The sequence below is a fragment of the Myiozetetes cayanensis genome, unplaced genomic scaffold (assembly GCF_022539395.1).
Source record: "Myiozetetes cayanensis isolate MyiCay16 unplaced genomic scaffold, myiCay2020 scf6-25, whole genome shotgun sequence".
Lineage (NCBI taxonomy): Eukaryota > Metazoa > Chordata > Aves > Passeriformes > Tyrannidae > Myiozetetes > Myiozetetes cayanensis.
In genome coordinates, this window is record NW_026087853.1 from 30,042,284 (window position 1) to 30,154,715 (window position 112,432).

The 112,432-nt window shown below is 38.7% G+C and overlaps 3 protein-coding genes across 6 annotated transcripts; all 3 read left to right on the plus strand.

Annotated features, from left to right (window-relative positions):
• The first annotated feature begins 39,738 nt into the window (after window positions 1-39,738).
• On the plus strand, window positions 39,739-52,337 carry ARHGAP11A (Rho GTPase activating protein 11A). Of its 2 annotated transcripts, XM_050335337.1 has the most exons (12): window positions 39,739-39,870; window positions 42,312-42,382; window positions 42,705-42,801; window positions 43,288-43,538; window positions 44,001-44,161; window positions 44,269-44,415; window positions 45,690-45,764; window positions 46,405-46,572; window positions 47,740-47,875; window positions 48,210-48,318; window positions 49,127-49,274; window positions 49,685-52,337. In XM_050335337.1, exons 1-12 carry the CDS (start codon window positions 39,739-39,741, stop codon window positions 51,268-51,270), a joined length of 3,081 nt encoding a protein of 1,026 aa, XP_050191294.1. In that variant the 3' UTR covers window positions 51,271-52,337. The 2 variants fall into 2 exon arrangements, with proteins under 2 accessions (XP_050191294.1, XP_050191295.1); XM_050335338.1 differs by lacking the exon at window positions 45,690-45,764.
• A 1,701-nt stretch (window positions 52,338-54,038) lies between these two features.
• SCG5 (secretogranin V) lies at window positions 54,039-86,273 on the plus strand. 3 transcript variants are annotated; one of them, XM_050335341.1, is made up of 6 exons: window positions 54,039-54,176; window positions 55,406-55,638; window positions 71,628-71,777; window positions 74,706-74,818; window positions 80,155-80,208; window positions 83,800-86,273. In XM_050335341.1, exons 2-6 carry the CDS (start codon window positions 55,425-55,427, stop codon window positions 83,893-83,895), a joined length of 627 nt encoding a protein of 208 aa, XP_050191298.1. In that variant the 5' UTR covers window positions 54,039-54,176; window positions 55,406-55,424; the 3' UTR covers window positions 83,896-86,273. The 3 variants fall into 3 exon arrangements, with proteins under 3 accessions (XP_050191298.1, XP_050191297.1, XP_050191296.1); XM_050335340.1 differs by lacking the exon at window positions 54,039-54,176 and adding an exon at window positions 54,575-54,592; XM_050335339.1 differs by lacking the exon at window positions 54,039-54,176 and adding an exon at window positions 55,140-55,321.
• A 14,431-nt stretch (window positions 86,274-100,704) lies between these two features.
• GREM1 (gremlin 1, DAN family BMP antagonist) lies at window positions 100,705-111,362 on the plus strand. The gene is made up of 2 exons (XM_050336920.1): window positions 100,705-100,904; window positions 107,592-111,362. The coding sequence occupies exons 1-2, from the start codon at window positions 100,705-100,707 to the stop codon at window positions 108,145-108,147; spliced, it is 756 nt and encodes a 251-aa protein (XP_050192877.1). The 3' UTR covers window positions 108,148-111,362.
• The last annotated feature ends 1,070 nt before the right edge of the window (window positions 111,363-112,432 follow it).

Sequence of the window (112,432 nt, forward strand, 5' to 3'; positions counted from 1 at the left end):
AACATCTGAGGGTTTTCATCTTGGAAATTATAGGTAAGACACAGCTTGTAGGTAAAGGCAATATCTTTTGTCAGACCAAGTGTCACATTTAGAAAACTACAAAATTTTGAGTAGACTTAACAAGCATTTCTGCAGAGAATCATACAATGACTGAGTTTAGAAGGGATCTCAGGTCCAGCCTTCTGCTCAAGCATGGCCAGCTGGTTGCTCAGGGCTTTATCTCGCTGAATCTTGAAAGCCTCTGAATCTGAAGACTGCACAGCTTCCCTGACCAACCTGTTGGAATATTTTACTCTTCTCCTGATTAAAAAGAAAATCCTCAAAATAAATTAAAAAAAAATCATCTTTATATCTAATTACCAACTTTGCTTATTTTGGGTTATTTGTTGTCTCTCATACTCCTCCTGTGAGCTGCTGTGAAAAACCTGGCTCCTCCTCAATAGCCTTCTCAGAAGAACAGTCAGTCTGCTATTACATCTCCTCTGAGACCATCTCTTCTCCGAGCCGAAAAGGACCAGTTCATTTAGTACCTCTACTCAGCACAAGTTCTCCAGCATCCAACAGTCTCAGTGGCCCTCTGCTGAATTCAGTCCAGTTCGTCAATGTCCTTCTTGTACTGGGGAGCCCAGAACTGGCTCTGTGCCTGTGAATACAGCCCAGGGTGCTGTCAGGGCACGCTGCTGTCTCACGTGCTGCTTGCTGCTTGGCAAAACCTCCACCTCCTTCCTGGCAGTGTTGTTCCCCAGATGGTCAGTCCCAGTTTCCAGTTATAGTACAACCCCTACTCCCTGAGCCTAAACATTCAAACTGCTTTTTACTAGGTGTGTATCTAGTTGTCCACCCATCCACGTGTTGGTGTCCAAAACTGAATGCAATAACATTATAGGAAATCACATTGAAAGCTTTACTAAACTTGAAAAATAGCAACGTCAGGAAATCTGCGTACTTTTTCCTGTATTATACTACTTGGTGTAATAAAAGGCCAATACCTATAAATCTTATCTTGACTGTGTCTTTAAGCCATTGCTATTGTGACAGTGTTGCCATGTAGAGATGCCCCTTGAAGGCTTGTGTTCTTCAAGATTCATGTCTCATGTGTATGGGTGTCAATACTGTCAATAAAACAAGATATATAATTTCTTTCATAGACAACTGCTTCCTTTTAAATCATAGTATGGATATGTAGAAAGGACAAATAAAGATGTATACTGATGGGAGTTGTCATTTTCAATTGCTTTGGTTACAGAAGTTAGATGGCTTGTAATCAGTAGGGAATGAGGATTAGAGAAGTAAAATTATTGTCTGATGACTGAGATATTTGAAAACTGCTAATGCATCTTCTTTGGACTCTCTTAGAATTCCTTGCCCTACAAGCAATGATGCTGAAAAGAGCTTTATACACATCTCTTGGCTGTATTCCTCAGGATTTAGTTGCTGTCTGAGCATTCTTTTACCTGTAGAAATTACAGAAATCCAAGCATTCAATAGTGAAAATTAAATAAAAACGTATTCTTCAATAAAGCAAAGGACCAAGTAATCTATCTTTTTTCTTTTGTAAAAAGGTCCTCATTGTCTCATTTTGAGTACCACAACTTCTTGGCCCTTTCCTTCTGCCTTTGCTCCCGTCTTTTTAATGGGAAAAATAATCTCACTGTACTGCACAACAATGAGTAATAAGTCTTTTTTTGATTTACAGTCATGTTGGAGAATATTTATCCAATTGCTTAGTAATATACTCTGAAAAGAACTGCATTTGTGTTTGTGAAAGTGCTCACATATTCCTGGGGTTGCATAGTATACATGAATGCATGATTTTGCAACCCAAATTAGAGGTTTCACATTCAGTACAGGAAATTTGACACTGATAGATGGATATATGCATCAGGCAGGGCATACATAGTACTCTGGTACCTGAGTTTCATCAGTACCCAGACTGGGATTCTGAGCAGAGCCAAACCCGTGTAAAATGGCCAAATTCCTCTTCCCTTTTTCTTCTTTTCAGATAAATCTTACAAGGTGAAGTGAGCCAGCCCAGTACAATGTAGATATTTCTAATTTTAATAACTTAATTTCTCATTCTATTTTCACCTGGACTCCCTCACAGACATAAAAGTCATCAGAGAGTCTAAAATTTAGTATAAGAACTATGCTTAAGTTTATCATTAGTTGCTTGTACAGATAATTTGCAAGCTGCTGATTGGAAACAGTCTCGCACTGTCAGCCATGTGTAACTGAAACTGTTTAAATAACAATGGACTAAAATTAATTGTTCCAGTAAAATAAAAAAGCAATTAACATATATCTTGATAATACATAAAACCATCAAGAAGTCTGGTGAGTTAGAAAATGTTACTTACTGGTGCCATTCTTAATAAAATCACACTTTGATTTGTGTGGCTTGCAGGCTTAGTCTCCAGCCTTTCTATTGATTCAAGGTGTTGATATTTTTCTACTTAGGATAATGCTGAGATACAGTGAGCATTAATCAGCTGCCCTTAGGGATCATCTGCCTATCTTGCGTTAATGTCCAGCTGTTCCAGAAGCAGCACACAGTAGGGCAATATGCAGTGAAAGGTAATGATATTGCTAACTGAAATCTGTGTTCCATATCAATTAAAATAAAATCACATTTAATTCTGGCATTAGGGAAAGATAAAAGTTTTTATATACTATAACTGAATCCAAGAGCATTGTCTTCATAATTTCTATTTCCCTCCAGTGCTCCATGGCAAAATAGTTTTCTTTCCTTTATGGTCTTTCAGAATTAATGTACTTGATCAGTTTTCATTCAGGTCATCAGAGTGCTTATGTGCATATACAGTTTACCAATTGATTTTGGTAAGAATTGCACAAAAAATTAATCTCCTTACCTTCCTCCTCCCACTCCCCCTAAAACCCCAACTATACTGCAACACCTTCTTTCTTAAAACACATGTGTATAAAGTATGGATAGAAAAGGTGAAAAACAGCTGGTACCCTTGAAATAACCACTGTCCAGAAACAAGATACAGAAAGGAAAAGCATAACAATACTACTAAGAATGCTTCTTTTTGGTTCACCATCTGATTTAAAAGAACAAAATAGCTACTTAAACAGGATGTAGATAACGTCATCCCAAACGTCCCTTTGTAAACATTTTCCAAGGGGGACAGTAATTAGCTACTTCCTTTACAGGATATCTCTTGGTCAGCAGCATGAGGCCAGACACCACTTTCTAGAAATACACTAAGTGTATTGTTTTAACTTTAAAATTGGTTTCACAGATAAATTGTTGTGGATATAACAGTCCCTTTGAAAGTGTAACAGGATGAAAGTTCAGCTCACAGAAGTTGTTAGGGTTTTGGGTTTTTTTAATGTAACGTTTACTTAAAATTTTTCTGTTTAGCAAATAGCAGTGTTAACGGTTTTGCCGTTGTTATTTGCAGTGACAAAGTCAGTGGCAGGGATTGAGTGACAACTCCTGCTGACTATGAGGTGAGAAGAAATAGGGAGCAATCAGAGGGGTTTCATAGGATATGAATGTGAGGAAAGTCGTGTTTCACTGCCCTTTCTGATCTCATCTGCAGGACAGGAACCTTTTCCAAGGGATTTCACCCTGAAATGCAAAGTTGTGCTGATTCCAACTGAACATTGCTGAAAATGTAAGTGGACATGATACACCACATAGACAATGCCCATTCTTCTCTGCTGAGGGACTCTCCCCATTAGTTTAAGGGAAAAGCTCTTCTCCCTTTTCACCAGGTTTTGCTTGCTCCTCTCTGCTTCTCTGATATGTTCATTGTGTGAGTCAAATGGAGAAGAAACGAAGTGAAGGGGGAGGAAGAGTATTTTCCCTCAAACCCATTCCAGCAACTCAGCAGAGCCCATGGTTCTGGAGGATCAGAAGGAAGCAGAACAGGACTAAAAAAGTCAGTGTGGCTGCAGGTAATAGTGGCTGCCAAAGGCTGGCTATCTTCAGTTGTTATTGGTACAAGAACTAACAGTAAGTTGACTGTTATTTAAAAATTAAAAAAGAGTCTTAGTTGTGGGCTCCAGATGGTAAATTTTCCACCTATAAGTATGCATGAAGGGAAAGATTAAGCTTTTTAAGACTTATTGTGTCTCATGTGCTCTCTTGTGGTCAGTTTGTCTGTAAACTTACGGTTTGACCTGGAGGCTATCTGCTGCACATATACTGCAGAAGGAAGGGTGTTTGACTGAGGAATTTAATTGATGCCTTTTCAGTTGAAGAGAACTGATATTTCATAACATATTTGGAGCTACTTAGAAAAATTCTGGGTTTTTTCAAAGCTGTTTACAAAATTTGTTACACACAACAGTCTGTTGTTGAATTACTACTTTGTCCCTGAAGAATATCATTAGAATAGGTCAATACACTGATCAGTCCCTACTGTTCTTATGGCTATTATGAATGAATGGTGAAAATAGATTGGAGAGGTGGGGGTCAAAATACCAGCAAAACTGTTCTCAAACTCTTTGTAGGAGAATACTTAACCCTCCCATATTGATACCATCAGACTTCTACTTACAGGAAGATAACATAAAACCTGTTCCTCAGTTTCCTGGATTTAATAGACACTTTGCAATAAATTCTGTTTGGAATAGGATCAGACAAATTGATGCAATAAAGAAAATTGTGAGTAAGGAGAGAAGTATTGGACACTGATGGTCTGTTGTGACTAGATGTGAAATGAACAGAGGGCAATGTCAATTACTTAGACCTAAACAATGCAAATTTTCCTGAACTCTGAAAATCTTTTTCCCAGTTTTATATCTTCTTACCTTCTGAGCTTTAAAGCAATGTATATTGTTTCCTGTTTTAAAGGACTGCTCAGAATATTGTCAAGTATTACTGTCACTTTTCTGGATTAGAAGCCCAATCTATTGTTGGCTTCAGTTTTGATCAGGGAGAGTAGCTGTAGCAGTACTGAACAGAATGTATTTGTGAATATATATCAAAAACAATGTTCAGTACCATATCAATAACCCCATCATTTGAATGTATTTAGGCAGCAATTCAGCAAACACATTTAAATCTGCTCTTAATCGCAAATGTTACACAGGAACAGGATGAAAATTCATATGCAGAAAATTAATCAGGTTTAAAGTCCTTATTTGTCAGGAGCTCCTCTAGGGGTGATATTAAGAGGTAAAGCCCTAGCCCAAGTCTATTGTTAGGTTCAGGAACTTACTCTGTAAGTATAGGTGCCTCTGTGAATATCTAACTTAGAAAACAATGCAAAATTGTCAAGATATGTTAAGCACTTTTAGTGCTAATATTTCTGGTTGTCAGTCTACAAGAGGATTAGGTAAAGTATCCAAAGCTTTTTGCAGCTTCATCTAGAAGGTCTTTCAACATCATTAGTTTACAGCTTTTTATTTTGCCTCTTTAATTGTCTGTAAAAAAAGTTAACCATACCTTTCTCCATCCCAGACAAAACCAGGACAAAAACTTCTGAAACCTTTCAAAATCATGTGGCATAAACATGACGAGTGAAATCTTGTGACAACCTGAATATGGTAGTGAAAGTTAGAGATTCTGTTTCTGTCTGAAAAGTGGTTGTTTGGGTGTGTTCTCTCTACCTATCTACCTGTCCTATTTCCTCACTTCTTTGGAATTTTGAGAGGAAAGTTTGTTCGTGTTTGTTCAGGATGACTCACACGTTAAAAAAAACAAAGTGTGTTATTTCTTCATCAAATGCAAGCGCATTTTAAAATTTGAGTTTAAACTTAGTGATATCTTTCTTTAAAAGTTCAGAAAAAAAGAGGGTGGAAAAACATTGTCAATAAACTGTGTGACTAATGAATCAGAGTAACAGAACTAGTATTATTAATGCAGATTGCTTTATGTCATTTTTACGGACATGCCAAATGTTATTATTCCCAGCATCAGTTACTGAATATTTCTTAAGACTGCAGAAAAAAAAAAGTTTTTTGTGTGTTTGCCTAGCAGGACAATGACCATAAAGAAGGAAAATTATGTTTAAATGGACATGTCAGATTCTATCGATATTCAAACCACTATTTTAAAAGGTGCAAACTATTTGTATTCAGACAGGACAGTTGATTAAGTGCTTTTATCTCAGTCTGTGGTTGTGACAGTGGAAAAATAGTTCAAACTCTTAAAATAGGTCTGTAGATCCCTTGACATTTTTTGCAGGCTAAGTGGCAAAAACCAGATTGTAGCACACTGTCAATGTAATTGCTGTTTGGCATTCAGGACCTCATGTCTCTTTTAAACTAATTTTAGTGATGTCTCGGACACACACTATATTTATGCCGTAGTTACTGAAGATTCAGTTTGATCCCCCAGTTGGAAGCATGCACATGCCATGCTGACTTTACAACGTTGTTCATCACCCTTAGAAGTTGGGCAAGTATGTAGATGAGATAGACCATCTCATCTTCATGCAAACTTCCAAGATTGTGCTATGCTAATAGTTGTGGTGATGATGCTCACAGAAGCAGATACGATTTTAGTGTTTGATGTGCTTCTATAGGAAGCTGTTCCTTTGGAGCTGTGCAGATTGCAGAACATGCTTAAGTATACCACAGGGAGTTGAAAGAGTTATTTAATTGATTTTTTTTTTGAATGCTTTAACTGCCTGTATTTACTTATATACACTATGAATCACTATGCAGCCACCTTTTCAGGCATTGTTTGTATACCTCAACACTACTTTCATAATTTACCTTATTTTCCTGTTCCTTGAACTCTAATTTTAGTGCTTTTGGAAACATCAAGGATAAGAGGATGTTCAGGAAGTCGCTCCAGCTATTTAACAAGTTTATTTCAATTAACAATTTTATTTAACAAGTTTATTTCAAATTTTTCATTTTGGCACCATTTATGTATAGATCAGAACATGTTGGGGTGTTTATAAATTTTACTTTATCTATTGTGCAAATATCTCCTTTTACCTTTTTATTTTTTTGTATCTCATCAGTTTCTGGTTTTCACAAGAAAAATTATTTAACAAAGCAATTATTCAAAGTACCTTAGGGTTAGTTTATGGAATATGTTTTGAAAAGCAACAAAAATTTCCCGCTATAAGTTCCTGTGCTACTTTTAAGGGATTAAATGCTATGCTTTTTGCAAGGTTAATTGTTTTGATATTTTTGATACTTCAGAAAATTGCTTAGAAGAATCTTCTAATTTGAAGCTGTTTAACTTTGTTAAATCTTTGTCAGTTTATTTTTATTTTCCATGGCCATATGGTGGTAATTTCTGATATTATAACAGTTTTAATGTAGTTAATCACACAGAACATAGGGTAAGTAAGGAACTACCAATATGGTCATTTTACTAATGAATAACTGTTCCTCAGGACTTATATCTTAGTACATAGAGAATTTTGTCTTCCAAATTCTTTGGATCCAATTTAAAATTCTTAGTATCCTGACGTAGCTGCTTCCTCAATCTGGTGACATCTAAACTCTGTTTCTGGTCAGGCTAGTAAGTGCCCAACAACCAAAATCCATAGGCTGTTTGTTCCTCTGGCTATTTTTCTAGAAAACCATGATCCAAGGACTACTTATTATTAAATATAAGTGAAATGGAACCTCATTTTTTCTCTTCCCAAGGAAGTGTTCTGGCAGTTGGCAGTGTTAATGTTTGTTGTGTGCATTCCCTGTACACACAAGGTTCTTTAATTATTGAATAGGAGAGAGTAAGAGCATGCTACCCTTTTAAGCATCCTATAGCCTGGCATTTAAGACATTAAGAAAAGATTTGATTTTTTTACCAGCAGCGGAAGGAATTGAACCTAGGCATCTCATAGAACAACATAATGAGTATCAGAGCATTCTCTACAAGTGAGCACATCTTTATGAGGACTCCTAGCATCTGAGCCATTGAATTTAAATACATTACAAAACCAGACACTTAATTTCCTTGCCCTTTGAAGCAAATCTGTCTTGAGAACAGATTTCATTACCTCAAATAAAAGAAGTGCCTCTCTTCAGCAGAGACACTTGTGCACATCAGATGATCTTTTAGAATATGATCTATCAGAAGGAATTACTATTAACTATGTTCAGCTGCTCCCAGCTCAGAATGCAGTCTGTGGCCAATCTGAGTACCTTAAGGTTCTGGATTCTGCTCCATGGCCAAAACGTCAAATGGCTTATTACTGCTCATAACTTTTAGTCAACACTGTGTTTCATTGTCAGGGTCACAAAAGAAAGCTGTGGAAGAGCAAAACACTGATTTTTAAATGTAAAAAGCTGATGCTGGTATCTTAACAAAGAATCAGACTTCCTCTCTAAAATATTTAATCATAATCCAATAAATGTGTCTTAAACATGCTGTTGACTTATGCTTCTATCTTTCCTTGATTACATCACTTTCTCACATTGCAGTTGCATTGCTACTGTCTGAAAGTACCACCCTCTTTAAATGTGTAATTGCAGTGATTGCACAGTCAGTTGTATTCATTACTATAGCAACAAGAATAAAAATGTTCCCTAGCCCATCCCATGTAAAAAAGGTCTTAGCTTCTCTCCTTCCATTTTATTCCTGTGCTGAATAAATGTTTGTGACACAGTGGAAATTGTGTTCTTTGGTTTGGTTGAAGGCTGCTCACATTAGTGAGGGGGGGAAACTGAATTATACTGGCACCTTTTTTTAAAAAGAGGTAAATAAAATTTCTGGCCTGCTTGAGAGTACTTGAAACACACACATCAAACATACATACTCTCTCTCCAGCTTCAGTCACACACTGTTGGCAGGGTATCTCACCAGCAGGAAGGGCAACAGTGCTTGTAAGGAGCAAGTAAGTTCCAACATGAGAGATGTGCTCGACCTGCATATTCTAATGTTAGAGGTTGAATCATTTGCCTTCCTTGAGCCCCAGTGAGACCTTGTTTACACTGATACTTTTGAGAAGACCTTGCCTCATTATGACATCTGAGATCGCTGACATAAATATTCGCCATCATGAACCACCCCAGTTTTCATCTCTGATTCCTCTTTCTTTCTTTAGATACATCAGTGAGGTTTTCTGCTGCCATGAGTTTTACACTCTGAAGCACAGAGGAAATCTGAGCGGTCTTGTGGCTGTTCATAAAGACATGGCACCCACAGAATGAAAAGAGAAATCTGTACACCATCCATCCATAAGTAGTTATTCTAGTTCATTATTTTATTACTAATAAACTATATGTGGCTTTCTTCCTTTAAGCTCCCGTTCCTAATATTGCACTGTTTCATGAGATTCCATTTAGTTGTTGGGTTTCTAATTAGTAAATTTTTTACTACAGAGGAAAACTCAAAAACATAACTGAAGAAGTCAGTGTGTGATTCTGCTGACACCAAAACTAAAGTAGCATGATTTCTATCACATGAATTTTCTTGCTATCAGGCTATAGCCTGGCATCTACAGCTGTCCCACTATTTTCACAACATTTGTATTACATTACCTTTGAGACCAAGACTTTTGAATTATGTTATCTGTGAGACCAATACTTTGTGTCCAATTTGCTACAGTTTGCCAACAGGTTCAAAAGTTGCTACTGGGAACATGTGTGCAGCCACCCATACACACCCACCATGATTGCACAAGTTTCATTTCCTTAGGAAACCAGACTGAAAACAACAGGCAAAGCCAGAGAACTCAAAACTCTGTCTCCTAATCTAATGTAATATCCACATTCTAGCAATTGAAAAAATGGGGTTTCCCCTGAAAGTCCTACATGTGTAAAGCAGCCTGGTCCGCTGCTTATCAGGTTTAATGCAGGAAATCCTTTGTTTGCTATTAGTCAGTTGTGTAATCAAATTCTCATCTCTCATTTCCCCCTTTGCCTGTTTAGACACAGTGTGGTCAAAGAGGAACAAGCACTTTGTCATGTCTTTACAGTGCTTAGCATGGTGGTGCCCATGACTCTAAAATTTAATCAGTTCATAGCGCAACATTCCTTTTGTTCATTATTGTATAATTAACCAGAAGAGAAACAACATCTGAGAACTTCAGTCAGCAACACACCAGAAAATAGAGCTATTTGCAGCTAACTTTTTGAAATATTCCTTCAGATTAGAGGGGATTTGTTTATCAACTGTGTGGACAAGTTTAAGCTGGTACAGCTTTTTCTGGATCATTTAAAAGAAAAAAAAAAATTAAATAAGTTACTCCTTATGAAGAATTAATCTAAATTACTAGTTTCTTTTAAGCACTCTTCTTAAGGATTCTTCTTTTAAGCACTCATTTATTTAGCTAGTTAGAAAATGAAAGGATCCTAAGAAGGAATTATGGTCTTATTATTTTTTGTCATTCTAAATTGAGAATAAAACTATACTGAGAAATTCTGTCTAGTTTTGATGTAGCTGGTGGTGTAAGTGCTGATAACTGAAATAGAATATTTAAAGTGAGTTCAAAAGAACTATACAAATCTGGCTTACTCAGTACCTTACTATAAACAGATCAAGGGCTGGGTGCTGTGATAAGAACACCACACCCTACATCCAGTTATAGCAGAAAAAGTGACAGGTTTTCATTCACATTGCTTCCCTAAGATGCTTTTTCTTCCAGCACAGAATAAAATAATGAATCTGTGCCTAAAGTTTAAAACCCATTAACAAGGGTTTCTGAACTGTTAAAAAGCCATCTGGTTTAACCATAACTGATAGTCTCATTTTGCATGAGAAATGAGTGCTGTGCTTTGGACTAATTAAACAGTGATCCCACAAAACCCATGCAAGTTATGAAAAACAGTCAGTGAAACTTTAGCTTAGTTTGGATTAGATGTCCATCATTCTCAGTTTATGTTAAACCAGTAAAAAGTTTATATTGACAAAGTCATCTGCTTCCTCCAATTACTTTTAGGTTTTTTTTCTTATGTAGAGTAGGTTTACAAAAGCCAATTATTCTTTCATGCCTTATTCTAGGAATTTCCAATGTTCCAAAACTTCTAAAAAATGATAACTAATCAGAATTTGTTCCTGATTCATAAAAGAAATTTTAAAGAAAAGAACTTTGACAACAAGATACAACTAGCATACACAACATCAGTTAACAGCTGAGTACTAAAAAATCCCCTTAAGCTGGCATTAACTGATGTTGCATGCAAATTAACATGAAACACAGTAGCAGTGATTACAGTTAAGCTGCAGAATATGGGCTGGAATAATAGGAAGCAAATATGTTGTCTGTGCTAGGAATGTGAGAACTGTCATTCTAGAATGCATCAGTGATCTTTCAACCTCAAATCTGACATTTTCATCATGAGTTGTAGACTTTATAATAGGCTATTTTATACTTAGATTACTGCTTAGGGAAGAATCCCGAGTAGCTGCAGTCCGCCTTGGAATGAATCAACAGTACTTTCATGAAACAGGACCTCTTCAGATCCCCTTAGTGGAAAAAAAATTCACTTAGGGGCTTAATTCTATTTCCACCTTTTTTTTTTTTTTTTCTTTTCAAGTGTCATGTGATCTTTGAAACAGCACACTGTGCAAATTTTGTACAGTAACTACAGAACAGTCTGTTCTCAAAAAGTGGGTAATACTTCTGTACACTGAAGAGCTGAAGCGTCAGAGAACTGCTGTCAGGGAAGGCACATAAAATACCCTGCATGGATGTTTTCTATCACTTAGATACATGACACTTGTACCCACACAGCTGTAGATGAAGTAGAGAAGAGTCTTTCTCAGGTATTGGGCAGGATAAGAGAGATATGATATATGTTTTTAGAAAAAATTGTTACAACTGAGATACGTAAAGTTGTTGTGTAAAAATATTCAGAGATAAATATAGGAAATAACCTGACAACACAGAAAATATTACTTAACCTTGTTTTGAAAAAAAAGTACAGATATTTATCCTTTCTTATTAGCACATTTATGAACAAAAGAAATTTATCAAGCATTGCACATTTATAAAATCTTGCTCATACCTTACTGATCCTGCCATTTGTTAAACATTCATTATTAGACTTACTCCATAGCTAAAAATGACTCATGTACTTGTGCGTAGAATTTCAATAATATCCTGGTTGCTAGGGTACATGTGATCACTGACATATAAAGTATCTGTTAGAAAAAGATTCCTTAGGTATATAATGATCAAATATGTAGGGTTTATTTATTCAATAAATGTTTTGCCAATACTTAATTATTTAGACAGCATGACATTTTATGCCTTTAAATAAATATTGAGTTGTATTGTACACCATCTCTAACTGACGCATATGACTTTTTTTTTCCATGTCACTGAACAACTTGTTATTTCTGCCATATGCATATGATATAATAGTTTCCTGGGTGATTTTCCTTGACTTGGTTTTTTCCCCTCTGGCCCACTGTGTCAGCATTGTTCCTTATCTATAATTGGGTTTTTATCTTCCTTTCAAGCTTCTCCTAGCTTTTTCTGAGGACCACTACAAAAAATTACCTCAAATGTACATATGGGTTTTGATATGTGCTTCTATGTCTTCATCTTAGAACTACAGGCTTGTTTATGTACATGGCTTGACATTTGTCCCTGCATTAAATACTTTCTGGCAGAGACTGGGGAGATTTCCTAGTGCTGTCCATTAGTCCAACCTTCTCTGTGATTTATGCTCATGACAAAATCTGAGCTTTGAGACCAGAGCTATCTCTACCACACTGCTATTTAACTTTAAATTGGATCCTGAAAAACCTGTGGTGAAAGAATACTAAACCTACAAAGTCATGGAGTTGGCATATGAGAAGACAAGAATTTTCTATAAAACTAGAGCTGGGTTAAATAAATTATCTTTTTCAGTTCTGTTGCAAAATCAGAGTGATCAGAAATTACATTCATTTTATCTCAATACAAAATTATTTTTTTCTTCTAGTCAAGTTATGTTTTTCTTAGTCTGGATTCACAAAAAATACTTCATTGTGATTTTATTCATTTATTCCATGTCACATTGGAAACATTTGGTCTTTTCAATTGCTTTTAATTTAGTTGAGTAATGAAAAAAGGCATGATTTTTTCAAAATGAAACACGCATCAGTAGAGAATCTTTACCCAAATAAAAACATATTAGTTCTGCAGGACTCCTGCCTAATGACTGAGCAGTCAATGTACAAGTTAATCAATGCTCACTGGTTATTGAAAGCACTATATTGCAAGGGATGAAAGTGGCATTGAAAGGGAAAGTGTTGTTAAGTAAGTATTATAGTAAGTATTATTACTGGAGTTCCTAAAGGGTCAGTCTTCAAACAGTACTTGTTTTATCATTTCATTAAAAAGCTTAGTATGGATATGTGAGAGTGTGATAGTTGAGTTTGCCCATAGCAAACCATGTGTCTATTGTTGACACAGAAGAAGGATGAAATGTCCAGGAAGACCTGCATGACTGTAAGAACAGGAATCACATACAAGGGACAAAATTTTATACTATCAAGTAGATGTATTTTTTGGGACTGAGAGTTTCTATTAATTTGTGAGCTTACTGACTAGAAACAGCTGTGGTGGGGACCCAGTAGTTGATCACACAATGATTTATGAGTCACCAGTGTGATATGGCTGTAGAGGAGGCAAGCGTACTAGATGACACTGGCTACGGTAGTGTTGGGAAGCAGTTTTGTTATTTGATGAGCAGGAGCTATCTCACCTACAACAGTTCTTGGCATCCAAGCCCAAGAAAGATGATTTCAGAGTGAAACAAATGTTCGTTTCTCTGCTCTAATCCAATATGTCACAAAATTCTCATAATTTAGCTGAATATATGACATTTCACTGTAAAAGAAAACTTCAACACACAAGCAGATAGAAACTTCCCACTAATAAATTCAGACTGAACATTACAAGTTCCTGGTAAAATGGTCAGTAAAATCTAGAGATGAATAGGTTATGGCTTCTCCTATTATGGGCAGGCAACTCAATAATCTTTAAGATCAATTTGGAACATTTAGGAAAAGGATTAAATTATGTGGTTGGCTGCAATTGCAGGAAATTAGATTTAGCAACCCATAGCATAATTTAGGTCTGATGGTTGTATGGTCCTATGAACAGTTTTCCATTTTCTACAGTATACTGTTCCATGAATTATTTACAGTTTATTGCAGTCTGCACTGAATACAGAAATTATCTTCCATTTTACAATTTCTGTTGTTATTACTTAATTAATTTTAGTAAAGGTTGAAAGAAAAACCATTTATGTTGTGTATAAGGAAAGCCAGAGTACTAAGAATAAAACACAAAACCTTTAAATCAAATAATGTTGGGTGTCCCATCTAAGATACCTATAATCTGGTTTTCCACATATTTAGAAATTTATATTAAAATCATACATATCAATAACTTCTGTGGAGGAAACTCAGTTCTGCTGCGAGTCAGATCACAGGTGCCTTTTTTTTTTTTTTTTTTTTTTTTGTGCCTTGAGTGATACTTAGATTGCAGAACTGTAGGGAAGAGGTAATTTAATATAAAACCCTCTGTTATGTTCTGTAACACTAGTTTAAGCTGTAGCAAAACACCATATTTCTTTCCACCTGATTTGTCCCTATCAAGCAGAGATGTTTTTGCAAGCAGTGTTTTATCTCAAGGTGACTGTTAAGGGTTGAAACAGAAACTGTGCTGGGATACAACTTATGCAAAGGACTTAACTAGACAACAAGATCAAATTAGTATAATTTGATAGCTGCTCTGATCAGTTGCTGTTATTATCCACCTCAGTGTAGAGGACAGCCCCCACGGGCTCCAGTTCCACTCTACAGGGCTTCAGTGGTAATGCCAGTCTAAGTCACTGTTGTCTTTGCCAAGCCTGGACATCCATTACTCCAGTGCTGCAGTTCACATCCCCTACCGTGGGGGAGCCCAGCTGGTTCTGGGCTCTCTGTAAGCTGAGATACTGAAGATGGAACGCCTACACCTGGCAGAGGGTCAGCCATGGACAGAAAGGACTGCGACACAGAACGGGTTTCCTGTCAAGAATGCTGACCTACTGTGTTCAGACGTGTGGCTGGGTGTCCAATCATGAGTTGTTATGTTAGTGGTAAACCAATGGTGCGTGTACATGTGTTACCTAGAACTGTATAAGAGTAGCTGCACTGTTGTAATGAAGTGATCTGGTATCCTGAAGCCATGTCCTGTAACACCCCAACCCACAACACCCTACCTCATACCTGTACAGCTGACTGGGGGGACTGCCTTGTGAATTAAGTCAGAGAATAATATGCCTTTTTTGTGCTTGTATTCTTTCTTTCTTTCTAACAGAAACCATTTGAGTTCTCCAGTTCACAGAGTGAATCACAAACTGTTGCCCTGGCTTAACCTAGAAAGGGGACATATACCACCACATGAGACCAGGAATAATCCACCTTTTCCTCGAGCCACCCCTCTGTAGAGCAATGAATTCTGGGTGTGTCTGTGTCAGGCATTAGGCGTGTGACCATTGCTTAAGTAGACAAAGGAGTTTAACTGTGAATTGACATTTGGTAAAAGTGGCTGTAGTCATTACAGAATTATCACATGAAACAAGTTTTAACTGGAGCAGGCAATGCCATCATCTTGGTGAATTTAACAAAGCCTGAAAAGATTCATTATAGATTGATTCTACTATTTAGTCTTTTCAGTCTACAGAAGTCTAAAAGGTAATTTAATGCAGACAATATAGTGTAGTTTTACTTGATTTTACTGTCAGAGAGGGTTCCATCATGGTAGCTGAAATGTACAGAAATACCCAGCCAGTAGCAAACAGTGGCATGAAGAATTTCAGCCTTAATAGTTGTATTTAGCTAGTTAGAAACAAGAAAAATAATTTTTTATTGTGGACTATCATAAGGATTATAACGCTTACCAAATGCTTATCCTATAAGCATTGCACATATAATCCTATTAAAAAAAAAAAAAAGGCAGGAATATTGTTTTTAAGCTGTGGTTTAACTCTGCCCACCCTTGCTCTGCTTTGATTTTGACAGTGCACGCATAAGCGCTTCTAAAACCTGTGATATGATACGTCCTTTTAGAGGTGGTTTCTGAGAAATCTTTGTGCTTAACAGGTAGTGATTTCATAAAATCTGAAAAAAAAGAGATCATTAACCTCATCACCAGATAGCAGTTTCTTCTTTCTTTCTTTCTCAATCATGTGCAAGTAGTTTCTGTTTAGTCAGAATTCCTGAACAGTCAGACCTGAACTTTTCTCACACTTTAAGGTGCTGCAGGTTGCACAGGTGCATTTGAGAAGAGTTTTCTCTCAGATGTTTATTGAAATCTTAGATTTAAGACAGAATACGTATGTTCATGAACTTCATGTTACATTACTTTAATGGCAGCTCACCTGCCATAAGCCTTAACCAAGAGGGTCATTCTGGTTTTGTTATTGTTCCTTTCAAAGAGAAGGTAAAAATTGGCCATTTTAACAGATGAATTATAGTTTTTAAATTATCTTTCTTTTTGAATATGCTTCTTTCTTTATGAATATGAAAATCATGTAAGGCAAGTGCCTGTGTTTTTGTTTTACCTAGTGTTGATCAGGGAGTGGTAAGTTAAAAGATAGTCTTTTAAGTTACTTTAATTACGGAAACTGAGAATGACTACTGAAAGATGAATCCATATTGCCAGCTTTGCTGTATTTTGTTTATTTAAATTCTGCTCACCAGTTTACTTGCTACCTCAGCCATGGTCTTATATTGAATCTGAAAAATGCACATGTGACAGCCAGATTTCAAATGAATTAACTAAACTAGCCTAAGTTGAATGTAATGCTACATGCTACAACACTGCAACATCTAGAAGTCTTTGATCATTTATAGCCTAAGCTTGTGCTGTAAAAAGCACTTGTTTCTGCTTTGAAAATGGGGAAAACGTATACATAAAATCAGATATTGAAACATTAATTCCAAGCAAGTAGCAGCTGAAGTCACATTCTCAATCTAGGCTTCTGTATAAAGGAACATCATCTATATTTCAAATAGTAAATCCATGGGATGGAGTCTTTGTTTTCTTCATGTTCCAGCTGAAAGTGCAGAGTAGGCTTCGTGTAAGGTAAATATTTATACCATAAGAAAAGTATCATAGAAAATTTACATTTCTTTAACAAATAGACTCTACCTTTCTCTTTGTATGGCATGTAACACCTGACAAAGCAGATGATATTTTTAAAAAAAATTCTACAATTGAGAATTATATTTAACTCATGGAACAAATTAGTTAAGGGATAGAAGGGAGAAAAGTTCGGTGATTCATGCATCACTGAGTAGAGAAGACCAAAAGTTCCCAGGAGCTGGCTCACCTAATGCAAAATTTATCCTGTTAGAAATATTGCTTAGGTTTCACTTCTCTTCTTTCTCTTCCTTGCTCTCCCTCTCTTCTCAAAGTAGTAATTTATTTGCTGTCTTTTAAGAATTTTATTCTGTACCTTGTAATCTCCATGATTCACTGATTACTTTAAACTTACCCACCTAAGCGTACAAGTAACATGTAAAATTTAAAAAATCAGACTTTAACCTACTGTCTAGAGTAATCATCTGTATTCTGATTACCACACCACTATATACACAAGCATTCAGATGAAAGACCAGGGCTGTGCACCATAACCAAGTAGAGACATCTCTTGCTGAGTGCATGAGATAAATGTCCAGGCCTGAATATTATTTTCCTACAGGATGTCAAAAACTAAGATGAGAACAGACTAGATTATGTATCCTCCTATTTATAACTACTTTCACCCTCAAAAGAAAAATGTAATGTATATGCCTTTCACATTAAAAAAGCCTTTTTAGTGCGAGCTTAACTTGCCTTGCATTACCTATTTAATTACATATTCAAGGGACAATCTCCATTGTACTTGGAAGAAGCAATTTTCAGAGATTACTGCAGATAAATCCATAAACTTTCAGATGTCATTGCAGCATTTCTGAGCTTTGTGATTCTTGATTAAAGAAGCTATGTCACTCAGCACTGACCCAAAGAAGAATATGTATCTTTAGGCTCTGAAGAGATCTTAAATACATGTTCCATTTACAGCCTGATTATGTGGTAGAACTAAAATGAAAAGAGAGGAAAAGAACAAAATGTTCTTTAGGGAAACATCAAAGACCATTAGAGAAAGAGCTTTTAAAAGGAAGACAGCATATGGAAATATAATCAGACATTGCTATATAGAGAAGAATAATTTTGAAAACAGTAGAACATTCAAAATGTATAAAACTTCCCTGTGAGGTGTATTCTCTTGAGTTAAAAGCTATTTTTAAAAGGCTTACCAAAGGATAACTTCTCAAATTTTATTATTTTTAATGGAAAATAATATTTATTATTTATATATTACATATACTGGTAATGTCTGGTTGTTATAGGCTGAAAAAACATATAGAGATAAAAAGACTTTAACAGGTCAACTACTTTAATGAATTTGAATAAAACCACCAAAACTCCATGTAGCTTAGAAAATAAGAGGACATTTTAATTAAATGGAAACATTGGTTGACAAAATAATGACCACTTAATCATATCACTTTAATGATTTATTTTTACATTTCATAACTCAGACATTTACTACCGAGATTAGTTGATAAATTTCCTCTTAAAGTTGTTGTTAATCAGTATTTTCTCCATTGAACCTTGTTAAATCTTTCAATAGATATTCTTGTATTTCTTCTTGATGCTAAAAATTACCTCCCTGAGAATATAAAATGTAGCAAATTTTTGAGTACTGAAAACTTTAAAATTACCTAAAATTGACAGTGTAATTCTGAATCTAGTGCCAAACTCTTACAAATTGAAATGCTGTCTGAAAACTGGACTCATTTTCAAATGTACATCCTTCATTTTAGAAATGATTTCTCTAGTAAGCAAGAGGACGACTTTATCTAGTCATCCACAATACTGAGATATAGTAAAAAGATGCAAAAGGTAAACAGCAGAGCACAATTCAAATGAAAGTAAAATGTCCGTTAGGCTATTCATTCCTGTAGGTACTTTAGAAAATTCAGTTACAAAGAATATCTAATCAGGAATAAAATGTTTTATATATAGCATATAATAGTTTGTTGGGGTTTGATCAAGTTGTTAATATCCTATACTATCCACTTGATGTGTAAAAAATTGTAGCTAATGTATAGCTACGTATAATTGCATCAGTCATTGAGGAATAGATTCAAATACTGGACTCAGTGTGTAATCCAGAGTAAATCTGCTTGTAAATCAGGACATTAATAACTCAAATATTAGTTGATACATTATCAATTAACTGCTAAAAAAGAAAGCTTTTTAAATTAAGGCTTGTTTTTGAAATGATTTCTAAGCATTGCCACATTTTAATTATTACATGATTTTCATTATCAACATTTGAGAATATTTGAGTCTGTAAATAAAAATTAATGAATCATGTCAAAGGGGGCTAAAATGCAAACATAAAGAGTAAGTTCCTAATTTATTTTTCTCAGTTCTGATTTTTATTTTGAATTGCTGTTTTAAGGCTGCTTGATGTATTTGCCAGGGGACCAACAATATATATATTACTGAAAGAAACAAGTTATTTACAAAAGTAACTAGAATGCAGGTTACACTGGAGAGCACATGCACCTCATTGGATTGATTAGAACTGACATTTTGTGAGTACCAGGCCTGCACAAAGAAAAGAATCTCATTTGTTTTTTCAAATTTTGCATGCTTTTGTCCAGGTGGCATGTGGCTGGTGAGGTACACGACTGCTTTGCTCTTCACAAGACTCATCCAAGTCACTGGATAGAATGAACATCTTGTCCTTTTGGTAAATCATGTCTTCATCTCAGCTTCACCTGGATGAGAAAGCATGGAACAAATCTGGACAAACAATATGGGAACCAGAATCTGCAACTGTGTTGCCACATTGAGCAAAACCAGCAACGTGATCCCTTGGCTAGGACAGGAGCTGCACTGTATTGACACAGACTGTTTCACTTTCAACTCAGAACAGGTGTGCTTTCTTCTTGGTTAGGAGTTCACAGAACAAGAACTCTCATACTGTAAACTTCTCAGACGTTACCTGAAATGAACACGTTTCTGAGAGTAGGCTTGGACAACACTGGGTGGCATTGTACAATATGGGACATTGTAAATAGAATAAAATAGAATATGTACACAGATTTTTACATATTTATCATCTTTTGCCATTCCAGCCCTCAGGTTGTAAACATACTGGGAGGAACTCACAGCTGGCTTAGCTACATATACTTGTGCAGCAGTTTTGAGCACAGAGAGGGACACCGTGACTTTAGGTTTCCTCTCAAAGGAAGCGTTCATGTCTTTGTGTATAATTTGCTTCACTGAGAAGAAGACCTGAGAAGAAAAAGGCTTGGTTATCTTGTTAGACTTGTGGTTCAGAGGGGGGTGGGGTTGGTAGTAGAGAGGGTTTTGCATTTAGTCATAAGTGGTGCTGGGAACAACTAAAATCATTAGTATAGACTGGCTCTGTGTGGGATTCCATTACCAGCAGAGAAGGAGATATTCACAAACGGAAGGTGGTTTCAGAGAAATGCCACAGGGTGGAAATTCCATTCCTTCCTGAGCTCTGAACCTAGGGGCACTTTTCCATTAAGGAACAAGAAAGATGTGGAAAAATAAATTTCTGTGCAGAGAAACACCACCTGTGCATGAGATAACACAACTAGACACAGGTGTGATTTACATTCCTGATGATAAGTGAAAATTTTTTTTCCTCTCAGTTATTTTACATTTTATAGTATCTATCAAGAACGTTGGCATGAAATGCTACTGAAGAGGCACGCAGGCAAGTTCTGCACAAACACCTTTATGTAAGGAAATCTATTGTTTTTCTAGGAAATAAATTGAGTTAGTATCCAGATAATTTGAAAAACAAGTTAGAAATAAAGTCAGGTATCTCACTTCCCTGCCTTTTACTGTTATCTCTGTGGCTTTGCCTCATGTAATTTTAACTTTTGTTTCTCCTCTGTTTCATATGAATTACAGCATAATGGAAGGACCCACTTGACTTAAGTACATGTGATATGTCTTCATATATCTGATTTTTCAGCAAGTAATACATAGCAGAACGAAGAAAACCATCTTCATCTTACTTTTTCAGTGGTAGTTACCTAAAAATAGAGACAAGTCGCTATTTAAATTGCAAACTGTTTTTAATAGGGTGCTATTTCTTAGGAAACAGGGCTTAAAACTTTTTTTGTTTAATTTAAGAAGGAGGAGAGAATACTAATAAAGTAGAGCCCTGCAACAGTAATATGCATTAAATGCTTTATTTGCATTATATGACCCCATACAAAACTGTTAATACAGTGTATACAACTACATCTCCACCTCAAAAATATATAAAAACTGCATCTTCACTCCATCACAAATACACATGCAATGATGCAGATGCAAAGATACTTGCTTGAAAATATATTGTTTATTATAATACTGTATCAGGTTGAATTGATTTGATAAAGAGTAATTGGAGCCACACTGGAAATTACTAACTTCTATGCCTGGATTTTGTTTTTAAAAGTGCCAGTCACACTGGATATTACAATTTTGTCAGCACTTGATTGGGCCCAGGTTTCTGGAGGTGCCCATTAGTGACTACACCAGTCACTCCTCATGCTGACTATTACTGTGCATCAGGTCCTACATATTTTGAGATAATCAGTATAAACAGTATTTTAAATTCAAACAGCTCCTAAACCCCTGTGGCCCTTCTTTTAAATATTAAGTGTATTCCAGCCACATTTATGAAATCCATTTAACTTAAGGGCACAGGTCTCGGTAGTAGAAGCTAAACTTTAACAGTCTGACTGTGCTGACACATGAGCCTGAAAGCAATGAGCAATGTGACTCTATGGCCAAGAAGACCAGTGGTATCCTGGGTTACAGCATTGCCAGCAGGTCAAGGGAGGTGATCCTGCCCCTCTACGCAGCCCTGGTGAAACCTCATGTGGTGTGTTGTGTCCAGTTCTAGGTTCCGCAGCACAAGAAAGACATGCAGTTCCTGGAGCAGGTCCAGTGGAAGATATGAAGATATGAGGGATTGGAGCACCTCACTTACGAGGAAAAGCTGAGTGAGCTAGGCCTGTTTATCCTGGAGTAGATTGAGAGGAGATCTTATCAATATATACAGGGATCTGAAGGGTGGCTATCAAGAGGATGGAGCCAGGCTCTTCTCAGTGGTGCCAAGCAGTTGGACAAGAGGCACAGGAAGTTCCACCTGAACATGAGGAAGAACTTTACTGTGCAGAAGACTGAGCACTGGAACAGGTTGTCCAGAGACTTGTGGAGTCTCTCTCACTGGAGATATTCAAAACCCACCTGGACACAATCCTCAGTAACATGCTCTAAGGGACCCTGTTTGAGCAGGGAGGTTGGACTGGATGACCTGCAGTGATCCCTTCCAACCCTTACCCATTTTATGATCATATGATTCTGTGGTAACTGTCAGTGAGATTCTCTTCACCATCTGAAGCCATGTAACACTTTTTCTTATCTCTTGTGCACCTTGTCTCTATACTCTGTCCCTCGGCTGGCCATGTAATGCTGATAGAGCCACTCCTGTCCCATGCAGCAGTCATGTTCTTCCAGCATGGGTCTGTATTTCAGAGATGCAGCAAGTGAAGTGCAGATGGATGGAAAGCCAGGACCACCAAGCCATGGAGATAACTTTTCTTGGTTTCCTGTGCTTGTGTCTTTCACACACAAACAGGTTTCAAACATAGTGGGGAGAAGACAGGGGCAGCTTGGCTGACCCATGATTGTCTTCTGGCCCTGGCGTTATGCAGAATTCCTGGCGATTCAATTAAGAGACTTTTTATGTGGACAGTTAGAAGATCTGGGTTTAAAGGCATTCTATCATATGTCACACAGCAGCACTGAACACACTATTGCCTAAAGCACTGAACACACTATTGCCTAAATACTTTTAGAATCTAACATAATAAGATCATCTTCTGACAATGCACTTTTAAGGTTTCAAAGTTTAAAGTATTTTCATTAATTAATAATAACAATTTTAATTATCAGGAAAAATAGTTTAAATTGGAAATTAAATATAGTGAAAATTTAGCTTGGAAAAAGGAGTAGAAAACGAGGAGCCGTCATCACTGGAAAATGAATAACAAGTTAATATCAATTAATATATTTTAAGTAAAAAACCAAACCAAACCAAACCAAAACACACAAAAACAATCTACTAAGGGCCACAAGTAACCTGTTGCTTTCTTCATGTTGTCCTTTTCATTGTCAGTCATGTAACAGGCATTATCCTGGCATCATGGGTTTGAATCTCAGTAACTGCCTTGAAACAAGTGGGAAGGATTTTATTTTTTTTAAAAAAAGCAGCTCATGAAAAGTGACTTGGTAAAGATGAGAGATGACTTAAAAAAAAAAAAAAAACAACAATTGCCTACTCTTTACCCAAATACATGCTCTTTAGAGCAGCTGGAACTGAACATTTTGACACTAAAGCATATAGCTTGTTTTGCTTCATGCTGTATCACCTCATCCAGAAGAATTAACAGCATGCATCAATCAGACTGTCTTCCACAAAGAACATGCAAAACATTTACAAGTTTCTCTGCCTTAGATACACTGTAACACACTAACTGCTGAAAGTGGAGGACCTCTCAAAAGATACCTTTTGCTCTGTAATTACCTTATGTTTCTCAAACAGGAAATCAGCTTCAGGGGTGGTGGTTTTTCTGCAGCTAACATAACCGAGGTAGGAATTGTCTGATCTTTGTCGGTTTTAAGACGGATACTTTTGTGCAGAGTTGATGGATAGAGTTAAGTATGCCTGTCATAAAGCTATAAATAAGTGCATGTAGTTACTAAAATGATAATTTATTCACATTCCAATGTAGTTGGTGTTTTTTAAATTCTGCATTTAGCTACCTTGAGAGTTTGTATATTTATGAAAGATCGAAACCAAATAGAAGAAACCATATGCTTATGCTATAATATGCTAACAACTTTGTTTCCTCTTGTCCTGGTTTTAGCTGAGATAGAGCTCATTTTCTTCTCACTAGTTGGTGCAGTGCTGTATATTTGATTCAACATGAGAATAATGTTGCTGACGCTGGTATCTTGGTTGTTGCTAAGTTGTACTTACCCTAAGTCAAGGACTTCAGTTCTGCTCTTGTACTGGCTCGACCTCACCTTGAATATTGTGTGCAGTTTTGGTAACTACAATATAAGAAAGATATTAAGCTCTTAGAGACTATCCAAAGGAGGACAACAAGAATAGTGAAGGGCCTTGAGGGGAAATCATATGAGGAGCAACTGAGGTCACTTGGACTGTTCAGCCTGGAGAAGAGGAGACTGAGGGGAGACTTCATTGCAGTTGTAACTTCCTCGTGAGGAGAAGCAGAGTGGCAGTCATTGATTTCTTCTCTGTGGTGACCAGTGATAGGACCTGAGGGAAAGTCCTGAAGACCCTTGAAGGGTCAAGGGAGGTTTAGGTTGGATATTAGAAAAAGGTTCTTCACCCAGAGGGTGGTTGGGCACTGGAACAGGCTCCCCAGGGCAGTGGTCACAGAACCAAGCCTGACAGAGTTCAAGAAGCATTTGAACAATACTCTTGGGCACATGATGTGACTCTTGGGGATGGTCCTGTGCAGGGCCAGGAGCTGGACTTGTTGACTCAGGATGTTCTGTGATTCTGTGACTTTTCAGTATCTCATCCTCTGCAGGTGAGGAAGTGCACAAAAGCTGGGAGGGAGCATATCTGGGGCAGCTGACTGAACTGACCAAAGGGATATTCCATTCCACAAAAAGTTATGCCTAGTGCATAAGCTGAGGGAGTTATCTGGAAGGGGGTTGATCATGGCTCAGGGACAGGCTGGGCATTGGTTAACATTTGGTGAGCAATTGTGTTGTGAAGTACTTGTCTTTCTTGTATTTTATCTCCCTCTCATTTTTATCACTATTATTATTACTGTTATTCTTATCATCACCATTACTGGTTTTTTTTCCCCTTTGTTTCAAATATTAACTGTTCTTATCTCAACCCATGAGTTCTATTTTCTTTTCTTTCCTGATTCTCTTCCCCATTCCATCAGAGGGGAAGAAGGGGAAGTGGATGAGCAGCTGTGTGGTGCTTTGTTGCCAGCTGGGCTTAAACCACAACATCTCTAAAACATGAACTGGGGAAGTTTTGCTAGTTTGAGGATTACACGACGTAGGTTATTTAAATAAGTATCTGACTTGTGAAAGGAAAACTATCTAATTTGAAAAAGGGAAGAGCAGTGCTACATCTGTGACCCTGGAGCTGGTGGATGCCATTCTTCCATTCCTGGCAAAATTTCTTCCAAGAGCATGTGCCATTCATAGTCTGTTTCTATGGGAAGTGTTTAATTTTCACTTTTTCTTTCTGCCAAAAACAAATACCACAATCTGAAAAGTGTAGTATTTCATTATTTTGTTCTGTTCCTTTTAAAAATTATTTATTATTTATTATTTATTTTGGAAGGAAAAATGGATTATAAACATTTACTTGACAGAATACAGGACTCACGAGATACTGTGGCAACTTAAGAGTAAATTAAAATTGGATGTAACGTGGGAAGCTAGGATGACACATAGTGTTTTCACCTTGACAGCCTTTCACTGGAGGTGGCACAGCAAAAGATCTTGACACATCTTGACATCATCATGAACGCCTTTGAGTGGAAGGCGGGTAATTTTTTTCAATGCAACAAGAATCTAAACTGATCATTAGTCATGAGACAAAAATAAAAAAAATTCTGTATTTCCTAGATGAATGCTGATCTAATATGTATTTTTAGGAGGAAGAGTAAGTAGCTAAAAATAAAACAGATTTTAAAATAACATACATAAAAATAGCTATATATACATAATTAGAACTAGTTTGGTTAGTAGAGTAAAGATGTGGAAAAAGTCCAGCATGGTAATTTGAAAATTTGATATATTTAGAAATATCACAATAAAAACATTGCAAAATTCCAGAGATCATAAAGAATGGAAAAAAAATGAGTATACACCAGTAGGTTCTTATCTGCATCTTTCATTAGCTGTCTCACAAAACTTTTATTTTTTTTTTTCTTCTGAGTTGCTTCCTTCTAATTTTCAATGTATTTAGTCTTTTTCAGTTTTCTGAATAATTGAAAATAATAGATGAGCAGATACTTAATTCTGTTATTGTGAAACAAACAGTTTTCGTACGTGAAATTTCAAGTTTGTTTTTTGGAGATTGCTGACTATGTTAATATTAAATTTATCTAAGGGGAAGAGTGAGATAACAGTTAAAACATACATTATTTAATACTTAGGTAATAAAGCTAGAAGAATATATGATGAGAGGTAAAAAAGAAAAGGGTGGCCACTGAGCTGGGAGGTGCAGATGGTTACAAAAGCTTGCAGGCTCACACAGTGAGCCACAAGCATGTGTGTCAGTGAGGGAGGTTGCAGGCCATGGGCATGTGGTGCTGCCCTTGAGTAACAAAACCTGTCCCCCGAGCCTGGGTCACAAATGACTACACCAGACATACCTACACTGTAGAGATGCAGTTCCCATAGTTATACACTGAGAGATGACCTGACCTTCTCCGCACTCACAGCGTGCCGAGTCTGCAAAATGGATTAAGATCCACCCACAAATAATAGGTGTATATGTGTAAGAGGTTTCAGGATTGTGGCTTTGTAGGTAACAAGACTGTTTCTAATCTACAATCACGTAAATCCCTTATGACAGTGAGATGTGTCGTGGGTTTGATTTGGCTCTTGCTTTTTTTGGCAGTCCTTCCCGGGTTTCGGCACCAAAACTGAAATGGTTTGACCCTGGCAAGATGGAAGTGGTCTCTCAAAACCACTTCGCTACCTTTTCTCCTCACCTCTGCATCTAGACAGAGGAGAGTAAAAAAAAAAAACCACCAACAAAAACCAACAAAACAAAACAAAACAAACATAAAGTAAGTTTCATAAGTAGAGATCAGGATGGAGAGAAAGGCCATTATTAACAGATAAAACAAACTCAAGAGTGCAGATAAAACTTAGATTTATTACTAACAAACTAAAAGCTAAATTAATTGTTAACAGAATAAGAGCTAAAGTGTAAAAGAATAAAACAGTCTTAAAACACAACAACTTTCTCCCCCCACCCTGCCCTTCAACAGTACAGGGGATCAGGGAGGGGAGTGGGCAGTTTTGTAGTCAGAGTATTGTTGTTTTCCATTCCTTGAGTAGCACCAGCTTTTATAATCAGGTCTTTGCAGTCTGAAGGTCTTCTATGGCTACAAAGGAACTCATATTATCATAGTCTTTACCACAGGTTACAGGGGAAATAATGACTCTAAGTCCTTCCCCTCTTTCTGTGGGGGTGCCTTCCCATGGGAGACAGTCCTCGATAGATCTCTCCAGAAGGAGTTCATCCACTCCTTGGGCAACAATTCTTTTCAGTCTGTTGCCCCATGGATGACTCCCCAAGGGGGTGCAGTCCTTCATGGGTTGAGCTGTATCAGTGTGGGTTTCCTCCAAGGGCTACAAGTCCTACCCAGTAAAACTTGCTTGCGTGCGTGGGCGTCCCTCTCCATGGGCCACAGGTCTCCAGCAGGACTTTGCTCCCTCTTAGGCCTCCCACAGGATTACAGCTTCCTCCATGTATCTACCTGCTCCAGCATGGACTTCTCCATAGGCTGCAGGAAGGTTTCTGCACCCTGAAAGTCTTTCATGGGCTGCAGGGGCTTCAGCTTTGCCCTGTTTTTGGGGAAGAGGGGGGGAAGGCCCCCCCCTCTTTTTCCTCCTCCCTCCGACTGCAAAGACCTTGATAACTGCTTGCTTTCTCTCAGACTGGAATTTCTTCTGTGACATAGCCTTCTCTTCCTTTGTTCTTACACATGTTATCACAGAAGCACACCTTCATTTGTTCAGTCTTGGCCAGCAACAGGAAAGTCCCTCCTGGAGCTGGCGATCATTGGCTTTTTTTTTTCATAGGACTTTTTTTCATAGAAACTTCTAGCAACTTCTAACTGAAACTACCCTATGGCCTCCCTACTACCACAAGCACATACACCTGAACCCATAACAGATGCCAGTGCCTTTTGCCAAAGTAACTCTAATGAAAGTAGGATCTGTAAATATGATCCTGCTACTGACCCCTAAAATAACACTGCATGTTTGTGTCTAGTTTTCTCTAAAAGTTTGTCAGTAGACTAATTCAGATCCAAAAATAGGTGATCAAGAAGTTATATTGTGGTCTCTTGAAACCACAATAGCTATTGTCTAAATCAAGATCTGTTTGTTTTTACTCCATATTTACTAACCAGTCCTGATTTTTGAAAATGTACTTGTTGCACTAGTTGAACTGTTTGTGTAAGCTTATCTGAAGATATGCTCCCTTTGCTGATTTACTCTCTAATATGAGCTGGACTCAATAGCCATTAGAAGTCTCTGTATGTATTACAAAGGTAACAGGATCAGGCCATATAGGAGAAATGTATGTCTATGTCACACACTACCACTCCTTCTACTCAGAATTACTGAAGCTTTAGGAAAAAACAGGTTGCATAGGTCAGTGGGAATTAGTGAATTTCATGAAATCTGGATTCTATATTTAGCTTAGTCATTAACCTTCTTATACAAGCCATATCACTGATCTATGCCTGTTCTACCTAATAATACCCACTGCCTTGTTTATTTGGATTCCAAGTTTTTCTTAATAGATCCTGTTTCTTACTGGATTTACATAGCATCTAGCATAGGGAGGCTAAAATGCTAAGTCCAGTAGGTACATTTGTAATATAAATTTGTAAAAAGAGAAGGAAAGGGTAAAAAAGAAGTAACAAAAGTAAAAGTGAATATTCTTGTTCATATTCAACTATCTTTTCTACTAGAGGAAAAAAAGAGAGATAATTGGTATAAAGAAACTAGATTAAAGCAACTCCAAACATTAAGAGAATGGAAAAACAATTGGGGAAATATATTAAATAAACAAACAAAATAATCATCTATTGTTCTTTAAACATTCAGTAGATAGAGTAGATACAGATGGAGTTTTAAGAGGCCCACACAGCAGGAGAAAGACAGAGTTAGGAAAAGGGGCCAGATTTCCCATCCCAAGCACTGGGGTATCATAACAACCCCAAAATTACCAATTGTGTAACTGATGAGTATATGATGATTAGTGGGAAAACTAAGGAAGAAAAGCCTGTGTACATGCTTCAAAGTAAGTTTGCTCAAAACCGCACATCAGGTTACTGTTCATAGGCCAAAATGTGCACTTCAATATGCACAGCAGAGCCCTCCAGTGACATGTCCCTCACTATACAGTTTATTAAATGAAACAACAATATTATCTACAGATTTTATTTCTTCAAATACTCTCACTGTTGGTACATTTAAAAAGATTATTTCTGCCTCACTGCACACAGGAAAATCCCTTTACTCTGTTTCTCTTAAACAGAGAATGGAGTTAAAAAGGCATCTGTAGCTTCTCTTGTCTGCTGTATTCCAGTAAAGTTCTCCTTTGAATTGGCAGGTGAAATTTAGTTACTGCTTGTTTTTGCCCAACCCCAACTCTAGCCCTAGATGCAGCAGCACAACCCTCAAGCCTGCACTGAGTTCTTAAAACTATACACATTCCATTGCAAAATGATTTAGTGATCATTTCACCTAGTGAAACATTACATTGTAATCTGTTAAAATTATAAAGCTATTGTGAGAGAAGTTTGAGGCAACTGATCTGTAGTGATGAACAATACTTCTGCAACATTTAAATCCTTTAGCACCCTTCAAACATTCAAAACACTAAAGGACACTGATTGTGTAGGCATCGCTTTAAGCTTGAAAACCTTTTTATGCAAGAAATTAAGTCCTCATCAAGAAAATAACTGTTGAAATCATAATACCCTTCAATGACAGCCACATTTGAAGAGCAATTTTATAGCATAATGATCCTTGTTGCATAATTTGGGCAGACTATTGTTCTCATTTTAATTTCCCATACAGTGCTTGCTTTAAGATTTCTCCTTCCCACACCAGTTGAAGGGGAGAGATAAAAAGTCAGGAAAGAAAACACCAAGATTTGGGTCTGGAGTTAAACTTCTAAATGTTTCAGAACAGCTCCTACTTCAAACGTGCTATGGTGTATCTGACTGAAGCATTGGGTGCTTCACAGAACACTGGGACAGCTGCATTCAACCTGAGATCTCACTGTAGACACGAGTCCAAAATAGCAACTTTAAAATCCCCACTGTGCTCTGACACGGGTGAGAGTGGGGGCTTTAGACAAAGGTCATTAGAGAAGTCCTCCCATTGAGTCACAAGGTGCAAAAAGGACCCCCTTGCTCTCTAAACTCCTCTCAGAGAAGAGCCTGCGTGCAGCTGGATCCAGTCTTAGACCCAGATTTTCTCAAATTTTTCCTGCAGGAGTATAGATGGTAAACTGGATATATTTGTATAAAATGAATTATTTATTATGACAGATGATTAGCCAAAGGATCTTAATCAGAATTATTTATTACACAATTCAAAAGCTGTAACGACTTGTAGTGCATAATGCAATACAGCGTAGTGGACTATACCAAAGCAATTATATTAAAGCAATTGCATTAAAGCTAGCTAAAAAGAGAGAAAAAATTACTAAGTGATTTTATGCAACTCACCCATAGCAACGCTCATGGGCAAATCTCTTTCTCTTAACCTCCAGGAGTATCCTTGAAAGGTGTCCTCACTTCAAGGGAGAAAACTCCAACACTCCAAGAAGAGTATGTTAGAAGAAATCTACTGTTAAAGAGTGGAATTGGACTTTTATAAGATGAAGTGATTCACTGCCAGTCATAAGTCTCCTGGATCACCTTAGCAGCTTATCTGCCAAATCTTTGCCTCAGTATCAAGATGTTAATTTGGGGTTGATGTGTCAGACTGGTTTTAGCATAATTCAACATTAAAAACAGCACATGATGCCCCTTCTCAGCCCACCACTGATAGCTTGTAAAATAAGGCATTGTTTGAGTTGTTTAACCACATTCAAGGGCAGAGTGTCCTGTTACAGCTTTCACCCAGGACTAGATTTATCCTACGCTTTGATTTTTATATTCTTGAGGCATCTAGAATATGAACCTGTACAAAAGATATGCCAGAAGAGGTGGCATTTTTTTCCCTTCTATTTTACCAAATGTTGTCTGAAATCTAGAAATTAGTTCCTTATTCTAAACCTTGCTCCAATAATGATCTGACAGGCTTCCTTGGAATAAGTTTATAGGATTGGATAGACTATAAAATGGAGTTTCAGATTCTTACTTAATGATCAGCTGGAGGAGAGGTTTATACCGTCTTTTATACAATGTGATTGCAGTTCCACAATTTACCAAGGAATGCAATTTTACGTTTTTGTGCCCAAGAGAGTCAAACACACATAATTTTCACATTAAAAAAAAATATCTAACCATCAGTTGTTACCTTGAGTACATAAATTGCTGGATTGGGATATACAAGAGGTCACACTAGAAAATTTAATAGTTATTTCTGGCTTTAGACTATGATGATCTGCGAAAACTTACGTGTTGCCAAAAATAAATAAACAAATAAATAAATAAGGCATATTATCCTTCTGGAATATTTGTGACAAGTTCAGTGGCACAAGACATGATATTCAGTGTCCCATCTACCTTTTGCCTTGGGGTGTGCTCAAGTCAATGCCTTTGCATTTGCAACTGATGGAGGATTTCAGCAGGTGAGTTGAGTTTTGTTTTTATATGTAGTTTTTATATGTAGTTTTTGAAGTGCTTCTGATCTCCAGTATTCCATAAATGTGGAGTAATATAAGATGAATTTTAATTTCCTTTCCATTTGCAGAATTATACCAATCTGAAGCTTTTATTTTCTCCAAAGGAAGTTTTATTAACCCTTAAACTCTAGAACTATAGGTCTTCAGAATGAACATTGTCTTAGTAGTGCATTCTCACCATGATTGCTTCAGTGGATCAAAAATTTATCTCTTCAGAGGAGAGACCTCACTGCATGACAAGGTTTTGGCAGCAGGGTGGCTACAGTGGTGGTTCCTGGGAGCAGCTGCTAGAAACTTCCTCCATGTCTGGCAGAGCCAATGCCAGCCAGCTCCAGGATGAACCTGCATTTGGCTGAGCCCACTGACAACAGCTGTAGTGCCTCTGGGATAACATATTTAGGATGAGGAAAAAAATGCTGCAGGGCAGCAGCTGGAGACAGGATTGAGAATATGAAAAGGAAACAGCTCTACAGAACCAAGGTCATTAAGAAGGAGGGGGAGAAAGTGCTCAAGGCACTGGAGCAGAGATTACCCTGCAGCTCGTGGTAAAGATCATGGTGAGGCAAGATGTCCATCTACTGCTGCTGTTCATGGTAGAGCAGAGATCCACCTGCAGCCTATGCAGGACCCCACACCAGAGCAGATGGATGCCTGAAGGAGGGGAAGCCCACACTGGAGCAGGCTCCTGGCAGGACCTCTGGCCCAGTGGAGAGAGGAGCCCATGCTGGAGTGGGTTTGCCAGCAGGACTTGTGACCTTGTGGGGGACCCACGCTGGAGCAAGTTGTTCCTGAAGGACTGCACCCTGTGGAACAGACCCACACTAGAGTAGTTCATGAAGAACTGCAGCCTGTGGGATGGACTTACATTAGAGAAGTTTGTGGAGGGCTCCTCTCCCAGGGGGAGACTGCACACTGGAGTAGGGGAAGAATGTGAGGAGTCCCCACTGAGGAGAAAGGAGCAGCAGAGACAGCAGTATGATGAACTGACTGCAACCTCAATTTCCCATTCCCCTGTACCATGTGGCAGGAGGACATAGAGCAAATCAGGAGTGAAGTTGAGCCTGGAAACAAGGGAAGGGTGGGGGGAAGGGGTTTCTGATATTTGGTTTTAGTTCTCATTATCCTATTCTGATTTGCTTCGTAATAAAATAAACTGATTTTCCTGAGTTGAGCCTTTTTGCACATGACAGCAATTGCTCTGTGATCTCTCCCTGTCCTTAGCTCAGCCCATGAACCTTTTGTTGTATTGTTTTGCACCTGTCCAGCTGAGGAGGAGGGTGATAGAACACGGATTGGTAGACACCTGGCACCTGGCCAGGGTTACCCCACCCAAAACCATATGGCCATTGGTTCATTTCTCAAGCTAACTAGGTGATGCATCCATATCTTTCCAACTCAAGTTGAAACTGAGAAGATACATACATCTCTTGAAATATTGTACACACATAATATACACATATGATGGACATAAGGCATGTGAGAGTCTTATGCAAAAGCAGAAAAATACACAACCCATCATTATTTAGCGATAGCGGATGGGAAATCATTTCTCCACATAGCAAATACTGACAAAAAATTTCAGCAACTCGTTCCCATTTATAACCACATGGGAGCTGACAGCTACTTCCCTTGCAGTTCAAGTTAGTGTCCCACAATTATACTCCAAGCAGTTACCCAAATAAACTGAATTCTTGACAGAGGGACTTTTAAAACCTGGATTTTACCTTAGATATAAAATTTCCAACCCTTCAATGAATTAACTATTCATTATTTCAAAATTAAAGTGTTTTACCAGAAGCAGTCTATAACCCTCTAAAAATGCAGTCTCTGCTTACATAGATTTGAGAAAAGGAAACTAAAATTCTATTAATTGGGTTTTATCCTGAAGTTTTAGGATTCACAGGATATCACGAGGAGACAGTCAATGGCAAAAAAAAAAATAATTTTCACCTTTATCTACCAGGAAGATTATGAAAGAGATGTACTGAAAAAAGCTTGTATTAAGTGCAATTTAAAAAGAAAAGGGAGGGTGATAAGCAAAAGGAAGAGATGTTATTTTTTCTTCTGAGTGCCACTACAGACCCTTGATTAAGGCTTGGTTAGAGAAAACTATTATGATTTGGAGGGCTTTTGTCTGATAGCAGCATAAAATCTATGGTACTGCATCCTTCTTCCCTTTTTTTTTCTTTTTTTTTCCTTTTTTTATTCCTCTTCTGAAAGCAAAACCAGCATTCCCTTTAAAAAGCCCTAAAAATTCTCAAGAAATGGTATGTCCAGTTCCGCAGTTGCTCCCTCTGAAGACTAGAGGTTCCCTCTGAGAACCAGTTGTTGAGATGAATCCTATCCTCAGAATGTCCTTTCAGAGTGATTACTTAAAACAGCACAATGACTATTATCTGTGCAACACTAAGGAACTGCACAGTAATATATACGATACAATATAATATATTGTAATCCATATTTAAGGAGTTTGGCCATTCATAGGGCCACAGAAATGATCAGAGCGCTACAGCACCTCTCCTGCAAAGACAGGTTGAAATAGCTGGGGTTGTTCAGACTGGAGAAGAGAAGGCTCCAGGGAGATCTTATTGCAGCCTTCCAGTACCTAAAGGGGGCTTATAAAAAAGAGGGAGAGCAACTCTTTACATGGGCAAATGATAGGGACTGTTTTAAACTAAAAGAGGAGAGATTTAGATTAAATGTTAGGAAGAAAGTCTTTATTCAGAGAGTGGAGAGGGTGCTGTGAGACACTGTATTACTATATTAATTATTGGCTCAGAGCAGCTCAAATGTGTGTGTCAGATTGGCTGGTACAAAAGAAGTCCTGCCTTGGGGTAGGGGCAGATTGCCACAGGGGACCAGAGCAGATAAGACCAGCACCATGCAGCCTTTGTGTGATTGTGATCCTGCCACCTCCTGGACTCCTGGTAGCTGGATCTACACTGGATATGGGGTGGTAGCTGTAACTGACTCTTTTTCTCTCTCTTTCATTACTGCTTCTTCTTCTCCTCCTGATCTCCTTTCTGATATTTGGGTAACTAAAATCTGGATGGGTTGCATTTTGCTAAGCTGTATGGACTAGTAGGTGCTAAGATAATACTTTATGGGATGCTTTATTTTGGTTGAATGTTGCCCTTATTTTCTAAAGTTTGCCAGTAAAAGTGTGTTATATGACCTCTTGAGAAACATGTGCAGCATTTTCTCCCATGCGTTTTCTCAAGGTATAAAAGAACTGAAGGCCCTTTTAATAGATCTGGTGAGTGGATTTTTGCAGTTTTCTTTATTTTTAAAGTAAAAACCCTTTGATGAGCTCATAGCTCGAACCTGGGATCTTACAGGCCCTGAGCAATCTGATCCAGTCACTGGCATCCCTAACCATGGTGAAGGGGTTGGAACTAGATGATCTTTAGGATCCCTTCCAAGCCAGGTCTTTCTATGAATTGTCCAGGCAGTCATATGATTCTGTGAATTACCATTTTGCTCTTCCCTGAAGACCTCGCTTGAGCCTGAATAAGTTATTGTTGTCTCTGTGTTTAGAGAACAAGTAGATTTGCAATAGATACCTTGAGACCGTGCTAGGGAAATCTGCAATCTTTGCTGACACACAAAGAGATGCAGCGATAGCTAATGCCTGGATTTCCAAACAAGCTTACGTCTCTGCAAGATACAAACACACAAAAGCATTTCTGTACGCTAGTGGCAGGGCAACTGTCATTATCCTACCTATATCCCTAGAACAGGTTGGTAGATAACAGCTTGGTGGTAAGACCAACTGGTATAGGTAGGAAAAAAACAACCAGATAAACCTTTGAGCACTTAGACTCTCTTTCAAGTCTGAAATAAAATTAGTGGGTATAAAAGCTAGTCCCTCTCCACCACTCCATTCCCCCCTCCTCCCCAACATCAACACACACTAAAACAAAATGAGAACAATAACAAATCCAAAACAGAAGCTAGAATTTATTTTAGACTATTATTAAACAAATCTATCACATCAGGATTTAAAACTGGTTTTACTTTGTGTTTCTTAGAAGTAAAAACCCAAGTATAGAATTGTTTGAATAGAATAGAAACAAAAGACTGCTATGAGTATCTTTGAGAAATGGAGCACCCTAAGAAAAATGAATGAGGGTAAAAGATTATCCACCCTGTGATGGCAGGTATGCTGTATACAGATGTTATTTGAGAAATTTTCAAAAATTTCATTAGAAAAACTTATTTGACTACAGCACTAGTAAATGTGAAAAACAAATTCAATTACTACTTTTCACAAAATCCAAAAAGTTTTAGAATATTTCAGAAGTAATAATGATGATTCTTACCATGGAATATTCAAACCCAAATGAGCTAGCTTTGATAATCTGTCCCTGTGAAATCTGTATATGGAGCAAGCACAGACACAGAGTTAACAATTTATACAACTGATACAAAGGTTTTAAGATCATTATATCTAGTTTTCTGCAACTGTCTCTTTGAAAACCTGAAACTTACCATCCTGAAACAGGTAAGTTGAGACAAATTCATAACCCAAGTGAAACTTGGGTTAAATAGAATTATTCTATCCTCAAACCATGGTTCAGAGGAAATTAATCCTTAAAGTCAGTTTGGAGGACTGTCTCTCTAACCTTATTTCCTGACTTCAAATACACTTTAAATCCTCTTTCTTACAATTTTCTTGATCTGTAAATAGTTTTCATTATGCTAGTCTCAGAAGTAAGGGATATGCACCTTAATATAACAGGATATATATATATAAGGATATAAGGATATATATAGGATAACAACCTTAAATGTTGATGGTATTCAGAATATCCAGATTGTATTGCCTCTGACACAATTCAGAACGACTGCAAGTAGGCACAACATTGCATATGTCTGATACCCTCTCAGCACTTTCAGTCATGCTCAAATTCCTTACTGAAGACAAGACAAAGCAGCAGAGGAAGTGGGAGATGGAAAAGGAACATAATTAACATGAGTGCAGGCTGAATAACATGGAAAGATGACAATGGGGAGTTGGAATAAATAATTCCTCATTAAGATAGAAAGCCAGGAAGAAACAAGAATGAGTAAGGGTGTTCTGAGTAAACTCTGCAAGTAGTCAAACTCTGAGGACATCAATGCATAAACATCCCTTGTGCAGCTACTTTTCACAGTTTCTTCTGAATAGCATGGTCTGGCTTTCTCCCTTCATGATCTCTATTTTTCATAATCTCCCCTTATGATCTTTCTTCCCTCAGCTTGTTTGTTTGAAGAAGTAAGACAAAACAAGCAATTGCACTGCCAGAACGAGGGATACTTGCACTCCTTCCCACCAAGTTCCGAGTTTGTTCAGGGAGGGGTACTTCGGAGTAAGGTCTGTTTCTCGTACTCCTCATGTTATCCTGCTTGTTGGAGTAGCTTGGCTTTGCTTATCTGGCTCATTTTCTGGTTGGTTTGATCACTAACTCTTCTGAGTGATTATCGAAATGAGACTATTAGTAAACATTTGACTTGTCTTTCAAAGGCCTCATTTGTGTTGTAGCTTCCAAAATTCAAAAAATGCCACACTAAATGGCACGTAGGTGCTCATGCTTTGGTCTTTTTAGTTCCAAAACATAAACATATACCTATATATGAATAATGGAAAAAGTATGTATGTCTGTGTGTGTACAAATACATTTGTGTATTACAAGTAAAAAGAAGTGTAAGCCTGGCCCTCCTGATGACAAAAAAGAGTTACATAATTTACTTCACTCAGGACAGGATTTCAGCCAGAGCTGATTAAAATTAAAACAATTTAAAATGCCAGAAACTTGGCATATCAATTCTGAGACAATCTGGGGTGAGGGGAGTGCAGGGGGGAAGAAGACAAAGAGCTGTTTATTTTTTTCTAACTCAATTTCAAAAGAGTGTAATAGATTTGAGTTGGGATGCTACAACTGGTTCCAAAATTATAGTTCTTATTTTCAAAATAATTTTTCCTTCTCTAGTCTCTACTTGCAAATAAAAAATATGTTAAAATAGTCACCTAAAGATATTCAAATATTTGACAAACGTTTTTAACAAAGTTAATAGCTAATCCTGTCCCTTTAATTATCCTCTGCAAAATGTAAAAAGATTACTTCCACCACTTCTTTTTTTTTTGTAAAAAAATGCAGCACATGCTATTATAATGTGTTTTTTTCTTACATGAATACTGAAAAGAAAATACTTGACTTGAAAAGTTTTGATATATTTATCAGATCACAGCTCCCTCTTGTGTAATTAATTCATTACTACAAAAAACTAAGTAGGATAGAGATTGTTTGAACTAAATTCTGTGGTACCTATTTACTTTATTCCTTAATTTTTATTTTTTTCCTCATCAGTGATATTTTAGGTTTTGAAATTGCATATTTTCTTGTCATTTCAGTGCCAGGACAGATAGTAATACTTACAGTAAGTTAATACTTAAGTAGATACTTACTTTTTTTGCACTAAAACTACGTTTAGAATAATATTACTTTTGCTCAGTGACTTGATTATGACATTCATAATCAAAATCCTGGAGGCTTACATGAGAAAATTCATATCTAATCTGCTATTTATTCTTGCTGCTAGGTCTTTATTCCATATAACTTTGTAGGTTGGGGGTGGGGTGTATTTCTGTTTATATTTTGATGACTTTTGGAAAATTCTAGGTATTCTCTTTTAATTCTCTAGTTTTTGTGTCCATAAGTGTTCAGAGCACTGTAACAACCTTATTATCATTCTGTGTCTAAACTTTGTGGTAATATCCGTCTCTCAGTGAAGTAAGACTCAGTAACGAAACATGCATAAGGGAAAAGCTGGAAAGCTTATTTTCAGTACAGCACTTTTTTCTGACTCTACACAGAAAGACTGCATTTGATTAATTGTAATGTTATTGGCACTCGAAGAGTTACCTTTGGAATAGAGACTAAAATAAAATAATAAATAAATAAATAATTAAAAAAAGACAAAAAGCTCTTCCTGTAACAACCTAGTGCAAGACCCGAAATGACCCTTCAGGAATAGGTGTATGAGACCATTTTATGGAAAAAGCAAGGAACCCCAAATTTAGAAACTCCCAAGCAAAGCTGGCGCTAATGGTTTAACTGCCTCTTGAATTGCGGGCTGTGGTTTTGTCAACAGCAAATGATGAGTCCCCTCAGAGGGACCTGCACAGACCCCCAGGCTGATGCAGGGCAAAGCAGTGCCTCTGACTGAAACACGTGGGAAGAATCTCGACCTTTCTCATATGCCAATACACAACACCCCTGCAATCAGGTTAGGTGAAAGAATCCAGCTTGCAAAACTTTGATGCGCTACTGTTTTTAACTGAAACATTCGCAGAGAGAGACATTTATTTCCTGTTAACAGCCAACTGAACCGTCCCCGAACTCGGCACCGCTGGCTCCGACACCTCTGGAGGCGAGGGGCGGGCACGTGGCGGGGCCGGGGAATGAAGGATGCTGGACGGCGGACACGGGACGGGGGATGCAGACACGGGACGGGGGATGCAGACACGGGATGCAGACACGGGACGGGGGATGCAGACACGGGACGGGGGATGCAGACACGGGACGGGGGATGCAGACACGGGACGGGGAATGCAGACACGGGACGGGGGATGCAGACACGGGATGCAGACACGGGACGCGGGACACGGACGCGGATGCAGACACGGGAGGGGGGATGCAGACACGGGACGGGGGATGCAGACACGGGACGCGGGATGCAGACACGGGACGGGGGATGCAGACACGGGACGGGGGATGCAGACACGGGACGGGGGATGCAGACACGGGACGGGGGATGCAGCAAACCCCGCTGTCCCACTCCCCGCTGCCCTTTAGGTAGCCAGTACGATCGCCCGAGAGCAGCACGGGGGGCCTCGGGCTGGGGGAGACTGAGAGTCGGCGCGGGCGGCAGGCGCGGCGGGGCAGCCCCGGCGGGCCGTTGGGCGGGCGGGTCCTGATTTCGAAGGCAAACGGCCCAATGGGAGGCGCGGGCGGGGCGCGCGCGGCTCGGCCGGGCGGTGATGGCGGAGGGGCCGAGCCGGGGATGAGGGGACCGGGCGGGACAGCGGGGAGGGAGGGGAGGGAGGGCGGGGGCGCCGCGATGGCGGAGCAGAGGCGGCGGCTGGTGCGGCTGGCTGTGGTGGAGGAGCTCCGGGCCTCGTACGGGATCAAAGTGAAGAGCGGGAGCTGCCTGGCGGCGGCAAAGGATCCGGGAGCGGCGGCGGCGGCGGAGGTGAGCGGGGCGGGGGCGCTCGGAGGGGCTCCGGCTGCCCGGGCCGGGCAGAGCCAAAGCTCACACGGCTCTGGGGCTGGCCCTGTCTCCGGCGAGGCTGCTGGTTCTGGCGCTAGTCCCGTTCCTGTAGTGCTGCGGCTCCCCGGCCGTGGCGGGGCATTGCCTCCCGCCGCGGGGAGACCCCTTCGTTTGCAGTGGGGAAAGCCGCGTTTTACCCCTTTTCCCAGGCAGCCGCCAGGCAGCCGTGCTGTGATCCAGGAAGGCAATGGCTCGGTGGTGCTGGTGCCCCCGCCCCCAGCAGCTCAGCACTTGTGTGTTGCCAGGCGGGCCAGATGGTGGAGGGAATGTTTCCTCTTTTGTTCCTATACTTGAGGATCTCTGAAACACACGCGCTTGCCTCTGATCTGTGCAAGAGCTTTTTACGTTTTACTGTGATTATTGTCTCTCACTACGGAATTTAAATTTAGTAATTGTATTCTTGGAATACGTACCTACTGTGTAGTTTCTAAAAGCTCCGTGTCTTTTACTTGATACCGTAGATTTTTTTGTTTGAAGAGCATTATTTGCATGGTTTCCTAGAATAAGAGATAACTAGGTATTTTGGTGCCGACAGCTCTGGCCTTGATTTGCCAATGGTCCGAGGAATGAAATCTGTCCCGTTATCTTAAATACCTATTTTGAATTTGTTAAAGGGAAAAAAGTGTGTTTTCAGCCTCAGGACTCTTATTTAAAATTAAAGTATCATATGGGTGGCAGCACTGAAGTCCACTTCAGAGCACTGATCTTCTGGTAGACTCCTAATTTATGAGGTGTGGACTGTCAAGTCCTAAACGAGATCCCTGTGCCACTGATATGGCACAGACCTGAACATCCTCAGACTGAGGTTTCTGTAAGGCTGAGAAGGTATTACACAATGCTGCAGTAATCCTTGGTCAGCATAAGCCAAAGAAGTTGTGAAAGCACATGCTGGAGTTGGAGTTGGGTTGTTTGGAAAGGGAGAAAGCAAGACTTAAGTTAGAATTAGTTTTTTCCCCCTTGTCAATATCAAGCATATGGTTCTAGACTTTTCTTTCTTTTTCCATTTGAAGGGAAAGTAATAAGAACTGTGAGTAATATATACATGTCTTAATGAAAGATGTCTATATTACTGTCTGTAATACTTAAATTGTATGTAAGGAAGAAAATGTAATTTAAATAACGACTGAGTGAGGCAGGAAAAGCTACAGAATAGCATTTGTTTTGCTGTGGGCATTTTATTTCTGTTGTGAGGGAACAGACATAATTTTATTGACTTTACTGCCTGTTAACTAAGAACTTAAATCACAACTTCAGGTACTTCACACAAAACCTAGAGAAGTGAGCAAATCAGGATTTGTAAATGTTGAATTACAAACCACTGGAATTCTCCATTATGCAGTCGTGTAAATACAGAAAAAAATATTATCTCTTTGAGTCAATTTTCTTTTTTGTAGTTTTGGTAGCAACCTGGAACACAATGGCAGGTGTGTTGCTTCTCTTTCCTTATCATGTTATGTTTGTTTTCTGTAGGACAGATAGGCCCAAAGTGGCCTAATGGGTTAGTTACTGATTAACAATTTTTCTAACATGGTCAGCACTTCAAGTTTCTGGTATAACTGACCAAGAGGTTGCATTCATCTCTAATAACAAGTTGGGCATGATCCCAATCCTCTTCTGCTTGGGAGAGGGACTGGCTTGCGTGTTCTGTAAATAGAAAAGTAAAAGAGGTGAGGTAAGGAAATAAAAGTAAATAAAAGTTGAAATGTGTGCTTTTATAACTGACAAAACTGTGCAGCAACCCCAGATAAACATTTAAAAAATGCTGTAGGTGAACATCAGTAGTAATGACTGAATAGATTGCTAATTTTCTAGTATGTAACAGATACTTTAATATCTTGCTAAAATGCTAACTATGAGAGTTCAGAACATTTTTCTAGATTATTCTCCTGAGTTTAATCCTCCCTGAAACAGCCATCATGAATGTCTGAGATGAAGAAAAAAGTTAAAAAAAAAAGTTATTGCAATTGTCTTATGTTGATTTTTTAAAAAAATAGGCTTCAGTCAATTTGAAAAACTAAGGTGAGATTCCAAAACAATCTGGTTAATATCCTTACTGATTTGAGAGTCCTATAAGAAAACTGACTTCTTATAAAATTAAAAGTGTAAAACATACTGCAGAAAACCTTTGTGCTCTTTCACAATCTCTAGGGTGTTACCTGTAACTAGAATCAGCGTAGTCTTTGATACCTAGATGACAGTGCTCTTCCAGACAATACCTCCAGACAATACTATCTTATCTGAAAGACTTTGTGTTTTATCTTAACTACCTTTATGTTTGTGCTTGTGGAGGGTGTGCTTTTTTGTTAATGTAGTTGACAATTATATTAACTTTTGAGTAATATTAATTGAATTTTGTATTTTAGGGTAAAATCTTTGGAATATCTTTTTATGCGCTGCCTCGATCACTTGTGCCAGAATATGGTTACATTCCAAGGTAAATTAACAATGTATAATTTTACACCTACTTTGCTCTCTTTATAATATTGAACCCTTGCCAGGAGAAGGAATGAAATAGTTCTTCCAGGCCTGCTAAAGCTTATGGTGGATAAAGGAATAGTTTCAGCTGGGGAAGGAGGGATGCAGAAGTTAGATGGGTAATTCAGAGCCACAGCTCTCATTCAGTTGTATTTCTTTATACTTCTCATCACTGGGGAAAATTATTCTATGTATAAAGTTTTATAACAAAACTATGAAATAGTTTTTCTGGAAAAAAGCTTTATTCTGAGCATCGAAGTATGTTTCTGTTCTTTTCTCAGCTTTCTTGTTGAGACTTGTGAATATTTGGAAGAACATGTTCATACTGAAGGACTCTTCAGAAAGTCTGGATCTCTTGTTCGTTTAAAGGCTTTGAAGGTATTCTGTAAAGCTGCTCTTGTTTTTCTTAGTAAACTACATTTCACTTGATCATCTGCATGTTTTAATTTGTGGACTCTTTTCAGTCATGTTCAAGTTTTAATATTGGAAGTAGATTGGTAACATTACGTGCTTTAGAAATGAGAAGACCTAGTCCAAAAACTGACAGGCTTCCCTTTATTTTTAAAATGTTTTGGCCTTGTGACTGAACAAACTCATTAACAGTTGTGCACACTGGATACTGTGAGGATATTTGTTTAGCAGTGTTCTCCTAGAAGGTGTGTACATGGGAAACATGTAAATCACACATGTGCTCTGACAGCGTTGCCTGTGTCTCACTGTAGAGTTCAGCCTGACAAGGCTGAAACTATGGGGAAGGTGTGATTGTCTTTTCTGACTTGGGGATTAATGAGGATTAATGCCTAAACTTAAAAATCTGATGATATGTTGAAGACTTTAAATCATGTTTCTTGTGACGAATTTCAGAGTAAACTGGATCAGGGTGAGAACTGCCTCTCAGCTGCGCTGCCATGTGATGTTGCAGGGCTTCTCAAACAGTTCTTTAGAGAGCTGCCAGAACCCATCCTTCCGCCTCACCTGCAGGAAGGCCTTGTCAAAGCTCAGCAGCTCGGAAATGAGAGGAAAACTGCAACTGTGTTACTGTCGTGTTTGATGGCCGACAGAATAATTGAAACTTTGAGATACTTTTTCAACTTTCTGAGAACTGTGTCATTAAGGTGAGTGTAAAGAGAGTGCTTGTAAAGAGGCCTTATTCCTTTAGCGACTTCTCTTTCCAGGCAAGTGCTCTAACTTTCTGTGAGTGGTTTGAACTTCTTTATCTGCAGACATTCATTAGAATTCAGTCATGATCTTTTATTTCATAAATCTCCAAGCTGGAGACTTGGCTTTGTTCAAGCTATATTTCTCATTCTTCTTTGGAAAGCAAAATTGCCATAATCTAACTGATATTTTGCATTCCCCAAAACTGAAGGAGGTCTATAACCTCTATCCTCCTGATTCAGTGACATAGTTGTGCAATTACCTGGCCTGGTGTGCATAAATCTACACATTAATCTTGTCTTGTTATGTAAGCACTTGAGTGAATTATTCCATTTTTTTTTTTCAACTGCATTTGTCTTATTTGGTCTTTTCACTGCTGATGTCCTGATAACTTGTATAAAAAACCTTTTCTTGTTAAGATCCAATGAAAACAGAATGGATAGCAGTAATCTGGCAGTGATTTTTGCTCCCAACCTCTTGCACTCAAATGAAAATGAAAAGATGTCAGCTAATATGGAAAAAAAAATTCGCTTGCAAGCTGCTGTTGTGGAAACACTTATTGACCATGCAGCAGAAATCGGTAGGTTGATAAATGTTTATCAAAATGTCTTATTTTACTAACCTGTATGCAGCTTTTCTTTTCATCTTTTAAGAATAATTAAAAAATATATTTCTTAACTAATCCAGGGCAAGTACCAGAATTTATCTTGGAAAAGATTCCTGCAATGTTGGGCGTTGATGTCTTTCAATCTACTCCCTCACTGTGGGGCCAGGAAGACAGTGAAAATGAATCTCCCAGTGAATGTAAGAGGAGGAGGCACCGAAGTGTTGGAGGTAGGTATGTTTTGTGAAAGTTTCAAAACCAAAAATAGAATTGAAACTTCAAGTATCCTGACCCTAAGCGCTTACTGTGTCCAAAAGCAAAATAGACATCTCTGAAACTTGTTGGACTTGATTTGCAAAATCTAAATAAGACTTCAGTAATCGTGTTACTTTATTTTATGCTTACTCTGAGTTTATTCTAGTGTGTCTGTTGTCTACCAAAAAATAGATTTTGGTTTGTATGGATTTGTGAAGCCAAATTAATATTCCAGCCTTTTGTTGAGTCAGCTGCAGATCCTGTTGCAAAACAGTAAAAGTTGATTTTTTTTTTTTTGTTCTGTTTTGGTTAGGTTTGGGGTTTTTTTGCTGGTTTTGAAATGATACTTTAACACATACCTTGATAAGTCAAGTCTTGAGAAAGTAAGGATACAAATGGCAGACCTGTTTTTAATTAGAGCAACTAATTTGTGTTTTGAAGTGTAACTTTGATATTATTGCATACTGTGTGCTCTGGTATCATGGATCTGGGAGTTTGGTGTGGTTTTTTGGTTTGTTTTTTGTTTGTTTGGGGTTTTTTGTTTGTTTTCGTTTTCCTTGGGTTTGGGATTTTTACAGTTTTCAATAGGGTTGGGTGGGGTTTTTTTGCAAAATGTGGACAATCAAATGGTATATCCTCTGTTCTGCACTCTCAGAGGAAATACTGTGGAATACATTTACTTGACTTGATTCAAATCCACTATAACAGTGATCTTTTATGTATTGCTATAAAAATATAGGTATGTATTTGGCTTGTGTAGCTGAGTGTTAAACCTCACAGCAATTGAAATTAAGGGTGTATGATTGTATATGTTTAACCAGGGCATGTTTTGTTGTGTAAAACACTTTAACACTGAAGAAGGGAGACCATCCAGAGTTGCAAAGTAATAGACACGAATGTTAACATTTTGAGGAAAATCAGTTAGAATTTGGTAGTTCTGTGGAACACGTTCCAATAGTAGGCAGGTGCTGCTCTTTTTTCAGATGTAGTACAACCTAGCATTGCTACATTTTAAGTTTCCAGATACTGTAAAAGTACCAAAGCTTGTAGTTTGCTAAGCTTTCCTGTGAACACATGGAAATACAATTGTAGGTTGCAATAGCATTATAGGTTTTGGTACCTGAAACAGCTATTGAAACTGATTTGCTTTATTTCTCCCTGAAAAGAATGCAGGTTAAAGTTGAGTTGAAAATAGAGCAAGACAAGCTTCACATTTAAATTTGATTGCTCGGTGTGTCTTGCATTTCAGATATTGTTAGTGGAGCATTGAATAAATTTAAATCTAACAGAACACCCTCCACTACACCTCAACAAGACAAAAGCGGTAGGTATTGGTGCATTTGTACTAAATAAAGCCCATGCAGTATCTTCAGTATTTGTTAACTATATTCCACAAATTTTTTTAACTGAAGAATTAGAACTTAATTTGAATTTAAATTATTTAAAACTGTGAATATAGATACATATTTATTGAGGATACTGCATTTACTGTAATTCTTGGAGCAGCTACAGTCACTGCAGCAGTGGGCTGTGTGGTTTACTTCTGGGATTACACAACCAAACTTGCGCTTTTTAGCTAATGCACACTAAGGCTTCAGTGCAGTAGTGCAGCAATTTATCATCTTGGGAATGAATTTGCCTGGACTGAAATTTTTTCACACTTACTCTGTCTCCTAAACTAATGGAATATGACTATACTTTTACTTCCTCCTAATACCTATATTGTTAATTGATGTGTGGGTTTGGATTTTCCTTTCTGGTACTCTAAACTTGCAAAAAAACCCAACAAAATAAAAAACTTACCCCTAAGCCATACTGATTGTTTGCCTGTTCAAATGCATGCACTTCGGCTAAGCTTTTACAACAATTTTATTTCGGAGTTAAAAAACCCAGAACAGTTATTTATTTTAGTAAACTCTCAAACTTTTAAACTGTTATTACAACTTTGATTTTCTTTATTTCAGTCCTTTCATCAGCGACTCCAGTGGTCCTTACTCCAAGTACCAAGCGTAAACTTCCAACTGATTGCTCTCAGGGCTTGTCCAGCAAGAAGAGACGGTCTTTTAAGCATAGTTTTGCCTTTGAGTTCTTACCAACTAGCATTTTTAACAGCAGCTCAACACCAGCATCAGGTATGGTGCCTTCACTTTTTCCTCTTGGCTGTGAGTGGTTGTTTGTGGCTTTTTAATTTAAGTGTAGAGTCTTCTGATCTTGTTAGGCAGTCACTGATGCTCTCTAGTGTCACTTTAGTGTTTCTTGCACAACTTCCCTATCTTGGTATGTAATGTATGTTCATGTACGTTAGTAGTGTCATGTCACATGGATTGAGCAAAAGCATAAGTTTTCCATTATCTCTGACTTGCAGTCCTGATGTCCTTTTACTTTTTCCATGCCTTTCTATGATTGAGGTTATTTATACTCCTGTTTCTGTTTTAACACACAAATCCATGAAGACTACCTATAATCCCAATCTCTTGAAAGTTGTTGCCTTCTATCTCCTAAATGCTTAAATAGCTGATCTTAGCTCTGTGTGAAATATAAGTGGTGCTATTATAAAGGTTCTTCCTTGTATCCAATCACTTTTTGTTCTCTCTAGATGCTAAATAATTTCAAAACTCTAAAAAATACTTTTTACTTTTGTTTGATAGTGCTTTAGTATCACTTTATTCTACTAGAGCGCTTTCAACTCTCAGGCTCTTCTGCAGATCCTGGTTTTTTTTTTTATTTGGTTCTTTAATGTCCTGCCAACTCAAGTTAGACTAAAAAAAATTTCTAGATTGGCTGTTTGTTTTGCCTGAAGATTATTCCTCCCCCCTCAAATGAGTGATATAAAACTTCCTGCTTTTGCTTATTAAATCATTTCATGTTCTCTGAAATTCTTGGTTTTGTGCATAAGCAGATCAAAACAATGACATTTTGTAAAGTTTAACTCTTCTGGCTAGGTATGTAAAAAAAATAAATAAATACTGCAAATAATATTGAGACTGAGCCTAATTTTTCTTATTAAGCTCTTAATTTGAGGAACTGATCTGATGATAACAGCGTGGAAACTTCCTTGAAGTAGTGATATCAGTAGCATGCAGTTAATTGCATTCCAACCACTTTTATGAATGCTACAAGGAACAGCTTCGTTTAGTATTAAAGTGGAAGTCAAAGTAATTTCAAGCCAGCACTCCACAAAATAAGCAAACAAATCTTGCGCTGTTTAAAAACCTATTCTTTATTGTGTTAACTGTTAAGTCTTTACCTGAAAAAATGTGACTATTTTATATCATATAAATATAATTTTGTTCCTGTAGTTCATTTTGAAGCCAGTCCCTGTGTGTCTCTTGAGTCATCACAAACCTCACTATCTCCTTCAACCATGGGTGAAAATCATCTGTCTAGTACAGGCAACAGAAGAAGCAAAAGACTTGCAAACAAAAAATTATACAGGTAATTTGCCTTAACTCTCAGAACATAAAAAATTGGAAAGATGAGTCTACACCTCTTGACTCATGATATGTAAAGTCTCAACCTGTCTCTAAAATTATCTTTTTTTGGTAGCAACTTGTATAGTAATCTTAAAATGACCAGATCTTCCAATGTGGTAAAATGGAGCTCAAAACAAAATAAGAACTGGTATAGTAGCTTGCTGTGCCTAGTAAAAAAAGGTTGGCAAGAAGGCAATAAAATAAGTAAAACTAGAGGAAATAACCATAAATGAGAGGATATTTTCACTGCCCTCCTGAAGTTTTTTTATGTGTCACTTCTTCCCCTCTCCTCCCAGGGCTGAATCAGGAAAGACAGGTTGTTTTTCTCCTAAGATAAGCCGAAAAGAAATGGTTCGTAGGTCATTGCGCTTGAAATTTGGTTTGGGGAAAAGCAATAGAGAAACGGTAAGTATTCTGCTTCTAACCCAGTCTTCTTGTTAGTGTGCAGGTTTTAATCCAAACTCTTGGGCCCTGATTTCCAGTAGCAAGAAGGACTTATTTTGTAATGGAGGGGATCACAGCATTAACTGGACCTGCTAGCTGTCAAGTGCAAGAAGCCTGAGGTTTACTTTCATAGCAGGAACTGATCAGCTTGTACTCTGTTTGGCTGGGATGGGGCAAGAGGCTGAGAGAGGGGCAGATGACCTGAACTGACCGAGGAATGATTCTGTGTCATGTAATGTCAAGCTCACTAGTAAAACTGGGATGGGGGTAGTTTTTGAAAAGTAGCCACTGCTCAGGAGCTTGTTGAGAATTGATCTACCTACTGTAAGTGATGGCCTTTGTATGATGTGGGTTTGGGGTTTTTTGTTTGTTTGCTTTTGTCTGTGATATGTGTGTGTCTTTCCCTTTTTACCTTTCCAATTACCCGCCTCATCCTGTTGGGGAATGGGGAAAGCGAACAAGTGGCTGGATGAGAGCTTGCCTGCCAACTGGGATCAGTGCCATCACACTTGTGATCAGTAGGTCTCACAGCTCCTGAGCTTTTGACCTTGCAAAGCCTATGCACAGAATCACTGTTCAGGGTGTGATTAAGTCTACCTTACTGCAGGTAGGCTGTTCCCTACCTAGGTCTACAGAGAATCAAGGGAAGATAAAATATGGCCAAGAAAAGGCTGCTATGGCTGACTTGCATAGCCTTTTCCCGGAGGTTCATCTGTAAATGAGATTACAAGTTTATATAAAAGCAACTAACACTTTGTGTTTATTCAAGAATATTGTATCAGGATGTACAGTTGGCAATAGATCTGAAAATATTGGAAGGCGTCTTGCAAGTCAGCAAGGTTTGGAAAGCAGAACGGAATGTGTAAAAGGAGATGGACTCTTCAGCCCATATACCAGTGAAAAATTCCCTAAGAAAGGTAATTATCTTACTGAGTATATTAGATGGGGAAAACTTTTACCTTTTTTTTTGTAAAGCAAAAGTAACTTTATGGATAAAAGTATAAAAGCAGTTGAATTAAAAGTGTACTTCTAGATAAAGTTACTTGAGTGTTAGTGGCTTCTGGGGAAAAAGAACTGGTTTAGGATAGACTTATTGTGTTTCTTGTGTGTTTTAGTAGTTCTGTTTTGTTAGTTAAGCAAGATGAGAAGCATGATTTCAGTTCTTAATATTGCAACCTTTTTTCGCATTTCTGAAATTTGAGGAAGTAACAGTGTCTTTAAATTCAGTGCTGCTTGTACAATTAGTTTTTTAGTAATAATTTTGCCTATAATTATTGTTAAAATCACAAGATACTGTTCTTAAACACTGATATTTATTTATTTTAAGGTTCAAGAAATGTAAGCAAGTCAGAAGAAAACTTGCTAACTCCAAAATGTGACAATAAGGTAGTTCACCGAATGTCATGGAATAGTCCTGCTGTTATGGATTCTCAGGTGATCAGCAAGAGTGAGCAGATTCTACCAGGACACCCTGAAATGAGAGCTGGCTCTTCAGAATCTGTTTCGTTATCTGGAAAGCCACCAGTTGTTCCAGATGAATTCAAATCCACAACTGTAAGCAAACAAGACAACAGCTTGGAACTTGTGCTTTCTGAAGAGGAAAGTAATTCAACTGCAGAAACATTACTGAAAGTTAAGCAAGCCTTCTCTGCATCTGGAAGTATTCGTCATAATTTGATAGGTGATAAATCTTCCCTCATGAATGTGCCAAGTGAAACATTAAATAAAATTCTGTGTCCCACAGGGCTCAATCCAGGGAAAGAATTGTTAGCTGAAGAAGTTTCTGAAAATCTAGGAAATGTAAAATCCAGAGAGCTGTTGCACCAATTTAATCAATCTTCTGCTGCTGATAAACAGCAGTCAAAACCCCCTGAAATTAAAGTTTTGGAGAAAAGAAACTTCAAAACATCTCTTGAGATTGAACTTCAGGTCCCAAAACTAGATACAAAAAAAGTAACAGAATTTCCTGTGCCTCAAGTACCAGACAGGGAAGACAAGTTGACTGTTCAAAACAGTTCAACAAAAGATGACTTAAACAAATCAGATTTCTTTGGAAGGAAAGAGGAAATAGAATTAATACACTCACAAAAAGCTGAAAACTGTGTGGTAAAATGCTGTAATTTAGAAGAAGGTACTGCTAAACTTTCTTCGGCAGGACAGCTTCCTACTTCACAGTTGCCTAAATTGCAAAATGACGTAGGCAACCAATACTTGAAAGCTGAAAATTCTGATAAAACTTTAACTAAAACTTCAACTGTTTCTGACCGTGGAAAGGTTTCTGACCACATACAGTGGTTCAACAAGCTTTCATTAAATGATCCAAGTTCTGCAAGCGAAACTAAACCACCTCTGAAGTTTCAACGTACTCCAGTTAGACAGTCTGTAAGAAGAATGAATTCTTTGTTGGAGGCTAACAGACGATCTGTAAGCTCTCAGCCACTTAAATCAAGCAGTGTTGGTTCACCACTTGTTAAATCTTTGAGCTGTGATTCTGCACTATTCTCCTGCACAGAAAAGCCCTCAAAGAATTCCATGGTTTTGCCATGCAGGAGTGAAAGTATGTGTGACCAAATTTCTGTATGTCATAAGCAGCTAAACTTAACATCCAAATCATGTTGCAGGCTGTCTAATCCATCAGGCAAGCCTGATGTTTCTGTCAGATCTGCTGGAATCCATGATCAAAAAGTGACTATTCATCCATCAAAGTCTGTTCTAGAAGATCTAACCAATCATGAAACGGTTAAATCTGGTTTGAAAGTTAATGCAAATATAAATATTCAGGGTGTTGCCCCAGACAAATCTACAATCACAAGAAGTGCTCCAGGAAAAGAAAGAGTTCGTTATAGGGGTTCTCCAAAGAATCCAATATCCACAGTGAAATTGCTACCAACTGCAAAGCCAGTAGACTTATAAGACCAAATATCGTGACTAAGTGGGTTCATTGTAACTTGGTTAACCTTTTGAAAAACCTGAATTTTAATTTTTTTTTTAGCTCTAATTATTTGTAATTTTTGATTTATTTTAACTGTATGAGTCATGGAGATGTACAAATATTAATTTGTTTTGAGGTTTTCTTAATTTACTGAAACGTCTGTAAATGCTAGTCAGTTCAACTAAAAGAATTTAACTTCTAAAACAAGAATAACCTGTTTCTACAAATATTTGTGTTATATCTCAAATTTGATTATCTAAGCTTCTAAAAACATGCTGCATCTCCCAAAACAGTTTTTGCAGTATTTAGATTAGGTACCAAGTTTAAAAAAGACCCACACCTCTCAAATATTTAAAACAAAACTAACAGACATGTAAAAGAAAATATCTTGATGCTGAGTCGTGGTAGTTAAAGTTATTTAGTTTTTAGTTTCAAGTGTATTGTAGCACTACTCAGTACTACTAAGTTGTATCTTATATGAGCTCTATGCCTTTTGAGACAATTGTTTAATTTCTGTTGGAGTAAATTGGGAACATATTTTCCTTGTTGTGTAGGTGAATGTCAGAATAAAAACTCATGCTTGCACACGCTGGAGAATTAATAGAACATGTGGAAAACAAATGTGAAGTTTATTTAAAAAGCAAAAAGTCTTAAAAACTTCATCCAGTGATGTGCTCTGCAATAGGTACCAAGTATTTTCAGTTGTAAGCAGTAAAATGTTTTGTCTTAATGTGAGAGGGAGTTTTAACTTATTTTTAGAGCAATAGTGTTAACTAGATGGTGCAGAAGCCAGTTTTAGATGCTGAAAGTGTTGCAAGAGACGAATGTAAGAAGCCATAGTGTGTTAAAAGTTGATTTGCACAAGCAAATGTTTGTATTTTTTAGAATGAAAACTGTTTGTCTGCCATCAGTTGTAAAATTATTTAAGAGTAAACACTTGAAACTATTCAGTAGCTTTTTATATATGCAAATTGTTTATTGGCAAAATGTTAGAACTGAAGCACTGGATATTTTGGTTTTAATAAAACCATTGTTTTTTTCCCCTTTTCTGAACTTGTTCTTCTATAACGACTTAAAAGGTTAGATTATGTTGTTATATGCAGACTGTAGACACCAAAATTAGTAACTCTGAGAAAGCTGAAGTCAGAAGCAAATCTGTTCTGGCTGTCTTTTTTGTTCGTCTTACATACAGGTTGGTGATTCTCACAACTAGCAAAAGGCGTGGTGCAACACAGTTTATCAGCAATAGTCTTCTGACCTTAAACAGTATGTTAATGAGTGGAATAGTTCTTTCTGTTCCCTGCCTCTCTTCCCCCTGTGTCTACCAACTTGCAAGCTGAATGGGTTCAGCTGTTTGATCTGTTCGAAATTTCCTCTCTCACTCTGTTTGCTACATTACTGTTAAGATCTAGCACTATGGAAACAGCCTTGAGAATATCTTAACAGGATTGCTTGGTGTTGTGGTTAAATATGAAGCTTCACTTTCATAAACTGAAGCTCCAGTTTCATGAAATAAAGAAGTTGATGTAACAGTTCACCACCATCCAAAGAGGAAGCTCCTGCTCTTGGCAACATGCTCTTACCCTCTGCCTTTAGCTGGTGCTGGTAGATCCTTCAATTGATTAAATGCAGGCACCAGAGCACCACATTTTGTATCTTCTCACTGAGGTAAATAAGGATCAGCAAAACAACTTCCAGCTTTCATAGTAGATGCGAGGAGGTAGGAGCTGAAAATAGGACAGAAGGAAATAAAGGCAATGTCATGAAGAAAATGAGATCTGACTCCTGTAATAGTGAGCTGTCACATCAGTTTTTGTTTGGAAGAGTAAGACTTGAGGTTTTTTTTCCCCCTGTTATTATGTACCAAATACTTTGAATGCTAGTGTAGCTTTGACAATGTGTCCCAGATGGAGCAATAAGCTACTTTTGATGATCGATGCAAGCCAGTCTTGAACCACTAGACTTAAATGTCAGAAAGGAGAATTTGGTAGGACCCTGGCAAAGAAAGCTTTAAATGCTATTAAAAAAATTGTCAAGGTTTAGGCTCTGTTTTTACAGGTTTTGCAGAACAGTTTTGATATATATCCATTTATATAAAATTGATTATGTTTTGCAGAAAGAAACACTAGATACCAAGTCGAAGTCCCTACTGCTTACTCTTGCTCATATAATGTACTACAGAACAGCAAAAAGAGAGAATAGTCTATGTTTGAAAGTGTAGGTTGTGGGTCTGTTGGGGTTTATGCAGTATAACCTCTGAGCTTTCCATTTTAGGAGAGCTAGCTAAAGAAATGTGATACGTTCCCGCCAGTAGCAGTGAAGATGTGATACATAAACTAGCCTTTAGAAGTTACCATTTTGCGAAGTGCTATTAAGTGGTGGACTTCATTTAGCAAGATCCTTTTACAGTTGTCTTCTTGGTAACTTTTGCTATGGATGATGTGTATAGATCTGCCTTATCTGGGGACCTTCACCTATAAATCCTTGGAGCACGATTCCCATGTTAATACCTTGTAAACCTGTAGTTAGGTAAACACTATCATTCCATAAGTAAACCATTGATCATATTATTCAGGGAAGAGAAATCACAGCGGGAAGACAGATACAGTCCCAGGAATATGTAATAGCTTATTTCTGTAACTGTTAATCCATCACAACCCTGCAGTTTTATTTTTAGACTATTGTGTTTAACTGAAAAGGGAGATCTTTGATATCTCCACGAGCTTTGTGTCATCTTCTTAACGGGATAAGCCCCCACGGCGAGGGCACGGTCCCTGCGCGTCCCCCGGGCCTCTCCCTGCGCGGGGAAGGGGGAGGCGGTGTGTGCGCACGGAGGATGCGCGGCCGCGGAGCCGCCGCACCCGCAGAGCCGCGCCGGGAGCGGGAGGTGAGCGGGGCGCTCCGCGGGGCGACCCGGCCCGGCCCGGCCCGGGGGTCGGTGCTGCCTCAGGGCTGCCCTGGGGCCGGGTCATGGCCCAGCTGCCCGGGGGGCGGCTCAGAAGGGCGCGGGGGGGCGGGCAGCGGAGCGGCAGCCCTGCTCGTTTGCGGATTTACGGGAATGTTCTGTAGGAAAAGGGCTTTTTTCCTCGAAACAGGCTACGGGGGCTGATGGAGCAGGAGGTTTGCGAGGGGTGTGCAGTGGTGTGGGGGAGCCGCGCACAGGCGTTGCTGGGAATATTCCCAGCACTGGCGTTTTCAGCCATTTTTGCCTCAAAGACGTTTCCAGGTGCCTTGCGTCGGGCGGCTGGAGTATTGGAGCATCTTTTACTGTCTGGAGTGGAGAAATCAGACAGCTGGGCATATGTTAAGGACACACGGGGTGGGGGGAGGGGACAAGGAGTGGAGGGGTTTTGTTTATCCAAGGGATTCGAAGTGATGCATTTTAATTATTTTGTGATGTGAGGGGGAAAGGAGGTTTGAGAAAACAAGCATTCTGATTAAAATTCAGCCTCTCAAAGAAGATAGTAAGGGATACTTAGTTGATATTTTTCTTTGTGTTGTTGGCTTTGGCTTTCTTTTTTTCCTATTTAAACTGCACTGAGCAGCTATTTAGTGAAAGGGATTCAAGGAAACAAATCAGTTTGCTTCAGGTGGGAAAGATGATGCATATGAAGTAGGAAACCTTTCGTCTTCAGGTGCAAATAAACCGTATCTAGGTTGTTCAGTGATCTCTCATTATTCATTTTTCAGTCAATGCGAGAATAGAGCTTGGAAAATACAGTTCCTACCTGAAGAGTTCTTTGTCCAGAGCTTTATAAAATAGCATAATAAACATGGGGGGGAGAGGAAGGGGAGGGGTGTAGTGGATGACGTATTCTCATTAAATGAAAAAGTGGATTCATTTTGTTTGCAGTGACTGTAATGAATGTTATGGGCAAATACAAATCAGAAAACTGATTTCTGCAGTTTGCTACTTAATATTTCTTTCAGAAGAGAAGAGCAAACCCATCCTGTTTCCCCCCTCTTAGTTTCCAGCTGGCTAGATTTTCAGCTGCCCCTAGAAACAGTGGTAGTAAACTGTGATGTCCGGTGGTAAGATCGGATGTTATTTCCACCATGTGTACAAGATTTTTTCCCCTGCTATAATTTATAATCAAATTCTTTTCTTTTTCACAGGATAAAAGTGGCTACCACTATGACAACCACCTTGTTTTGCAACATGATATTTCTGCTGGCATTTGGATTGGCTTCAGCTTTTAGCCACAGCCCTAGGATGCCTGACAGGGTTACTGAAGCAGATATACAAAGGCTCCTCCATGGGGTTATGGAGCAATTGGGCATTGCCAGACCCCGGGTAGAATATCCAGCACACCAGGCTATGAATCTTGTTGGTCCACAGAACATTGAAGGTATCTGATTTCTACTTTGACTTGTGATTAATTTATTAATATGCTTTGGTAATAATTAATACTTTGTTTATAGATGCAGAAGGAATATCCTGAGCTTAAAATCAGGACTTCTTCACCATGTTGTTGCTTGATCTTGTTTTAAAATCATCATTCATCTTCTGCCTTCCTTAATGCAATGATTTTGGTAGAAGTAGTGGGATTTTTTTAATGTACAGGCTTTGCAGAAAAAGTTATGTTACCTTAGCAGTGTCTGGTATCTAGTACCTCAAAACTATATGGCTTTATTAATTTATGCCTGAATATTGTGCATAAATATATCACATATAGGTTCTATGTGAAACAAATGTGACCTATAGAGTCCAAATCTCTTGGATTTTTATAAATGTTTGCAGAACAAAAGAGATCAAGTATTTGCAGCGCCATGTAAGATAAAGGGATAAACCTTACATTGGGATCCTTCCTTCATGCTGCAGACAGAACCCTGTAGGATTCTGCAGAGTCCATTCTGTAGAACACAGGGGGAAGCCAGGACCCAAGGTGCAGGTGGGAAGGACGTGGGTACTCGTCTTCCTGCATCCATAAGTAGCACCTCAACAGTGTATTGATGTGATGAATGCTCTAGGCTCAGTTTAATTTTTTTTGGCCAATACCTCTGACTTCACACCGTGTGAGTAAGTTTTCCTTGGAATAAGTCTCTTATAGCTATGTAAATCATCTGAAATACCTGGCTTAAATGTTAAGGTATTGTGATAGTGTTGCAATGTGTTGCTATTTTAACTGTACAAACCAGCTTTTATTCTGGCGTGACAGCAAAAGCTTGAAGGTATGCAAATCCAAATATTATTGTTTATGTTCGAACAACATCAAAACAGAGCAGAAGCTCTCAACCCTTCTCTCAGAATTAAACCAAATTTGACACAGTGTAGCAAGTCTCCACAGTCCATAAGACTGTGTTCTTTATTTTATCCTCATTCTTATCTACAGACTACCCTAGCCAAACAGATACAATTGCTCTAATGAAGGCTAAGGAGGGAATTAAAACTGAATAGGCATTTCTACCAGACAGTTGCAGACCTAAATTTATATATTTTCTAAAGAAACTTTGATGGACATTTGTTTTTCTGCAAACTTTAATGACAGAGACTAGACTTAAAGAGTATAATTTGATCTGTGCCCTTTTCTCCTCCTTTGTGAATGTTCATACAAGGAGAAATTAGGACAGACTGGTAGAAATTAATAATTTTACTCCCCCTCTTCCTCTTTTCCCTACATTAAAAAAAGAAATCCTTAAAAAAATATAAGCAAGTCTGAATCTCTGGCAAATATTTAATCTCAGCTGTTTAACATTACTTTCTAATTACAATATTAGCAAAACCAGAATAAGAATCTCTTAAGTATTGAAAATTTTCTAGTGCTTATGAGACTCCAATAATGCTAGTTGTTGTCATCCATACCGTCTTCCACAAACAGGAGGTTGACAAATTTTTTGTGGTTTGTTTTCTTTTGTTTGTTTTCTTTTGTTTGTGGTTGTTTTGGTTTTTTTAAGGTAAAAAACCCCCTGTGTATATAACAGATTGAAACTGAAAGGTGACAAATCCAGTTGATTTATCATATTTAACACCCTCCTCTTGATCACATGAGGATGAGTCTCTTCTTCTTCAAGCCTACCATTGGTGTTTAACATCCTATTGAGAAATTTCTGCAAAAAAAAATGGTCTCGTGAGGTGAATGCTATCAATCATTGTAGAAATAGACAAGCAAATCAGACCTTTGTAACAAATGCTGCTTTTCATGGAATGTTCTGCAGTAAGTTTTTCAGGTAGTAATCACTTGCTCTGACTTTGGTTTCTTGTGATGATAAGTGTCTGTCTATAGATAGACATCTCTTAAAGTATCTGATTAGAAACATCAACCTACGGAAGTGTTAGTTGCAGTTTCAAGACTAAAGTAGTCTGTCATCATTCCACATAATGTTTTCTCATACTGTTTTTTTTTAAAAAGTACATATATTTCAGTAAAGTTTCACCATGAGTTTATCTTTAGATATGGACCATGGGTTATAGGGTAGTTAGTCCCTCAAAACTTGCATTTCATACTGTAGAGGTGATTTTAACTATTACATTGTGAAAGACTTCACAACTGAATATAGCAATTACTAATCACTTAACAAGGTTGTGTTTCATTCTCTTTCAATATTTATTTCTGCATAATCTGGAGAGAAACCTGCACAATGGGTTTGACTTTCTATTAGGTGTCTACTTGGGAAACAGAACTGCTAAAATGGCATGGTAAGACATTCAAAACAATCTAGTTCTGTAATGGTTACATAATGCTTTCATATATGGTATCTGCCTCAAAACTGCAGTTTTTATCATTTTCCCCACAGCCTGCCCACTTCTTGACAGGGGATTGACATTCCTGACCTCCCAGTGGCTCCAGTCAGCCAACATTTTCTGATCAAAAGAGAATAGAGCTGGATTCAGGCAAGGACCTCGTTCTGTGGCGAGGAATGAGGATAGGAGGTGTTTGAATGAGGATTCCTATGAGTTAATGACCTATTATGGATAAATGAAGTGTCATACTCAGTACAGGAAAAACATTGTGACTTTTCTGAACGGTTTTTTGTTTGTTTGTTTGTTTGTTTGTTTGGGGGAAGAAAAGGGACACAGCTGGATCTTACACACATATTTTATGATGTTCCATCACATCAAGCAGAAATAGAATTCTCTCAGAGGAGGAAGCAGCAATCTCTGCTCTGTTAAACACTTCTGCGGGACTTTCTGAATGAATGTTTCTGATAGTGGTACATTCCTACAGCTTGTTTGTGTCTCAGGTACTTCTTGGTCAAGGCACAAGGAGTCCAACTGAGCAGCACAAGGAACACTGTCATGGGTTGCAATGTTTAAGCAAAAGTCCTGTACTCTTAGCACAGGTGTTGGCTGACAGGAGTAGTAAGGAGGATTGAGAGGGAATTTTGTAACTGATATTCCCAGTGGTGTCCATGTAGGAAATCAATTTATGGTTGAGCTACAGAAAAAACAAGTATGTGTGTTTTTAAATAGCACCAGTACAAGGTTTCAAATTTTGAAGGATTCACCTGTGGACTTCCCACAGCATAGTCCACTGTTATCACTGGCTAACAATTCTGCGTGCAAATGCTTAAAAAATTTTACATGATAATAGAAAGGAAAACTAAGGCAGAAGGGAAGAAAGAGGTTTGACAATTATTAGAATGTGTCACAGCAAAACAAATTTTTCATTTTAAATACCATCATGGCAAAGTGGTTATTCACTAACAACTCTCATGAGTCACTGTATTCATTGGGAATTTTTGCCTGAAAGTAATGAAGAGTAGGACTGGGTATGAAATGTTTATTATTTATGAGAAATTCTGAACTGCCACAAGTGTTGACTTCCAGACATTTTTCAAACTGTATGTTTCAGTGACCAATGTAGACAGTTTAAAAACAAGTTCATCCCATGGCAGTATCTTCATCATTAGTGTACTGACTGTTCTGGGGTGCATTTGTTTCTAATTTTGACCAGGTATTGCAACTCAGCATTAAAAAAACCCTTTATCAATCAGAGCTTAATAAATTATGTTCCTACAGAAAATTGTTTTACTTAGCAAAATGCTTTTGTCAGAAATAGCCACAGCAGCATAGACCTGCAGCAGTGTTGATAGCTGCGAGGCCATCAGCTTTAGCCAGGCCATGATTTCAGAAGTACCGCTGATTTTCAGAACACCAAGATTTCACCCGTTATATGTGTACACTTGCAAGCAACATCCTGTCAGGAAAAAATTAATTTCTGTGGCTTTGGAGTTTGGAAACAAATTTAGGCTGCCATAATACAGGCAATTTTATACTAGCAGCCTAATTAAAATGAAATGTTTGCAAATCTGACTGATTATTATAATAACCTTTTCCAACTGAAATTTTATATGCCCCAAAAATACCATTGCTGTTAGTTCACAAGCAGATTTCCTAATTATACTGATTTTCCATCTCAGCTCTCTACATTTTTTCTGGTGTTAATCATTGTATTTTGACTTCAAATGCTAGAAACCAGAGGGTGGATGTGTTGCAAGGAACTATACATGGTCATCCCCATCCTTACCCTCACCACCACCCCCATATAACCCTCCAAAAGATAAAATTTAGGACTGTGTTTGCTGTAGAAAGTGAAGTCACCAACTTATTCCATACCAAAGACAACTAAAAATTGGACACTTTTCAGAAAATACGTTTAGTAGCATGTGTTCTCTTTCTGAAGTGATCAGACAGTTTTCTTGTTGATGGATGGAAAAAAAAATAGTTTGTTAATTGAAAGAAGTTACTGCCTTTTCTTGTGTTAAAGTCTATAAATACATGGGATTTTTTTCTTCTTCTTCTCTTTTCAGTTCTCAATTTGCCTGTTACTTTAGGTTAGGCTGCTAAAATAGGAGTTAAGTCTAGAAAATGCCTGATAAAAAGTTTAATCCACCAAGAAATTATAGTGAAGCTCAGAGAGATGCAGAGGCAGTGTGAGCTCTCATCTGTTAATTAAGTAGAATAGGACAAATATATCACAGAAATGGGGATTTGCTGACTGATTCCCTATGCTTGTGCACCATAGCCAGCAGATGGTGCATGGCACGTTAGCATGGCAGAAGCCAGACATATCCTACATGATGAGCAAAAATGTTCTAAATACCTGAAGGTGGTATTTTCAGATCATCTGCTTCTGCTGGCCACTTGAGTTTCTTTCTGTAAACCCCCTGATTCCTAAAACTAATAAACTCATATTAACTACTCTAATTTCTCTAATAATATTCCCTCTCCTAGTTGATTCATCTTTTTAGAAAGCTATGTTGGAGTCACTTAACAGTGTCTATAAAAAGAGGGGAAAACACAGAAAGGCAAAATAAGAATTTTGAATGAGTAGCTGTATTTCTGCAGTTACTGTTTAGCTTTATCACTAAAATACTACACAAGTCTTACTGGGCTATATTCAAGTTTTCTACAGATAAGAAGATAGCTGTATCTCTTTTAAAAAAACCCAATAGAATAAAATAAAGAAATGCATTCAACATTCAAAAACATAGAAGTTAATTTTTCTGCTTGGCAGGAATTTTACGAAGTAAGAGATCACATTTTTTGTTTTTCTTTCCTTGCATGCTTACGTGTTTGTGCCAATATTTAAAGGGATTTGGGGTTGTTTGTTTCTTTCTTTGTTTGTTTCCCTGAGGAAGGGAAGGGATTACATACATAATGCAAATTTCAGAACTATTATACCATTCATAACAGAACAGTAAAAATCTCACTCAAACACATGGGGGCACCAGTAGTTCAACTCAGGCACTTCATAACACTTTAAATTCATAAGGGGAAATGTGAAGTCCTATTTTCATTTTACAAATATCATTGTCTACCGCAAATTCAATACCCCAGAAAGCCTCTTGTGTGGTTGGTTTGTTTGTGTTTGATTTGGTTGTTTTATTTTTATTTGTTAAAAACATTTCAAATGAAATGATGGTTGGTAAAGGTGCTGGCGTGACAGCCTAGAGTCTGAAGTTTTCAATCTGTGGAAGAGGCATAATGCTGTCAACCTCAGTGACATCATTAAACGGTGTCTCCTAAATCCTGAACATTTGTAGGAATTAGAAAATATTAAAAATATGGTGCTTCTTAGGGAGGCTTTTGACTCTCCTGCTGAGACTGCTTGTAGCTACTGAGAAAAGACTGGGGTTGGTTTGATTATTTTGAAAGGAAAGAAATACCTGTTTATTGCTTCAGAAAAATGTTGTTACTGTTTCCCCGATTGAGACGATAAGAGGGTCTGTAACGTTTTGCAAATATTTCTACTAACAACTGGTAGCTGATGACTTGTCAGCACAGACCCTGTACAAATAGCACTTTGTATGACACCTACTGCCTGCAAAATTATGCAGATTACTCAGGCATCTTAATAATGTATGTTTTGTTTGCATTTTACTAATAAGAAAACTTAAGTGCTGTATTTGCTGTCTGTCCTGCATCATACCTGCAAGACTGATACTTGTTTCCTACAAGGACAGTAAAATCCTTGTATTAGAAAGTTGAAAAAACTTTTGTTGATGAATGCACTCGGTAAAACCAGCGCAGAAATGGCCTTTGCACTCATTAGCTTTTGGGCTAATGTGTGCTATTCTTATAACCAAATAGATTTGGACTTTCTTAGGTGACTAGAAGTCAATGGTTATTGTATGATATCTGAGGGTCAGCAAACATGGCAGTGTGAAGTCTGTGTCCTCTTTGCTCTAGTTTACATCCTCTGTACCAGACTCCAGGGATAGCAATGGAGTCCTGGGGCCGGCCATGCGGTTGAGCTGGGCAGACCTCCCACAGCCTGCCCTGCTGATTCAGGGCTGCTTTGTTAGTGCAAAGAGACCACACAATCATTTGGGATTGGGGTTATTATACCTGTTCAATAGAGAAAGTCTTGCTGCAGTTGAGACATAAAGTTGCATTCACATTGAGACTGCTTTCGCACATATGACTTTAATCAAGCACTGTGTTATGGGCCTGGCATTTGACAAACAAAATCAAACCCCAACATCACTCTACTAGTCTCTGCTTTCAGATTTTGTTTGTTGTTTTGGTGGTTTTTGTTGTTGTTGTTGTTGTTTTTCCCAAATTACTCAAATAGCCCAGGAAATATTGTTTCAAAATTTAACATGGACATCTCAAATTTGTAATACAAAACAAAAGTGGTAAAGCTAATTTTTTTTTTTATATTAATATGGTAGCTATCTAGATTTGTATTTTATTTGTATTTTTATTCTGCAAATTGTAATATTAAATGGAACCACAGTATCAGGCAGTGGTGGTGCACATTGTAAGAGAGGTACTTTAGAATTCTAATTTCTGAATTTAAAAGCAAATGACAGTGATAGATGACAGTGCTAGATGACATCAGTGGCTTATTGAAAATCTGGCCCATAATATCCTTGATTCCATATGAATTTATAAGCCATGACAAGCAGTGAATAATAAGAAAGCCAAGTGGATGTTTGTGATGCTGTGTGGAGGTTGTGCCATGTTACCTCAATGTTTTTCACAACCTTCCCTCTTAAGGAGCGGGAGCCAGTGAAGGCAGTAAGTGTTACCACTGTGGACTCTACCACTTCTGAATTGTGGGAACTGCCCTTGCTCTTTGCCCTGCAGGAGAGATGCAGGCACTATTCCTGTGTTCTCAGTGTGGCTGGGGAGGTGCAGGGAAAATTCTCATAGCTTCTGTTTTCATCAGAGAAGTCAGTCAATGGGGAACACAAGAAGAAAAGTGTATTAATCCCTGTTTCTCTCTAGATCTTCTATTTACCTGTGGGTCTGAACTAAGGGACCTATTTAGATTTGAGGCTTTGAAACCCTTTCTTGAAACATCATCTTCTTGTTACTGCAGAAGAGACCAACTTGCCAGAAATCAACTGTGGGCTGGTACAACCTGGGCCAGAAGATTTCTAAAAAATCTGGATGGCAACTTTATGGAACAGGTCCTAAAGGAAGTGACTCAAAAAAAAATGCCCACCTTGATCTGCTTCTTGTCAACAGAATGGATCTTGTGAGTGAAGTAGAGATTGGTGGCCGTCTTGGCTACAGCGACTATGGAGTGATTGAGTTTAAATCCTCCTCTGTTGAGAGGAGGAAAAGTGCCAGCAAATCCTCAACTCTGGACATGAGGAGAGAAGAGACTTCAGGCTGCTCAGGGAATTAGTAAGTAAAGTACCCCAGGAAAGTGTTTTTACGGGTGCTGGGGTCCATCAGTGCTGGTCGCTTTTTAAACATCACCTCCTAAGGGCACAAGAGCAGTCAATTCCCAAATGCTGGAAGTCAATCAGGTCAGGCAGAAGGCTGGCTTGGCTGAAGAGGGATCTTCTCTTGGAAGTAAGGCAAAAAAGGAAGGTGCATGCCCAGTGGAAGCAAAGTCAAGTGACATGGGAAGAATACAGAGATGCTACTTGCCATAAGGAGAAAATTCCTATGGCCAAAGCTCAACTGGAATTGAAGCTGCCAGAAATGTGGGGGACAATAAAAAGAGTTTTTTCAAGTCCACTAGTGGCAATAGACAGTGTCAAAATATCATCAGCCCATTACAGGATGAGGATGGTCACCTCACAAACAGGGACAGAGACAAGGCAGAGGAATTTAATACTTTTTTTGCCTCTGCCTTCAACACGGATGATGGACCAAAGGGGTCTCAGTGCCCTGAGCTGGAGGACTGTGACTGCGAGAATGATCAACTCCCAGTCGAACCTGAAATTGTGTGGGATCTCCTGCTTCAGCTGGATCCCTACAAATCTATCGGGCCTCATGGGACTCAACCAAGAATCCTCAAGGAGCTGCTGATGTCATTACAAAACCTCTCTCGATAGTTTTTGAGCTGTCTTGGGAATCCAGAGAGATCCCAACTTACTGGAAGCTGGTGAATGTTGTCTGAATTTTCAAGAAGGGCAAGAAGGAGGACCCTGGAAACTACAGGCCTGTCAGTCTCACTTCAGTGCCTGGTAAAGTTACAGAGAAGATTATTCTGGAAAGTATTAAAAACACCTGAAAGTCATCAGTCATGGCCAGCATGGCTTCAGGAGAGGAAAGTCCTGCTTATCCAATCTGATTTCCTTGTATGACCAAGTAACCCACCTAGCTGATCAAGGGAAGCCAATTGATATAATCTTTCTGGATTTCAGTAAAGCTTTCAATCATGGATGCTTCTGGACAAATTATCCAGCACACAGCTGGATAAACACATCATGTGGTGGGTGAACAATTGGCTCATGAGTCGAGCGCAGAGGGCAATAGTGAATGGGGTGACATCAGACTGGTGACCTGTCACTGGTGGGGTTCCACAGGGCTCCATCTTATCTTCAGCATCTTCAACATGTTCATAAACGATTTGGACACAAGACAGGAAGGGATACTAAGCAAGTTTGCAGATGACTCAAAACTGGGAGGAGCTGTTGACTCCCTCAAAGGCAGGGAGGCCCTGCAGAGAGACCTCAACTAATTAGAGGGCTGGGCAATCCCCAGCCATAGGAAGTTCAACAAGGGGAAGTGCCAGATTCTGCACCTGGGATGGAGCAACTCTGGATGAACACACAGACTGGAGAATGAGATGCTGGAAAGCAGTGCCACAGAAAGGCACCTTGGGGTCCTGGTCAGATGGCAAGTTGAACATGAGTCGGCAGTGCCCTGGCAGCCAGGAGGGCCAACTGTGTCCTGGGGGGCATCAGGCAAAGCATCGCCAGCCGATCGAGGGAGGGGATTGTCCTGCTCTGCTCTGCACTGGTGAGACCTCACCTTGAATATTGTGTACAGTTTTGGTCACCACAATATAGGAAAGATATTAAGCTGTCAGAGAGTGTCCAAAGGAGGGCAGTGAAGATGGTGAAGGGCCTTGAGGGGAAATCGGATGAGGAGCAGCTGAGATCATTTGGTCTGTTCAGCCTGGAGAAGAGGAGACTGAGGGGAGATCTCACTGCAGTCTACAACTTCCTTGTGAGGTGAAGAGGAGAGGCAGACACTGATCTCTTCTCTGTGGCGACCAGTGACAGAAACCAAGGCAATGTCCTGAAGTTGTGTCAGGAGAGGTTTAGACTGGATATTAGGAAAAGGTTTTTTACCCAGAGGGTGGTTGGGTACTGGAACAGGCTCCTCAGGGCAGTGGTCACAGCACCAAGCCTGCCAGAGTTCAAGAAGCATTTGGATGATACTCTTGGGCACATGGTGTGACTCTTAGGGATGGTCCCGGCAGGGCCAGGAGCTGGACTCAATGGTCCTTCTGAGTCCCTTCCAACTTAGCATATTTTGTGATTCTGTGATACGTAAAATAAATCCTTGAGCATGCTAGGATTTATACCTTTTTGTAGTTGTTCTCAAAATCAGCTGTATTTCCCCATGTTCCCATCTGAATTATAAATTAACTTGTAGTAACAAAATACTTTTAAATTTACTTGGTTCTATGAAAAGATATTTTAGAAGTCTAGGCAAAGAAGAAATGCTTACTCTTCTTGATTGCGGTGTTGTGCATGGGAGATAGGATCTCTGGCATGCTCCAAAGGTTTCTAGAGCTATTTTCTCTGTGCTTGTCATAGTGTGTGCTCTCAGTTGCAGGGATGAATGAGAAGAGGAATGTTCTCAGCTGTTAAACAGGAATCAGAAGCTGATTCCTCCCATTGGGATACTTTAGTACATGAGCTGATCTGAGTCCCCTTTGCAGCACCAAAGTGCAATGTTCGGTCTGATCTTACCTCTCAGGGCTCTTGGTTTCACTACTCTCTCTTGCATCCTCCTTGTGAGCCAAAGCTGTTATCCAAGTGCAGAAGGAACCTCACCTTGACTCCAGTGGTGTTGGCACAGCTTTGAGTAGAAAGGCCTCTACTTTTAGAGTTGTGAGGTTATACCAAAGCAGAGACTGGAGAGCCCTGTGGCTCCGCACTGGGAATGCTCACGATGAGGCTGTTTGGAGCAGCTAGAAAATCTACCCTGGTAGCAGCTGCCAGACAGGCATGGGAAAATTTTAAACATATCTGCTAAAGAACCAGCTGGGACTTTGAGACATCTGCATGGAAGAGGGAATTGAAAGAGTATGAATGGGGCAATGAACAGGAAAACTTTCTGAAGTTCAGTGGAGCAGTAGAGAGAAAACATGGTCCTGTTCTGGATGATTCTGGTGTGTCCATAATTCACATTACACAAGTGAAAGGAGGATTTTTCCATGAGTGTGTTGACATTGATGGAGCATTTGGACTTCTCATGCAGCTCGTGCCAGTGCCAGTGAATAAAATGTTCCAGTCTCTCATTGGCACATTTACATTTATAGGATTGAAATACTGTCCCATTCCTTGTGGGATAAAGGAGGCCACTCTTTTCCAGTAGTTGCCCTATTTCCCAGAGCCATGCACTGCATGCGTGGTCATTAGTGAGGTTGTGCTGAGGCAATGACAGGAGAGTGCTATTTGCTGGATGTGCTTTCCCCCACTCTGTTGATGCAGGGTGGCTGAAGTCAGAGCAGCAGAGGGGTCCATGGCTGCGTGCTGCAGGTTGCACTGTTTGTAAAAAGGGTAAGCTTATCCACACAGTGAGGTGTGAAAGCTTCTGCTCAGACTGAAGGGCAAATAAATATAGTCCATTAGAGGACTGATCAACCAAGGCAGGCTTAAGAGATTGTTTTTTTCACTTTGTCAGCGTGAGCTGCTGAATTTTTTTTATTGTGTATACAATTTGAATAGTGACATATAAGCTACTGTTATAAATTTATTGTGAGGGACATGGGCATTACTTTGGTCCTAACCATTTCACAACAAAAGCCTTTCATATCTTAAATATTTGTACTGTTTGTAATTAAAATATGGGATAAAACTGAATTGTTCACTGAAAGCAAGGTCAGTAATTGTATGATGTGTGTGCTTAAGGGTTTAGAAAACACATTGAAAGGAATTTGTCGCTCTGCAGAGAAAAAGGAAAATTAGTCTTCATAGTTTCAAGAAACTTTATGTCATTAAGGAGAAGACAAGCTGGCTCTGGAATCTGGGATGCCTGAGCATGTATAGCTGTAGTCTTTTTGGGTTTCCTGAGGCATGCTCTTGAATGGTTAAGGAAGTTGGCTAGGTCTGCATTTTTCCATTCTTTGTTCTCCTATGCCTCTTCTCCTTCCCTATTCTCTTATTTAGCAGCTTCTGTGGAATAGTCAAAATGTGTTAATTTATATTTTTTTTCAGTGCCTCTCATTTCCTGTGCTTAATCAATCTCAGTAAATAGAACAAATAGTCCAGATTAACAAAAGATTTTGCAAAGTAGTGAAGATGGTATTGCATTTCTGATTAATAATCTGTTTGCTTCTTCAGGAATCTGAGGCGGATGGGACAAGGTATACCAGGCTTCTCTTGCAGCTCGTATTTGCTTGGAGTTAGGTCAAGATCATAAGAGGTGCAGTTTTTGCTCAGGGAGAATACTCCTCTGTGCACCTGGGAGGGACTTGGACACTAAGACTAAGGCATCTAGTATGACTCTCTAAAGTAAGGGGCTTTAATTTGAGATCTCAGATTTATTTACTCACAATAGATCCTCATGATCCTTTCTGTTTTGTATCTCCTTGTTAAGATTGGCAAAATTACTTCTTTTTTGAATTTGTAAGCAGGGTAACCCTATCTTCACTGTTACATGGGAAATGGTTTCAATGAGACTGAAAGGCAAATTTGTCCCAGTATTTCTCTTTAAATGTTCTTCAATCATTTTACACTTTTAAAAATCCATTCTCATTGACTTTCTTAAACTGACTTCTTCTGGGGGACAGCATTGCCTGTTTGTATTTGACATGGGGTATTGCTCCCAACAGCAGATTTGTTTCAGCTGTGCTTTACACTACCAGTAGATGGGTACCCAGTAGCTAGAACTTCAGCAGACTAACAGCATTTCCATCAGATGTGTTTGGTCAGGAGAATATTCAATACTTGCAAGAAACTAGTTGCTTGTTGTGTTTCTTTTCCTTTAATTTTTTTCCTTTTTCCCTCCAAGAATTGAGTGTTTAAGTTGTTTGTATGGGTGGGAGACCCATACAGACAGTATTGCTCCTGCAAAGAAATGAGCTGAAATGTATGCACTTTAAATTTTTAATCATTCCAAGTATCTCTAATTGAGATGATACCAGCAGTTGATGAGTCAATTAAATACTTTTCCAGAATTATAAGAAAGGTGAGACATTGTTCCAGTTTTGTTTTCCACCCAGTAACAGTTCCAGACCAGTGCCAGATGATAACATATATGCATTTATTTTAAGTAGAATCCAAAACTCACTTAAGACAATACTGACCTCATCCCAAGAGACCTAAGCTTCTAGTTTATCCTGTAGAATGTAAAATACCTACATACACAGAAATCCTGCATGCTGATTATTTTGGAGATGTTCTTTCTGCTTTAGTATGTGGCACAGAAAAGCCTGTTCATATAAGAATTAAGGAGAAATGAGAAAAACATCTAGCCATTCCTTTCTCATTCCAAGAGTGTTTGTACTATTCTGGATTTTTGTTAGTCCAGATTTGAATAATTTAACCCTGGTGTCTCTGATGGTTGCTTGCGATAGGAAATTATTAAAAGTTCCTCAATATTTAGTTGTCTTGTCTTTTTCTTTCAGACTCTTCCCGAAGGTTCAAGGGACCCGTCTTGTGCTATTTTTGTAGCTGACTGCATATGTTTGTATCACAATATTTTGACTTGGTAGATGCAACGTATTTAATCCTAATAATTTTTTTCAAATCAATAATGTTATAATACCAAAACTAATGCAGCTTGAGAGTTTCTGTACATAATACCCCTATTTGATATATCCATAGCATTTCATTTTTATTATTGTAGTCTTTGCTGAGTGCACTATTTATCAAAGATCATAAGGAATGAATTTTGCTGATGCTATTAAATCACTCAAGTGTGCTAAATTATGGCACCAGAGCAGGTGCTATTGTCTCCACCTCTTTTGGAAAGAAAGGAAAGGAAAAACCCTGAAATTATTCTGGACATTTATACCTAAAGGAAACAATTCTTTTTATTAATATAAAAAGATTGGTTTGTACTCACTCAAGGGAATTCTTGGCAGTCAGTTTAAACTTACATGTATATATAGCACACTGGAGCCTTCTAAGTACCTCTGTTTTCTTTATAGATGGAGCTTTGGTGCCAAGAGGTCTGCACCACATGCAAGCATAGATAGGCTTCTATCTGATGAATTGTTCCATAGTGGACCACGTTGTATACAGGATGTTCAAACATGTATTGATTATGTGGGTCTGTAGTTTACAGCAGAATCATAACCTGATGCTTTTAAGTACATATATGTAATCAATCTTCATGTGAAGGAAATCAGTACAAAAGAAAAATGTTATGCTATACGTTAGACATTATATTAAATTAAATTAGATAGCATGTATGTTATATGTTTTTTAACCTCAGCACCAGAACATTATTGTGTTCCAAGCGTCTTCTTTGTGTGGACTATGGACCATAAATGTATAATAAAGTTCAGAGTGTGTATAATGCTATTCTGCTTTTAGTACTGTGTCTCATGGTCAGCTACAAATGAAAACCCCATATAACAGAGATGTAAATTTTTTATAGGGGTACTTTTATATTTGTTACATATCTGTAAAACTTTTCTGCAACATTGCATTACAGAGTAAGAGACTTGTACTTGAGGGGAAAAATTAGCACATTGATTAGATTTTAGACTATTGTGCAAATAAAATAGAAATATATAGGCTTATAGACTAACTTGCTTCTGGTACCAAACATTCAACTGATTATTTACAAAATATAAACAATTTGGCTCAACTACCACTTTTAAATGGAGAAACAAATATAAAATTTGTGTTTTGTATTTGACTGCCTTATGTTTGCAATTTTTGCAAGTGAATATGTTAGCTTACAATATTTAGCTGTATAAAAGATGATTTAGGCTGGTAATGTTTATTTGTAATTTGGGACAGGAGTACTTGAATGATTCCTTTGGAGCAACTTCCATGTTCAGAGGCTTTATTCCCATCTTCTGGATCTATGAAAAATACATAAATTGAAAATAAGACTATTTGGTGATAATATGGTGATTGTGCTATTTACCCAAACAGTTGTGTCTGCATTCACTCTTTAACTCATATTTTCCAATTGGTCAGACTCCTTTTCTTCTCATTCTTTGTTAATTTATATGTTTACTGTATGTTGTTACCCCTCTTTATATAGGGTTTTAAAAAAATATTGTGCTGCTGTCACAAAACCATCTCGGTTGCTGCAGTGTGTGGTGACTGTCTTATGTCAGGCAAAAAGAACACGCTTGAAACTAACTTCTTATTTGTCTGAAATTCAAAAGAGTAGTGTATAATTGCGTTTAGAAATCTCCACAAGCAGCTAGGGTTTAGCCTGTGGATGCATTTGGTCAACAAAGCTTGCAGAAAAGATGTGGGGCAGATAAATATTTGTAGAGAGGCATATAGAGAGAGTGGTCTGAGCTTGTTTCCCAAATCTTTAGTGGAAGACCCTACTTTTCAAAGGCAAGGCACCCAGCTGAGATGTGTGGAAGAAGGCCATAGCACACCACTTCTGTGTGCATTTACCCAAGAACAGTGGACCCATCATCATGTCCTCTGTCAATGAGTTATAAAACCTGCTGCACACTGCTGTTGTAACCTTGCAGTGATGGTGATCTGAGTCCCAGAGGTCAAATATAAAAGCCTGCATCTACAACTGATAAGTAAAGATGTAGAAGTCACTGAATGTGATGTTTTGTACTAAATTGACTACTGTGTAGGTATACATGTGCAAGAATTCCCATCAACAACAGGGACTCTTCATCACTTTTCACCATTACTGCAGGAAATGCAAATTTACATTTAAGAATTGATTTGAATTAAAAATAATTTTTCTAGGTGTATACAACCAAATTTGCTAAATATTCTGGGTCCCCAAGGACCTTAATACCCTAAGTCCCCTTGGGATTAAATTCATTAATGTATTCCTAGGCTGTGCAGATAGTGTTATTTTTTTTTACAGTGTTTTTTACTTTGTCTTCTTGCTGTGGTGCTATCTTGTCACATCTTCTATTATTAGTTGCTACAGTGAACAGTATCAGTGATTGAAGATGTTTGTGCAGCAAATGTATCAAATTTCATTATTGTCTCATGTTTGTTTTTCTTTGCATCTTATTGCCTAAAACTTCCATCATTAAGGAAAAAAACAACCCTAAGAATAATAATATGTGGCTGATTTTGTTCCCTAGTTTTATTTTTCATTACCTAAGTTACTGGATTTAGGTCACATGGTTAAATTTCTGTAAGAGATGCTTAAAATCTAAGCTTGGATCTGTCTCTAAAACAATTACATATATAGAGAGATACATATATTTTAAATCAAAGTCTGAATTAACTGAAACAGCTAAAGCGTTTACACTTTCAATCTTGCGAAAAGACTGTGTGTATAAATTGTCTTTTCTAGGTGGTGCACATGAGGGTCTTCAGCACTTGGGTCCTTATGGCAATATCCCAAACATTGTGGCTGAGCTGACAGGTGATAATGTACCAAAGGATTTCAGTGAAGATCAAGGCTATCCTGACCCTCCAAATCCCTGCCCTATTGGAAAAACAGGTAATTTGGCTGTAGCTTTTGTACCTCTGTCTTCACTCTGCATCTTCCAGTCTTTCAGTATTGAATGACACTTAAATCAGCAAAGAGTGTTTTCTTTCATCCTCTACCCCAGGAGTATAACTGTTGAGCAACTGGGTGGTTTAGTGTTTTTAGATGAGCTTGTTTGTTTGTTTGTTTGTTTGTTCTTAATATGTGCACCTTCAGTATTGCTATATGACTGCTAGAGAAGGTCATGTGAAAAAAATGATGTTGACCTCGGAGTAGAAGATAGTGAGATTTACAATAGCATCTTGTTCCCGAGGGACTTCATTTTTAGGCTGGCCCCTGAAAAAAGTTATCATTCTTTAGAGTCCCTTATTTTAGAGAGTTTCATTGTTCCAAGAGGAATGAAACTGTCTGCCCTGATCTCCAACCCAGACCATGAGTCAATATTTAAGATACCTTGGCTCCAATCCATGTGTCTTTATAGCTCACTGAGGGTGCATCTCTGCCAAGAAATGGAGAACTATGTGGATGTACCCCAAGATGTTGCATGCAGGCTTACTCTGGCAGAGGAACAGTGCAGCTCCTGAGTGCCAGAGTGGTGCCCCAGACATCCAGTGTGTCCCTCAGCTTGCAACAGCGCATTTACCCAGCCCTGCTGAAGGATCACTAAAGTAGCTCTGCATGTGCACGATATAGACATACTCTAAGAGAATTGATCATTTTGCTGCTATCTGAGCCAAGGAATGATTTCCAGTACTGAAAGCAGTAGTAAAACACTCCTTGGCTGCCTTGGGAGCTCGAACTCGGAATGAGCACTCTATTTTTCTCTCATTTTTTATTTGTAAGCTAAGATATCCTTTCAAAATGTTTTCTGTTTAGTCTTCTTTTATGTTATTTGGATAATGCAGAACAGTTGTCTGTATTCTTGTTTAAAAATGTTCTAACTAGCTTAGAATTCATCAAAAAATAATATTTGTCATGGAAGATTTTGTGAAGCATTTTTACGTTTCATTCAAAAATTTGACAAAATTTCAAATAGCCCTTCCTTACTGTTTTCTATTACAGCCCATTTGGTGATGATGTCTACATCTCTTCTGAAATGATACCTCCACTTCCAATTTTTTCAATACAGCTGTTTGACAGGTTGCAAATGATGGGTTTAGGTTTTCTCACAAACACAAGCACACACAGAGACTTTTTATCTTCTGTGCTTGCCCATTAGACCTCTGTTAGTGATTAGATAAATAAATTAAAAAATGGCATCCAGGGAAATGTCTTTGAAAATCCCTTCAATTTTTCTTTCTTAGGCAAAATAATAGTTGTTAGCTAAGCTAATACAGTCAGATCTGAACACAGGGGGAATTCTTAGGGAAGTGCTGCCTGCTCAGATAAATGGCTCTGCCGTAGGTAATGCTGTGAGTGAAGATAGTATCTACTAGGATTAGAGTAAAATGTTTTTCAGAGCCTTAAATGGAAATTCAAGTGCTGACTGTATTATGCATACAAATTTCCAGAGGCCTTCCTCAATCAGGTCTGTGGATTTGCTTAATGGAAAACAATTTTTCCAGTCACTGTCTACATATGCACATTCCACAGCAGGAATACATAAGCCTGGAGCACTTGTGCTCGAAGACTTTCAGATTAGCAGTCACAGAGGGCACACATATGTCCAGTTGTTGCCCTTTGTGTTTTCTAGCAAAAGACATGCATGCTCTGAGAAGATTTACCACACCTCTCTTGTCACCTGTTTCTCTCTTGAGATAACCTTGTCCCTGCTGGGACTGAAATAATTTCTAAGTGCTTTAATGATTTCTGAGTTACTTCACCAATATGTGTAGTTTTCCCCTGTTTTCTATTGGCAGCTTAATTTTTTCCCCATCCTAAGGAGCAAATAGGGAAAGCAGGATCTGTTGAACTCAGAATAACCTTGTCAGGTCATTGAATCAACTCAATTTTAAGTTAAGCCTTTATTGTTTCCCACATCTAAGGGAAAAAAATAATCTATCTGCAAATCTTTTCTCATGATGACACACAAGCACAAAAGGGAAAGTCCACAGGTGTGTGCTCCAGAGTGCCTGTGTTCTGGCAGATGTAGCTGTTTGGATGTCCAGCATCATGCCCTGGCTGGAAGGATCTCCTTTGGTGTGTCTGAGAGAACTTGGACTGCAAGTTCCCTATGCGGGCAAAGCAGAGAGAGCTCCAGGAGCAGACTCTATCCAAAAAAATACTCTGGGCCCAAGTTGCTGAAACTTTGTTTAATCTAAGATGACTTGTTTTGGTAAAAAGACTGTAAGTTGATTTTTAAATGGGTATTACCTTGACATGACACTGTCTACGGAACCATCAGTTGTGGTTAAAGGAGGTTTCTGGACCAATCAGATTAGTTACCAATCTGCAGAAATGTCTTCATCATAAAACTTCTGCCACATTGCATTTTTATGAGATCTTATGATACCAATTTGAACAAAGTAGCACACTAGAAATGGAGCTCCATGAAGAGCTACTCAGTGAAGGAAATTCAGTCTTTTGTTCACAGCAGTGTTTAACGTGACCTTCAAAAGTATTGCTTAAACAATTTCTAAAACTGCCTGTGAGGATTTAAAAAAGAAAAGAAGAGCCCTTCTGAATAAGAGCAGGATGCAATTCTACATAAAATCAGTGCAATATTGAAAAGAAAAACATAAGGAGGAGAACAGCTTGGAAAAAAAATTTTGTTTAGTTTTGAAGTTTCATTAAGTTGCAAGGTTTTGGTTTTTTTTTTAAATTAAATACATCCTGACAAATTCATTTCAAAAGAAAAGGAAACTAGTATTTTCTAGTCATCCAGTTCTTTATTTTTTTTTAACTGCATGATTGCATTTAAGAAATTTGATGACTGATGTGGCACGTATTGTGTGTTTCAAAGCTACTAAGCACTCAGTGCTTTCTAACATACTTTTGCAGTTGATGATGGGTGTCTAGAAAACACCCCTGACACAGCAGAGTTCAGCAGGGAATACCAGCTGCACCAACACCTTTTTGATCCGGAGCATGACTACCCCAACGTGGGCAAGTGGGTGAGTACATGCTTCTTGCTTATTTTTTTGCATGGGAAACTGAATATAGTCTGCTGTGTGTGATACTGTGAAACCACGAGGAAAATATTGGCCTTATTGCTGGAAAATTTATCACCCTAAGGGAAACTGCTCAAAAAAGGTGAACTTGCCCTGAAAAGTACAGAAATAGTGCTTATGATTGATACACACTCCAGAGAAAATAGAAAGTAGAAATCCTTGTTTTATTACCTGCCCCAAAGCATGACAGCTATGTATGTACTTGATTAATGCAAAAAAACACATTTCAAACTGCAGTGAATAAGTAACCAAAATTAGTGCAGATCTTAGGACAAGATTTCAAAACATAACAGGGCCCTAATCCGAAAGAATATCCAGGTTCATTGTTCACCTACTTAGATAAAAAATAGAAAGAAAAGAAAAAAAGATGGAGGGCAGCAATGCCTAAACACTTTAAAAAATCTAGAACCAGACAGCTTGCTCCAAAGAATCCCCTCTACCTTAAGGATTTTTGAGGACTTGATGCTGCTTCTTCCTCTGCTCAGCTTGTGCACTATGTCGAAAATATCTTTGACACATCACATATAAAAAGTACAGTGAGATACACTAAGGGCAGAAATCTTGCTCTAAGCATACAAAGACTATAATAACTGCAGCTAGACTATTTCTGCAGGCTAAAGGCTCCAAAGAAAGCTCTGCCACTTAATCTTAGATTACATCAGTTAAAATCTCCAATCCCAAATCCCTCTTCAGGCGCCAAGAAAACAATAACAATAATCATAATTTATGCTTCTGGAGCAAATAATGAAATCTCATTTTACATTGCTATAACACTTTACTTAAGATTGCCCTAAACCAGTGCTTTGTAAGCATATATCGATAAATGGACATGTTTGGCAGCCTGTTCTCTTGCTGCAATTTTGAGACAATGATTCATCATTCATAATCAAACCAGTGTAAGATTTATAGTCTTAATTACTTATGTGAGTGCTAAATTTCTGGAGAGAATCATGCCAAAAATCTAAATTTTGGAGACTTGTGTCAGTAATTATCATCAAAAGTTTTCATCTAAAAAAAACACCAGATGGTGAACTTTCTTATTCATGCCAGATAAGGCTGTTAATTTTCTTATTATTCATAAGAATTCACTTTACTTTCATAATACCATTTTGAAGACTATAAAAGCACTTCTGTAAATCTTTGGCCTCTAGAACTATTTCAGAGTCAAGTGTGTTGTCATCAGCAACATATATACTTAATAAATGGTAGTTAATCATTAGTGAATCCTGGACTTTTTTTTGTATCTCCATCCATCACTACTAATTCAGGGGAAAAAGCTGCTCATGCATGGATTAAAACAGACTCTTAGGTACTAAATAGTAATCACATTTAACTGCAGCGTAGCCAATTCCAGATCTTTCTAATTAGAGATGAAACAGCTGGTCATGTGCATGAGCAAATGTTCTGCCGAGATCCAGGAGAATTGCCTCATTACCTCCTCATTGTATATTACTACATGTTAAAAATATAAATACAGTGGTATCTTTTTATGGCTGGTTTTGTTATTTTTAACTCTCTGTAAAAATCAGAGAAGCACTCTAAAAATTATTTGTTTGAGACTTCATAAAAGAGAGATAAAGTAGATCAGATCTTTTAGGTCACTCACTGCCATCTGCATTAGGTTGTAAATGACCAACACAGCTGGCTGTGGGCTGCCCAGCTGGTAACTGTGTGCATCCTATCCTCCCACTGCCCCCAACCATCTGAAACCCTCGGAGCCAACGTGTCTCCTGGAACCATGTGGGCTGCCCTGTGCTCCTGGGGGAGCCTTTCTCCTGCCTTTTCCTTCCACAGTGCAGTTTAGGCACTGTTACAGTTCCCAGTGACTTGTCCTTTCCAGGACCCCACATGCATTCCTTAGCATAGCAACAGTAAAATCCAAATTACATTAGCGGGTGAGGAAAAAAAAGACCTGCTTGCTTTAATGGGACAGAAACAGGTTGATTGGTTTGTTTTGGTGATAGACTGTCATGCTTGAAAAGTGTGAGACCTCTGCAGTACCCTGTGAATAACAGACACACTTTGTAAGGACCAAGCAAGTCTAGAAGCTGTCTCATGCAGCAAAGTATATGATTCCATGTAGATGCTAAATATTATGTGTAAATACTGCTAATACATATGAAGATATAAATATGTAAATCATGAGAAATGTGTACTGGGTTAGGAGTGGGAAGAAAGAGGAAAAATTTTTATGTATTTTGAACAACTCCTCATATATTAATATGCTGACCTGTGGGAAGTCTCAGGAACAGACTCTGTTTATAGAGTGAGATGCAAGCTTATACTTTCATTCCCAGCCTCTAAGACTCTTTTTTTTTCTTGTCCTCATATGGGGACAACATAGAGGGGACAGTGCAAATAGTAAGATGAGGGACTTTTGGAGGTAGCTACCCTAGTGTACAAGTATAGTTTCTAAGATTTCAGGGGTTTTTTCCCCTCAGTTCAGACTTTTCCTTGGACACAGATATTTTCCATTTCAGTCTGCCTTTTTTGCAACTCATCTCTTTAGATGGTTTGAAGATGTGTGGTTGTCATCCAGAAAGACTTTCCCAAAGATCATTTACAGTATACAATTTACAATACAAATCTAAAACCCACTTATATGTAAGTTGTTATTTATTGAAACCCAAGGTGTTAACCAGTACCACATGTAGGGGTTGAAAAGAGAAGGGAAGTTAGCTGTGTTTTCTGACACCAGTATCAGTACAAACAGAAAATTAAAACCAACTATGTTTTTCAGAAACACTCCTTTGTACTGAAGCAATGGATGATGTTTCACTCTAAGGATAGAAATAATGTTAGTCTGACTTATCAGTCACAGTGGAGGGATCCAAGACAGTACAAAGAACGGCAAATGGGAAGGAGGGCTTAAAATATTCTATAAAGGTGAAATAATTGTTTTAGTTACTATCTCTGGCTTCCTAATTTTAATAGAAACCTGAACTAGTCTCTCAGAATTTATTTTACTCCAACCACAGTTATAGTGAACAGCCCTAAGTGCATCTGTCTTTACCAACTTATATTGCTAAATATCTGGATGGTAATGGTGATTATTAAGACATGTTATGACAGGTCTGGTTCCCCTCTTCTATTTTAGACAGCACAGATTGTATAATTCAGTGTAATATGCTTGATGTGATAGAAATTTTCATGCTTGATATTCCTGACAACACTGGAAATTGACTCAAAAAAAAAAGCCCTCCTGAAAGGGTACAACTTTGCTGTTGCTTTTCAGTTTTGCTCAATAGTTGTGCAGGTGCACGTTACAGAATTGTTGATTAATACTGACTTGAACATTTGGTGCAATCTGAAATACTCCAAAGAGTAAATCTCTCTGGCATTAGTTAGTTGGTTGTAAGCATTTTAACTTCTGATTTTTTTCCCACCCAAACCCCAGCCTGTAGTACCCTAATCCAAGGAGCCAGGAGGGTGCAAAGGAAGTTCCAAGAGTGATAGGAAAGTAGCAAATCATATGCAGCATATCTCCAGATGACCTATATCTTTAACTGGGCACACTCTGTGCCTTCATTCCTAACAACCTCTTGGTGAAGGATGGGCACTGCACAGGCAAATTTTGGTGGCTGATGAGATCAGGCCATTACGCAGTGGAACATATTTTCAGGGTTGTTATTACCATACAAGTATGTTCTTAGCTCATGTTCCATAACCTTATTTGCTTTGTACTCCACATAATGCTGAAGCAGTAGTTATGGTCTTAAAACATTCCCAAGCAGACTAAACAAAATATGATTTTCTTGACCAGGAACAGTTCAATTGTAAGGAATTTTTCTAAGGGAAAGAAATGTTAGGCCCAGTAGTTAATGAAATTCTTTTTGTTTCAGAAACACCATTTTTCCTCTCATGAAACATATAGGTCAAAGAGTTTACAAAGAAAGGCTTTGGTGGTGCTTTGTTTCCTAAAGAGAATAATTAATGCAAATGTGAGAGTTTCCTTCAAGTGTTAAATTTAAGTTTTCCTGAAGTGAGTTTGCATAAATGACTAGCCAAGAATGTCCCCCTTGGCCAACTTCATCTCTATTCCTTTTTGGCACAGCTCAGACAAAATAACTGAGGTTGGGCAAGAGATAGGCCTTGTGAATTTGGGGTTTAATGAACATGAGAAGTACAAAACAGACAATTTTGGCAGATTTCATTGTAACACTCAAAAATGTTTGTTTTTTCTCATATCAAGGCTGCAGAGAGGGTAGAAGTGTTTGGTGAATTTGTCTTGCGCTAGAATTACACTTTCTATTTATATAATCAATGTTAGGTCAGTTGTTTATAGCAGAATTAATGGCCTTGTTTATACAGTCTTCTGCTTTTATACATGTAATTCTTCTCTTCTTCTATTCTCAGGTTAGGGTTTGGTTTTGGTTTCCTTCATAATATACAATTGAAACAAAATGTGGTGAGCATGTGTGTGTTGTTCCAGACTTTATTAGAATTCACTACTTGTAAGAAATACAACAATATGTGGATGCACTTATGTAAACTATGGTCAGAGTTTTCTTTTTTGTGTTGGGGTTTTTTCTTTTTTCTTTTCTCATGATCATAACTTTCTCTTCTGCCAAGATGTTTCTGGCAATTTTTAAAAGGTTTGCCATTAAAAATGTTATAGACTAAATGGGTTTTAGAAACTTTATTGAGGGCACTACTTAAACAAAGGAAGAGTTGGCGCTGAACTCCTTTCAACAGAACTTTGCACTGGGAAGTGTTGATATCTGGAAGGGAATAAGCAAAGACAACAAAACAGTAGGAATGACGCCTATTGCTGTTTTTAAAAGGAATTAGAAAATCCCTTATAAAGCAAATATTTTTTTGCTCCTGTTCTTCTGTCACTTCAAATGTATAAAAAGATATACCACAGGCAGGACTCCTGCTTCCTCTCCCTCCCATTTTTTTTTTCCCTTTTTCTTTCTACCTTTTTTTTTAAAAAAAAATAGAATATATGTATTTATGGCTTGTATCATGTGATGGGGAATATTCAGACTGTATCATTATACCGCCATGTACTTGAAACACTCATTGCCTCAACATGGGTGATAACATAATGCAACATAGTGGAAAATTACTGTTACTGGCTTTTAAATTGTTGATAAGGCTGTGACTGCTCCTGAAGAACTTCAAATGTTAGCAGGAATATCCAAATATTTATTTGTGCTTTATCTTTCCCATAAAACTGCACACCCCTCCAAACTTGCTAATATTTAACATCAAAAATAGTATTTTAAAAAAAGAGTAATGAATTTGATGGTTGGTTTATTTTTTTTCCCTTTCAGAGCAAGAATTTACTCTTTGAAAAAATCAGTGGTGGCCCAAAAAGAAGAAAGAGGGTAACTATTGGAATCCTTTCTCACCTTGTGTAATCTAGAGAGAATTAAAATCATATTGTTGAAATGAAGAGTTAATCTAATGCATTCGTGTTATACCTTAGGTAATGTGTAAAGTCAGAGAATCTCTGTGATAAACTACTATAGCCAGCTTCGGGACTGTACACTGGGTACAAGATTTATTTCCCTTGACAGCCTTCTACTTTCAGAAGATGCACTTCAATGTAGAACATTAACTATAGAAGTTCATATTATCTGTGTTTTAAAATTGATCCTATCTGCATAAAACAGTTTAAAATTATTTATTTGTCTCAAAAAGAAAATTTAAAAGTTCCCTAACAAAAATATTAGTAAATTTAGTTACCACTGTCTATGCATGTGAATATGTTTTTTGGGTGGAAATGACACTAGAAGTGGTTCTTTAGCAAAGTTTATCTTGGATGAAACTTCTATCTCTATGTCCCACTTGCTTGAAAGACAAAGATGACTAGGTTCTCATTGTTCTGCTCCTGGAACAAGGAAGGCAATCCACGTATCCCAGAGAATGTCTGCACAATCTGTTTCACTACAATCTCTTTTTTTGGTAGCATCAGCCTTTCTTTTATAAAAAAAAAATCATTTTCAGGCAGAGTCAGTCTTTAGCTTTGCTGCTGGTGTACTGTTTTTCTAAAAAGTCTAGCTCTCTGCCAGAAAGTAGCTTTTTAAAATATGACAGCACAGTTTATACTGCAAATGAAGTAAAATTAATTCAAAATAGCTAGCATAAGTGAAGATTATTTATTTATTTAACTCTCAAACTTCTAGTGTTTACCAGAAAGAGAGAAGATAAGTTGATTTCTTACAAATTCACACATCACTGGCAATCAACACTGTTCAACCATGAGTAATGATCTGATCTGATCTGAGTGTCTGCCTCCTGCTTACATATGATTTTTTAGTTTGTTAGTGGAAAAGGAAAAAGGGTAGACACCTGATTTTAATTTTTAAGTTTCATGGAATATTTATTAATAGCTAGAACAACATGTTAAAGTGGAACTCATGCAATATATACATGAGAGAAAAAAAATGAAAAAAAGAAAGACTTTCTATCTGTGAGATGACTGATGTAATTGATTACAAAACAAGAAATTGCTGGAGACAGGACAGCTACATGGCCAGGGGTAGCCCAGAATTTTGAGGATGAAGCTTCAGTGTCTTGCTTTGCAGCAGATTTATTTTGCTAGCACGGGCACGTCACCTAATGGTAAATTCATTAGAATTTAAAGTATTTTAGAATAATACTGTAATGATTACTAAGGCTTTAATGAACACTTTGTCAGCAGAAGGGTAACCTAGAGGTGTCAGCTGCAGAGTGTATTTTTCCAGAAAGCTAAATGTCTACCCGACTCCACTCCTGCCTTCTGTACTCCCTGCCCCTCTTCCATGCTCTTCTGCACAGACTTAGTTTCAGAATCTTGCAACAAATTGGTCTTTTGGGTCTGATTGTCCCCATTTTAGCTTAAAACAAGTCCTGTGGAACCATGTGGGTAACTCTGTTGTGTCTATGTGCAGTGCTATAGTGTAACAGTCACAGAGGCACTACTGAGGTCTAGCATACCACATATTCTAAATACGTGTTGCATATTCATATATTTATATGTATGCATATAAATACACGTGCAAGCACATATACACATAATCAGTACATACAGCCAAGGTGTGTATTTACCATTTGCTACTGTGCTATTTTTTTGGTAGCGCTGGTAGTGCAAGACAAGGAAGCCTATATGACGTCTAATTTTAATTAGCAATCTTCCCCTTTTTTACATTTCTGTGCATGAGCCTAGTTCTGTCCAGAATATATTATAATACCCCAAAGTGTCAGGAGCACTTCTGTAGTCCTTGAGTCACATCGCTGTGGGCTCAGAGCTGTGCACAAAGGTGCTCGGGAACTTGCATTGCTTTGAATTCTGCACAGCTGCATAGGATTAAACATTTTTTTAACAAATCAGCCAAAATATTTTACATTATATTTTGTTTTCTTTTGTCTGTTGAGAAGGATTTACGTTTTTATGTAGTCTCATTCCCTTCTACTTTATTTCAAAAAGTAGCAAGCAAGTACCATTCCAAAAAAAAGACCAATTAATCTTCCTAAGAATCTAAAATAATTCCTAGAAGTTTATGCAACAGTTGAATTTCACTAAATTAACATTAAACAGAACTTCTTTAAACAAACACAAACAAATCATTTACATATGTCTTATTTCTAACAATTTAAAGCATTAAATTAGAGTTAGTTTATTTTCAAGGATTTTTCCACATTCATTTCTGGTTCTTAATATTTTTATGTTTTCACTAGCAGCAGGCAAAACACTCAAAAACCAATGGCAGTGAGCAAAAGGGCATCCACAAATCTGGAGAAACCCAAGGGCTTAAACTTGAAGGCAGAAAAACCCCAAATCTTTTCCAGAGATTCAAGAAATACTTGGGATATTTGAAAATAAATATTTCGTGCCTATTTTGAATGCCTTTTTTTTGTTGCTGCTATGTTTTGTTTCCTAAGTTCTGGTGAAAGAACCACAGAAATATCTCAAGAAAAATAATTTCTGTAACAGAGTCAGCCTGACAAGAATCAGGAGATACTGGAAAATTTGCATTCCTCCAAAGTTTGTCCTTAAGCAAACAATTTTTATGGCATCAAAAGCCTAGAAATTTTGTCTATATCTGTGAAAGAGAAAGTATATACTTGAATTTTGTTTATTCAGACACTGTAAGAAGCCAGAAGGCAGGTGTAAATGATATTTGATACTGAAGTGCCACTAAACTGCTTGCTATTTGTAAATAGGGTAAATACATTTTATTCCATTGATATAGATGAAAATTCAAGCATAGGCTTTCTATATTACTTCATCTGCAATCTCCAAACAGTTTTGAGACAGGATCTGTTCATCTTCAGCCTCACATTGTGCTACTTCCACAGTGCAAAGTGAAGCTAAACCCTCTCCAGGGATCTTCTTTCCAGCATTCCCTTGTTCTGGCAGCAGTATGAGAGCCATTTTCTATGCCAAAACCTTGCTTGGCTCTGCTTTTGTGCCAGTTTTTTTATCTCAGCATCAAGAGAGGAAGCAAGGAGGGGTTTCCTGGAGAGGAGATGGGCTGAAGAAGAGACTGTGGTCAAAATGGTTTGGTGGTCTCTAACTCGTCTCTCAGCACAATGTCCACCAACATCTAGTGATTTAAGCTAAAGCTTACCTCTACTTCTCTAGCAAGTTCTGTCCCGCCTCAAGAATTAGGGAGTTAGATCTGCTGTGGTTTCTCTGATGATCTGAGGAAAGGAGGTATGGAGCAAAAAGGCAGTGTTTAATTCAGATTGTCCTATATTCTTGCTAGTCCTCCTTCACTTGTATTCCTTTCAGTGGATTGAATTAAATTCTTGCACCAAAAAATATTGTGGAAATAAAACAGTTTTAGATTTAATCTCTGGAAGCAATTTTTTTTTCCCAGTCTGCAAGTATTTGACAGAAAAGAAATGCATAAATACATTTACTAAGCCTAGTTACCTTTTATATGTTTCCCTGTTTCTAATAAGTTTAAATAATTTTTAAACTTTTTCAGAGTGTGAACCCCTATCTGCAAGGACAGCGACTGGATAATGTTGTAGCAAAGAAGTCTGTTCCACAATTTTCAGATGAAGACAAAGGTCCTGAATAAGTAGAGTAAAAATGAAAGATAAAAACTCATGCTATCCTCTGCTAGATTGTAATATTGCTTATACATAATCATCTATGAAAATCCTTGTGAATGGCAGCATGCTTATTATTTATACAACTGTAGATGAAAAACAGCTGTATTTATAACAGTATGTTCTAGATAACAAAAATATGGTTCTGCTTTTTGTTAAGTTACGGTAAAAGGACATTTCTGTTATTTTTATTTTAGTCATGGAGCAAACTTTAAAAATGTTAGTCATTTTAATAGCTAACGTGAGGTAAATGGTCCTAATGAGCAGCTTGTAAATAGGAAGACGAAAAAATGCCCAGTCTGACTCCAACATTTAATCTTAAATGTTACTGTGTTTGACACATGAAAATTACAGTTTTATGTTTTGTTCACAAATATTGTTACTTAGCAAAGACAAAGTATTTATTTTACGAGAGAATTTTGGCTTTTGGTCCATTTTAATAAACATTTAAGCAATCTACAAGGTTTGCAAAGTGACATTTCCAAAATATTTCAGAGGCTCATTTGTCTCTGTTATTGCTGTGCAAATTTAAAAATTAAAGAACTGCTTTTTGACTCTATTCACTGGAATATTTTCTCCTGTTAGTTTTAATCATTCCATGCCCTTAACTTTCCTGAACACTTGCACATCTTTCTTCTTTATCAATGGAACTGTTATGTGGAATCTCCCCCACTGTTCCTTGTCTTAGAAACAGTAGAATTTGTGCATTTTAGCGTTCCTAAATTATGCCTCCAGGTGATATTATAAGTGAAGATGGAGTCGTTTGTCTGTGTTAATAAGGTTGTATCAACAACCTCTGAATCTAAATCCAAGCTATGGAGGTCATTACAGTTGATCTTCTGAAAAATTATGCTACTCTAATAACACTGGTAGCTATCACTGCTCTTGAAGTTGTTCTGGGAAGCTTAAATTGCCTTTTTGCCCCTAGGAGATTGAAGAGCGTTTATATTCCAGAGTTGTCCCTTTCTGAAAGAGGAGAATATAAAATTACCTAAATTTTTTTTATTTTCAGAACACATCTGAATATTTAAAACCATGTGCATGGAGCATTGGAATTATAGAAAAGAGCCTTAATTTACAGCTTTGAACTTGAAATCTGTGGAAAAAGAAGTAGTTTCCTTTCCAATCCTACAGAAAGACACAGTAAAATAATGATGACCACTTAGGAAAAAAAAACAAAACCACCAAAACAAAACAGATAAGAAACTAAAGTTCCTTGCCACACAAGATTAAAGTTAACAGGATGGCACAAAAATGACTGTCAATAACATTTGCTTTTTTTGTCCCACCACTTGGTAATAAATTATGTATGTAGAGAGTCAGCCCTCTCATGTCATTTATGGTAGATTGCAAAACTCTGTAACATTTTAGGATGAACGATCATGTCTTTCATCATAGTTCCTTCTTTAAAAAAAATCTGGAAGAGAAAACTAAATAGTATGTAATGCAGTGGGGTTTATATTCACAGATGACACAAAACTGAGGAATTTCTATGAATCACAGAGCTGCCTCCTACTGGCCTGGAACAGGATGGGAGCAAGTCATCTAACAGAACTTGTAATCTCTGCTCCTTAAGCTTACTCTTTTTATCTGCACTCCTGCTTAGTCTTCATGCAGGTATTGAGAGTTGAAGAACTGCAAAGGTTGTCTCCAAAACCAGCAATAGGTATATATATTTCTGTATTAGCCCTGTCCTTATTGGCTTCAATAAAATCCATTTTAATTCCAAAAATGAAGCAACTATAATGGCAATTAATTCTGTTTTTAAGCTCTTATTAAGGACCAGTACATAGTAAAAGGAAGTATGTACAGTAAATAGGGGGCTTAAAAAGAGAGGGGCAAAGAAGCGTTTTTTGATTAATAGTATCAGTGATCCCACATCTAATTTCTTGAAGCACTTTAGGTCACTACAGTCTTCGTAGGGATGTTGTGATAATCCAGAACAGCAAACTGACCAGAGCAGAGATCCCTGGATGCTGCCTGTGACCCAGGTGGGGCCGGAGCAGCTGTCCTCCTGTGCATGGTAGAACTGCATAGTGCAGACAAAGGAAAAATATCACAATTCAGAGGTGATTTTGTCTTTAAATGCAAGCAAAAAAAACCCAAAAACCTTTAGATTGCACAAAATGGTGTGTCTTATAAGGAGTGTGTACTGGAAGAAGTCAAATGCATGCTGGTAAGAAGCTGTCTGCTGAGTCCATCGGGCAGCTTGAGTGTTTCACCAGGAAAACTCAATAGCACTATTGTGAAATTCTAATAATTTCACAGCTCTTACACCATGATAATGAGATTGATTATTCTAATTTCAGTTTCATAGTAGAGCTGTCTTACTGTCCTAGGATTGGTTGTCCCATGTTGATTAAAAAAAAAAAAAAGGAAAAAAAAGAAAAAACAAGCAAAAAACCCCACAAAACCACACAAAACCCCACAAACAAAAACACAAACAAACAAAAAAACAAAAAACCAAACCTTGTCCCTTCTACTTCTCCATCAAGAGTCCTAACATGTATATGTAGGTTTTATAAAGAATCATCTTTCAGAATCAATGAGTAACGATGCCAACTATTCCCCTCGCTAAGAGCGCACTTCATCAAACCAATAGATAAAAGAACCTAAATAGCTGCACAGCTCTTGCAGGTGTAATTGCCCTTACACATTTATGATGCATGTGAGCTAAGAAGCATGTCTATTGATGCTGTTGTTTAGAATTTTCATTAAATTAAAACTGTTTTTAGAGTATTTTAAAACCCGCAACTGTGTTAATTACCTCTGACGTATTTGAGACAATGTCCTTGAAAGAAGCTATACAAAATAAAGTGTATTGCCATGCAACATTGGTTTTGTCTGGTAAAGAAATATTTATGACCCTGGTTTAAAAAAAACACTGTGTAACTGATCATATTATAGTATTTGATTTGTAAGACAAAACTTACTCTGGGGGTGCAATGTGTGTATGCACACACACACACACACACACACACACACATGCACTAACATACACTTTTTAAAAGATAATATAATCTGATAATAAACTCGCTAATGAAGAATATAAATATGTTAACCCACAGAAGAAAGTAATATAAAAATGTTTAGTGAATTACTAAGGAGGATAAATAATGATATGCTTCTATATATTGGCACATTTGCATTCACCTAACAAAATGATGCTGCTGGTCTATTCAGAAACTCAAGAGCAACCCAAAGAAACTTGGAAATAGTTCCAGGAATCTGATGTCAGAGTCCCAAGAGTCACTTACAGGATTGCAAGTAAAGATATCTGAAGCTTATTTTATGAAAATATGATTAAAAGCATCTTCATCTGTTAAACTGAAGAAAGGCACAGGCAGAAAGATGACTACTAAGTCAATTAAATTTTTGGCTTTGTTGTGGAAATAGTATCACTCAAGCCCCTTTGTTTCAAAATGTCAGCAGCTGAGGATGAAGACAGGTATATTTTTGATGATGAAGAGGAGACTTGAGTCCTTGCCCTCAAACCAGGCCTCTAACCAGTAGCTTTGTGGAAGTGTTGAAAAGACTTTGTTTTCATTTTTGTGCTGTACAAAACCTAATTTTTTAACATGTACATTTGTTGGAAAAAGCCAGTAATAACATCAACCCCAGACAAACCTGGAATTTTCTGGCTTGTTTGCTGGTAAGCTCATTAAACCAACTCTGACCTCATTTGTAGTGCTTTAACACTTATAATGTAATTTTTATGAAATTACTTTTTTTTTTTTTTTTTTAAATATACAGATCACCAGTGTCTGGGTCTGTAGGACAAAGAGTTCAAAGATAACTTGTCAGTCAAAGTCACATACTCAGATTTATGGAAGGAGAAGGGGAAGGTAGGAAGATTCAGAAGATGCTACCACAACCCCACAAAAATTTGAAATGTCCAAGGAAAGTACAGTTTCACATGAACCACAGGGGAAAGGAGTATGTTCACTATTTTATTAGCTAAATGTGCTTGAGGTAAGATCTAAGGTACCTCTCCATCCAAGCCAGAAACTATCAGGGCCATCAGGGAAAGAGAGGACATTATCTCTAATTTTGAGACACATTCCAGGCTAATGGAACTGACAATTAGATTGACCTATATTTCTGCTGTGTTTGATACAAATAGGATGGCAATCCAATACGCCCTAAAGGAAAGACATCAACAGTAAAAACCAAAAAGAACATATTGACTCCATTGCCACATGGATACATATGCACACACTTAAAAATTTACTTTTGTTTGAAGACATGCAATTACCTTCAATACACTTGAAAAAGAATCATATTCAAGAATGATCTCAAATAAGAAGTCTTCTTTTTAAATAAAAAATTACTGTGTCCCTTAAAAGGTCTGCCTGTCTGTGGTGCTGAGAGTCAATGACAGATTCCAAACATGAGTGAAGACAAGTTCCCTTGAAGGGTTCAGCCACTGATAATTAGCTGCTTACATGCAGACTAAATGAAAACTAAAAGGAAATCTAGGTGAAGGAAGTGGAATTGCCATCATGAAGGGCCCCATGAATCACAAATGTATCTGACTAGCACAGGTTTGGGTCCTAAGCCAAGATTTTCATATACAAGAGAGTGAAATGTTCAAATGAACCATTTTCCAAGTACACTCATGGTCCATGTCTACCATACTCGAGCCTTTTGCTGTTAGGTGAGGAGCGGTATTGAACTCCAGTTCATCAACCTAATTTACCATGAGAAGGAAGCATGTATTTTCAGTTCTCGTGTTCACTTTATTTATGATGCCAACTGCTTTGCTGTGATTACATGAATTCTGATGGCTGGAAGAGTCTCTAGCCATGTGTTCAACACATGGGAGCATAACAAATGTTAAATAAGAGTGTCATGGCAGTAGTGTTACCAGTTGGAACTAAAAGAGCTTAAAAAAATCCTGTTTGACTATCAAGGTCTATATTTTTATGTGGGGCAGAGGTAGCGACGGTAGGAATTGAGAATGGCTTTAGACTTTAAGGATTAGGTAAATCTAAGCACCTCCTTTTATTCTTTTCTGTAGTTCCTGTTAACAAAACACATGGAATGCAGCTCCTAATGCAATGCATGGTTGTCTTTTACATTTAATCACTATGTTTCTTCATCCTACTCTTCTCTCCAAGAAAAACCAGTGGTGGGAGTCAGTGGCTAAATTTCATTGTAAACTGAGTGAGGCACAGGAGAAAGCACAGAGAAAAATAACGTGCTATTTAGCCTCAAACTCTTTCTCATTCCCTAACCAGTGTCAATTATTTAGAGACTATTAAATGTATAATGGGGACCACTTTTCTGAGAGCCATCAAAGATCTCCATTAGAAATGATAAGGGTTTTTAGGTCTGGGCATGTTTGTTAGATTACAGAAGGTGCATATGACTTCTATGCTGAATTGAATCTCAGCCTCTTCTAATTAGTTCTTTATTCTGAAAAACAAAAAATGCCACCAAAATCGTAGCAGTTCTTCAGTGCAATATATGCATTCTAATGCCCCAAAGTCCTCTAAAAGTGGCTGAAATTCGAGTGAGAATAACCCCTATGGTAAAATGTGGTCCTGATTCCTCAACCCAATAGAGAACATCTTTCTACACTGAGAAATAAAACAGCACAGTGACATTTTGTATTTCTAAATGGACAAAATAGACATGAAAGAACAAGTCAGGCCATCCAGAGAAACACTCATACTTCACCATTGGTTAATTTTTTCCTTTCTTTAAACAACATTGCAAACAGTGACTAACTCAGTTGCAAAACTTTGATTCCAACAGGTAGCTGGCTGTAAGATTTATGGGCTTGAAAGCTGCATTACTGTAATTGAAGTAAGAAACCTATTTTTAATGCTCAAATGATCAAATTACTTAAATCAGTTATGATTATTTTTAAAGTTCTTTAAAAGTCATTGTTCTGATAAGCACGGCTGTCATAGTTTTTGCACAGACTCTGGCTAGTGGTTAAATTCCCAAACAACTCTACCACTCAGCTACCACAGGAGTCTGTGCATGTGTGGCTAATGTATGTGTGCAGAGTTAAAAAAGCAGAAAAGTATGTCCTGCTTCTGATTCCTTATAGCTTTCTCTTGCTACTCCCACAGTGTCTCCGGCTTTGTTTCAGCCTTTGTGATGGTTAGTGGTCTGAAGCTATGGTGTCTTGGAAGACTTGTTTTTAGGGACTTTCATGAATGCAAAATCATCCAGCAAGCAAGCAGTAGGTGCTAGAATGATACACATTTCTTTCAGTTTAAAATACATTAATTATTTTCTGCTTTAGTAGTTGAGGCTATTTTCTGATTTCAAACCGTAGTGGTCATTTTCTACTGTGTTTTGACGTTCTGAACAGCAACCTATAAGCCTTTAAAAGAACAAGAATTATCCACAAACTCAAAGATAAGGTCTTCATAGGCATCCCATAAAATACCAGTTCCTTGTTAAAAAACACTTCGTATCTATTTTGGTGTGTATCTGGAGGTTCTTGATCTAGAGGTTTACAAGACTGGGAATTATTTCCAATTAAAAGATGGCTAAACAGTTGCAAAGAGGTTGAGGGTTGACTTCACTAAAGGCCGAAGTACCCACAGTTGGACTTGTGTGCAGTGCGAATATCAAAGTCCAAGCACATGCTCCTCAAACCTTGACTCCCTTTCCTGATTCCTTAGGTAACTATGTTTTCTTGTAATCAAGTACCTCAGGGGCCTGAACTTCTACTTCTGTGCATGCCTAGGACTGTTTGAAACTTGGTGAATCTGCAGAGCTCTACATTTCTCTCAGTCCTAAAGCTAGCCTGAACCCACAAACTTGGCAATTCCTCCCCTATATCCCCTGAGGAACCAGCCTGGCAATTACTCACCTCACACAGGTTTACAGGAGCAGGCATTGCATAAAATACCACAGCAGACATAGACAGTTTAATTAAAAAAAACAGTGTCTGTAAGAGGTATGGCAAAAGAATCAAAGCTCTAATGACACCAGAGAGGGAGATCGAGAATGAACACAAATATGTCATCTAGTGGTTCAGAGGGCAGGCTGAACACAAGGAATGACAGAGTAACACCTGGACTCTAGCTACTTCTTAAGTAGTATTTGGACAGCTAGGCAGACACTTGATGAAAATATAAAAGTAGTCTGAGAGCATGGCAAAACCAAGCCAACCACACACCCCTGTCCTTCCCAGTAGATGGGTAATTTTGGTTCCCTATATTACTTGTTTCTTGAATTGTTGAACAGTCTCAGCAGGGGAGGTACAGAGCCCTCTCATACAAGTAGGCTCCAGCCTCAGGGCTAAGAGGCTGCACCTCTGGACGTGCAGGTTTGCAGGTCTCCGGTCAATAGATAGACACCACAACCTTTTCTTTTCTGATTCCTGAAACAACACCAGCTTTCTTTTGCTCACTTTTAATGTATTGTTTTTTCAGGAAAGTTAGATGTATTTAGTTGCTATCCAAATTATTGGAAGAATGTTACATTTAGCAAGACTTGGAAACTAGCAAAAGTTAATTTGTTTGACTATGCATTCTTTATTCTAGTAACTTAAAAAATATCTTTAGATCATTTTACATCTGTTGAAAAGGAAGCATTTAAAAATCCAACTTTGTTACTCATTATTAGTGTTCCAGTGACAAATTTGATCTTGCTATCATTGTCATGTATGGGATTTGCTGACAAAGAGCTCCAGTGAGCCAAAGGGACTCTGTTAGTGTTGCTAATACAACAAGTCCTTATAGCAAGATGTGTCTCATTGTAAGTATTTTCAGCACCAAAGCTAAGACACAATCTTTTTCTTCACTCCATCAAAAATAATTCTATTCAGTGTGTTTTCAGGTGAAATTTGCCCTATTAAAAAACACAAGGCCAAATACTAAGGGGTTTCCAAAGCTTTTCCATAAACTGGTGATAGTACAGTCAAAGCTAAGAGGGATCTGGACCCCAGATCAAACAAACAATTTGACTGGAAAGACTAAAACATAAAAGTAGTTGGTCTTACGAAGTACTTCCCCAAATTAGAAACAAAGAAATCACATTTCATTATAGTGGCTTATTTTTCTACCTGAGAAGAAGTTTTGGTTAGACCTGACTGCAGTAGACACTTCCCCGTAATGCACGGCGGCTTTGAAACAAATCGTCCTATCTCCACTGGATAAAAAAATGCTTTTTGCCTCCAGATAGCCTGTGCCCTCAGATGGATTTATTTCCACTAATTACATCAAGATAAAACCCACTGCATTTTGTTTCTTGTATGCTTTTACTTCATAATGGCTTTCTCAATGTAAAAACTTCAGCCTACCAGAAAGGCATATTCAAAAGAACTCATAAATTCTGAATCCAAGAATATACTATATTAAAAAGGAGGGTTCCTTCTTTGCCTTGCAGTGCAGGAGAATATCCTGTTCATTTCTGTTTTCTCTTCTGTCAGATCAGAAGAACAAGAAATGGCTACAATGATTTTTTTCTTTTCTTTTTTTTAAATGTGTCTGGTAACTTTTGGTGATGCCAGCTTCCAAAGACTCTTTCCCCTTAAGTGTTTTAGGATATTTTTCAAAAGAAAAACTGTTATTTTTTTTACTATGAATTCATATGCTCATTTTGAAACCCTGACAAGAAATAATAATAACTCCTTCACAAGGAGTCTAATTCCATTTGGTTGAGAACCAAACAGCCTCTCCACAGTCTGATCTGAAGTGTAATTGATTTGATCACTTTCAATTTAACTTCTTCACTTACGTCTTTAGTGCATTAAGACTTCCTGGGGAGGGCAAAGAAAACTGTTTACATTTTTAGACTTTTTACAAGTGCATCCAAAAGCTCCAAGTGTTTGGTGCCTGATTAATTACAAACACCTAAAGGACTGCTCCCAGTCCTATTTACAGAATCTCTTCTAACATCAAGTGACTTAACACTTTCCCAGGCACTTTGAATTGCATGTTCTTTGAGTGTGTGTGTGTGTGGAAATAATTTAATCAAACTGCCAATGAAAGCAACTAGGGCAGAATTGCTGGGCACTCTGGTTAGTCCCAGAATTTAAGATGACAGCTCTTCCATGGCTCTGAACAGCTCTACAGAGAGGGAAGAGTGATGTCTGTTGTAGCTTGTTTGGAGAGTAAAATAAAAGGACTTGAAAAACACTAATTAGAATTCACGATAATGTAAGAAAGGGAAAGATCAATGAATAATATCTAACCATCCTTAGCCAAACAGGCTAAACAGGATACTTATGACAAGGAAACAGAAGAAGTAAAACAGAGCAGTTGTTGGAAATATCAAGAAAAGAGATTTGGCCCCAGGCTCGCCTGTATAGTTTCCCAGAAGTGATTTTTTTTTTTTTGGCAATTTTTAAAAGAGTAAATTTTTGGTAACAATACAGATAAAAAGTAGACTATTTTTGTATTTTATTATTATTGTATTTTTAATCCTTAAGTTCATAAAGTTTAGCATTCTAATATGCACATCAACTAGAAAGTCCTTTAACAGGAGAAAGAGGTATATATAAATTATTTTTAGGTCTTTTAGAAAGGCTTGCCTGACTCAAGTCTCTTGGATTGTTGTGTGTGCTTTATACACTCTGAATAGTCCCACTGAAAACAAAGTCAAGCATCTGGTCAAACAAAGTCCCTGCAGGATTCAGGTCCAAATCTGAGTTTAGCAGAAAAAAGAAGTATGTGCAAAAATCCACCTTTCTTACCAAGGCACTTATATATCTGCATTTATGTATATAGTTAAAACAGTATATAAGTCAACCATCAGTTATTTAGGTAATGACAACTGGTTAAACACTTCTCTGTCTGCCTTTCGATCTTTTTCTTTTCGTCCACAACAGTGAAAACTTGGCTTATTCACTGGAAATATCCTTTTTTTTTTTTTTTTTTTTTTAACTGGGGAGAATTACAGAACTTGAAAGGCCTTCTTCCTTATTAAAAGGATTTAGAAATTTCAAAATGGATGTATTTAAGCATGCAGACACAAAAGAGGTGAAAGTTCAAAAAAGTATGTTTCATCTTCCCAGATTAAGTGGAACTCTCAACTTCTCTTATAAATTCCTTATTTCATGGGAAGTTTGGTACCCAAGTAGCTTTAAGGATTTAGGCCAAAGTTATTGTCTCCTTTGAAAACTCTATTCCCTACAGCGGTTTTATAGATGGGAAAATGGAGTCAAAAGAAAACCAGCAGGAGTGAAACAAGGTAAAGGATGAAGGGAGAATGCACTTGCACCTCTTAGACCTCTTCTTTTTGATGTAGAGACCATCTAAATAAAAAATGTCAGTAAGAAGACTTTGGTTTCTTCCCACCTGCATTAGTATTTATTCTGAGAGATGAAGTATCTGATGCTGAAGCAGTACAACTGTTTAGCAGAGTTCCTTCCTTCCTGTAACACAGCAGTAATTTTTTGTGACATTGGATTTCAAAAATTCTACACAATTTTGTTAATAAGTTGTTGGCTCAGAAAAGAAAAATGGGTTTCAGCTCTCATTCCTGCAAAGCTACTTTTTTATCTGGTATTCTGTTTTACATGGATATTGCCAGGAAAAGCAAAAAGAACAGATAAGATTTCCATTTTGAAAGGAGGGCACTGGGATATTAAAAAAACCCCCAAAAATAAAAAACACTCAACCCCCAACAAAACAAACAAAAATAAAAGCCTTGCAAATCTTCTTACATAATAAAATAGCTCCGTTGCCTCTCTTACTCTTTTTTTGTTTCACTATAAACGTAAGTGGCACAGTCAGGAGAAAACCTAAATCACTTGGGTACCTGCTATCTACCTTACCTGCTAGACCGATATTGCACACTCTGTAGGTGTTGCACAGAAGGCCACACAGATAACACTCTGAGATACAGGTGGTCAGACGACAACAAACTGCCTTCCATCACAGAGAGAAAGGAGTAAAAGGGACTACTTTGCCAGAACTGTGTGCAAGACATCTGTGCATGTCAAAAAGTGTGATTTGTCTAAGATGCTGGGATGCAGTAAGGTGTGAGAAGAATCTTTTACTTTTGCAGCAAAACTGGAAACTGTATTTTGTAGCCATCATATCCTTGGAGTGAAATATATATGTAAATACTACACTGAGCTCCTTAGATGTCTCTTTTCATAATTCCCAGTTACAACTTCAGACTGTAAGGTCTTCTTATGTTCATACAACCTCAGTTTGCTTAGCTAAGTCACTTGTATCATGTTGCTCCAGAGGTGCCATGAAAGCAAAGAGTGTCAGCAAACACGTCCTACAGCTTCAGGAGACAGAAGAAAAAGAAAAACAAAGGCATGAGGGTAGAGGAATTTTTCATGGGTGTTTTATGGCTTTCATTTTCTTGGTAAATTCTTTTATAGCCATCAAATACATAAGATGTATGAAAAAAAAATTGTGAAAGGAGTTATATAAAAAGGTTAGCTTGACAAATGGTCTTTCTTCGTTTGGCATGAAAGTTTATATTTGTCCAGCAGTCAAACTTCATCCTAATAAAATAAGTTTTTCTAAATCACTTCTGAAAAAATAGTCACATATGGATTCTATTATGTACATAGGTATTTTGAGGCCACAAAACCTATTTTTTGTTCTATGCCTGCAGCACACAGCAGAGTGGAATGCTGGTGGGTGACCATGTCTCCTAGGTGTAGAGATGACTACAAGCCTACAATCTGACTCTACACGCATTATATGCTAAACAAGAAAGCTTTTCAAGCATACCAGGGTATCATACGTTTCAGAGCAGAATCCCAGACTTAAAGTTCTTCTCTCTAACTCCTTTATTCTTTTGATGTCCAATAGCTTATTTCTGAAGATTTGGAAATTATTTCTAGAGCAAGCAATATTTTGAAATTTATTTATTTAATTCTCAAAAAAAAAAAAAACCAAAACAACCAGCCTCAAAACAAGCATACTTAATTTTCTCTCATTCAGCTGATGGAAATCTATACATTACAATGTTGATGTTCTGTGAACATAAATCTAAAATACTGTTTTTTTAGTAAGTACAATGTTATCAAAATCTTTCTTGTCATTCTGTGTAGTGGAGCCTCCATCACACAGACATTCATTCTAAAACACAAATAAGATTAAAAATCGTTAATTAAACAGAATTTTGCCAAAGTGAAGCACAATCTCAAGTTTGATTTTCTAGTAGATTTTATGAGAAATTCAACTCAATTCAGACTAACCTCAGTCTTTTTTCTGGTACTATCTCATGTGGCTTGATATGAAGTTCAGTGCTACTTAAATGAGCCACAGGGAACTGGATTCTTTGAGTATCAATTCTTTTCTATGACAAAACATATAGTCTTCTTCCCATGTATACCAAAGAAGCTCAAACACCTGGGTACGAACGTAGTGATGGAACATTTCCATGCATGGCCCACCCAACACACACATATTATCTTACTTGTGCCCCAAGTAATGAATAACTTCTGAGACACTGCTTGTCTTGGCCATCAAGTCAGGTAGATAGCAGTGTACGCCACCAGAAGCTGAACAATATCCCACACTGTAAAGATATCCCTCATCTCTGAGGGAGAGAATGTACCACAAAATTTGTTTCTGAAACCAGACATCTCTGTAACACACACATCTTTCATCACATCAGATAACAAACTTTATAGCCTCACACCTCCACTGGACAGCTTCAAACCCTCAAGGATGGCAGGTGGCAAGCAGCAGACTGCAGTGGAAGTCAGTGTTTGCTTCTAGCCGTGTTACAAGCTCAATCAGAGAAGTTATTGTTGTGTTGGTGAGATAAATTCTTCCTTAACATTTCATTCCTTTATTTTCACACATTTTCACAGGCACCACTGGAATTTTAAGGAGCAAAAAGCACATCAAAACTTCACTATCTCTGTATTAAAAAGAAGCTGAGGCACACTGGTAGGTAGGTATGTAGGTGCATACATTCACCTTTAAAATGCATGAATAGAGTGGCTTGGCAATACTCTTCTTGAATGTTACCAACATCTCAAGTGACTGCCATAGAAAAAGCACTTAAAAACATTAGAGATTTTGTCATCAATGGTTGAGTATTATGTACCCCCTTAGGTTTTTCTCTGTAAATTAGTGCCAGATTCATAGCCCTGTAAAACAAGGTCCTTTCCCTCTTTAGAAGTACAGCTCAAAATAACAAGTAAGGCAGTTCAGATGTGCCCTGTCTCTGTCAGACAGCTTGCCTTACTTCTGACCTGGAGGAACACATCTAGAAGTGAGAGATATTGGCTTTCTAGGTATATTAGGGCCAGCTCTCAGCTGTCACAGATCAGTTACATCTCCCTGAAGTCATTATAAACTATTTCAATTTACTAAAGAAGAGGATCTGGCCCCTATGAGTCTAACTTCTCTGCAAAAGCTTTTAATAAGGTGCCAACTGTCCTGGCAGTGAGGATATATTGAGTAGCACTCAAAGTTAGCAGTAGCAGACAGGAGCTCAGCCCAACAACATTTTTCTCTGCAAGAATTAAGTACAGCACTTCTTTTAAGCTTACACAATTCTTACTGTTCCACTAAAACAAAGAACAACTCACATAGTGAATACCAGCAAGAAATGGGAGAGGAAATTAAAAAAAAGGCCCAACAGAACAATAGCAAGCGGATGGTTGAAATCAGTCAGGTTCACAGTACAGTACACACTGCTACTGGCATAGAAGCTCTTCATCTAAACCTTTCTCACAAAAACATGCAGATTTCCATAGGCCTCTTTAATACTAAATAATTACACAATATCTCTCTGTCAGTATTCCAGCTCCAATTAGCAACACTGGTGAGCATCAACAGCATTTCAAGTGTGGATAAGGAAGAAGTATTTCTCTTTAAGCACTGGGTCCTTTTTTAACCAGTCTTTGATTGGGATATGACCAGCACAGCTGAACCTGTGGAGTAACTGCAGGGAATGTTTTTTTAAAGACTCCAGCAGAAATAAAGAATACAATCTTCCAAGCTGGAAATGATCTGGATACCTGATGTTAAAGAAAGAACAATGAGGAAAATTATGTCTTTTCCCTGCCTCTCTCAATCACAAAGAAATAAAAATAGATACAAATGTTTCTTCTTTTTTGACAAGTCTATTTATTTATTTGTTTATTTATTTATTTATTTATACCTTCATTCAGTCCAAGAAAGCAGATCCAGCTGCAATTATTTACCTTGTTGGTACCCAAGTGGTTTATTTTTTGTGAATGAACAGCAGGAATAATTCTGCTTTCCAACTGTCAAAGAAATCTGAACACTTGTCTTGCTGGACCTAAGCAACTAGTGTTTACCTGAAACACTGTGTGGATTAAGCTGAGAGAATGAAACCAGATGAGAAAATATGATGTAGGACATTCAACTGCAAGAAATGAAGATGATTCTTGAGGAGGGAACAGAGCTTCCACACCTGGAGCTGCTTCTTAAAGTGTTTCTTAGTTTGCTTTAAGTCAGAGTGAGATCTACTCCAGATCACCAGCTGTGGCCAGATGACAGTAAGGCATTAAGTGGACATACCCGCTCTGCCATAGATGCCCAGAAGTATCATCTAGGAAAGTCAATACCAGAGTGGCATGTAAATGACATCACAGAAAAATACAGCAGAGAGGCAGGTTGCCTGCCTGGAAGCACATGCAGAGCCAGGGCCATCATCATGCACCACAAGGAGCTCAGGGTAGCTGCAGAAAACACTTCCTCCAGCACCAGTCAAGTGGTCAGACCATTGCCCTGGGGAAGGTGCAGCCCAGAGCAGCTCCCCAGCCTGTCTCCAGGGCTGGTAGTCAGAGTGAGAGAGAGCAGATGGGAGGTGAATAGACCCTTCCCTTTCAGTACAACTGCTTAAGAGAAGAAAAAAAAAAGGAACATAAAGTCTGTCAACATATGAAGAGGTGGGAATTATGACTTTTTCTGTGGATTCACAAAAGAAGTACTCCAATTAATTAAAAACTTGTATTAATTTCAATAGCACTTTTATTAGTAAAATAACGAAAAATCCTAAAAGTTCCCTAGGCGTCTCCTTCTATCCATCTAGATACCATTTGCTGTAGTTCTTTGCCAGTAATCCTTCCCCCATTAATTGTATTTGAATTTCAATGGCTCCTGCACATCAATTCATTTTCTCTCTGATGCTACCACCTACCACTGCACTACGGCCACATGCTCGGTGACTGAAGTGATTCTTTTTTAACAAGCTGTTACTAAGCACTCACCTATGTAACTGGCACTAAGGGGAACCATGCTTTGGCCTTAGCAAAGAACAAGCTACTGCTGAGTCCTGTGACAACTACTGTGGAAAACTTGGCATCTTGTGTAGCCCTGGTATCCCTTAATATAGCAGATCCTTTCATTTTTATTCATCTTCCCCCTCTGTAAAACCAGGGACAATAAAACTATCCCTTTGTCAGGTGAGATCCGGCCCTCTCTGAGGCCCAAGGTGGGTGCTGACTGCTGGGTGACTGAGAAGCAGGGCTGGTTTGGTTCACGGGCAGTAACTTGTACCTGACAGTAAGGAGAGCACAGACCATTGCAGCACCACCTGCAGCACCAAATTCCCTTGCAGAGCTTCTCTCAGCTTTGCTTTCGGCTGGGTGATGCCAACAGCTGTAAGCGGCAGCTGACAAACATCTCCGTTTAATTAGCAAGCCCAAAAGTCAGTCCGTGCTTCAGACTCTGCTCCTGCCCGTAGTGACTATCAACTGCGTTGCATCCCTCCGTGGTAAAAAAAGTCCGCAGTAGACGAGCGCCGGTGCTGGAGCGCCTGGAGGACGAGGTAGCCGGCTGGCACCGAAGGAAGTGCAGGTTTCACTGCGGAGCGGTGGGGTCCCTCCGCCCTCCAGGGCTCTGCCCCTCGATGCTCCTAGCCCCACGCTGGCTGTAGATTCGGGGTACGCTTCGGGCAGCCGCAGAGTTACGGCTGCAAAGGGTTCCGTCCGCTAAACGCTAAGCCCCCTGCCGTTTTTTGCCTAATTTCGACGGACCCCCCTGGAACGCTGTGGAGGCTGGCTCGGGCATCGCGGCCGCCCTGCCTTAGGCCTGCGGAGCGGCCCTGCGGCGCTGCGCTGCCCCCGCGGCAGCCCCGACCATCGGGCTGCTCCGGCCACCTCCGCGCTCAGCCTCGGCGGGACGCGCCGCTCCTCCGCAGTCCCTGCCCCCGCGGGGTGCCTGAGGATCCCGCAGCCCTCCAAGAGAAGGAGTGACGGGACACCCGAGGTGTCCCGCCTCTTGCGGGACAAAAAAAAAAAAAGGCAAAACACCCAAACTACAAACCCTCCCTGATACAGAGTGATACAGAGCTATGAGAGTGGGTCTGCGGATGGGAGCCACTGTTGAACACCCTCTGCACACAGACATAACCACAGGGTTTGTTTTTGGGGTTTTTTATGCCAAAGCTGTGTTACTCCAGGCATATTGTAGACCCTCAGCAAACCCAATTTGCAAGAAGGAGGACTGCAAAGGTAGGCTGGTCAGGGGCTCCTCGCGGAGGCCTCACTCGTCCCGCCGGCTCATGGGCAGCGAAGCGTCCCGGCAGCCCAGCCTGCGGCCAGGGCAGCGTGCACGGAAGGGCAGCGGAGGAGGGGTGGGGTAGGATTTAACTCTTCTTAAATGTCATACTTTAATGGGGATGGAAAATGTGAATTTTTTGTGCATTCCAGGAACAATTCCTTGGGGTAGTGACCTTTAGCACCGATTCTCTTATGAGAGGAAAGTAGTCGAGTGTTTATCTGGATGACTGAAAGCTTTCCCTGGTGGAAGTTTATGGAAGTGTTAAAAGGGGCGGATAACACGGGCTTTGGAGGCGCTTGTCCAATGATCTGGAGGGGCTTGGAGAGCAGATCTCAGCTGGCAGACATTTAAATGGGAGACAGCTCGGCGCTGCTGCAATTTGTAGGCAGGATTCGAGACTCTCTCTCTCTATGGACTCCCGGGCAGCTCCGGGCTCCCACACCACCCTCTACACCGAGTGACCCGCCGGGCAGAGCCCCGCAGAACCCAAGGACCCGCCGAGAAGCCGCCGCCACCGAGCCGGGCCCCGCCGAGGAGCCGCCGCCGCGCAGGTGAGCAGGGACGGGACGGGACGCGCTGCGCACAGCTGGGGCGCAGACAGGTCCGGCAGCTGGGGAGGTCGGCCAGTCTCTGTGGGAGGCAAAATTTTAAGTTCTTTATCCTACCTTCGTGGAGAGGGAAGGGGAGCAGTCGTTCACTGGCTTCTAGCAAAACTCCACGGCGACTCGGTTTTGCAGGGGGTGACAACAGTCCCTCCCATCAGCGAGAGTGAGGCGGCCCGACCATTCTGTCGCAGTGATGGAGGTTAGGGTGTTGTTACATCTCTTTCCCCTGACAAGCACAGGGACTGCAAAAGCCCCGTTAACTCTGCCTTTCATCTCCGCCTACAGCATCACTCCCGACAAATTGGATTCGGCGCCCACTCGAGACAGGGAAAAATCCCGGCCCGGCCTCTGTACGGAGCGGGGCGGGGGCAGATCCCCAGGTGCCAGCCCCGTCCCGTCGAGCTGCCCTCTCTGAGGCCGCTCAGCTCCCGGCTCTGCCTTGACCCGCCTTTGCAAACCTCTGCTCTTCGAAATACCCCTGGTGCCCCAGAAGCTCCCGGATGCGGGGGAATGTACCGCCCAGGAGAGTCGGTGTGTGTCAGTGGGATCGCGGGCCGCTAAGGGAAGGGTCTGCATCGGTAGCGCCCGCGGGCAGTGCCGCGCGTTCGTCACCGAGCGGCCTCGGGCGCCGTCGGGCGGGACGAGACGCGGCTCCACCGCTGGGCTCTGCGCCTCCCGCTGCCTCCTCGCCCTGCCCGCCCACCTGACTAGGAGCCAAGGGCTTTTTGTCGACCGACGGCTCTATATACCTGTCCATTACCGCTCCCCTTCCCCTCCCTGACAGGCCCCTCGGCCTGGCAGGAGTGACTGGAGCCCTCCCCGCAGCTCGCCGGGCCCCTGCGGCCCCGCGGGCGCGGACGGGACGCTCTCCTCTCGGCCCCAGGGCCAACGGCGAGACTTGGCGCAGGGCTTTGCCCTCCCGGAGGAGGCTTCTTACTTGCCCCATCCTTTCCACTACAACCCCCCGGGGGTCAGCAGTCACCTTAGGGAGTTCGTCCTCCGTGGCGTAAATCTCCCGGGGGAGAGCCGGGCAGTGTTCCCAGCCGCCGCCAGGAGCGTCCGCGCCCGCGGGGTGTCGAGCCGAGCCGCTCCTGGACAAGCCAAGCCAAACCAAGCCTGCGGTCTCTCCCCTCTGAAGGCCGCCGGCGGTCCCTGCGCTGCAGCCAGACTGTGTTCAGCCGCAGCCGCGTCTCACCTCGTCGGCTTGGGCGGTGCGACGGGGCTGTCCTGCCCCGGCCGGGGCTGTTCTGTCCGACGCGGGGAGCACCGAGGCGGCGGCGGGCTGAGAGGGTGTGCGGCCCCCGGCCCGCTGTTCTGAGCCGCAGCGTCCCTCTCGGGCCATCAGCTGCGACTTCGCTCCTGGTGTCCCGCTTGTGGCTCCTCTCGGTGACAGGATCGCAAGCGAAGCCCTTTTCGGTCATCAGGGCTGAGATTCAGAGCTGGGAAAACCTCTTTTTGCATAGACGGGGGCTCTGAAACACCAGTGTGCGTTTGGCTCTCCCTGCTGCTAAAGGGACACGGGGTTTGGTCATTCGCTTTGTGAGCGGCGACTTTCGGGTGCAGGGCCAGTTGAGCCCTCAGCCCCAGCTGCCCCGAGCCCAGCCCGGCGACCCGGGAGCTGGAGAAGCACTCCGCTCCTGCCCCACTCTCGCTGAGCCGACAAGCCCCACAGCAAGCAAGCAGTGTGCGGTGAGGCTGTATATAAATTATAAAGGGCATTGATGCCCTTAGCTCTCTACTTCTCTTTAGCACCCAGTGCCAAGCTGTCCTAAAGCATTTTTTTTTTTTTTCTCGCTGATGCCACCCAGATATGCGTAGACCCTGCTGAATACTCTCTCCTTTTCAGCACACATGGCTGCGCACGGGAGCAAAACTATTCCGTTGTTCTAGGGCTCCGTGAGGAAATCTGTCAGAAGAGAGTTTCATGCTGGAGCTGTCGGGCTGCGCGGGCGTCTTCAGGCAAGGCTAATTCGGGTTTGGTGCCAGCCATGCCCACCATGATGTAAAGCTTCCCTAAAGTCCTGCAGGACGTCTTGCAGAAAAATGCTCTCTTAAAGGGGGAATTCTCAAAGTTTCAAGGTTTTTTTTGTGTTTGTTTTGGTTTCTTTGTTTTTAAATTGCTGCCTACATTCATTACATGTCTCAAAAAGGCCCATCTCTATGACCCTCAGGAAGAAATTATCTGAAATGTAAATGTATCCAAATTCTACCAAACTGTCTTGATCTCAGAAAAAAAAAAAAAAAAAAAAAAAAAGAAGAAAGCAGTTCTCTGGGAACTGCAGTTGCCATGTCTTTTTTTGTATTTAAAAATACAGATCTATGAACTATAAAAACATTACATAAGACTATTTCTGTAACCCATAAGTAATAAGCGAGCCATAAAATTATTCTGATCCTTTGGGACATAAACGACTTCAATTTTCTCAGTAGTCAAAGGGATTGTGTTTTTCCACTTTCTTTGGCTACTATTTGAAGCCCACCAAATACATTTTCCTTTTAGGTCTTCATCAAATTATCTTTCATGTTTTCTGTGAAGCACAGGAGCCCATGGCTCATCATGGTATTAACCTAGCAAATATGGTTCACAGATGAAATGATGGGCCTGCTGAGGTCTGTGAGAATTTTGCTGTATATTTCCACAGAATCAGGTTTCCACCCAGTTCTTTTAAATAAGTTGCTTTGTGCTAAAAATTTCAGTAGTAACTTTCTGACTCTGCCTGGGAACTCATAGAGAAATTCTGTCTATGAACTGACATGTGGAGGTCCCTAATTTGTAGCAGAAAATGTATAAACCAAAAATTTATATTTTAACAGCTTATTTGTATGAAATAATAAACCTGAAAGCATTTACACTTCCCTATCAATGGTTGCTAATATTTATCCACAAATTTCTTAATCTGTTTTAGATAATGAGGTCTCAACTCTAGGTAACCCCCATATGAAGTGATATTAATGTTAGGGCACAAATCTGCTCCTATTTGAAGTCAGAAATAAAAATTCTTTTGGCTTTATGATTAAGAGTTTACAGACGATGAAATGTGGAACTCAGCAGTGAAATATGGAAAGAATAGATTTTTGGAGTATTGAGTTACTATTAAAAAATAAATATTAATTCTATTCTATCTCTCTGGAACTGAATGAAATAAGTGGGAATTGACCATGTGGGTTGTGGTCATCTGTTTGTTCAAAGGATTCTCAAGCGAATTCTCAAAAGGATTTCTGATTATGCCAGTGTAACATCCAGTACAGTGTCAAGTAATGAAAATTTTGCAGAAATTTGGAATATAAGCTTTTACAGACTGATTCTCACAGCTTCTACCCAAGACCCAGGGCTATTACTTCTGAAGAATTATGACTTTAGTGAGGAGAAAAAACATTTACTTCAGGAGAGATTTGAGTAAAACTTCATGTACGGTGATGCTGATTTTAGTTACTTCTACTGTCCTCTTCTGTGTTGTTTTTTTGGTTGGTTTTTTTTTTTTTTTTTCATTAATAAAAAGACCCTGTTAAGGAAACATTCACAACTGCTAACTCATAGATGAGCCACTTCACTTCCTAATGTAAGCAAAGGTCTCATCTTCTCTCATAAGTAAATGCATTGCCCTGGGACCAAAGGTGATGCAGTGCACTGTACTGCATTTTGACTGCTTTCCTTCCTGAAGCATACCACCTCTAGTTCCTTTATATTTTGCATTTAAAACCCTACCCCTTAATCTTTTAATAAATCTTTAATAACTTACTATTAGAAAAGGATCCTGCTTGAACTGCTGTGGGGATCTTGAAGTTCACACAGCCTCTTCTGTATTTAACCTGTATTTATCTCTAAACGATTGGATTAATTTTACTTTTAGAAGTGTTTTTTGGAAGTGACCATAACAAATGTTCTGATGAGTGGCTAATTTTTATTTGAATCACAACTTCTTTTATGAGCATGTAATGTAGCTTCCTTTAAGGCTGGAAACCAACTCAGTGAAAAATTACTTTCCTCCCCCAAGTTTAGGATTACATTGAAACACATGCTTGCATTTCCTTAGGGTTAAGCACATGGTTAATAAAGACACATGACTCTGGCATACAGACCTTTCATTAGTAAATATTATCATGAAATTTTCCCCAAATTCCTACCCCAAAGTACACTTCATTTTCATATAACTAGACCTTACTTGTGTCATCAATTGCACATCTATGGGGAAAAAAAAGGTGAAGCATTGTGGAGGTCATCAGTTTTAAAAGTAAAAATAGTCCAGGAATATGCATGCTCGTGGAACCTCAACTAAATTGTGGGACACTAAACAAACACCTGAAGTTTTCTGGTACTGCTTCTAAACTAGCAATTTATTTCAATTTGTATGCAATTACTTTTTTTTTCTTTTACGGCTCTGGGACCATGTTGGGCAAATAAGTGCATATTAAAATACTCTATAATAGAGCATGGGTATACAGTCAGAAATAGGAATAGTTTTGAAAGAAATCATTCTGGCCTCCTGAGGAAATAAGCACTGGTTTATAACTCTTTTTAAAAAATAATTTTAAAACAAAATAAAAATTAAAAGGAAACATGTTTAAATAACATTCAGGCTGTAATAGAAATGAGGAAAAGTTAGTAAATGGGAAGTCTGGGCTGGCACTTGTGAAGTGTGGTTATTAAAATTGTTCCGTACCATATTTCATTTAGATATTAAAAGCAGTCCTTCCAAACTGTCTGTTGGAGTCAGCAATAGTGTCATTCTTACACCCCTTGCTTGAATTCTGAAGCTTCTGACAAACATATGACATGCTGGTACATAAACATAAATGAATAAAATGAATGCATGTATCTATGATATATATTATGAGCTCTAGAAGCTCTAAAATCTGTAGACAAAGACTTAAAACATTAGATCCACAAGCAACCCCCTGAGTATAACAGAACATGTCCATGATACGTTTCCACTTCAGAAATTCCATTCCCAATCCATTTGATGAGAAATGCTTTTTGAACAGCATAACATTTATTTTCTCCATGTGACTGGAAAGACCTAGTAACTGAGAAATTAGCAGTTATCTTTTATAGCAAATGGTACTTACCCTGAGCCTCTGCTGAGTCTCTAGGTGGCCCTCACAGCATTGGCATTTGGCTGCTTTCCTGCCTAGTTGTGTGGTCTCAGGCAGAGTGGATAAAGCAGTCCAGGACAGTGCCCTTGGTTTCATATGTTTCTCGGGTACTAACACAAGCAGGACTCTTCAGCTCAAAAACTAATTTTTTCCATACTGATAAAATGAGTCTAATAAGGGATACAACTGCAGCGTTCCAAGCAGGTAGAAGACACTGACTTCCTCAAGGTTTTTTTCACAGTTCTTTGCCTTTTTAATGCCTGTGCTCCTTCACAGTTTTAGAGTTTTACAGGTTGTTTCTTTTTGCAAGGAGCTGTTAATTTCTAGTGGCTTTTTCCAAGCTCCCATGTGGAGGGTCCCTTAGAGATTCCCTCATCGGTCTGTCTTGCTACCATATCCCTAGGTTTCAGAAAAACTCAAGAGACCACAGTACATTTGGAAGGGCAAAGTGTAACAGCTGATGAGTTTCTGCTGAGCTGGTTGCTGTCTTGACCTGACTGAACAGCCTAAAGAACTCAGAGTTTTGGGAAGCGGAGAAAAAGGGAGGGAGGCAAAAAAGGTTGTTGCTATGCTATTTAATTAGGTTGGAGCAGGCATGCAGCTTTGAAGCACCTGATCATCTCTACTTAACAGCACTTCTTGAAGTGGTCTTTTTATTGTGTGCACAAACTGTCATATTTAAGGTCATATATGAAACTCTGTCATCCTCCTCTGTCCTTTCAATATCATTCTGCATATAATGAATAAAATTCAGAGGACTGAAAAATTGTTAACACTTCGATTGTATTACTTCTGTCAAGGATTCAGGGTAATGTGCAAGAAGGAGTAGTTTGAAGTTATTGATGCATCTTTTTTAACCTATACCTAAATATTCTTTCATTTTAGTTGCCTCACTTAAGCATATCTCTTAGCTTAAGCATTATTACACTCAGGTGCATTGGACCCCTTGAGAGGTGCAGAGTGACAGAGCTTGGGATGGTGTAATTCAGGCAACAGGTGGATACAGCACACACATTATATACTGGATGTATGTTGTACAAGAAGCTGCACAAAGCTACTGAGTCTGACTAAGGAACTCATAGCTATACTAGATCTGCTGAGTCAAAGACTTTAGTCCCCTGGTATAGTAGATTGCTGTGTCATAATAATAAATCCTTGTGTAATGTAAAATTTGTTCTTCCACCATTATAAGTCAGGAGCAATCTTTCTAATGTCAGCAAGCTATAAGAAGGGAATGAGGACTAGGGTAAGATACATGGGGAAATGATCTGGAAAAAGATGGAGGGTACACAAAATGAAATTATTATGTTTGGACTTACTTTAGCCTCTGACTTTCAATCACTATTTGAAAGCTTTTATCACTTGGTAATTTGGGAACATCTGTCCAGCTGGTAAAGTCTGAATGCTTATCTTTATAAGTGTGTGTGTGTGTGCACACATACATTTCTTTTATGGAACTGAAAATTTACTGCATATCTGGCTTCTGTTGATATCTGAAATCCACAACTGTGCTTTATTTCCTCAACTTCCTTCACACAGGATGGTCCGCACACTGTATGCCATCGGGGCCTTGTTTCTTTTGATGGGATTTCTGCTTCCAACAGCTGAAGGGAGAAAGAGGAATCGTGGATCTCAAGGTGCTATCCCTCCTCCTGACAAAGATCAGCCCAATGATTCAGAGCAAATGCAGACACAGCAGCAGCCAGGCTCTAGGCATCGAGAACGAGGAAAAGGCACCTCAATGCCTGCTGAAGAGGTGCTGGAGTCCAGTCAGGAGGCTTTGCATATCACTGAGCGCAAATACCTGAAGCGGGATTGGTGTAAAACTCAACCCCTCAAACAAACTATCCACGAAGAAGGCTGCAACAGTCGTACCATTATCAACAGGTTCTGCTATGGCCAGTGCAATTCCTTCTACATCCCCAGGCATGTCCGTAAAGAAGAAGGCTCCTTCCAGTCTTGTTCCTTCTGCAAGCCCAAGAAATTCACCACCATGACTGTTACACTCAATTGCCCCGAGCTTCAGCCCCCGAGAAAGAAGAAAAGAATCACCCGAGTTAAGGAATGCCGTTGTATATCTATTGATCTGGACTAAACGGAGACAAAAGTAGCAATTGCACTCTAACTGTACCCAAACATTGCTAGCGTGAGAGTGAGTGGCATGAACTAGCATACCTTCAAGGCTGGACAAAACTGAAAGGGACCTAGTGAATTACCTAAAACCAGTAAAAATCCTTCAAAAAGAAAGAAAAAAATTGATGTAAGGAAAGGGCATGCTTGTGTGTGTGTGCAAGGGAGAAAATGGATATGTACAAGCAAATATTTCAATGTTCACTTCAAAAAAACAAAACAAAACAAAACAAAACCAGGGGTATGAAATATTGAAAAAATCCTATTTACTCACAGTCACGAATTAGGCTTCCTAATGTATATCCACATTTTTGCCGCTTGCTGGGAAAGTGGAGCTGTGGGTTTTGTGAATGTTCACCTTTTGTGCTATTTGCTTTTACTGTATTACATGAAACATCAAAGTGAGAGGACAATACATTTGAAAGTATGAATCTATTCTTATATATGAAATAGACAAAAAGCAGTTTAAAGTGTAGCAAAACCACCACTGAAAATAGCAGCCGTGTCAAGAGTTTGTAACATGCTTCTTCAAGAAAATAGCTGTAATCCAAAAGCCATGTCTGGAGAACAATGGGGGGATGTGAGTGTTGAAAAGTCACTATAGGTGGATGGAAAACAGAGCTTCAGCAGCTTAGAAAGCAAAAGGCCAAAGCAAGTAGATAGGGAGAGTACAAAAGGGAGTAGAAAAAGGAAAGATACATAAATAGGAAGACACAGAGGAAGAGATGTTGTCTTCTGTTTATGTTTGGCTTTAATTTATATACCTAGTCATATATTACATAAATTAAAAAGAAACTATATACAAGGCTATAAATACACTTCTGAATTCTAATGGCTCTCTAAACCAATCAAACCCCACTCTTATGCTACTAGATCCATTTGATGTCTTGTATTTCTGGTATCAGTTATTCTTCATATCTACATATATATGTATATGCAGTATCTTTTAGTCAGTGGTATCTATACATAAATGCAATGAGTATGCATACTTCAGTGTGTGTATCCAAACTCCTTCTCTTTTTCACACACAGACATAAAAAAATACATAACCACAGCACAAAAATCTTGCTAAGCAAGATCAAGTACAGAGTGGCAGTAATTTAGTACATAAAGAGCAAAGCAAAAATTAAAACAAGCATCATGTGACTTCAAATGCAATAACCACACAAGAGACAAAAGACACGACATTCATGACTAGTAAACATTGCATTGTTATTGTTATTTTAGCTTTGCCACAGGCATGCAGTTTGTTGAAACAGAGATGCAGAACTTTGCCAACAATGATCTTCTTTTTATATCTTTTACCACAGACTTGCATTTAAACTGGATTTGGAGTAAGTAAATTTCCTGAAAATTGAGGGCTAACTGACCCTCTCATTTTGGGGGAAAAAAAACATAAAAAGGGATGCACTGCTTCCGACAGCTCGATGACTCTCATCTGTGAGGTTATCCTGCCTTTTCTTTCCTTCAGGATTAGAAACTTAAACTTGATCAGGGGTTTTGGTGAAAGCACAGAAGGCCTTGTAAAAGAAGTGGGTTCAGTGGGGTGTGTTCTGGGCCATTGGACCAGAGAGGCAGCCCTTCCATGCACGTAGCCCTGGCTTTCCCAGGTGCTCAGTGGGAAGCCTGGCAGTTGTCTCCCTGGTGGCATCTCACACCATGTGGTGTGCAGACTGCTCCCGCTGTCCTGCACGCTGCCTTTGAAAGGGCACTTTCAGGCCGGGTGCTGAAGAGCTTACAATCTGCAATCTCCCTGCCTGTCCCTGTGCCTGTGCCTGCAGGGTCTTGGCAGCTGTTCCTGTCCAGTGGGTGCCAAAGTAAAGGAGTGTTCCTATGTGAGAGTCTGTACCGGGCCTGAAAGCAATGCTGACCTCTCTGACATGAGTGAAATGGGAGTTAGGTCTACACTTACTGTATGAAGGGTCACTGATAGTTCAGAACTCAGTTTCCCCACCCAGCAGCAATATTTTCCAGTATCCACTATCAGCATAACTGTTCTCTCTCACACCAGATATCTCTCTCAGCCATAAGGTGATTATTTTGACACCATTTCTTGCCACTGAATGCTGAGTAAGACAATTCCGCCCTTAGTAACATGTCCAAAGTGAAAATATATGATGAGTGAGTGGCAAGTCACAAATTTGTCCTGTGTGGCCTCATTATATTAGTTGTCCCACCTGTTATACAGTGCATCAGGCATTTATTGGTGATATCCTGCATCTCTACAACTAATCTATTTTTACTTTAAAATCTACTGCTGTGTGGTCTGCATTTGTAACATGAAGAGATTGCAACTCACTGATTGATATTATTAAAATGCATTTCACTCAGCAGGTTTGACACATTTCTGCATGGATTTTAGAATCCAACTTTAAAATCTGGAATTACAGGAGGTAGATTTCCACTGTGTGGAATGTGAATAGTTAAACAGAAAGATACGGATATTTAATGTTATTATTAATACAAATTCTCTTTCACTGATAATAGACAGGGATTGTTTTCCTTTAAATTACTTGTTTGATTTTTTTTTTTTTTTTCCCCAGGGGAAATGGCCAGCCTCAGTCATGGCTGGAAGTTTTGAGTTTTGGACTAGCTTAGATTTCTGTCCAAGAAATGGGAACACCTTAAGAATGATTTTTTTCTTCATGTAAAGTTGACAGCAGAATTCCCATTGTCTTTGACAGGGACGGCTATGTCCCTATACTCTGAGCTGTTAAGCAAAGCTTCAAACATTATTGTCTCCTTTACTTAAGATTAGGCTAGCATTCTGAAGGAAAATTGATAAAAGTATTCAAAATCCTTATGTTCCAAAACCGCCTGTGCATAGATCATGACGGAACTCCCCTTGAGGCAGATCCTTCCCTCCCCCATGTAAATTTTATACAAAGAACTTTTATGAATTGCTAGTTATTGCCTGAGAGTAAGAAAGTTCTGCTAACTTACAATTATACGAGATATTTAATATCAGCCACAATATGTATTTAAATGTCTGCTTTATTCTAAAAACAATGGACTATATAACCTAAGGCTGGAGTATTTTCATGCTCAGTCTCACAAAGCAAAACTTGGTTTAAAATGAAGTTTTAATTATTTTGTAACTGAATAGAATTGGAGGTTTTTTTCCCAGCATTTTGTACGTCATTTTAACTACTAGTAAAAATAAATAAAATATCTTCTCCAGCCTGTGTCTATTGTTGTTTGGAGGTTTTTTTTTCTTTCTTCCTTAGGTTTCCAGCTCTTTCTGGATCTGCTGTACTTTACTCTGGCTTCTGTGGTTTCTTCTAATTATAAAGGGGTTTACATTATGACAGCAAGACACAGAGACAAGCAGTGGCACCATCATTCAACACGGCTACTTCAATAAGGTTTTTAAATGAGATCTGTCACTTCCCCTCACCCTTCCACAATTTATAGAAGGAAAATCACAATCTTTACTCACACTTTTCCCCTTGTAAACCATATAGTGACACTTCAAAATATAAATCAGTCTCAAATAGTTGGAGAGTTAAAGTTGGAGTCAGCATGCCTGCTTTACACCGTATCTCAGTTTTATGTCTAGGTAGCAGTTTAGTCCCACTTTTAGTAAAAAAGAGTAAGGAACACCTTTACAATACAGCACATTACAAGCTGCAAATAGGAGCAGTAGAGATGAAAAAAAGTTATAAATCAAAACAGGAAGATTTGCCCCTGCTGGCAGCATTTGCACAAGCCCAGGGTTGAGGAAGGACTGCAACTAGAGAGAACAGGTTTCTTCAAACTTTCTATACCACCAGTGGGAGATAGGCAGTAGTGATAAAAATTTTACCTCTCCAACCTGGCACCTTGTCAGACCTGTGATGGACTGGGTTCAGACAGGGCAGAACTCCATGTAGTGCTGCTGTCTGCAGCAGCGGTGGCATTGGCTGCCCTTGTGAAGCCAGCTGCTTTGCCAGGGACTTCCATCCTGCTGAACCAGGCTGAGAACCTCCTCCGATTTCATGTGAACCTCTGAGCAGTGATAAAGGCCTGATAATTTTCAGAATGACACCTTTTAGTTCAAAGAAATGAGTGACATAGTCAGATATGGGCAAACAACATGCCGTGTTTTCCTGTGACACACACAGAGACAACCAGAGAAAAAAAGGTCAGATATCCCATTTCTAGCTCTGAAAAGCTGGGCGCTGGTAAGATCCAGTGTTTTCTTCCCTGACATGAAAATGGAGCTGAACAGTTCAGTAGTACTGGTTGTTTGGGGATTTCTAAAGGTTTTT

Excerpts from the sequence above, each read along its gene's own strand:
- ARHGAP11A (XM_050335337.1), top strand. The coding sequence starts at position 39,739 with ATGGCGGAGCAGAGGCGGCGGCTGGTGCGGCTGGCTGTGGTGGAGGAG. Across the intron at positions 47,876-48,209 it reads GCAAACAAAAAATTATACAG|GGCTGAATCAGGAAAGACAG; the intron begins GTAATTTGCCTT and ends CTCTCCTCCCAG. Across the intron at positions 48,319-49,126 it reads GGAAAAGCAATAGAGAAACG|AATATTGTATCAGGATGTAC; the intron begins GTAAGTATTCTG and ends TGTTTATTCAAG.
- SCG5 (XM_050335339.1), top strand. The coding sequence starts at position 55,155 with ATGTTATGGGCAAATACAAATCAGAAAACTGATTTCTGCAGTTTGCTA. Across the intron at positions 55,639-71,627 it reads TGGTCCACAGAACATTGAAG|GTGGTGCACATGAGGGTCTT; the intron begins GTATCTGATTTC and ends TGTCTTTTCTAG. Across the intron at positions 71,778-74,705 it reads CTGCCCTATTGGAAAAACAG|TTGATGATGGGTGTCTAGAA; the intron begins GTAATTTGGCTG and ends ATACTTTTGCAG.
- GREM1 (XM_050336920.1), top strand. The coding sequence starts at position 100,705 with ATGGGAGACAGCTCGGCGCTGCTGCAATTTGTAGGCAGGATTCGAGAC. Across the intron at positions 100,905-107,591 it reads GAGGAGCCGCCGCCGCGCAG|GATGGTCCGCACACTGTATG; the intron begins GTGAGCAGGGAC and ends TCCTTCACACAG.